At 31.7% G+C, this 104,816-nt stretch overlaps 2 protein-coding genes across 7 annotated transcripts; one reads left to right on the top strand and one right to left on the bottom strand.

The window, feature by feature from the left end:
• Positions 1–11,443: 11,443 nt before the first annotated feature.
• LOC143054435 (potassium channel subfamily T member 2-like) lies at positions 11,444–61,311 on the top strand. Of its 6 annotated transcripts, XM_076227446.1 has the most exons (30): positions 11,444–11,526; positions 16,354–16,457; positions 24,713–24,804; positions 25,208–25,287; positions 27,047–27,143; positions 27,728–27,820; positions 30,170–30,275; positions 31,329–31,403; positions 32,316–32,402; positions 33,678–33,781; positions 34,405–34,591; positions 35,447–35,611; positions 37,230–37,366; positions 37,877–37,940; positions 39,975–40,083; positions 40,629–40,737; positions 45,951–46,100; positions 46,850–47,055; positions 47,649–47,883; positions 48,489–48,594; positions 50,299–50,474; positions 51,317–51,388; positions 53,685–53,813; positions 54,856–54,967; positions 56,055–56,156; positions 56,584–56,667; positions 57,256–57,396; positions 58,349–58,508; positions 59,723–59,804; positions 60,143–61,311. In XM_076227446.1, exons 3-30 carry the CDS (start codon positions 24,722–24,724, stop codon positions 60,426–60,428), a joined length of 3,537 nt encoding a protein of 1,178 aa, XP_076083561.1. In that variant the 5' UTR covers positions 11,444–11,526; positions 16,354–16,457; positions 24,713–24,721; the 3' UTR covers positions 60,429–61,311. The 6 variants fall into 6 exon arrangements, with proteins under 6 accessions (XP_076083561.1, XP_076083560.1, XP_076083558.1 ...); XM_076227445.1 differs by lacking the exon at positions 16,354–16,457 and having other exon boundaries at positions 11,445–11,526; XM_076227443.1 differs by lacking the exons at positions 11,444–11,526; positions 16,354–16,457 and adding an exon at positions 18,974–19,325.
• Positions 61,312–88,843: 27,532 nt separating this feature from the next.
• Positions 88,844–90,818, bottom strand: LOC143053720 (uncharacterized). The gene is made up of 2 exons (XM_076226507.1): positions 90,761–90,818; positions 88,844–89,943 (listed from the first exon to the last, which is right to left on the bottom strand). The coding sequence occupies exons 1-2, from the start codon at positions 90,816–90,818 to the stop codon at positions 88,931–88,933; spliced, it is 1,071 nt and encodes a 356-aa protein (XP_076082622.1). The 3' UTR covers positions 88,844–88,930.
• Positions 90,819–104,816: the final 13,998 nt, after the last annotated feature.

Raw genomic sequence — 104,816 nt, forward strand, 5'->3', positions numbered from 1 at the left:
GGTTGGGGCGTTTTTTTTTTAAAGTGGGGCGAGTTGGTGAAAAAGTGGGGCGATTAGGTGTGGGGCGACTTGCCAGTGGGGCGACTTGTCCTGCTTCCGTTTCTATCATCTTGTAAACTTTATTAGTTCGGTAGCAACTGTTAGAGTTTTAGATATAATAATACAAACAGTATAAATAGCCAAACAAATAGTCATTTATGGATATTCAGACATACGGTCATTTCTGTAAATCTTGTATAGAGGATCAGTATTGTCATAAAACGTTTTTGATCTGAGTTCTTCAGATTTCTAACTTGTTATCAATATCTTACAAAAATCTTTGTCATATAGCCCATTTATCGTTTACTGAATGCATGAACTACCATTTCCTTTCTGCTCATAACACTATATTAAACTGGTACATTTTGTCAATTTTTCCAGGCTTGTCTCCAGTCTTTCATGTCTGTTTCTGGAAAGTCAGTCTTTTTCGAAATCTACAAGGGTGTCATTAACGTGAAAGAGATATGACTCCCTCTTAACACAAGTCAGCCATTTATCGTCCCCTCCGACGGACTATCATCGTTTCCTCAAGACCATACTCGCAAGTAAATTAAATAAAAACTTGATAAATATCGTGTTTTCATGATCCTAGCTCAAAAATGTTAATTAAATAATAGGTAGTGAATGCTTCTTTTTGAAACTTCATAGGGTTGTTATATCGCGTTTGTCGTGCGCACATTTTTAGAATGAAGCGCTTCATGCAAAATGTACTTCGGTCAACGCTTTTACACCCCAATGAAGTTACAAGAAATATCATTCAATTATTATATACAATGTTAAATCAGATAATTTTATACGTGTCCTTACTAACAGTAACTACTAGTACATGTATATCAATCTTTCTTGTAACATCATAATATCGACACCGTTAAAGCTTTAAAATTGTGCTAGTTCACATCGCACATTATTATTTTTATTTAAAACATATATTTGAACTCTCTGATGTAATTAGTCATATAACCTATGTCATATTCAACAAATTTTTAGAATGGTGCAAGCGTCTTAACTGATGTTCGGTTTGCCTTTTTTATTGTATAAATTTCAAGATTTAGTAAAAGTTTAATCTAAGAAGACTTAAAGATGATTCATTTAACATCAGAATCTGACTGACGAAGGATATCTGTTATCCGAAATATTTATAAATAATTACATTTATAGTTCCTTTTTATATCATTGGTGTTGTTTTGTACACTTTTTAGGCGTTTATATAATTAATCTTATTGTGTACATGTATCGTTACTTGTAACGATCCAGCTCCCACGTGGGAAAAATCGTTGACTATTATTCAGACGTTTGATATACATGTATATATATATATATATATATATATATATGTTTTTGTAAAGTTCAGCAAATTTAATAAAGAGTAGTTTTTAATACAACGAGATTATGAAGTACAATACAACAAAATTCAAATTTCTGAGCAAGGTATTTAGTTTCCAATATCGTTTCACATATAGAAAGAAAGAAAGCAATAACAGTTACATACTGGCCATTTTTCTCCAATATCGGTTACTGTACTTTTTTGACGATTTTATACACCAACGTTACAACAATATATCATCTCGCAAATTAATGAGGGTTTGGGTAGTGTATACAGATCGGAGAATAAAAAATAGAAAAAAATTGGCAAAATTTATGTAGTCTAGAGAACATTGTTGCAGAAAAAAAAGAGCTTTTCATACCATTTAATTTGATGTATATATAAATAAATAAACTATCAAAAAGGCAGAAAAAAAAGGGTTCCGTGTGTGTTTTCGAGAATATATAAGCCATTGAAAATTGTGCGGTGTATGATTCTCTCTAGATTGTCCATACTTTTAACACTGTCTACTTTTCTCTTTTAAATACTATTAAAAAATAAGGATTCTATAAGATTTTCAAATATGGCTTTTAAAGCAATTTGTAATAAAATGATTGAAAGAAAAGTAGGGGTTAGTGGACAAAATATCTTAACGGCAAACAATTTGTAAAACCAGAGGCTTCCTAAAATCTGGCAAAAGTTAAAAAAAAAATGAGCAACATTTAAAAAATACAGATTTCAGAAGGTCGCCATCGAACCATCCTTTATAGTTGCCGTTTCATATTAAAGTGAAATCTATAATGTTTTACGAAATATTATATCACACGAATCAAACTTTGAGGCTCACACGTCACTAAAATTTAAAACGGCGACATTTGTGTGGATTTCTTTCGAGATATCGATTTTTTTTAAGCAAGATCACACTACATTAGTTCGAGCTAGAAGGCAATGTAAACCAACTATATCTGGTAAAGACATCTAACAAATACAGTAATACATTTCAGAAACAATATCATCTTTTAAAATAGCCACAGGACACATCAAGATACTGTTAATGTCAGATTACTTCCATTGGTGGAAAAAATGTAATATATTAGGGTCTGGATGGATAGAAAAGATCATAATAGGAAAAAAGTGATGAATAAAGGCGAAAATGAAAGATAAGGGGAGGATAAGGTGCCGAATAAAGGGGAAAAAAGAAGAAAAGAGCAAAATAGGGGAAAATAAAGAATGTATTTAATGAATTGTTTAATTATAAAAAAACATTGAGCAAAACAAAACAAAAAAGGCCGATGGAGAAAAATGGTCTACAGATACGGAGTAAAGAAATAATAAACTCCAACCCAGAGCCTCTGCCTAGTAAAAAATAACACAAAGCAATTCAGGTGATCGGCAACTAAAGATCTAACTGAGGGCCCTCATGGGGTTTTTGATTATGTGATTACTTGGCCGTTTTTTTAATGATTATTTGATTATTAAGCCAAATATTTCATGATTATTTGATTACCTAGGACTGTATTTTTAGTTTATGATTATTTGATTACTAAAGATAAGCAAATATTTAATGATTATGTGATTATATTGGCAAACAAATGGTGATTATGTGATTACTAGGACCCCCCCCCCCATGAGGGGCCTCCTAACTGTTAGAACGAATGTGAAGTATAACACATTAGAAACTGAGGAGTTATATAAAAAAAACGAGTTGCCTATCTATTTAAGCTTCTGATGAAAACTATGCAGACTTTTATTTCATTTGCGTCTTTGTCCATATTTCATATAAAAAACGAAGATGTGGTGTGATTGCTATTAAGACAACCCGTCACAACAGATAAAATGACACAGAAATTAATAAAACACACAATTCAATATGCTTTATTTAAAAAAAATTCGTCACATTCACACGTGAAGCAAGAGGCAAATGCATATATATACAAAATACAATCACATACGATCATGGAAAGACATAAAATAACCATAGCTAGGTCATCGTTGCCAGTCTTGATACCGCTTTCTAGCACAGTTTTAACGGTTTCCGGAAAACTCATATACTATGTATATATATCACAGGCATTTTCTAAATTGGACATTTTCTAAAATGACTGAATTTTCTGACCATTTGTCGATTTCCCTAACCTTGACAGGCATTATACAAAATGACTAAAGATATCTAGTCATTTTGGTAATTGACTGAAATTTTAAAACAAACTACAACAAATTGCCTGTGCAGTTTCAGGCAATGCTGTAGAAGAATGATATCTTTGAGATGCATATGACAAAAGTAGACAAAAACATAATATCTTGCAAAGAAAATACCGGGTAAATAATGGTTCTGTAGAATAAATTCATTCACCAAAATCTATAGCTGGGAAGTTTTTATATCATATGATGAATTCCAGATAGTATTGATTATTTTGTCAAAATAACAGGAGGACAAATTGTTCTTTCAATAGAAAAAAAATAAAAACGATTTTTTAGAAAGTCTAGATTGAAAACTGTGGAAATAACATATAAAACAGAGAAAAGGCGGTTTGTTTCTAATTGAAAAGTTTGATTTCAGTATCATTTATGCATTTTAAAGACGATAATAATTTGGATAAACTGAGATAGCCTCCCATGGACATGGAAAGCTTAACCTTTAATAATTTTAAATAATTAGAAGATTAGATGATTTTTTTTTAAAGCAGAACTATTTTGTCAGATATTTAAGGGAAAAGCATTAAATAATGAGAAGGTACTTAAGATTTCCAGAATAAGGCAACATAGAAGTGGACTATCTTTAAAGCTTTGTGTGTCATTCATATTACATATGAGGCAACCTTTTATCAAAGTCTCATACCAAGTTAAATTTTAAAAAGTTATTTAAGAACCCTTACTATTTTAAGGCTGACACCTTATAATGTAGAATATCTTTATTTTAAATAAAGAACGGAATTTTCTATGACAAAAGATTGCAAAATTTCTGAGAATGAATATACAGCAGAGCCTATTCGAATGCAGCATCCGTTAACTTAGTAGACATGTCTTTGACAAGCAGTATTTTGAACCACTGACAGGGTCTTTAACGAGCTCATGTGCAAAAATGACAAAAGCATAAACAGAGTTTTGCCACTGCTAACCTGGATAGTGTAGGTTTCAGCTCGAGAGTTCCCAGTGAAGACATTTTTTGTTCAGTTATAAAACATTTTAGGTACAGAAAATCAGATCATTTCGCCTTTTCTATTTAGTTGTTTGAGTCGCTTTTTTGCTTTTCTTTACTTTATTATGCATGACATAAAACTTTAGATTCATGTTCTAAAACAATATTTACGTGTGCATTGTGTTTCAATATGAAAATATGGGATAAACGTCAATTATTCAGCCACCTATCTAGTGACAGAGACAACCAAAAGACATGTGCTCGATTTGACGGTAAACCAGATATTTGAGAAACTTTCACGGGAGAAAGAAAGACCATTCACAACTTGCCTTACATTTGTTTTCCCCTCTTTTGATTAAATTGAAATAAAAATACCTTTCGAATTTAGAGTTCATAACAATAAATATTCCCTGTGGATGAACCCGCCCCCTTTTTTTATCGTGCTCTCCGATTTCAACCCTCAAATTAAACTTTCCAATCTAATTAAAATTAATGCCTTGCTTTCCTACCGATCTATCCATGTACCAGACCGGCAACTTTTTCTATTTAATAAGAAAATATACAATTGCGTTATAAAACATGATTGTTGTCTGCTTGGGGTCCTCGCCCGAATAGAAAGAAATAGCACAACTCCAAGATACAATATTACTGCATCACCTGATTTTTGCCACGTGGACCTTACATTAGAATGAATACCGAATATGGAAAGTGCAACTACAATTCAAAACATACAGTCCGAAGGCACATGGCTGAAAAAGATTTTGTTTTAGCAAAGGTGCGGGGTAATCTTCTCTATGTTCATAACATACATGAAATATTTGCCACTGCCCCTCTTCTGTTCTATAAATTCTTACCCTGAGTTTTCTACCAGTGCTGCATGCCAAGAAATCCATGCTTAAAATTCCGGTTGACCTCCTACGACACATATTAGTAGTTAAAGATTTGATTTTTTTTCAACAAAATTATTTATGACCTGTATTTAGGTGTTGCATAGAACGCAGACATATACCAAATGGTCGATATTAATTATCATTGTAATTTGCTCTACGGGATGTTTACAAAATTTCAACGGAGGAAATTTCTAGGCAAGTTTTATATAGGCTATTTATGTAGTGGATTAATCTTGATAAAGGACAGGAATTACGACTGCCGCGCCAGCCCATCTATAGCATGGGATTTCGCAATACATGTAACAGTTTATGGTTGAGATGCCAACATATGAGTATCTTCATATATATTAACTGCCTTAAGTAAACTCCTGTTATTGATACATCACCCGTTATGGGTAAATCTGATTCAGTCTGTTAAAAGCTATAAGCCAAAAGATACATGTCAAACTAATCATGATGATGCAGAGGCGGATTTAGGGGGACGACCCGCAGAGGGCCCGGGCCCTACCATTTGTGTGAAAATCATTTGGTTGGTTATAATATAGGGAATTACTGAAGCGTGACGGAAGCGGACCCCTCTTAGGCAGTCAGTAGGCCCCACTTAAGAAAATTTTTGGATCCGCCACTGTGATGTATTTTGAATCTTTTGGGAACATATGAAAAAGAAGATATGCAAATTGTGACGTGTGTGCTCATTGCGAAACCCAACGTTAGTGTAAACAATATTTTATTCAGAAACAGATAAATAAATGCGTACATAAATACAATACAATGGATTGGAAAACCCAACGTTGTTGAATGTTACTAATTTTTGTGTAAAATGAGGTCGAAATTTCAGATATTTGCTCAAAATTCGGATTTGTGGATTGTGGACATATTTTTTCCCGGTTTGACAGAAATACATAACTTTTTTTTGTGAAATTATTTGCAATTTCTGTTTTATATAAATGTCCTAAAAATTTATAAATTTTATTTCAACAAATGACTCATATTTATTTTAACTTGTTCATATTAAAATGTAGAAGTAAAACCGTCTTTTTTGCTGTACTTTTATCAAATCTAAAAAAAAATATTATTGGCTTTTTCATAAAAATTTCATAAAAATCTTCATACAAAAGTAAAGTAACTTCCGAGTAAAGCTCTAGAATAAAGTAATCTTTATTTAAAGTCGGGTTGGATATATCAGAGACATATAATACTTATATGTCTCTGCATATAGGATTTGTTACTCACACTATACAAATCCGCCTTGCATATATACACAACTTAACAATGAACATGATCATGAGCTCTTAATCAAACCCACTGTCTTAAAAAAAAGAGGGGTACATGAACTCGTTTTTAAGTTAAAGCAGTTTGAATGATAAAAATCTGTCTAAAATGCATCTTTTCCCAATATGTCATTGTTTGACGTCGCGAAAATAACATTTTACGTTCGCAACGTGATTTATACCTCCCCTGTAACTTAATTATTATGCCCTTTATCAGAGACATATATACACATGTCTCTCACTCTCTGCCTTTATCTCATCTATAAGCCCCCTTCCCCATCCAATCAAAAGCAAAGATAGGGCCGCAAAGCTATGTCCTGGACCCGAAAATGGCTTTTAGTGACCACCAGACTCCTGGTCAACACTACGAATCGATTATCTAGCCTGAGAACCCAATAAACCAGTGGCGTAGCTAGGCTATTTTCAAGTGTACGCCCTAACCCTCAATCGTGTTCAGGTTAAAGCATCAACTGTTCCACATCCTGAGTCTTAAGAGTTATGGAGAATGAGATACCATTTCTGTCATTAAAAAATCATCAATAGCAACATACTCATGATACTTGAGAGTCTAATTTGGTTATCTGATTCTCTGATGTTTGATTTATTAATTGTGTTGATTTTGAATATAATGGTCATTGGTTTGAGGGAAAATGTCCAAAATCAGCTATTTTAATATATGTATAAAAGGAGCCACATTCGATGAAAACCATAGGTACTTGTCTAAAACAAATATGCCTATATATACAATATATGTGTTATATTAAGGTATATAAGAAATTGTTTTAGACAAGTACATGTGATCAAATCCCCTTGTTTCTGCAAATTTCGTTATTGGACATGAACTCATTAATTCATGTAATTTTCATAGATGTTCAGGTGCATTGTGAACATTCGTAAAGGGTCCCGTGGAACCTTGGTTCTCGCCTGGATAACTTCCCACGAAAAGAGAATTCATTTATCAGTACATTACAGATATTTTTTTCTTCATCTTGAATATTCACTTCTTCTAAAGTTTCATGACAATGTCTGAATGTTTTCTGATTAATCATGTAAAAATAATAATCCCAGACCGTCTGTTAATTAAGAAAAGATAAGTCAACTGAAAAATGAAAAAAAAGTACTTTCAAAATTTTTCTTCAGATATTAATCATGGCAGGAAAAAGCTTCTGCCAAAGATTCATAAAATTCGATGAAGGTTTGAAAAAGTAATTGATGTGGAAAAAACTTTAACCCCAGACTCTATATCTACTTGTTATTTAAATAGAAATTCCTTCTATCAATAAAATACGGGAAAATAAAAAAAATTTACATTTTATAATTATGCTCTGGATACTTTTTCTTATCACAAAAAGCTTCTGTAGAATTTCATGAAAGTTTGCCAACGAAATCTATGATCGGTGTGTCTCGCATAAATATCGCAGCCTCAATAAAAATGCAAACCACATATCGAATCTCAGCAGGCAATGAAATGCTTTGAACAAAAGGAAAGTAATATGTAGCATTTACAGAAGATTCAGACTTTGACAGAAATTAACAAATATATAACGCGGTACCATTCGATTGAAAAGTAAATGTCACTTTTATTCGCAATTAAAAGCTACTGTCTGAGGATTTACAAGGCTGATGTCAGTCATTTCAAAATAAAGTACAAATTTGGAATCTGAACTTTTCCAAAAAAAAATTTAAAATTAATGCAAATTAATTTAAAAAACCAATAGCATATTGATTTGTTAATATTTTTTCAAAATATGCAATCTTACCAACACCTGAGAAAATTTTATTTTAAAATTGTGTGCCAGCTTGTGTCAGATTTTGTCCATCCTGTTACTTTTTTTAGCTGATAGAAAAAGTGATAATAGAAAAGAAAATATCCAATGAAAAGTGTGGCTCACATTTGCATAGCAGTGTTCATTTGAAATCACATTTACATTTATCATTTATGTAGATCAACCAAAAAAAATCTGCAGATAGTCGGTACGTTCAGGAAAATCATCACATTTCTTATTTTTCAAACACTCTTAAAAAAATATTGTGGAGACAGTGGCATTGAAAATTTACTATTATGTCCCTTTTCAATTATACTAACTGGAAACTTAGTCAATAGATCAGTTATGTTGATGGTAAAAAATATTTTACACATTTTTTGGGGTAACAGGAACGAACAAAGGCAGTAACAGGGAGGACAAGTGGTAACAGTAGAGACAAAACATAATTTGGGTCACGAAAATCAATAACAAAAAATTGGATTTTGAATTTCATAGGGATACGAACGGGAGATATAAGTATCTAAACATTATACACGAATCATTTATACGTGTATCAAACCTGTCCGGGTCAAACAAACAAAACAAAACAAAAACAAATGAAAAATTGTATTGGTGTTTTTTGGTTTTTTCTCTCGCTAAGTATGAAATAAGATTTGGTTGCCGCAAGTCGTAAAAATCAGTACATAAGATGACATGCCTTTCTGTGATCTACCGCTTTTAAGACCAAGTTCAGCATGTTGGTTCTTATTTCTTTATCATATTCTCTTCCTGAATATGCCTTTAAGTGTCCACTGGAGGCTTACCAATCACCAGAATAACCACCCATCGTTCCGTCTTAGAGAAGGTTGAAGATATAGGCGTAAAATGCAAAACTAATTTCATATGTTTAAAAACATGAGGACGACTTAAAGAACACAACAATACAACTGTACGAAAATTCAAATTATTTTTTTCTTATTGTCAATGATTCTGATATACATGTATCTAGTTTTTGACACATTTTAACACTTGTTTAAGGCTTGTCATTCTTGGATTTTTGGATCATCTCCATAAGTTCACGAAGAGGTTCTGATTTTATTTGGATTCGGAATGATAGCCAATATTCTGGAAGTTGTAGCAGCGTCTAAATGATTTTGGCAAAGAAAAGCACGGAGGCGTCCAAAAAAAAAGGGGGGGGGGTATGTCATTATAAATTTTTTTTAAATTAATAATACACACAGATTTGCCGCTGGTGTGCGTATTTATATTTGGAATGGCAAATATATCAATGACCTGCAACTTTAATAAGGCAATAAATCAATGGGTAGAAATTCTTATATCAATTAATGGGTCGACCCATACGTACATGACGTGCACCTACTGTAGACTAAAATTGATGTTCTAATATTTGTATCTCCTAATATCATCTCATTTAAGTATGATAGTGGTAGCTGTGAAATATATATATGTGACGGAGAAGGAATTTTCACATTGTTATTTTATGAATAGGGCAGGGGAACAAACCACAACCGGAGGTATAATATACCCACATTTATATGTTGTGCACCCCCCTTTTTTTTGGAATAAAAGACATTCTTTTGTGTCATGAGTTTTGATGTCGTCTGGCAAAGTCTGTATCTCTATTTCCCTGTAACGAGAAAGTATCATGTCTCTAAGAAACCAGTACAAAAGTTGGCAAAATATGATAATGATAGTTTTACAACCCAAGCAGAACAAAATAACACATCAAGGAACAAAATGAACCAAATTAGGTTCAGGTACTAAAGAAAACATTTAAGTACAAATCGCAAAGGGTAAAGCATTCAAAGAGTATTGAAAAGAAATAATGCGTATTCTATATGACACGCTTGAATAATAGCTGTACAGTAACTGAATTCTAAATAATAGTTGCACAATTAATAATTTTGTCCATCCTGTTACCAGTCAAGGTAGCACTTGACTTGTTCTAGAAATACCTCAATACAAATGTACATTTTATGAATTAATATACCGTACGGTAATAAATATGTGTAACAATTTATTTGCGATAATGCAAGAGGCATTTTAAGTTTTCTTACAAAGTATGTCTATCCTGTTACCATTTTTGTCCCTCCTGTTATCACTGTTTTTGTAACAGGAAGGACAGTAACAGGATGGAAAAATTAGTACAAAACTTAAATTGGTTTTATAATAGTCCCTCCCTAATAATTGATGTAGTGTTTTTATACTTCCGGCCCATGCCTAAGTTACGGTAACAAGCGTTTCATTAGTCTTATGCAATTAAAAATTATCTATCAACTGGTAACATTAAAGACATTATGAAAAGGTACGCATACATCAATACCTACCGATCTTTTGATTCTGATGACCAAAATCTTTCCACATAAAAAATTTCACCATGTCGTTACGTGCTGTATCCACGCCTACGACGTCACCATAAAAAACCGCCGTTATTTGAGGGAGAAACTAGTTTTTTTTCGTAAACAAATAAATAGTAACAGGAAGGACATATATTGATGAACAGACATTCCAGTGACTGTGGAATAAAAGTTGTCATGATTTGAAACATGGAAAGTTATTTATTTTTAATTATGATGTTACTAAATGAAGAAAAATCATTCTGTTTACCTTTAAATGCAGTTTTATGTACAGATAATTTGAATGCAAATGTTATTTATCAAAAATGAACGCTTGGAAATTGGCGAATTTTCATACTTCAACGAATATAAAAAAAATATGAAACTTTTTTCACACTAATATTTGCATGTACTATCTTACACAATATATAAACTCTTATGTTAAATTGAAAAAATATGTCAAACTTACAAATAAAACAGACAATAGACAATAACCGAAAAATGTACATTTTTTTGAAATGACTGATGTGCTTTTGCATGACCAGTTCTTTTTAATTTATTTCGATTATATATTTTTTATAACCTAAATTCATGTGTACGCCCGGGCGTTTTGACGTAAACGTAGCTTCGCGCCTGAAAACAGCTCCGAATACACAGGAGCAATAAAAGAGGACAAAATTGTCGTTTCTTTCCCCATTCTAAAAATGGTTCCTGAAACTCCTGTTTGTTGTTTTGCCTTGACGTCTGTTGCCATCCGTTAGCGTCTTTATTTATTATCTGAGGTATAATCATGAAACAGTTTTGTTGCAATCGAATAATACCAAACTAATTGTAGCGGAAAATACTTCAAACGCATTTCAATAAACCGTATAATTAGAAAATGAGTCAGTTCATCATTCATGGACTTTCGAGACTGACAAAGCGATATTTTGGTTCATGCAAATTCTTCAATTGAATAACAATTCAGTCTAAAACTTACGAAATATAGTTTAACATTTGCATGATTTGTTAACATACAAAATTTTTAAATGAATTTCAGATGCGGACTCACAGGCACTTGACTGACTTGTTTCTATCCATTGGAAGCCCTACTATCAACGTATATTTATTTAATATACGTTGATAGTAGGGCTTCCAATGGATAGAAACAAGTGCCTGTGTGCGAACTCATGAATAAGGAAAAAAGGGGGAGGGGGAGAGTAAAAAAGATGCATTATTGATAAACCATATATGTAAAAAAGTTCTCATTTTTTTGGTAATTTCCCATGTCCCTCTAGACTACATTTTCCGTTTTCTCAGCACAATAATTTGACTTTTACGTATCACGCTTAAAAAAAACGGCAATCCTGCGTCACGCTTAGACCCCAATGAGACCCACTTCTTGTTTATGTTGTTTAACAAGTTGAAAACTAATTACATGTCACTATATATTTAACAAATCGTCCATTTTCATATTTATCTGGAAAGGGGGATGAGGGTATCAACCGTATGACATGTCCCCATTCAAATGTATTGATCTCACACAAAATGGGTGATTTCTACCCCCCCCCCCCCAAACGTCCAATGGCAAATAATTTGATTTTAAGTTATTTTAATTATGTACCTGAGTACAGCTTTTAATATATACAAATGTATAATGTTCATGGTGTAAATATGTTAATAATTATGACGTCTTGCAAGGCTATTTTGATTTTTTTTTCTGTGACACTTACCTACGACTTCATAGGAAGGCGTCACAGAAAAAAATAAAATAGACTTGTAAGACGTCATAATTAATAGGACTAGGTGTATATAAATATGTAAATATAATTACAAAAGATTAATATATAATACCACCTGAGACAGGACCAGGTAAAATAAATTTACTGATACTGACCCCATGTACCCATACACTTATGGATTATAAATTCATATCTGAAATCTATCATTTAGTACATTTATCAGGATTTTTGCAATGTTAGATTTGTTTACCAATGTCAGGAAAGGATGTATATATATTAGCGAAGATTTAGGATTATTTTTATAAACTTAGTCCATTTTCATATTACTGACTTTTGACTCTGTACTTATTATTTTTTCTACAGGTTACCTTCTTTAGTTTATGGTACAAGTCATCCTGATACTGGGTCAAACAAGAGGAACGTAAATAAGTTAATTCAAGATTTTGTATCTGTACAATTTTGAGGGGAAGTTAACGGTTTAAAAGCTTTCTACACATGTACATGACTTAATCAGAAAATAGTAAATTTTCACCCAAATGGCACCAATCATATATTTGATTTTACTATTTTTGGTTGCTCATAATTGACCATGGCTAGTACCAGGATGTTCTACCACAGAGTAGGTAACCTGTCAAATGCAATTGGCAAACTTTGGTTGACTCCGCTACTCTCCTATCCGTTAGATGATGATACGGAATCAGCCAAGTTGTGACGATTGCTGTCAAATGATTGTAGAACTGGAGTCAAGTCTGTAATATGAAAATGGTCTATTAATATTATTATTAAATAGTATATTACAGATCTAACATTGTTGGGTTGATGTTTAGACGAGTTGTATTATATATATATATGTTACAGTAAATAGATGAAATTAGGAATTACATGTAATTACTAAACAATTCAGTAAATACCTGTAATTACTAGTCAATTTAGTAATTACATGTATTTACTGATTGATTCAGTGATTACAGGTAATCACTGATTTTTCTTGTCATTTTTACAACTATTTACTAACTTGATATTTTTGTTTTAATATTTTTGACATAATTCAAGAACCCTTATATTTTTTCACTTTATAAATTTCAAACGTCCGAAGCGCTTTTCTTGATTAACTTCATTAGGAATTCTTGATCACTTCAATATTTCTTAAAGAGAGACAAAATACAAAATAGGATTTTCATTGCATGTGAATGATTTTGAAATGGAATTTTTAAGCAATGGCAAATCCCCCTTTGCAGAACAGGAATTGTCTTTATTCATGTATGCCGATGATATCAATGTTCTCGAATTCTGTAAAAGTTACTAGTAAAAATACGCCGACCCATTAGTGACCAGCACCTGTTTTTTACTCTTTGGTAGGGTTGTTGTCTCTTTGTCAGATTTCACATTTCCATTTCCATTTTCATTCGACACAATCACAACAGAGAAAGACACGCTATAAAATATCAATATCAAAGATACATATAGCTAAAGACTTATGAAAATGAACCACACAGCAGTATGTGGTTGACCCTAGGTACTGCTGGTGGGTTAGCAGATCCTGCGCTGCTTGTAGCATCTACAACCTAGGAATTATAAACGCCACCATTGTCTACACAGGGAAATTTATTACATGTTCCAAGTCAGGAATATTACTGTTTGTTTTCTATTCATTTGATGTGTTTCAGCTTTTGAATTTACCAGTTGACGGTAAAAGTTAGAGGACTTTACGACACTAAATATCCATTAAGTTCGGTATTTTTATTCTTTTAATTACTCTTAAGATAGGCTCCAAACTGAAACTGCCAAAAGAAATAACATCTCTCAAACAAAATAACACTGCTAAAACACAGGCACTTGTCTCAGAAATTGTTTTCCCTATATACCTTAATGTTATGTAAAGGTATTATACATAGGATTTTTTTTTTCTGAGACAAGTGCCTGTGACTAAAAACTACATGAAAGTTTATTGTACTGAAATGATAATGGGTGGGTTTTTTTTTTTATTCAAGAGTGTTTATAGATACAAGAAGATGTGGTATGAGTGCCAATGACAGAACTCTCCCTCAAAGCCACAATTTGTAAAAATAACCCATTCAGTGGAGGATCCAGGGGAAGGGTTTCAGGGGTTGGAAACCCCCTTTTTTGGACGATCAATGCATTTGAATTGGGATATATAGATGGAATCCATCCCCTCTTTGTCCTGGGGTGTGAAACCCCCTTTTAAAATGGCTGGATACGCCCATGCCATTAAAGGTCAAAGTACGACCTTCAACACGGAGTATTGGCTCACAATGTTTTAACCAATTGCAGATATTTTATAATATAAGTATAGGTTACTTCTTAGATAGCTGCAATCCCTAAACAGATTCTGGCAATTTTTAAGTTATTCTCCTTTTTGTTTTAAGAATTATCATCGTTCGTGTTAGTTTTTGCGTTTTAAAATAAAATTTGCTACCTAAACAACTAAAGATCGCTTCAATGGAATTCAGTTAATTGACACAGTTTAATATATGTTTTTGAAAAAGATCTTTGCATAGCAAGTGCTCAGCATATGTTAATTAACGTATCACAGAAATTAAATATTTTCATAAAAATCTTTTTTTTTTTCAAATATAGTAATATATTTAGCAAGGGTATTGTATGTTTGTGTGTTTTTTTTTAAACTCATATCCTTAAATCACATAATAATGTGCTGATAAGCATTATTTGCTTAAAGTATTACAAGAATAGAAGAATAAATGTCGTTGGCAAGGTTGGTAAATAGCTGTAAAAATTCGTTTTAAAATTAGTAATTACTGGTAATAACTGGGCAGTTTCAGGAATTACTTGTATTTACTAAGTGCATCAGGAATTACATGTAATCCCTACATTTTAGTGATTACATGTAATTCCTAATTTCACCTATTCACTGTAACATATATATAGCATCATAAGCATGTATAGTACTTACATGTAGTATGTATGAATTAAATCAACTGAACATTCTTTTAAGGTCAAAAAAAGGTGTGCTTATTACCTGAAGCAAAACTGCAGCACTAATAACTTATTACTAGGCCATATTAAATGAATTTTTCACTTCTTGAAGCCACACTAAATATCTTTAGTTTCTCAGACCTGTTCTCATATATTAGATGAGGCAGGATTGGGATAAATGTGTAACTTTTTAAATTTCATTATAACAAAAATTAAATCAACTTAATATTTGTACGAGAAATGAATATAATAATAACTTTTCAAAGCTTTGGTGGTTATGATCAAAATAAAAAATGTACTTTAAGGTGGTACCTAACACTACAGGGAGATAACTCTGTAAAGTCAGCTAAACGTTTTAATTACGTTGTGTTGTAAAAGGAATATTAAGCTTCTCAATGTTGGTCTTTGTCAAACTGCTATATAACCAGTGTAATTTTTCAGACAAAACAGTTGGTTCCAAATTTTTTAAATTTTTATATTTTTGTTAAAGGGTTTTAAAGTAAATACTTTAACAAAATTTTATGAAAATTAAACGAGCCAAATTAATTTTAGTGAAAGTGTTGGGTACCACCTTAAGCATGATTTGAGTAAACGATAGAGGACCTCACTAAACATTCAATTACATCGTTTGATCATTTATAGAAGGAAACAGTATTAAAAAGCAATTTATACCGTATCTTAGTAAAAATATTAAAGGTGGTTAATTATATGTCCTGGTACTGAAAGTAGTATACATTAAAGGAAATATAGATAGCTAGCTAAAAACGCTTGAAGAAAAACTATTTATTTGTTATCATTTAGAAAAAGAAAAAAAAAATATCAAGAAAACAAGTTTGTCCCTGAAGGCAATAAAACCGTGCGAACAGAAAGGTAAAACATGTGACCTTTTCATAACAAAACTGAGATATAATAAAATGTATTATATAAATTTAGATGATTTTAGACGCAATAGCAGAAAAGATATTGATACAAATACTCTGGTCAGAAAATCATAATCTTCATTTGATAAAAAAGGACTAGGAGGCAATAACATAAAGGTACGTAGGACTTAGTTAATAGAAAACTTTTAAGTGTAACCCTAGAGTGTAACAAACATAGTAGAGTTAGTGAGTGTAACTTGTAAGATATATACGTTACAAACAATTATGGTGTTGTTATTTAGAAAATATTGATGTGAATTTGTAAACATTTGAGATAGAAAATGATTCCGAGATAATTAAATTGAATGATAAATACAGTGTCGAGCATTTTTATTTTAAATACATTTTTTCAATAAATAAGTAAAGTTATTCAAACTTTACCCAGCAGTGTTCTCTTAAAAAATGTGTAATCTAATAAAATATGTATATATCATGTATGTCCTTCCTGAGTAGAAGACTATTGGTCGATTTTTCATATACATGATATAATTGCAATATTATTCAATGCATTTTTTTGTATTTTTAATCCCATTTGAACTGATTCACAATCTTAACTAGCGTTCTTCTGCCAATTAACACTGACCACCACTAGAAAGCACAAAAGTGTTCAATGTAGTTTTAAATACCAATCAATCAATTTACAAGACTGAGTCTTGATTATTTAGAGCTTATAAGTGCTACATATAATGTGACAATCCCTGTAATAGTAAACTTAACATTTTCTTTATCCTTTATATAAGTTTAGCCTATTCTGAGTTGTCTTGATTAAGTAAAAGGAGGATTTGGTTGGGGTTTACAGAATAGAAATAATGGGCAAATTTATGCAAAAGAATAATGAATAAAAAAAATAAGGATAAAGAAAATTGAGCAAAAAACTATAGGAATAGAGAAAATTGAGCCAAATGATAAAAAGAATAGCTAATAAAAGGACAAATCAAATAAAAAAGAGAGAAAAAAAGGGCAAAAAACTAAAAAAATAGAGAAAAATGAGCCAAATAATAAAAAGAATAGCTAATAAAAGGACAAATTTCAAATGAATTTACTAAATAATAGTGGAAAAAAAGGGACAAATTAAATAAAGAAAAAAGAATAATAGGGGGCTGATTAATAAAAAAATATAAAAAATTGTTAATCAAGAATAATGGACAAAGTGTTGAGAATAGACAAAAATTTCCTAAATAATTAAAGAAACAAAAATAAAGGACCCACCATCTAGACCCTTGTAAATGTAAGTTACTGATAACTCATCTGAATTATAAACAAAGCTTTCTTTGACATCATTTACATATTACATGTAAGTTTACATGCACAAGTTTGACCTTTAAGATAAAAAAAAAATGTTGACAGTCTCTCAAAAAGGACTTATTTGGCCTTCACATATTTTTGTAGTCTAAGTACCATGTGTACAGAATAAGTGTATTACTACATATGTATTTATTAGTGTACTCAAGGACAGTAATATTTATTTAGCACTTAATTTCCTGTATTTAAATTTAGAAAGGAAGGGGAATATACGCTAATGTAAGTTTTAAGCTTTTCGTATGAATATTAAGACTTCCGAGAATACTAGACATATACATGTTATAATCAATAAACCACATGGTGGCTTAGGGAACGACCATTTTAACTTCCGGGGGTTGTGGTTTTTTCCAAAACACTTTCTGATCCCCAATTTGCAAATGATTTAATGGAAAAAAAATTCTTATGGACAATTTTAAGCAGATTACAAAAAAATAAAATAATTCTGAATGCAAATTCACTTAACACCTTATAATGTAAAATTTCGAAGAAAAAAAATCTGATTGATCGTGTTGAAAAACTAAATAAATTTGTTCGCCCTTTGTGCAAAAAAACTATCTCTGATTCAGAAAAAAAACATGCAATGTAACACCCTTGAACATGAATGGTTGCTCCCGTATGTTTATAATTTTTTTTTTATTTTAACTAATTCTTACGGATATAATTATCCTATCATCCATTAAAATAAAATAAAACATTTGATATGGGGTGTACATTTGTAGGATCATCAAGCATTAAATTTCACTGTGTTTTTCTCAAATGACTTTGGAAAGTTCTACGTGAATTTAAGTTATATATACTTGATATACCATGCATAAGTATGTGGTACAATTTCATTGTGTATTCTTCAAGGACAAAGGAAATTGATTATATTGTTGTTAAACAGATTAACTGTGATAAAATGTTTTTCACGATAACAGGAGATATTATTTAATAACACAAATATTGATACAATTACTGATTACGTAAATACAAATTTGTACGTTTGAATAATGAGATGTTGAAAAACCAAACATTTAAATTAAATTTTCTTTAATCGTATATATACATGTAAATTGATGTCAACCATCAGGGAAATACAATTGTTTACCATGCTTATAACGTGTAAAAGTTTTAACAGTTTCCTGTGTTTCTTGAATGTGGATTAGATTGTAATTTAGTGCTTGGTTTTCAAAGCGGGAAAGTAAAAGAAATATAAATGAAATTGATATTATTTTAACAATTTCCTGTGTTTCTTGTACATGTATGTCAGGATTAGATTCTAATTGTGCTTTGTTTTCATACCGGGAATTTGTAAAAGTAATATATATATATAAAATGGATATTATTCATCGAGGCTAATGAAACTTCATAAAATAATATCAAGCTTTCAAAAAATAAGCGTATTGACGGATATATTTATACAAGTGATATTTACAAGTGCGCATCATAGTAGATTTGATTATTAGCAACAGTTGATGTGTTTATATAATTTTTTGTACATGTATGTGATTTATCGTAAGTGTTCTGTGTGGTTTGATTGAAACAGACATTCAACAAAAAGCACTGATTTTACCATGTTTACCAGCATTATAAAGGATCGATTTATGTAATATATATTTAAATTTAGTTTAAAATTGATCGTCAAATATGAAAGACATTAAAGAATCTCGTCGAGTAAAATTTCAATTGGAAAGTATAAGAAAGGTAATCTATAGCTATTTATGATTATTTTATTGCAAATATAATTTACACTTAGTGCATAATTGGATCACATTGACCTATTTTACATATAACATGTTAACAGGGTTAAGGTCTTTTATAGACATAACAAGCTTAACTTTAGAGTACATGAGGGACCATACTTTGACCTTTTAGTATCCATACTTTGCTGAATTTGTATTGTTGGTTTACTGTCCCAAAAATGGTTGTTATTGATGCATTATAACTGGCCATCACAGACACATTCTTGTCAAAATTATGATGCAACAGTGCAACTTTAAGTAATTATTGTAAGACCTCAAAAGTTCAAATGATGCAAAATCTTGGTCAAGTGTTGCAGGTTTAGATATAGCGATAAGGTCTGGTCATTTTATTATGTTTATATCAATAGACATGCTTTACAGTGACCTATTGTTGTTAACTTCTGTGCCATTTGGTCTCTTGCAAACATTTGTCTCAACGACAATCATACAACATCTTTTTTTTTATATATATAAAACGAGATTATACCACTTTCTAGCATGTTAACAGCATTAGAATTATAAAAATCAATTAGTAGGACATAATGTTATAAACAACAAGGGAAGTCTGAATAGGATGTTGTTAAACTTCTTACATCATGAGGGTCTGTATTGGGGTTGCAAAATAGAGAATAATGACAGAAAAGTGCAAATTAATGAACGAAAGAAGAAAAAGAGAGAAAAATTGGCAAAAATAATACTGAATAAAGAGTAATAGGATGCTTGAATATAAAGATGAAAGGAAAATTTGAACAAAGATAAAGAAATGGTAACTTTAGAATTAAAAAATAAAGAAATAAATGACTCCAAAACTAGATCCTCCATCATTTTACATGGTCATCCTATCCTGGTAAAATGATATTTAATTAGTTCAGAGAGCTGTATACATCTTTTTAAAAATCCTTTTTGAAGTGTGTAAAATTAAATGATGACTAATAACAACATTTCCATTTGATCATGTTTGATTTATAAAGAGTTATTTTTTGCAATTTGTGTTTTAGTTAAAGATAAGAGTTATTCCCCTTTGTATAAAAATTACACTAATAATTTGTGTAGCAAATTTTGTCATTTTATTTTAGTTCTTTAAAATGGTTTCTTATTTTTACCTTTATCATTAATTTTGTACTTTTTTTTTAAATTCTGAAAAAGTGTCATTTTTCCTGTAGTGTTTAATTGAATAAAATTTAAACGAATGTTAAGACATAATTTGATACAACAGAAATTTTGAGATCTTGTTGAGGTGTAAAAATAATGCAAATTTATTTAGTGGGACAGACATTTTACTTTGATATAAAAGAAATTTTTAGATAAAAGAGTTTAAGATTACAATTAAGTCAACTATAAATTCACTTATATCTATGTCATCTTGCACAATGCATTAATTATATGACATAGAAACATCAAAAGAAGTAGTATAAATGGTTAAAATTGGGCCATAGATCTAGATTAGAGCCAACATGTTGAATTACAAAAATTGTAGCGAAGGCTAAAAAAATGTTTTGTTCATTCAGTGATTGCAATTGTTATCTTTCAACTTAAAATACATTGATTGAGTATCATTGTACTTGTACATGATGACATACTAAAGACGCTCATAGAGTTTATTTTATACAAATAAGCTGGGGTTATTTTACAAATTTATGTTTAAAAGTGATAAGGATGTCATGTTATATATTCTAGACCCAAAGTAAGGGGCAGATGGGTACCAGTGTTTTAGATGAACAAGACATTTCAATGCAGTGTTGAGTCAAAAGAGACAACTTAGTAATGTTTATGGATACAAAATTTAAATCAATTGTATATAATACTTAAATTAGTATTTTAGGATTGAAAACAACTCTTTTGGAATTGTTACAATGTTTCTTGTTGTTAAGAGAAGTATCTATTTTCCTTCAGAAAACAAAAATACATAGGACAGGGCTATAAGGCTAGAGAGAGAGCAATAAAAGGGCAGAGGGGCATAAAGAAAGATTTTATCTTACATCCTCAGTTATTGAAAGACTACACGTTCATCCATACCATACTTCATGTACTTGAGGAGCTACCATTTAATTTTTAAGGGAAGGCAGGATGACAATTTATATATAAAAGTCTAATAAAATAATAGAAAAGACAGAACAGAGATAACCCTTAGACCACACTCTCCAACCCATGTTGTATTTTGGTAAATTTACTGTGAGGGCCAAATAAGTGCCACAATTAATGTACCCTGTCCTTTATTGATTTATCTATTTTTAAACCTTCACCTCAGGTGTCAACAATAAATGGAGGGTCATTACTATATGTTAAAGACCGTGAAGGTATGCTTGTGTACAGTTTTAAGCCATGCATACTAATTAAAAGGTCAAATAGTTTGTGTGGTTCCAGTTACATCTAAAAAAAGTTAGGGTAGGGTACATGTAGATAGGTAGGGATTTTTTTTTATTTAAGGTGTTTTTTTGGCATTAAGTTTATTGGAGAGAAATTCTTACTTTTATCAGTGCTTATTGAAAAATGACCCAAAAAACGTTAAGGTAGGCTATTTCTAAGCTTAAAATATAGGGTAGGTCATCGTAGGTAGACAAATAAGAAACATACACATTTTTTTATTTGGCCTTGGACTTAAAAAAAATTAAATGCCCACACATTTAAATCAGCACAAGTACAATACATAATTATTTTTATTGACATTTTTTTTCACTGGTCAGACAAGAATATTTTATTGTGTATAAACTATTTAGAATTTATAATCACCAATGGCTAAGGGGAGATAAGTGACAAATTAATTGACTAACTATCTTTACCTGAATGACTTATGAATTCAATTTGACACTTCAAAGGGTAACCGAGTACAATTATTTAATATTTTGGATAATGAATATATCTAGCCTGAAGGCCATATAATTTATTACAGGCTTGTAAAATTTGCATTTAGATCTTAACATTAACATATATATTTGTTATACTGATTGATACAATAGTACTTTATATACATGTACCGGTACATACAAGTTTGCATTTTAAAGACTTTTGTTTTAAACTGGAACAACGTGCGATTCATCATTGATTTTAAGGGAGTTTATTCAAAATATATTTAAACACATTTTCTTGTCCAGTAAGCAAGAAGAAAACAATTGGACATTTTAGTTTACTTTATGGTCATTTAACGTTCATACGAATACCTTGATTTTTCCTTAATGTAGCAAGTGTATTCAGGCTACATATGACATGTATGATTGAGACAGTACATATGTTTGGTTAACTATAGGATCTTAGAAAGGTGTAACATTTGATTGAGACAGTACATATGTTTGGTTAACTATAGGATCTTAGAAAGGCGTAACATATGATTGAGACGGGACATACGTTTGGTTTATAATAATAGGATGTGTCCGCACCTAAAAAAGAATATTATTTGAATGTATCAATATGAGTATTATTATGGCAATAGGAAGTGTGGTTACCCAACAGGATTTTTTATATACCAAGCTAGAGATCAACAACTGACTGTGTTTATATGTGTGAAATCGTTAGTGTATAAGTGTTATTTAATTTTAACATTTTTGATAGATACCCTACAGCAATTAAAATTCATTGATCAGTGAATGTTATCGGGATTATTTATAACACAATTCTAACATGGCTAAGTATGAAGCAATCAAAATGAAGGATGTAACATTTCAAATGGATGCTTATAATAAGGTAACAAATGTGGAAAATTTAAATCTACATGCATATGTAGTGTTAGGTTATAAAGAATAGAATTTAATCTGAGATAAGACCTTGTAAATACATGTATTATATGGATAACAACTGAAACTATATCTTTTCATGCCTTTTAAGGGCAGGTTAAGCATATATGTCATTTTTTTTAATCCCACTGATGTAACTGGGTAAATGAAAAAATTGTCACTTTGACTTTTCCCCTATTAAACCAGTGCATGACCCACTTTGTAGAACCTTTATATGTTTTATTGTTTAAATTTCTTCTCATATTCATTGAATTATGCATGAACAATTTGCCACATGATGTTATTTAAAGCAAACCTTATACATTGTACATATAAATATCATATAGGTCTAGGTAAACAGTGGTGAAACCAGAGGGGGTCGTAGAGCGCAGTATATCTTGTTTACCACAAGAATTCTGTGAGATTATGCGAACTAACTATACAACAAACAGTTAAGACTTATTATAAGTCCATTTTTTACTGACATTTCCAACATTAAATATATTGGTACATCTTTGGATCCATCCAATAATTTTATAATAGACAATTAATGGGGAGAATACAGCATCAACACCCTTATACACTTTATTGATGCCCTATGTCAGGAACCGTTAAATAAGTGCATTTTACACTTGCATAACTTATAATTTCATGTTTTTTAGCCAAAAAAATATTCCAAGTTACTCCCTTCCTCCACCTGTCTCCCCCCCCTCTTTTCCAAAATCCTGGATCCACCCCTTGTAATCACAGTTGTAAACACTACAAGAGATAAATAGCTTCTAAGATAGATATATACAATTGGTTATTACTTTATACTTTCATTGTAATGATATGTTTGAGTAGAAATTTTTATAATTGTTCTAAAACTTTGTTCCATATGAATATAAGTAAAATTAAATAATCTCAGATAGTTCTTGTAGTTGAATCCTCTTAACAATCTATATATAATACTTGAAGATTATAAATAAATTGTTACTTTTTTATGTCTTATGATGATGGGAGTTTTTAACAACCTTGACTGGCTATAAAGCTCTTGTACCGTAGGTTTATGTCTTATGGCCGACCATGCAAGGGCTCAGTATAGCCAGTCAGGTCGTTACAAACTTCCATCATCATATGTCTTACTATCTGAGAAGATGTTTTTATACAAAATTATTGGTTTTATTAATTATATGTATTTTATGCATGCATGGAACATATATGATAGCTTTGTTTTAAAAAAAAAGTAGGCAAATTTTTGCTGCATTAACTATATTTAGGTGACAGCTGACCACTTAAAAATTCTAAAATAGTCACATGGAACACAGACTAACATGCTTTGTATTGAATATTTCCTCTGAGTTCAGTATTTTTGTGTGGGCTTTGGTGGCTTAGTGGTCTAAGTAGTTACTACTGTAATCTATAGTCAGTCAACACTGAGGTTGGGACTTGGAACTCTGCTTGTGCAGGTGCATTCGACTCCAATCTTAATTGACTGGGAATGTCAGTTTTATCGAAGGTCATGGTTTTCTATGGGCACTTTGGCTTCCTCCACCAATAAAAACTAGCCGCCACGAAATAGCCTAAAGGTGGTGCTTAAAAGTGGCATTAAAACACCAAAAATCAAATCAAATCAGTATTTTTGTGATTTTACTTTTTTCAGGCAGACACCATGACAGAACAATTAGTGTGTGATGGCATTGATCTGAAGTGGATGGCTGGAGGGGACTCTGATGATGAGGAAGAATTAGAAATGTAAGTATCAGTCAAACCTGTTTAAAGAGACAACTTATATATCGGAGAGCATAAAAGTGGTCTCTTAAAGCAGGTCACGTCTTTAATACAGGTTCAATTTATAAGAAATGTATTAATTTACTGAGGATTCTAGAATTTATGGTCTTTTTATAATATAGATTAGACCATTGGTTTTCCAGTTTGAATTTTGGGGGCCTTTAAAGCCTGCTGTTCAGTGTGTGCCTGAAGGCTCCATGTTGAAGACTGCACTTTGACCTATAATGGTTTACTTTTATATAAATTGTGACTTGGATGGAGAGTTGTCTCATTTGCACTCATACCACATCTTCCTATATCTATTTATTAATAATTCTTAAATTATTATGTCTAAAACTTTATGAATTTCATTATATTTTTTTTTCAGTTCACCCACTACAAAGTTTCATGAAAAGATGTCCTGTAGAGGGAAAGTGAGAAGACTTTTATTAAGGAAAGCCAGATCAAGTAAGCATTCCAATACATAAGTGTTTCTAGTGTAGTACACATTTTTGTTTTAATCCAGCTGAAGCCTGCCTCCAGGTGGGGGATATTTTTGTTGTGTTGAAGACCACTGAACAACAGTCTCCTGACTTAAGACAGGTGCCAACTTTCACCCTTACAAGAAACATTACAACATAAAAAGACATACTGTAATGTATCAATTGAAACAGCTTAAGGAAGTACTTAGGTGATCTTAGGTGAAATTAAGTGAAATTAAATTAATCAAGAATTTAAAATTGATACTATAAGCTGGAAGAGTGTTAGTTAAGGATCAAAATAAGCTAAAGATATTGAAAGGTCATGGAGCTCCTTTTCGAGATATTTGATTTAAAATATGGCGGGAAAAGGCTGACTTGGACTTTTACCTTATATTTGCATTGGTATTATTTGCGTCACAAATCAAAAGAAAGAAAATCAAGAATCTGCTTAAATTTTGTCAAATGACCTTTCATGAGCTATTTAGTCTTATATTAAAAGATAAATAGGTGTTATGGGGCAAAATATTTTACCTTGTATTGTATGGAAAAACACTAAGTAGTCCGAATATCTGACACAAATTCCAAAACCTCACCTAAGTACATCCTTAACTCAATCAAAAAAAACATATAAACATGACACACTGTGAATACAACTCATCTGAGTCCATTTTACTGATACTTGGTAGGAATTTTTGCCATCATGTGTATTGACCATATTTTGCCATCATGTGTATTGACCATATTGTGGCACCATTCCTGCCAATGTTCCTCTCCTTATAATTAGGTCTTTCCACCTTTCCGTGGAAAGACCTATTGCTTTTGTTCTGATTATTATTATTATTATTAATTTTTTTTTATTCTTCCGCCTAATTTTTTTCTTGCGTAGTTTTGTTGTTTCAAAAGATGTCGCTTAGATATTTGGAATATGATATTGTATAGTTTATACGCTTTAAAAGTGACAACCGTGTACTTAAATACTTTGCGTTGTAAGAGTTATCTCCCCAAACACTTTTTTACCTGTGGCCACTACTCCTTCGCAACCGTAAAAGATTACGACAAATTTATTTTACCAAATTGCTCGTTACATCTTCAGGATTAGGAGTTTAGTTTTGACCGAAGCTATCGGGATACTCCATATAAGAGTTATTCCCCCTTATGTATTTGATGTAAGTAATTTGCATTTCTAACTGGTAAACCATAAGTGATAGAGACCTAGGGTCTTTTGATATGAGATCCTCGGTCCAAAAAAAAAAAAATAGGTCAAGGTCAAAGGTCAAGGTCATATTCTAAATTTTTATTTTGGCTTATTTTTACTAATTTCCAAAACCTTATAACATATCAACATCTTATTTTCACTAAATTGTTAGTTGCGACATGCCGTTACTTATAAATTTTGGTTGAAAGGGTGCGTAAACAATAAATAGGAGTTTTCGCCCATCTTATATGTAGAATTATGCGTAAAGTGATATAACTCATTAACCATACATAATTAAGACCTAGGGTCTTTTGATTTGAGATCCTTGGTTTATGACCTTGAAATTAAGGTCAAGGTTGTAGGTAATTTGCACGTTCTAGATTTTGACCTTTGCTTTGAATTCATATTTATACATTATAAAGCCATAGGAACTGACATTTTAGATTGATTTTTAATATTTTGATAATAAAATAGATCTCTACTTGTGGAAAGATCTTCAATTGTTCTTTGAACAATTGGTTTTTAATTATGTTTATAACTTATTTTTCAGGAATTATATTTACGTTTTTTGACGTAGTTGTGAAAGTACTGTGTTGCGTGTTATACTTTGTACGAGTACAGACTGATGATATAAATAGATACAAGTGGTAAGATTTCGTCAATTTCTAAGTCATTGCAGGTTTTTTTTTATTGCAAATTATGCAACTGGGTAAAAAAGGGGTGAAAAATCCCAGAAGGACATTCAAACTTATAAAGCTAAATAAACTTCTCAAAACTTTTGCCACTCCTACATGTCCTATTTCTTTGCAACTTACTTAAAAAAAACATGTCAAAAGTTTTGGCAATTTCACAGCGATGAATTTTCTCGACCTATATTTTCATGATATATTTTTAAACATAATTGAAGGGACGATCCAACTTTAACATTTGCTACAATTTAAAGTTGCACTCTTTCGGAAGTTCCCTGTTAATTTACACACCATGCACATGCATGTTACTGTATATTGTAGCATACTGTTTAAGATATTTTTCTGTGTGGATGATGTGTGTCTGAAAAAGTAAAAACACAAAAATACTGAACTCTCCTAGGTAAATTCAAAATGGAGAGTCCCTAATCAAATTGCAAAAGCTCAAACACATCAAACAAAAGAAAAACAACTGTCATATTTCTAACTTGGTATGATCCAATATTTACCTGTATATAAATAGATATGTTTATGATATTTTTCAGTGGTGGTAGTATGTGCTTTAATGGTACAGAACCAGAGGTAGCTATATCTAATGAAGAGGACGGCATGAAATTTACCTCAGCAGAAATTAATTGGTAAAAAATAGGTTTTAATTTACTAGATTTATGAATACACAATATTGGTCATTGGACTGCAAACACAAAGGTTCCTAGTTGGAATCCTGTTCCGGGAGAAAATTTCAGAGACTGAATTTTTTTCGGCTCTCCCTTAACACCATTTGCGAGTGTGATCTTGAGAAACGATAATAGTCTTTCAGAAGAAATTGCGGTCATCCAATGTTCAGTACTTCAGTACTTTGTTTTTGTTTTTGATGTGATCCCTGATTTATTCTAAAATGTTTTTTTCACTTATCTTATTCAAACATTATATATATTACTGGTCTTTATAATCTCATTTTGTTTGGAGATGGTCCCAGACTTATTTACTCTATCACGCCTGTTTTAATCTTGAATTGCTGTACTTATTACAACAGTTTTAATTTGTGTTGTGCATTACCTGTTTTTTTTTTTTGTACACAATGCATAGAAAAAAATCATTTGCTGAAATATTGTGGATTGTTTTATTCGAGTGGGAACCAATTTTTTGTTGATTGAAGAAAACTTGCATTTTAATAAATATTTGATTTCATGGTTTTTGCAAAAAGTGCATACCTAAGCCTATAGAAAATTTGTATTTTATTAAACAATTAAATTCAGGTTTCACCTGTTCCCACAAAATACAAAAAAAATGGATGTTCCACAAATAATAAAGAATCCACAGTATATAGCTTCACAAATTTTAGAGGAATGGAAAAATTGTGTTTGTTAATGTGTGTTAAGTTGATTTTTATTACCAATTCCCCTATTCAGAATCTAATGCATCTGGTTAATATCAGGCCCATAGTCAGGAATTGCCAAGGGGGGGTTATTTGGACTCATGAACTCGACTTTAACATTCACAATTTGAACAGAACGCTGACTTTAACAGTGCTTATTTGGTTTCAAGGGGGGGGGGGGGGGGGGGGGGGCGTCCGAACCCCCCTGGCTATGGGTATGAATATTGTTCAAAGCATACGCAAGTACGTTGTGATTTGTTTAAACGTTCTAATATAAACAATGGAAGCTCAACCACTGATGTAAAATTATTTTCATTTTCGTGTACGAACAATGAGATTTAACCCATAGTCAGATAGTCCTTTAGATTCTGAAAAGACGAATTGTTAACTGTTATTTTGCTGTTCATATTTTATTTTGACTCTAGACTTAAGCTTGTATTGCTATTTACAAACAGTCTTCTTCTTTGTCTGGAATAACCTTACACTCTGTTTAGATAAGAATAATTTTGTGTACTATGGCTAGGCTTGGAACAGGTAAAAATACCAGGTTTGCTTAGATTCAGTTGCAGAAAACTGAATTTTGGACACAATGCAAAATATGTAAAATTTCTGTGAAATATTTCTTTTTTGTGTCAGAAATTAAAATAATCCAAAATATGGTGAAAATGTAAAAATTCTGTAACTGAATTCACTAAATTAACTATGTCAGCAATGAAATTCTAAAGAAACATTTTGTTTACTAAAAAAAAGGCTTTATAAAATCAATGACTTTTTATCACAAATATGGATTCCCTAAAAGCAATGTGGCAGCCCAAAAAGCAAAGTGGCAGCCCAAAAAGCAATGTGGCAGCCCAAAAAGCATGGTTGTGGCTATAGTTTAAACAGTGTTTGACTTGTTAAACTACTAATAAAGAGTGAAAAATTGTTTTTTAAAGATGATATTTTTTATTAGGGCTGTTCTAGAATTGAGCTTGTGATGAGGGAATCAGAAGGCAGTTCTATTAAAATTTGATTGGTGGTGATTATTTTGGAAAAATATTGTAAATTCCAAAATCAGTGCAATCGATGCTTTTATTAATGCAAAAACTGTGACAGTGATTTTCCTTTCAAAAAATTTTGCAATCACTTTAACTAAGTTTTCCATTTTTGTCAGACAGGTCAAGGATTAGCAATTACATATATATATATATATATATTTGCAATTATTTTATGAATTAACAGTAGCATGAATTATATTAGGAATTTATCAACAAAAAAAACTTATCCATTAATGGATAAAATATTGTAATCACCTTCTGACACCCCAAAGATTTATTAGAGCTAATTTCATAATGCATGTAGAGTAAGACTTTGGTTTGCTTGCTTTGTTTGTTTGTACATTATACAATAGTAATTGGGATAACATTCAATAAATTTTAAATATATTACAGTTTAACTATGTCTATCTATATTGTTTGCAGATATCAATCTTAATTGCAAAGCTTGGGCTAATGTTTATACTAACAAAGAAAGCAAGCCAACCAAAGTCTTACTCCACAAGCATTAGGAAATTAGCTCTAATGGAACAGCCCTTTGTATATGTAGTTTATATTTTATATTTTGACTGTAGGCATGTTTTATTGTGGGTGCATCGTCCCTTACCCTTGTGGATTGTACAAGTTGTTTTAGCCGTAGCTTCTTTTAGTAAAACATTACTTTTATTATTTATCACAAAGGTAAGATTTTAGTTTATGCAGGCATTTCCTTGATGTAGAGGCTGTTCCAGGAGATTTTTGGAGGTGTCACTTTTACCATTCTAGAGTAATGCCCCTTTACAAATGGAAAATTGTTTGAATATTTCGTTTCCATTCTCTAACTTAAGTTTATATGCCTCAACGAAATTTTTTAAATATACAATGCTTATTACCACAAAACTAAGATCAAGTACAAATTTAAGTAGTACCACTGTTAGACATCTTGAGATATATCACTTTATAACAATGTATGAAAGGGGGGGCACCATCTGTGCCCCATGGACACATTCCCCATTTATTTTATTTTATTTTACCAATATGAAAAAAATAATTTACTGTTAATCAAGGGAAATTTGTTTACATTACTTGCAGCCCTTTTTCACTCTTAATATGGACATAATACGAGACTCACCATTTATTTTTTTTACCTCAAGAACCACACTTTGCATAACTTAAACTATGTCTTCTGGTTATTATTTCGAATATTTTTTTTTTAAACATGCATGTATCAAAAATGCTTAAGATAATGACAAATAGAATAGTTGTGAAATGTTTCATGTATTGAAATACATGTCTATTTGTACTAGCCTGGAGCAGCCTCTTCATGTTTGAAACACAATTTGCTTTGTTTTGTTTTGTTTTGTTTTTATTTTGTTTTGTATTTGATTTTAGTTTGCATTATAAGTTCACATTGTTATGTTAATTTTGTTTCTCATTGTTCGTTAAACTCACTTTTTATTTGATAGCCCTGGTGAAATTTTATTCATAAATCCTGATATCATAATTTACCACCCCAGAAATATTTATAACAATTTTCCAGTATAAAGTTTATATTTTTCAATTTGTAAGATGCATGATTTGAAAAAAAAAAGGATTTTAACAAGTTTTTTTTTAATAATTTTAATATGATTCTAGAAAAGGGAAGGTTGATATGATTGCTAAAAAGACATTTTTTTACTCCTGAATAGTTGCTGAATAATTGGAAACAATCATACTACATATAATTATAATCCATTTTGCTTACTTTATTTGCAGGAGAATAAACTTGAACAAATAACAAGTTTTCTGTTTGTGATGGAAGTCATTTGTTCTTTGCCTTTTATTGTTACGGTAAGTTAAATTCAAACTCATAGATAAAAGATAAAACAAACAAATAATAATACACATGACACAACATAGATAGAAAACTTAAGACTTAGCAATACATACCCAATTAAAAAACTGGGGGTGATCTCAGGTGCTTCTGAAGTGTAAGCAAATCCTGTTCCACATGTGGCTGAAACGACCATGCCAAATAAAACTGTCATAGAGTATAGTTTATATGAAAAAAATGGTGTTGATTAAAAAAAAAACAGAAAGGAAAGAATAGCAACTTATTTCACCATGATATTTAAACAAAAATTCTGTACAATAATCATGAATACAAACAAACAAATCTGCTGTGTGGTTGAACCATGATTAAGGGTGGAAATTTAAATTGTGGCTAGACAAATGCTAGATAAGGAGTATTTTTGAAGGACAGAAATTTTTACAATTGGTCACTTACGGACGGCAAGAGGTAACTTTCAACATGAGACATTGGATTCATATCCCCATTTCAAACATAAACAGCTTGAGGCACAAAAAGCTATCATCATGGATCTTACTCAATAAGAAATCAGAATAAAAAGAGCATAGAATATACAAGGGCTCTTAAATTACCATAACATTATATTATTTTGGTCATATTTTGCCATCAAGTGTGGCGTCTTTAGGATTGTAAATGTGAATTAAATGATAGCATATCTAACTTAGACAAACTTCATATTTGTTAAGAAAACTCTGGGAAGAATTATAATTACAAAAAAAAGAACAAAAAATGGAGCTAACCTAAACAAAAACACAACAATATGATGTAATAAAAAAAATAGATGAAAAACTCCAATAAAGTTTCTAGGTTGATTGATATATTTTAGAATAAATTAAAAAAAAAATTTCATTGACTGTTCTGAGAAATCCATTTTATTTTTTGTTATTTTTCAGATATTTTATCCAGTTATTTTAATGAATTTATATGTTCCTGCATTTTTAAATTGTTGGTTGTTAAAGAATGCCATTGAACGATTGTTTGTAAGTAGAATGTATTAGGAAACAAATCAATAATTATATATTTTCTCTTTTCATCTGTTTTTATACGCCAATGCTAGAAATAGGACTATATGTTGCAATCCACTTATATGGTCATCTGTTTGTTCAACAAGTAATCTCACTTTTGTAAGCATTTATTGAACGGAGTGGCTTCATATTTAGTCAGCAACATATGTTGTAATATGCAAATACTTTTCAGAGCTGTTACTTTATTAATCACAAATTACTCCCATGAGAGGATCAAAGGCATGAAAATTACATGTAATAACAACAATATAATGATGACATTTACATTAACATAAAAGTAAAATAAAACATTTAACAGCAAACGCCCTCAAGTGCCCCCTGTCCTCAGTTCCATAGACTATTAAGGGAGCCTAAAGATTTCCCTTGCTGACTAGTAGTTGTGTATATTTCATTTTATGAAGGTGGGTACCTAACACTTTCACTAAAATTAATTTGGCTCGTTTAATTTTAATTAAATTTTGACAAAGTATTTACTTTGACCCTTTAACAAAAATACAAAAATTTCAAAACTTTTCAACCAACCGTTTTGTCAGAAAAAATACAAGTGGTTATATAGCAGTTTTTGACAAACACCAATTTTTATCATTAAGAAGCTTAATATTCCCTATACAACACAACGTAATTAAAACGTTTTATAGCTGACTTTGCAGAGTTATCTCCCTGTAGTGTTAGGTACCACCTTAACAGAAAAATCTTTGTATTCAGTTTTTAAACCATTAAAAATGACATGTATTAAATCATCATTGATTTTTCATAATAAAAAAAAATGTGATTCATCATCAAGAACTTTACACTCATTGCAAAATCTTTGAGGGCATGGAGTATTTTTTATCTTTCACTTTCAATAGCAAGGGAATTATCACTAATTCTAAATTTGCATATAAGTTTTCTGATTACTGAGAGGTTGTCTCCAGTAATACTGAATAGAAATAAGAAGATGTGTTATGTGTGCCAATGAGACAATTCTCCATCCAATGTATGCATTCTTGTTAAAGGTTAACGTTGTACAATATTTTTTTAAAATAAATATGTAAATATAAAAGTCATGATAAGGACCACAAAAAAACCCACCTTTTATGAGAGTTGACCTTTTTAATAAAGGTTCGAAAAACAAAGGTTAACTAAAACAGGAATTGAACAGAAAAATTTGACAAGACAGGATTTTGCTTTAAAAAGGTTGACCTATATAATTTAAAGGAGGTTTTACAGTGTTTACATTATTTTTTGCAGAATGATCTACATTTTGCTAAACAAAGATTCCAGACGATCTCCACGACGATGTCACAACAGATTTTAATTCTAATCATTGCAATGATCTGTATATTTTTCACCACGTAAGTTTACAATTAGCTCTCGCCGCAATATAGCCTTTTTGTGCTAATGCGGCGTAAAGCAACCAACAATCAATCAATCGTAAGTTTACAGAAATCAATATGTGGTGACTGTAGTAATTAATGACTTAATTTCTCAAAAGTTTTCTTAGACTGGTACCTGAAATTGCAAGATACATGTCCAAGAATAAGTAATCCAGTAAAACATTTTTATTATGCCCCCGCTGTAACAGAGTGGGTATTAAGTGTTACACATGTACGTCTGTACATACCAAAACGTCTTCAAAATTTGTTCACTTACTGTTTACCTATTTAGCTAGGCAAATGTTATAAAACTTATACACAATGCTTATATCCTCAAAACACAGATCACATTAGAAATTTAGTGGCGTTTATTTTAACTTTCATGAGTTATGCCCCTTTAAAAGCATAAACAGAATTAAGACAGAACACTATTTGCAAACCCCACCCCTCCTTTTCCCCAAAAAATGAAATGAAGGTAACATGACAGCCGATTTTGTGTCATAATAATGTCCCTGCAGTACATTTTTGTGTTGTTTTGCTGTGCTCACTTTGATATTAAAATTATATAATAAAGACGAGTGTATTTAGTTTTTCATTTTCAGAATATGTGGAATTCAGCATTTACAAAGGGCCAGCTTAGAGAAACCATTAACAATGTTTGAATCATTATATTTTACTATTGTAACATTTTCTACCGTTGGTTACGGAGACATATCTCCTGATATTTGGCCAGGACAGTTATTCATGGTTGTTATGATTTGTGTGGCAATAGCCTTTATACCTAGACAGGTAAGTGCATTAAGTTCTAATTCGTAAACTCAAACTATTAACATAAAATATTTATCAAATAACCACAAACTCTTACATAGGAGATGCCACTTGCAGAGACAAGCGCACATTTTATTATAGATATGAGTATAATATTGTGGAAAGTTCGTAAAAATATGCAGGTATTAAGCAGCTTGTACTAGTTTCCCCATACTAGTGGTCTAAAAATTTGAAAGTAAATAATATAATTAATAATATTATTTATTTGGCAAAATACTACTGTACACTTTGTCTGCAATCGCTCAAATGGCTTTAAACCACCCGAGTTCACTTGTGCATGAACTCAATATACCTATCAAACTGACCTTACTATAATTAACCAAACACGTGTTAACTATAAACAAACAAAATTTTTACATGTTCGATTTTTGTACAACTTTGATAAATACATATATTTGTAATAGTAGAAGTACTAGTGCTTGTGTGACAATAGCCCTGACCAATAAAAACATGAGTTTTGGTAAAATTATGATTCTTTAGCAAGTAAATATTAGAAATGAGTACAGGGACTACAAATTTTACAAAACTTTTTTTTCAAAGCTAAAGAAATAACATAGGGGTAAAATGCAAGTTATGTCTATTAATTACCATGTACACCATTGTAGAGATATCTGACAGGGATGGACATGTTCAAAATAATGTGATCTACCTACTGTTAATTTAGACCAAACTGACAGAGTACATACTAGAGCTCATCCTTTATTTTGACGGGATCAATTTAGTTTAGATTTTTACTTAATTCCTTTTAGATCTTCACAGAACTTTCTTTTAATATTCAGAGAAGATTATTTCACAATATGTTGATTTTATTTTTAGATAGAAAGAATAATAACGACATTTATGGAGAGACAGAAGACTGGTGGTAATTATAGTAAGCGACAGGCATTACGATCTAAACATGTTATTGTCTGCTGTCAAAGTCTGACGGCAGCTAGTGTTATGAATTTTCTGACAGAATTTTATGCTCACAGAAAATTACAGGTTTGTGCTACACACTGAATTTTTATTTATATTTAAAAAAAAAATATCACATATTATTATGTACTTGGTCCTTCATTTATATCTGGGAACCCAATTCAAGCAATATGCCGGTCAAGTACATATATATTACTTCACAAACTTTTATTCTGACACCATCATCAATGTTTTCCCTATACTAGCGCTAACTAGCCCTAAAACCCAACCTAAACCAAACCCTTACTTTAATAGCTTGATCTTTAACTTAACCCTCAACCTAATGTATGAGGTCCCCTAAAGTAAAAAAAAATACAATCCAACAACAAAAATACAAATGTTGAGTTCAATTGAAACAAAATTATGATTAAGAGCATCACAAACTTTTATTCTATTTATACCTTCAGCAATTTTCTCTTCTGTCAAATTTATGTACATGCCATTGAGACAACTCTCTATCCAAGTAACAATTTTCTAAAAGTAAACCATTATAGGTCAAGGTCACATGGAACAGCAAGCTTTAAAGGGCCCCCAAAAAATACTAGTGTAAAACCATTCAAACCGGTGCATTACGTTTGCGCGCATTACCATTACATTTGCGCGCAAAAAACCTTACGTTTGCGCGCAGCTTTTGCTTACATTTGTGCACATTTTTTTGACAGGTAAACTCAGGTAAATACAGGTCATAATACTTTATTATTTATTAATTTGTTCAATTATTTACAAGTATCAGTACCCCTTCCGTTAGTCTAAATCTCCTAAGGCACCTATTTTGAAAGAATTCAATCAATAATATTTTAGGGAAAATACAGGTCATAATACTTATTTATTTATCAATTTGTTCAATTATTTACAATTATCAGTACCCCTTCAGTTAGTCTAAGTCTCTTCTTAGGCAGGGAAAAAGGAGATAAAGCCGCATATTTTTTTCGATTTTCATATACAATTCAACAAGTCAAAGGTATAGACAAAAGTTTAAGAAATCTGTGACATAGCCCATTTATCATAACTTGAACTTAAGATACATATAACAGGGTTTTAAATTGATTTTAGAATTCAATATGACCAATATATAATTTGAATTAACAAACTATTTTCAAAATTAATAATTGATAGTCATATTTATTATTAAAATACCAATAAAGTATAGTTATTTATAATTTAATCATTGTGTTAATATATATGAATTATTATTTTTACCTGAGATTACCGATATAATGAATGCGCGCAAATGTTATCAAAAGCTGCGCACAAACGTAAAATATTTTAATCCCCAAATGCAAGCAAACGTAGTGCGCCCATTCAAACAGGGAAACCAACAGTCTTTTCTATATCAAAATGAGATACAAGAAACACGTATGAACTACATAAACAGATGTACATCAGATTCCTGACTTAGGACAGGTGCAAACATTTGCATCGGGATTAAACGTTTTAATGGTACCAAACCTTCTCCCTTTTCTGAAACAATAGTATGACATCACATCATCGAAAGACATGTAGATTTTGTTTTTTGTCCATGGATTTATGAGTTTGAACATCGGTATACTACTGTTGCCTTTATGTAATTTTTAATTCTTAAACTCCCTTCCTTTTACAATTTTTTTTTTTCAGACATTTTGTAATTGGCTTTGGTTTTTTTCAGAATCATATAGTTATACTATTATGTCCAGTTGATCCTGAAAGTGACATGCATATGATTCTACGTGATCCCAAATGGTCAAACCGTGTGAGGTACATGAAGGGATCAGCTCTCAAAGACATAGATCTCATGAGATGCAGGTAACTCTTTTGTTTTAAATGGCTGCCTTTGTGAATGGTCAGATGATGCCTGCTATAAATTCAGCACACTAACATCAGGGTCAATATACCTTAAGAAAATAAAATCTATTTCATTGACAACAAGTGGACAAAGAGTGGGCATACCTTCTTCATTGGACCACATTGCCACATATGTTGGCTGTCATGCCATTTTCTTACTTTCATCATAATAATTAATACATAATATATAGAGATAAGAAGATATACTGGTAGTATGAGTGCCAATGAGACAACTCTCCATCCAAGTCACAATTTGTAACAAAAACCCACATGAAAATTGAAAAAAAAGTAAAACATTTACATTAAGTAGTTTATCTAAATCTAATATGCAGCCATTTTACTTTATCTAAGATTCAGTTGTGAGTGGTATATATTAATTAATTGACTACAAATGATGGGAAGGGTGAAATTTCAACATCCATCGATCATTGCTTTAGGGTAATATAATTATAGTGTATCTCTTAATTTCAGGATAAATGAAGCTGAGTGTTTGTTTTTATTATCTCCTGCAGAAAACAGCAACAAAGAACAAGCTGTAAGGTTACAGAGTTTACAAAAAACTTTTTTGACTCGACTGACATGGGACTGTCATAGCAAGATTATATGTCAGTCCTACAAATTTTTTTCTGGTCCAACAAAATCTGTCAATTTTATCCTGAAATAAAATTAATAACATATATTTTCCAAAAATAGCTTTATTTGGCAAAGGAGTAGGGGCATTAAGGCCTGGTTTTGGCCCAAGAAAATAAAATGTTTGATAACTTTTTCAAATTAGCACATAATCTTTAGAAATGCATAGGGTCAAGAAATATAAATGAAAAACATTAAGATTCTTATGTGATGACGTCACAATTACGTCATAATATGTACTGTTTTCACAAAAACAAAGAAAATTCAGAATTTATGCAGTTTTCTATCTTTCTTTCTGTTGTGGAAACATCGTGCGCAGCCAAGAAACAACAAAATAATTTAACTGAAGCTTTATTATTACTATTGACAAAATCTCACCAAATATAAAGTTGTTTCTTGGGTGCGCACATACTTTTCCAATCGAAAATATACTTAAAGATTTGATGAAAAACAAGGAAAATCACAAAATTTTACAAAATATGCAAATTAAGGCATGATTTATTGCCATGGTAACTTGTTCAATGTCCAAAAAAAAAAAAAAATTCTGAATACCTTCTACCTGAGATACTTTCCAGTAATTTAAAAATATGTATGATAACTTTTAAATTTGCAGTAATTTTTGGGCCAAATAAGGGCCTTATTGCCCCTACTCCTTTACAATGAAGGACCAGTTCTGGTCTTCTGATTCAAAGTCATCTTCGCTGTCCATTTCATCATCTTAATCATTTCTTAGTTGTGACAGTAATTGTTGGCTTCATCAGAGGGCTCCACTGCCGATTGTTTGCCAGACATGGCTTAATAAACAAATTTAATAGGCCACATGTAGCTTGCCCCTTTGCCTTTGGTTCGTTTATAAAAAAAAATGGAAACCAGTACTGGAAATCAGCCACAAGTACATCTGATGACCAATGTAAAAAAGCACTGGAAATAGTTGTAGGTACATCTAATTACCGATGTAAAAATGTGCCAACATAGGCACTGCAACTTTGGTTTTTACCATGGTCATCAGGACTGCCACTAGCCTTCAAAATACTTGTCTTGGCCTCATTTTGGCAGTCAGGAACGATAGGACCAACGTTTTTTCATGAACTCTTGAGTTTACTATAATATCTTTTATACTATGTTTCTGTTTGTCTGCCATTACTAGATGTTACATACTCTGAGGTTCTTTGAAGGTCATTTGCTGAACAATTGCAATTTTATGAAAGATAAATTTAAAAAAAATTTATAATGTATCATATGTTAAAAATTTTAGAAAAATGAAGTCCATGTAATAAAAGAAAAAGTCCACGGCATGTTATAAAAAGGACCTCATAATTTTTTATGTCACTACATCTTATTAAAACATGTATCATTCAAATGCAATTTGTATGTAACAATTTTTTTCATTGGCTAAAAGTTGCCGTCAAATCCACAGTTGACCAGGCGTAACTAAGGAGGGACAACCATTCTGAAATGATTGAATCAACAAATGTTCGATTAATACTATATAATCCAAAAGAAAACAACACCTACCTCGAATTCGACGTTTCAAAGTTATTTTATCCGAATTTGAAGCGTACAGGTAACTTCCAGTTTGTAAGTTTTCATTTGTATGACGTCACGTTTACCATGACGTCTTTGCGCCAAAATCATTCATGAAGTTTCGCGGATTTTTTTTTATTTGTCAAATTTAGACATTTTTTTAAGTTTTAATGTAATATTTCTTTCTGAAATGCATTAGAATTGGAATAACAGTACTGTAGTTGAAGAGTTGCCACCGTCAATTTTGATTTGACGGTCGCAAATCTCCCTTTTACTGTCTCCGCTATGTGTTGCCAGTAAAACTGCATTTGCGACCGTCAAATCTACAATTGACGGTGGCAACTTTTCAACTACAGTACTGTTATTCCTTAAATATATATATACATCTTTTATGTAATTTGTTTTATTTTTTTAGGATCAACAAAATATTCTAAAATCCTGGGCTGTGAAGGATTTTGCCCCAAATTGTAATCAATACATTCAATTGTTTAGAGCTGAAAATAAAATGCATGTGAAGTTTGCAGGTGAGATATACTGTACTGTGAAAAACGATCTTCATCTGGAAAAAAGTAAAATCACAAAAATACTGAATTCTAAAAGAAAATTCAAAACAGAAAGTCCCAATCAAATGGCAAAAACAAAAGATCAAACACATCAAACGAATTGATAGCAGCTGTCATATTCCTAACTTGGTACAGACATTTTCTTAAAATCTTATTTAATTCTTGCTATTTTTTTTATACTTTTTAACAGAAAAAGGACGTCAATGTTGAAAAATATAGAGATACTCATTTCCCCCCAAATTTTCAATAGCTTATATCTCAAAAAACATGAACACAGCTAGACCCTTAATTTTTTTCTGCTGTTATAGTTCCTTTATTTATACACTATCAATTTATAACAGTATTTTATAAAAATTTGCTATCGTAGAACAGAGTAGCATACATCCTTAAACGCAAATTAACATTGGAAAATCCATTGCTTTTAATGTAATTTTATGGCTTATTTGAAAGTATTTGTTCTATGTTATTGTATGTGTAAAAGATAGAAAATATTGATATATTTACAGAACATGTAGTATGTGAGGATGAATTTAAGTATGCTTTATTAGCCAATAACTGTCTGTATCCTGGAATATCCACGTTAGTGTCTCTGCTATTACATACATCAACAGGATAGTAAGTTTACAATAGATATTTACAGAGCATGTAGTATGTGAGGATGAGTTTAAGTATGCTTTATTAGCCAATAACTGTCTATATCCTGGGATATCTACATTAGTGTCTCTACTACTACATACATCAACAGGATAGTAAGTTTGACCTGTAATGGTTTACTTTTATAAATTGTTATTTTGATGGAGAGTTGTCTCATTGGCACTCACACCAAATCTTCCTATATCTATTTACAATAGAAATTTATATTTATTATATAAAACATATAGTGGATTTATTAATTTTTCGGGGGTACCAATTTTCGAGGATTGATGAAAACTTTTGTAGATATTTGATTTCATGGTTTTGCCAAAGTCTCCATATATTCTTCATGTTCTTATCAAAATTGTTTGTAATTCGTGGTACCAGGGTAAGTTACCATGATATCTATGAAAATTTGTATCCAACAAATAATAATGAATCGTCAGTAGATGGTTATTGAGGATCAGTATTGGGAGTTTATCTAATTAAGGAATGACTTTAAAAAAAATTTGTCTATGAAGAAATAACATAAAAAATGTGGTGCACACTGAATAACACACGTAGCGGGTTATTTGACAGTGTGCATCACACTTTTTATGTTATTTCGAAACGACAGAAAAAAATATTACAATCATTCCTTATGATTTAATTCTAGATTCCATGTTCAAGGCGTAAATCATAAAAAAACGTTAATGACGTCACAGTCAAATAATTTAATTTAGAATGTAATGCATCTTCTGATTGGCTGACGTTATTTTGTTATCATCCCATAGACATAATTTAGTCATGTGATCGTGACGTCATCAACGTTTTTTCATGGTTTTCTACGGTTTAAAATGGAATTTAGATTTAAATTATAAGAAATGACTGTAATATTTTTCTGTCTATTTGGAAATAACATAAAAAATGTGGTGCACACTGTTAAATACACCGCTACGCGCGTTATTCAGTATGCACCAAATTTTTTATGTTATTTCTTCATAGACAGAAAAAATATTACAGTAATTCCTTAAATAACAAAATTATGTCTATGAGCTGATAAAAAAAATATCACAGCTAATCAGAAGACGTATTACATTCAATATTAAATTATTACTACATATTATGGGATCAACACATGAATAACTTAATTTTGGATGTAATATATCTTCTGATTGACTTAAACTTTTATGTCTATCAGGTCATATACATAATTTTGTCAAATGACCATGCATGACATCATTAAGGTTTGTATCATGATTTACTCCTTAAAAATGGAGTTTAGAATTAAGTTATATATAATGACTGTAATGTTTTTTCTGTCTATTTTGAAATAACTATGATTTTGATGCTATTTCTTCATTAAAGGGAAACTTCGCAAAAAAATCAAAAATTGATATTATGTTCATTCTGTATAAAAATGCTCAAATTCATAGATATTAAAGTTTTATTCCGCTAGATAACCGATCACCATCGATTTTAAATTTAGAGTATCAATTCTCTGTGTTCCGCCATTTTGTCTTCTTTCCCGATTAATAAAAACGATATGTCTATAAACCACAAAGAAACAAAACTACAGTAACCGATGTAGTCGTAATTGCGTGTCGATATCTTGTCAATCGTACGGTTGTTTTATCCGACTAACTAACTTGATACGAAAAATATTCTTACTTTTTTTAAATTACCATGGTCTGTTGTTTTTAAACTGTTGATATTGGAATTAGGTGAAAAGTCAAAGTTGAAATCATAAATAAGTGTTCCGTGAAAATTGTTTTCGAAAATCTAATTTGTTCATAATTCTTTAAAGTAATAAACAAATATATTTTGATCTTCCCTCATCTGATCACCAGCATGGCTAAAGGTATTACTTCCAAAGGTATTGTGAGGCGTGTGAGGTGACACTTCCAGGTATTCAAGCGATTTCCTGTCGGGCTTGCAAGTTCATGCATTGTTTCACTTCTGCAGGTATTGATCAGTGTACACGGCTGATCACTTATAACTTATAACTTTCAGATGAATAATATACAACTCTGTCTTACTTGTCATTACTAAACTCATACGCTTGTTTATAAATAACATTTCTGGTGTAAAGAATATAATTCATAAACATATAAATAATACCCAAAAAATAAGATTTGATGAAATTAAAATCTATTTAAATATTTTTTCAAAGGGTGAATTTGGGAAAATGTATTATATAGTCATTGTCAATAGTGAAGGACAGATTGGAACAGACCAGAAATATTGATTTAAAAAAATGTACGCACTTGCCGACGATTCGTTTATACGACTGGATAGAAAGTTACGGAACTATAGCGCAATTTAAAATATATACATGTATACATTGAACATAAGAAAAAAACATATATTTTGAATAAATAGGGGTAAAAGTGTTGTAAATAGACTAGTCCACGTATGCCAACAGTATGTAATCATCGAATGTCGATAGACTATTGTATACCAGAAGAAGAAGAGAACCAATTTGATTTAAATACAGGTCGATGTATAACTTTTGCTTTGGTTCATTGAAGCTGTGGACCTAGTACAATCACAGATTTATATTTCAATAAGATTGTTCTCGAACAAAGGAAGTAATTCGTCATCACAATTGTTATATATGCCACTGGACGAACACTAATTATCCCCAGGGAATGTGAATATTTTGCTGGGAAAATTTTGAGTATCAAAGAGAAAAAAGAATAAATTACTTGTTCGCTAAATAGGGGTATTCTTGTCAGATAAAAGACTTTTAGTTATATTTAAAAAATAGGGAAATATGACATTAAATTGGTTCTGTCTTTTTTTTTAAACATCGTTAAAAAGATGTGTGTCCAAGGTGAACGCCACAAGAACCCTGTAATACTAGTACGAGAGTATAGCATGTAAACATTCCTTCTCATTAATATGGTTGTATTGGAAATCTTTTCATACAGATTGACAACTCATTGTCCGATATGCATGTAATATTTGCCACATGACGCCCATAGTTCTTTCTACCATCATCATCTTATTCTGTGATATTGCTGTAAACATCGATGGTTCACATCCAAACAAAATGGGAGTAATGGACCTTCAGAGCTTCTCCGTGTTATACACTTGTGAAATATATAGACGAAATTTCTGTATTGAAATGAATCTACATCTCACAAACAGGATTTTCAAATAACGATTGTGAGTAATCACCTTACAAACCAATATAAACGTATGGCAAGATATAATTAATAACCATGAAGGAATTTAGTTTTTGTCAGACGCAAGAACTCATCACTATATATATCATAAACGTATACGTATATATATGCATACAGTTTCAAATATTAAGAACAAGCGGTCGATGTCGATAGTCTGTTTTCTAACTGTTCAGAGTTAGACATGTCACTTGTTCATTCTTGGAAGCCTTCATATTCCCCGTCTAACGATGGGAACTCTTTCTGATTGTGTTGACTATAAATGCTTGTATGGTAATTCTGTCGTTTATCTGTACAAGCGGTTGCATTTCCTCTCCTTTCCCAACAAACAAACGAACGAAACGCCACTAGTCTGATTTCTCTGGAGCTCATCCTCAATGGCTCTTATACGTCAGGAAACTTACATGTATACTAATAATGATTGTTTCAAGAACAACGATGTATGGACGAACTATTATAAATTCGTCAATATCAGTTATGCATGACTAAAATATAACTTTTATTACAACTGCTGTATTACTTATTTGGATTAATGACGGCTAGCATGTTCAACATTGCATAAATATTATCATAGAATTTTAAAAAAAATCCTCAAAAATCCTCAAAAGAAATAATGCCTTAATTAGCTTAGATAATTGATATTCTTTTCACAAAAAGTTGTCAATTAAAAACTTTAAAATTGCAATAGTTTTATTAGCATTTAAACACAGCCAGATTTGAATACAAGTTAAGAAATTCCGGTAAAGTCAATGATATCAAACAGATGTACAATGGTATATCAAATTGGGTAATATTGCATTTAGTTTTTATAAAAGATTAAAACTACTATTTTTTGCTTCATATTTGAATCTTTACGCCAATTGCCGCTAAGAAAGTAATCAAAAATTGTTTCCTTTTATTTTTATACACTTTCGGAATTACGAATCTGAATTTTATTTTCAATTAATTTACACAATTTAATTATTGTATCTTTATTCTCATCGTGTATTAAATCTTAGTGTATTAACATCGTGACAGCATACTCTTTCTAATCCTTTCCGTTTATCCTTTCCAAATAACAACATTTATACCTGTGTACGCTTGAACTCACACCTGCGGCTAAATAGCTACAAGGTAAACGAATTGACCTCAAGCCGAGAAATATACAGTGACCTTTACAAAATAATATACACACTCTGCTCACACATTAGTTGCATTGAAATGATTATCAAAACAATAACGGTAAATAGAACTGAAATATTTTCAGTTCAATATCAGTAAAAATGTTCAATAAATATTTTATGAAAAAAATCTCAACAATAATTAATCAAATTTATTCAAAAACATTTACTAGAGATAATTTTATAGGAGTTTAATTCAATCAATACAAAACGGTATATGCATATTCATTTTCGTTCATTCTTATATTGTGGTTCATAACTTCGACCATTCGTCAGCTGTGCGCTTTTAATTACGTATATTGTCGATAAGCTATAAGAGTTAAACAGATTTTATTTTTTCCCAGAATTCAATAAATCGGGCTAATACATCACGACCCACTCGAGAATTCAACCAAAAAAGTTACAAATACTTGATTTTCTCCGTTATTAGAAGGAATATAAATTTAAAACTTTGCAAATGTGTTTTTTATGTTAAGATGAACATAATTAGATGATAAGTAAAAAATCGCGGAATTTCCCTTTAACAGAAAAAATATTGCAGTTATTTGATTTTGCTGTTTTATCCTTTTTTTATTAGAAATTTGTCTAAGCATTTCATTCAGTTTTCTTCACTGTTTTTGTCAAAATTTGAAATGAGTTTAAATACTGGAAATTTTAATATTACCTGAATATGGAACTCTTTGATAAAAAAAAAAAATGTTTTACTCGAAAAGTTGTTGCAAGTGAGACACATGGCTAATCAATGTATAAAAAAAAATCACAATTACATCGCTTGGATACATTACGTTATTATAACTTCTATCATACATTCATTATATTATGTAGGAAATATAGCAGTAAAATAACAAATGAATATTTTGTGTTTCAGTGAGGGAGATTTAGCCAGTGAACCATGGCAACAAGTTTATGGGAAACACTCTGGTAATGAGATATACCATATACAGCTTTGTTATAGTAAAATATTTAATCAGTTTGAGAACAGAAAGTTTACAGAAGCATCAGTGGAGGTACATGAAAAGTAAGTAAAAACTGTGTTAAGAATACAAAGTAAAATCACAAAAATACTGAACTCCGAGGAATATTCAATAGAGTCCAACCATTTGGCATACCCGTAGCCAAGGGGGGTTCGGGGGGTTCGATCGAACCCCCCCCTTGAAAACAAATAAGCACTGTTAAAGTCGATGTTCTGTTCGAATTGTGACTGTTAAAGTCGAGTTTGTTAGTCCAACGAACCCCCCTTTGGAAATTCCTGGCTACGGGCCTGTTGGGGATTACTCAATTCAGAAATTTATGCATGCCTTTAGGAGGTAACTGTATTTTAAGTGATATAACTGATGATTTGGTGGTCACAAATAAAGTGTAGTGGCTACGCATTAGTAGAGCTAGTAAACAGGTATTTGTGACCATCAAATCACCAATTGAAGCCATCAAAGCTGAAAATACAATATTATTATCTCCATTCTAATGAAATGAACAGTAAACAACATCAAATCATACATTCAAAATATGTCTTATGTTGTCTGTGCATACACATACATTTTCATAAACATGATAGAATCAATTATGAAGTAATGTCATGAAAATTGTTGACATTATCCAATCAAAATGAATGTTGCAAACTATGTTACATGAGAATTATATAAAAACATTATATAGTATTTTCCTTATTTTCCCTGAAATGTTCATGACTTGCTAATAGTTTTTGTCATTTTTTTGGGGTAAAATGAGTCGGTGCCAAATCTTGAATTATTCATCTGTTAATTTCAGGTTTGGTGTAACATTATTAGCAGTTATGGATGTCGATGATAGTATTACTAATGAGGAACCTAAGATACAGTTAAATCCAGGACCATCGTATATCCTAAAGAAGCATGATTTCTGCTTCTATATGTCTGTATCTAAAGAAGAAAATACAAACATTGCTAATATCAAAATAGAGAAAAATGATGTATCACAGAGAGAAAAAAATTATGGTTAGTAGATTTACATTGCTAATATTATGTTTAGTAGAAGAGTCTTTAATTTGCACATATTTTGATGTCCATGTGCTGAACACTTACATGCAATTTGCGCATGCATGTACTTACTTTGAACACCAAAGTTTTATAAATGCATGAATAAGGACTTCTGTGTCTAAAGAAGAAAATACAAACATTGCTAATATCAAAATAGAGAAAAATGATGTCTCACAAAGAGAGAAAAATTACGGTATGTAAAAGCCTTTAATTTGCACATACAGTCAACTCTTGTTGTCTCAAACTCGATTTACACAAACAATTGGATGAATCAAAGTTTTCCGTTAGTCCATATAGTTATATATATTTTGATGAATTATGTATTTCAGTAATAAAAGACTGATACATATACATCAATTTATGACTGAAATATCAATCCCCTACTCATATTCATCTTTTAGACTCTTTTGATTGATTTGTCACTAATGAGTCTTTCAAAAATGAAATATTGTGTTTGGCCTACAAAAATTTAATCCCTGTACAAGTATCTATGATAGTTAATTTCCAATTTTAATTATTAAGGCAGTTATATTTACCTCATTTGTTTTTAGAAAAAATTGCCCAAGAATTACAAAGAATGATCAGTGACCAGTATAACGACACAAATGAAATTGACCAAGAGGAAGAGGAGAGTGTGTTTAATACCTTGACCAGTATCTCAGGCGGTCAAGTAGGGGCCAAACTAAGGGACCTCAATAGAAGTAACATTGGTGATAATGAGTTGAGAGTTGGTGATGAAGACCAGACAGACTCAACAGGAAATGCTACAGATGCTAGTGAAAGAGAGTAAGTTCTGTTGCATTCTGGGAAATTACACCTGTGACATTCTATTGGCATGCTTGCAAATTATATGGTGGGATTGATATTTTTTTTCATTTCCAGGACCAAGAAACTATTTATCACTGTGTGACATCGCCACCAAATATAGGTACTATCAGCCTGATTCTTGATATCTGTCAATACTATACATATACCAACATATATTGGTACCCAGGTATCTATGCCCTGGTATTTGTACAGTAATGTTGCTTTTCTTGAATAGAGAACCAGGCCAAGGGTGCCTACATCCAGTGGTGATGATACACAGTGTATATAAGGGAATAAAAACATACAAAAAAGTCATGTACTTTTATGAAATACCTTTATCTCAAAATATCTTAAATTTGGTTTAAAGAGTCATTAGCTAGATATTACACAAAAAATTTAAATATAGGTGTTCACTATTCACATTCTTTTAATATTTGATTTTTGACCCATCTGTCGTTTTCATAGACAATGCATACCAAAAATTTACTATCAACCTTTTTATATTATGATGAAAAGATGACTCAAATGTGATCAAATTTTATTTGACAAATTATCTTCTAACTTTTATGTATATTTTTTTGTAGGTTAACTGTAGGAAGACCGCCAGCAACATTTTTTGTGGGACCAAAGAATGCTGATTGTCACCTTATGAAAGTTATGAGAAGTAAATGCTGTCTAAAATGGGGAGAGGTACAAAGCTATGCTTCTTATGCATTTGTTTTCTTCTTATTCTTCTGAAAAGATATTCCAGATTGAAAATTTAAGATTTTTGAGAATTTCTAACACCAAAACAAACACGAAATTTGAATCTAAATTCTAGGTGACTTAGAGCTTGCGGCATTGTGGTGCATCTTACTCATGGTTGAAGACTAAATTGGCCTTTTGATGCCTCTATTTCTGTTTTCACTAATCCTGTTGGCTTTCTGTCAGTGATATTGTTTGCCACAAGTTACAGCCGAAATTCGGCTTTTTCCCCTAGAGAAAATTCCCAATTACTAAAAAAAATGGCTTAAAATTCCTCCCAAAAAGTTTTACATTTTCCCCAAACAGTGTTGGCATTGGTAGTAATGTTTGTAAATATCGTATTCATGTTATTATTTTGATATTAGAAAGCACTTTTGAGATCCAGTTTTCTGATCAGAATCATCATGGTGTTTGTAACACATGTGGGTTTCAATGCATTAAGTACCATCTTTGCTTCTGTTTCTTTCCCTTCTCCGAAAACTACCAAAATATACATGACAAAACAGTACAAAAAAGACAGCAAAGGTCAGCAAAAAATCGGAGATGTGTTTAGAATAAAATATACAAATTTCCCAATTTCATTAAAAAATATGCACTTTCCAAATAAAAAACGGTAGAGGTAGTTTTGAAAAAAGACAACAATATCACTGGCTGTCATCCTGAATCATTTCTTTATCTATGAGTAATTCTCTGTGCATTAATTGTTGCTTGAAGAAACTTTGTTTCCTCATATTCAATTTTATTTTATGAGATGTTGGTGTTCACATTTTTCCATTAAATATTTAAATGATCCATATTTTAAAAAAATTAGCTGAATTCTTAACAAATGTTTTCAAATTATTATAACAGTAACAATGTCTGGCTTCTTTTACTTTAAGGGACCATAAGTTTCATAAAGTGCAATTGTTCATATTTGCATTCACATATTGTCAATGAGTGCCAATGAGAAGACTCTCCATCCAAATCACAATGTTTGAAAGTAAACCATTATTGTTCAAAATACGGTCTTCAACAAGGAGCCTTTGCTCACACCGAACAGCAAACTATAAAGGGCCCCAAAAATGACATGTGTTTAACCATATAAAACAGGAAAACCACTTATGAACCACATCAACAACTGAACATCAGATTCCTCAATTAGGACAGGTGCAAACAAATGCAGCAGGTTTAAACTTTTTAATAGGTACCAACCTTCACCTGTAACTGAAACAATAGTGTACCAAGACTATACATTTTTTGTACTACTGTACATGTATATCAAGAAATTTTCCTGTGTGACTAACTTTTTTTCCAGTAGACATTTTAACGAGAAATTGAACTCATTAACAAATAACAGTTTCTTTATTCAAGTGTTACAGCAGATTTCATTGAGTATGTAGCCAAAGGTAGTATCTTTGGTTAGCTTGCTTGTTAGCTGAACCGTGAATTCATTATCAGGTCAGGTATACTATCCTTCTTTCGAAGTAGCCTAGTCCAACAGACAGATAGATTGGTTATCTGTCGGACTAGTCTACTCTTAAAGGAGGGTAATTTACCTGACCTAACAATGACTTCACGGTTCAGCTAACAAGCAAGCTAACCAACGATATTACCTTTGGATACACACTCAATGAAATCTGCTGTATTGATTCTTTTGACGATTATTTGCAGGATTGCCTACATGTAAACGACAAAAATGCCAATGCTCCGAGATGGGGACAGAACTTGATTATTTTAACAGCTCAGCGTATTAACCAAGGATTGTATAACTTTATCCTACCATTGAGATCATGTTTTATCAGCATTAAATCACTCAGACCAATCATACTCATGTTTGAAGAGGACGAGTGAGTCTGGTTTATTTTAAAAAGTAAAATCACAAAAATACTGAACTCAGAGGAAAAAACAAAAAGGAAGTCTCCAATCAGATAGCAAAATCAAAAGCTCAAAAACATCAAACGAATGGATAACAACTGTCATATTCCTGACTTGGTACAGCCATTTTCTTGTTTAGAAAATGGTGGATTAAACCGGGTTTTAAAGCTAGCTAAACCTCTCACTTGTATGACAGTCATATCAAATTCCTTTATATTGACAACGATGTGTAAACAATCAAACAGTTGCTTATTACAACAAATTGAAGATCATATATTAGAAGTTGGGGTATAAGTACCAATGAAACAACTCTCCATCCAAGCAATTTGTAAAAAGTAAACCATTATAGGTCAAAGTACAGCCTTCAACATGTAGCCTTGGCTCACACGGATAAGGAAGCTACAAAGGGCCCCAAAAATGACTAATGTAAAACTATTCAAACAGGAAAACCTCTTAGTATATAGACTCTCTTTTGATTTTGAAAACTTAGTGGTTAGCGTTCCAGAGCTATGGTACTTTAAGTATTCATATTTGACACAATATTTATATGATAAAGGGTAGCTGAATATCATGTACATGTTTTTCTAAAGAGTTAATTCATTTTCTCCTGATTAAATGTTTTCTAATTATCCCATTTACTTTTGCAACATTTTTAATATGCACAATAAAGGCATATGACACATGAGCTCTTGGCCTAACTGCTTATTTCTGTAACTCATCAAAGCACATGCCTTAGCAAACACATTAGCATATATAACTTAAAGACACAAATTTTATAGCTTTTTTCTTTAATATTTGAATATTTATATTTTAGACCAAGCAAGCTATTTTTAGAAACAATAGCCCATTTTCCACATGTTTACTGGATGAAGGGAAAATTAGTCTGGTAAGTTTTACCATTTATATCCCCGTATAGTTTCAAATGAATATTGGAATTTTGAAAAATGTTATTAATTTCCTTACAACATTTACTTCGTCTAAAAATATTGAGAATTTATATATTTGAGAATGATTAAAAATTTTGTATCAAAATTATCTCACTTTTGACAATTTTAGTAATTAATATAGTAAATATGCTTGAATTCAAATGAAGAGAACATAGTAATTTCTGCTAGATAACAAAGTTATGGTTTATTGCTTAAATATATAATTTTTAGTGATATTTAATTATAAAAGGTCAATTTATGATAGAAAATTTCACATCCAAGTCTCACTATACAAGAAAATGCCTTCTAAATGGGGTACAATTGGGCAAGTGTTGAAACAGAGTTTTTGTCGAGCCTGCAACTTTTATTGCGTAAAGCTCGACATAGGGATAGTGATCCGGCGGCGGCTTTAGCTAACTTCTTAAAAGCTTTATATTTTAGAAGGTGTAAGACCTGGATGCTTCATACTTTGTATATGGATGCCCCATGTTACGAAGTTTCCATCAGTCACATGTCCAGTGTCCTTGACCTCATTTTCATGGTTCAGTGACTACTTGAAAAAAAATCTCTCTTATTATAAGTAATAGGATAACTATATTTGGTATGCAAGGTCCTCATGTCTGTCAGACAGTTTTCACTTGACCTCGACCTCATTTCATGGATCAGTGAACAAGGTTTAGTTTTGGTGGTCAAGTCCATATCTGAGATACTATAAGCAATAGGTCTAGTATATTCTGTGTATGGAAGCACTGTAAGGTGTACATGTCCAACTGGTAGGTGTCCTTGACCTCATTTTCATAGTTCAGTGGTTATGGTTAAGTTTTTGTGTTTTGGTCTGTTTTTCTTAAACTATAAGCAATAGGTCAACTATATTTGTTGCATGGAAATATTTTATAATCTATATGTCAGTCGCATAGGTTTTATTTGACCTTGACCTAATTGTCACGGTTTTTTGCTTAGTGTTAAGTATTTGTGTTTTGGTCTGTTTTTCTTAAAATATAAGCAATAGGTCAACTATATTTGTTGTATGGAAAAATTGTTAGCTGTACATGACTGCCTGGCATAGTTCATCTGACCTTGACCTCATTTTCATGGTTCAAAGGTTAATGTTTAGTTTTTGAGTTTTCATCTTTTTTTTCTTTTCTAATACTATATGCAATAGGTCTACTATATTTGGTGTAAGGAATGATTGTAAGGTGTACATGTCTAGCTGGCAGGTGTCATCTGACCTTGACCTCATTTTCATGGTTCAGTTGTCAAAGTTAATTTTTTGAGTGTTGGTCTTTTTTTCTAATACTATATTTAAATGTTTTATGATTTATATGTCAGTCGCATAGGTTTTATTTGACCTTGACCTGATTGTCACGGTTTTTTGCTTAGTGTTAATTATTTGTGTTTTGGTCTGTTTTTCTTAAACTATAAGCAATATGTCAACTATATTTGTTTGTTTTTCTTAAACTATAAGCAATATGTCAACTATATTTGTTGCATGGAAAAATTGTTAGCTGTACATGCCTGCTGGCATGGTTTATCTGACCTTGACCTCATTTTCATGGTTCAAAGGTCAATGTTTAGTTTTTGAGTTTTCATCTTTTTTTTTCTTTTCTAATACTATATGCAATAGGTCAGCTATATTTGATGTATATAAATGTTTTATGATCTATATGTCAGTCACATAGGTTTTATTTAACTTTGATCTGATTTTCATGGTTCATTGCTTAGTGTTAAGTCTTTGTGTTTTGGTCTATTTTTTTTTTAAAACTATACGCAATAGGTCAACTATATTTGGTGTATAGAAGAATTGTTAGCTGTACATGGCTGCCTGGCATGGTTCATCTGACCTTGACCTCATTTTCATGGTTCAAAGGTCAATGTTTAGTTTTCTTGGTTAATGTAAAGTTTATGTGACAGTTGTAATAAAGCTTTATATTTAGGACTATCAACATAATATCAATGATAAGTAAAGGAGGCGAGACATTTCAGTGTGTGCACTCTTGTTGAATTTTGCAGCAGTACATCAACTAAGTATGCATGTAAGTGTATAAGACATGGATTGATACTGGACTCCAAATGCGATTATTTTCTCTGTTTTCTGTGGGAAAAAAATTGTTACAAGACAAATTTAGGAAGTACAAAACACACCATTTATACGTCGTATCACAAATATAACCGACTTAATATGGTTTCAGTGGAGATGCGGCTCAATGAAATTGGTCTCTTCCTTTAGTAGTATAGATTTTGTTATTTCTTTTTCAGTATAGATGATTTATTAACTGCCGGCATCAACAAAGCTAGTCATTTGATTGTTGTAAACAGAGAAATAACAGCAGATCCTACACAGATGGTAGACGCTGAAACTATTGTTAATGTACAAACCATACATAAGTATGCATAAATTAACTTAAAATTAAATTAAAATAAGATATCAGGTATATGTTGTCATTCACCTCAAAAGCTCACCAAACCCTTAAACAGTTTTATAATCAGAAGGGATATATAATTTACAATACTGTTGTCAAGTAGTAAAATCACTATACATTTATATTTTTAACAGCCCTAAGATATTAGATTAAAATTAGTCTTAATTCTAATAGATATGCACATTCAGATTTAGAATACATTTAAGTTTTTCATTAAACATAACATTATAGGGAGACAACTCTGTGAAATTCAGCTAAACATTTAAATCCCGCTCTATTGTTAAGCAAAAGGCAATATTGAGCTTTTTAATGATCAAATTTAGTGTTTTTAAACTGCTTAATGAATCCCAGAAATTTTTCTGATAAAGTGTGTTTTTTGAAATTTTTATGTTTTTGTCAAAAGGTCAAAGTAAATATTTTGACAAAATTTAATGAAAATTAGAGCCAAATTGATTTTAGTCATTAAGATGTTTTGTAACACCTTAAATGTCTTTCTCAATTTTATTATTCACTAATTACAATTTACTAAACAATGCATGATATTATTTGTACATCGATCTGTAAAATGGCTGATTCTGAAATAGTAAAATACAATATTTGACCAGTATGTTACAGTTTCAGTCACCGTGACAAAGAGTTTACATTTGAATGTTGAGTTAATTTTCCCTTTTGATCATTTTTCAGAATTTTGCCCAAAAACAAAATTTGTTTCACCACAATTTTACAATTTAATTCAACAATGTTAAGCATATGATTGAAAAGGATTTGGGGTATACATAAATGAGATAGCAAATTAATGATCAATAATAAAAAAAAAAAAAAGATGATTAGATACTGCCTACATATGGTCTTCAACAACAAAAGACATGACTGTGTCTTTTAATGTGAAATAACAAGTACCTTAGTGCACTGGAAACAAAAGAATTTTACAAAATTTATTTTAAATACATCCTCTTGTCTTTTACCATATATCATATCATAATTTTACTTTATATGTATTTTTACAGATTGTTTCCAAATATCAACATTTTAACAGAGTTATCAGAGAAAGATAACATGAGATTTATGCATTTTCAAGCCAACGATGAATACACCTTAAATATTTCCAGGCTCGAAAAGGTCAGTATTCTACCTTTATAGTGTTCAGGAGCTGGTTTCACAAAAATAGTTGTGACCAAGATCGATCTTTAGTCTCGATTAATTCATAATACTTACAATCAATCTGAATGGTTACAAGCTTTTTTGTAAAACGTACTCCACAATTCTTTTGATGGATGGATACTGACGCTTGATTAAGGTGCTACCTAACACTACAGGGATATAACTCTGTAAAGTCAGCTAAATGTTTTAATTATGTTGTGTTGTAAAAGGAATATTAAGCTTCTCAATGATCAAAACTGGTGAAACTGCTATATAACCAGTGTATTTTTTCTAACAAAACGGTTGGTTCAAAATTTTTGAAATTTTTATATTTTTGTTAAAGGGTCAAAGTAAACACTTTGACAACATTTTATGAAAATTAAACGAGCTAAATTAATTTTAGTGAATGTGTTGGGTACCACCTTAATGTCTAGTGCAAGTCAAAGCCATATTCAGGACAAAAACAGGCTAATGTGATATGAGTATAAAACCAGCTTTATACTAGACAAACATGCTGAGCCAGATTTTTGAGTTCCATGTTATCAGTCAGTAGGAAAACATGTTGCCCTACCTGGAAATATTATTCTTTACTCTGAGTCAACCAGTCTGTACTCATGCTCCTTCATGCTGGCCGCTTGAGGTAGAAACTGCATGAGTCTACCTTTTTGGTCCTGTTTCTAAAGCTCATACAAACAAATTTTATATTTTCTGACAATGAACATTTATTGAATTTGAACTATATCAAAAACTATAAAGAATCACACTTTGTATAGACTATTTTAGAAACTATATATAGGAACAATTAAATTTTGTAATAAAATTGAGAATGTAAATTGGGAATGTGTCAAAGAGACAACAGCATATGGCCACTAACAGGTCTTCAATGCAGTGAGAAACTCCAGCACCCTGAGGAGTCTTTTAGCTGGCCCCTAAACAATTATGTTACTAGTTCAGTGATAATTACTATTTCAAAAACTAAATGAATATTCTATAGTAGTAGTCATTGACTATTTAAGAAACGAGAGGAACACAATAAAGTAATGTTGTTTTTCATTGTCTTTTTCAGAAACTAAAAGAACACAACTGTATACTGACCCATTTGTTTAGATTACCATTTGCTGCTGGTCATGTGTTAAGTGGAGCTATGTTAGACACACTTTTGTACCAAGTAAGTTAGAAGTCCACATTTTATATGATCTGTCTTTTTCCATTTCTTTTTTTTTATCTTTTGTACTCTGGACTGCTGAATTTGGAAATCTTTTAATAGCATATTTTTACAATTATGATAAAATTCCATCCCAGCAATTAAATTTTAACACAATGACAAAAATAGAGAAAAGAAAATAACTGTTATCTTGTCAAATTTCAACTAGTTAAAAGCTAAGGAAAATTATTGAAATGATGTTAATTATAAAAATTAAAAATTGTGCTTTAGAATTCTCAAAGTCAAATATATGTTATTGATAACAGCTGAATGTTGGGAATGAAAACATCTAAGTACAATGTACACTTGTGGTAATTCTAAAAAAAAATGTGATTGAAAATAAGTGAATCTTGATTAACATGATTAAAAACAGACCATGTTTATTTTTCAGACATTTGTAAAAGGATATTTAATTAAGTTTGTCAGATTATTACTGGGAATAGATGCAGAACAGAATTCTGGCCATTTATCAAGTGTGAGTTATATTTAAAGTTCTGAATTTTATAGAAAAAAAACCATGCGATTTGTGGATTTATCACAAAACTTTGAATCTTCTGAATAAAATAAAGCAGATGTAGTTTGATTGCCAATGAGACAACTATCCACCATAGTTCAAATGAAGTTGATTTAAGCTATTATAGGCAACAGTACTGCCTTCAACAATGAGATAAACCCATACCATATGGTCGGCTATTAAAGACTCTGACCAAAACAAATATGAAACAATTCAATTGAGAAAGCAAAAGGCTTCCTATAAGAATAAAACAATTTACAAAAAAAAAAGAATATGACAGACATGAACAAAAGACAACCACTGAACTACAGGTTCCTGACTTGGGACAGGCATTTTTTAAAATATGTGCATTTTTCTGTACATTTCCTAAGTCCTAATGCTTATGTTATCACTTCCCAGCTGAAAGATCTGATTGCTCAAAGACTGTATTTAAATGGGTTGACCATAATAAGTTTTGCATTTATACTCTAAGTAATTTTGAGTTAATTTTGAATTCAATAATGTTTATTTATATGCCTTAACCAATGAGTACATTATCTTGTGTTACAGATAAAAGTGAAAAGACAAATTCTTGCCAAATATAGAACGTATGGAGACTTGTATAAAGGATTATGTACAATTACTGGGGAAATTCCCATTGCTATATATCGAACAGAGAGAAGAAAACGTGCATACAATGATTTAGATGAGGTAAGGTGTTATCTTTATATGTTTATCAGATTCAGAGGCAAACTTAGGGCCCCCCTTTTGTGAGAAAAATTTAGTTGATTATTTAGAGAATCACTGAAGCCTGACATGAGCATGCCCCCTCCAAGGCAGTCAGTTGGCCTCCCCCCTATGAAAATTTCTGGATCCGCGGTTTTTTATGATACAATAAGATTATATCAGTGAATCAGATCAGATACGTACCATATTTATCAAGAAGACAAAAATCAATTTTCAAATTTAAAACACAAGGCTTGCAGACAAGTTCAAGCATTTCAAATATAATTGCCAGAAATGGAGAAATATCAAATTGATTGATTTTTCATGGGTAACGGCCAGAAATTCACAAGATTCGATGGTGGAATCCATATATTGCTATATTGATTTTTAGATGAAATATAAGCAAACATTATTGTTATTTTTTGATGATCTGCAAAAAATTGTGTCCTTTAATGTCATATGATCAGGAATTGTCTCCTCCTTTTGTGACTTCACAAATTCGTAGAAAAGCAAGAAAACTTGTTGTCATACTTGAAGACAAACTGTGTGAGTCATCAAAAAATAATTTATATTCAATCGGTAAGTATACATCATCTTAGAAAATACAATATTGCTCAAATTATCACCAAAAAAGACCAAATGAAAGCAAAATTTATGAAAAGCAGTATACTGTGAATTCAGAAATTATTGCAATGTTTTTATCCTTATGTGACAAGGTTATAATTAAAACAATTAAAAATTGGAATTTTTTGTATGAATAAAACCGGACTTTTCCTAGTATTGCAGAAATTAAGATCGCATTTAACTCTGAAATGACAAAATCACAATAATAAATTCATGCTATAATTTCTGAATTTACAGTAGACATTATTGACCATTTTATAATAACTTTTACTTTTATATAATATAAAAGATACTTTAACTTTTTTAATTATAGACTTCAGCAGGGGAGAACAATAATTCGAAACAAGGAAGGAGTGTAGAACGTAAAGTAACAATAAACGTCAGGCATTTCTACGAGCGATCAGAACAGAACGATGTGACAGAAATAATCAGAAATCGTATGAAGTCATTACACATGGATGAAGATAGCTACGGTAAATTATATGCTAGGGTCTTTATTTCTTCTTATGCCCCATTTATGTTTTTCTGTCTGTGGGTTCGTTGGAATGTCCCTCTGTCCTTCTGTCTTTCCCACTTCAGGTTAAATGTTTTTTGGTCAATGTATTTTTTGATGAATTCGAAGTTGAAGTCCAATCCACTTAAAACTTAGTATACATGTTCTCTTTGGTATGATCTTTCTAATTTTAATGCCAAATTAGAGTTTTTATCCCAATATCATTGTCCCCTGAATATAGAAAATGATAGTGTGAGTGGGGAATTCTTGTTTCTTTCATTTTTTAGGTTGGTTTTCTCTACTCTTTGTTTGCCCATTATGCTCTTTTATCTACATTAAGGGTGTACTTAAGTGAGGTTAGGTGAAAATTAATAAATTAAGAAGTTAAAATTAATACTATAAACTGGTAGAGCATCAATCAAGGATAAAAATAAGCTAAAAATATTGACAGGTCATGAACCTCCTTTTCGAGATATTTGAGATTTAAAATATGGCGGGAAAAGGCTGACTCGGACTTTTACCTTATATTTGCATTGGTATTATTAGGTCTCAAAACAAAAGAAAGAAAATTAAGAATCTTTTAAAATTTTGGTAAATGACATTTCATGAGCTATTAAGTTTTATATGAAAAAATTAATGGGTGTTATGCGGCAAAATATTTTACATTGTATTGTATGGAAAAACACCAAGGAGTCCGAACATTTGACACAAATTCCAAAACCTCACCTAAGTACATCCTTAAGCACCTCTTATTTTCTATTCTTTATTCTCATGATCTAATTTTCTTTATTTGTAATATTTTTGCCCTTTATTCTCCATATTCTCAGTTCTTTAAACTCTATCCAGACCCTCATATACTGACTAAAAAATTAATACTTGCAATTCATGGAATCTACAGTTTTCATTTAATATTTAATTCAATAAGTATTGCAAAATATTAATTTAATATACCATTTTATATCTTCTCAAGAAAACCATGATACTTAAGCAAGTACACTGACAATCATACTCAATTAAAGTTGCTAACACCATCCATTTGCAGCTTTCAAACTTACAACCTCAGTATTATCAGGCTAGTGATACAGAAGATGAACTACTTAGACCACTCAGTCATCTAGCACCCTCCCCCATTTTTACAGGTAAACAGATAAGCAAGTCTGTTTTGTTTAATAAATATATCTACGTATTTTACAGGTGGAGGTGAACCAATAAAGACAGTCTCTTACATTATACTGAATCCTACTCCAAGCAGGAAGTTGAAAATGGGAGATCTCATGTAAGTATAGTATAAGACAATTCAAGTTGTCTAGGCCTTATTAAAGTTTTTATAGGACAAGAGCTTCAAACATGAAAAGAATGGTTATCTTTTTATGTGGAAATCTTTTTAAATGATTACATTTGCCTAATTCTCCTTTGTAAAAAACAATGCATAGAAAAATGTCATGTGATTAGACTTATATATTCAACCTTCACATTGAATACACAACTATTTGGGAACTCTGTTAGAAGGTAATGTCTATAAATAAAATAAGAGGTTAATTTTAATAAAGAATGTTCCCATGAAAGGCATGTTTTATTTATTTGTATAGATAAAAAGTTTTCTTTTTTCCACAGATACGTAATACAGCCAAGTTCAATGTTTGCAGTACCAAGTCGACTGACTAAGAAACCAATTCGTAGAATGTCCTGGGCCTCAGCTAGAGATGCTGCCAGTTTATTCCACACCAATCGTGATCGTAGTAAATCCATTGATCCAGATCTAGCTTCTCAGACCATTCATGAAATATCTCATCGTAACTCCGGGGATGAACATCATGAAATAACAACAACCGATGTTGCCAAAAAAATCAAAAGTAAAGTTTTCGTAACGGAGAAAGTGAAAGAACTTGATATGGTGTGAATGCTGCAGACTTTGTGATGTTGGCATCATGTGACTTTGGCATCATTTGTTACTTTGGCATCATGTGACTTTGGCATCATGTGACACTGTAATGTCATGTGACTTTGGCATTGTGTGTCACTTTGGCATGATGTGACACTGGCATCATGTGATACTTCAACATCATGTGACACTTTGGTATCATGCGACACTTTGACATCATGTGATACATTCGCATCATGTGACACTGTAATGTCGTGTGACTTTGGCATAACATGATAGAGGAGAAAGTGATTTTAGTGTTTTGTAGTGAACAATGATAGTTATTCTTTGGTTGATGGGTATTCTATGAGCTGCTCATATTTACATAGAATTATATGTATCATAAGTATATAGGATCTGACCACAATAAATTCTGGAGATACTTTGATGCTACGCTGATAGAAGCTTATTAGATAGTTTGTTCAATGTTAACACCAATAGCAACAAAGGTGGCAGATCTGGACATTACTTTTGTACATTATTTTGTACTAAAATCCTTGTACATTTATTTTGTCCATTATGGTAAAGATGTTATATCGCCTTGACCAACACAGAATAGGACGACAACACATGTTGAATGATTTCTGAAAAGATAGTATTAAACCTGAACAACCTTCATACAGCTTTAGTTTGCAATAAATGACTGAACTCTCATTCACCATAATGTTTAAACTATCCTGATCACAACATTTGCTATGTAGCTGTATAATGGCAGAAAAGAAGGCATACTTTATGTTTGACAGCTAGAACCTTTTCATTATTATATGAACATTACATTGTTAGACAACATGTATCTTATTAATACTGTTTCTAATTAGAATATTTTAAATTTTCTAGAGGCAAGAATAAAAAGCGAAAGTAGTAGATTTTATTACTGTGAAACATAATACATATAAAAATGAAGATGTGATATTATTGCCAATGAGACAACTCTCATAATGAGAACAAATTGCACAAAAATTAACAGCTATAGGTCACCGTGCAGCCTTCAACTATGAGCAACCATACCGCATAAAACTTTGTTGAAAATAAACTAAGAAAAATAACAGCCTTATTATTGACAAAAAAAAAACTGAAAAACAAATATGCTACACAGTACACATGACCACCACTGAATTACATACATTTTTTATCTTATGAAATTGTAAAGAAATATTTGTTACTGCACATTATGCTGACAACAGTCAATTCAGAAAATTGATGTTGTTGAGTTATCCTTATGAATTGAAATTGATATGTGTATTCCTTCAGTTAGAATATGCTCGATTCTGAATTTTTCTTCTTCTGTCAAATAGATATAAGAAGATATGGTATGAGTGCCAATGAGACAAATCTCAATCCAAGTCCCATTTTTTTAAATAAAAGATTAAAGGTCAAAGTACAGTCTTCAACAAGGAGCCAGTATTTTATTTTTTAAAACCATGTTTTATGACAACATATATCCATTTGTTGGAAATAAAAGCTAAATCAGTACATTGAGCAAAGAATGAGCATTCTATTAATGGGGATAATTTCCATATCACAGGGTTAATATATGGGATAAATGATACATTTGATTCATTTATGTAGGCAGGATTGAATAATGCACACTAGAATCAGAAAAAAATGTCAAGCTGGCACATTGACCTTGTCAGTTCAAGGATGAAGGGATCCAGTTGCTCATAAAACATTTAAATAAAATCAGAAATCAGTGTGGAGTTATTTTTTCTGGTAATGGAGATATAATGAATCATGTTACAGTTCTTGTTCTATAATTTACCTGTAAGAATCAAAAGAGGGACGAAAGATACCAAAGGGACAGTCAAACTCATAAATCTAAAACAAACTGACAACGCCATGGCTAAAAATGAAAAAGACAAACAGAAAAACAATAGTACACATGACACAACATAGAAAACTTAGATAAACAACACGAACCCCACCAAAAACTAGGGGTGATCTCAGGTGCTCCGGAAGGGTAAGCAGATCCTGCTCCACATGCGGCATCCGTCTTGTGCTTATGTGATAACAAATCCGGTAAATAGTCTAATTCGGTAGGTCACATTCAGGAAAGGGAAGGGGATTGAAGTTACGACGTAAGGAACATATCAGATATCATTTGTGATACTGTTATGCCATAACGGTCAACCAACTCGTGATGGCGTCCGTAAAATTTACGAAGGGATGATTTCAACTTCACCATTTGGAACTCTTGGTTTAATAGCTTCCTTGTGAGCAGCAACCCTCTATCAAGAAAATCATGATAGGAAATGCAAGCACGGGAATATCGTATCAATTGGGAGATATATACCCCGTATGCAGGTGCTGCTGGAATGTTGCTACTTAGAAATGGAAAGTTCACAATTGGAAAGCTGAAATCATCTCTTTTGTCGTAAAGTTTTGTTTTCAACCGACCCTCATTGTCAATTTCTAGATGTAAGTCAATATATGAGGCCGACTTAACTGTATCTGTAGTATCCTTTATCTCTAGCTCGATTGGATAGATGCGTTCCACATAGTCACCAAATTTTGAATTATTTAGTGAAAGAACATCATCTATATAGCGAAACGTAGAGTTAAAGGATAGTGCTAACTTCTTATCTTTCTTCCTAAGAAGTTCCTGCATGAAGTCAGCCTCATATTAATAAAGAAACAAGTCGGCAAGTAGAGGGGCACAGTTTGTTCCCATTGGAATGCCGACAGTCTGTTGAAAAACACGTCCTCCGAACGTAACAAATATGTTGTCAATCAAGAAATCAAGCATCTTGATAATATCAGTTTCAGAGAATTTTTTGTTGGAATCAGAGTGATCCTTTACAGAGTAGGATTTATCCCTCCCTAAGACAAGATACTTGTATCTGTTGGCCATTCTTTTTTACGAAGCAAAGCAATACCAACTCTTTCAATTTGTCTTTTAGTTTGGAATGTGGAATACAATTGTGCTAGCTTCAGTTTTCCAATATTTTAAAGAAAGATGACCCAGCAATGCTCAGGAGGGTTATGTATAGCCAGTCAAGGTTGTTAAAAACTTCTATTTGTTGGGTTATTTCTATAAATATTGGACAGTTAAAAGTAACAATCATTTATGGTTTCTTACAGATAAATGAAATAAAGGGTACAATAATAGAATAACATAACAACAATATTTCAATTACAAAAAAGGTTTCTAAATTATGTATCACCATTTACATGATTTATATGATGCACAACTGTGTTGTGTATCAGAATACTAACGTACAAACAGACAACAAAACTGGGCCCCCAAAAACTGACATTACCTCTTCAAAAGCCAAGCACAAGTCAGAGTAATAAAAAAATTAATGAACACGAAAAAGAAACCAACCAGTCAACAAAACATCAATGACCATTTGCAAGGTAAAGATAAAACAATATCTTCACTAACCAAAATAATTGTTAAATAAAATTTACACAAATGAAAAACACAATTGAACAAATACACTAAATGTAATGTCTTTAGTTTGCCTGAATATCTGGTTTTACATTGTAGATACAAATGAGGAGAAATACATTAAGAGAATTACCTTATAAAGGCTTCAAATTAAAAAAAAAATGTCAATAGTCGTTAAGTATTATTTCTTTTTCTGAAACATAAAGCAAGAACAGTGTTGAAGGTCCATCAAAACTATCAAGGTGCAAATAACCACTAAAACAACAATACCAAAGGTGCCGATGCACTTGGAGGATGGCCTGTCGTCTGATGCTGATATAAGTGATCGTTTGTACTTGTTAGTTTGTTTCCTATCTACAGACAATTCTGATTTTAACAGTGCAATCTTTCTGATGAGTTCATCCTCGGTCAAGATGAAGTTGTTACATGAACATGTACACGGAGATTTAGTTGATGAGCGATATGTTGTTCTGCTGGATGCTGTTGTTGCAGTGCTGCTGATGGTGCTTATTGTTGTCGGATCAAATTCTGGTGTTGTATCGGTTGAGCTTATTGTTGTTGAAGCAAATTCTGGTGATGTACCGGTTGAGCTTTTTGTTGTTGTAGCAAATTCTGGTGTTGTTGTATCAGTTGAGCTTTTTGTTGTTGATTCAAGTTCTGGTGTTGTTGTATCGGATGAATTTATTGTTGTTGAACCAAATTCTGGTGTTGTATCGGTTGAGCTTATTGTTGTTGAAGCAAATTCTGGTGTTGTTGTATTGGTTGAACTTTTTGTTGTTGTAGCAAATTCTGGTGTTGTTGTATCGGTTGAGCTTATTGTTGAAGCAAATTCTGGTGTTATTGTATTGGTTGAGCTTTTTGTTGTTGATGCAAATTCTGGTGTTGTTGTATCGGTTGAGCTTATTGTTGTTGAAGCAAATTCTACAGTAGTTGTATTGGTTGAGCTTGTTGTTGAAGCTAATTCTGGTGTTGTTCTAATGATTGAGCTTATTGTTGTTGAACCAAATTCTGGTGTTGTCGTTTCAGTTGTTCTTATTTTTGTCGGACCGGATCCGGAACCAACAGTTGATTCATCAGGTGTACAATCTACAAAAGGATAAAAGTTTAAGCTTAAAACTGAACTACTGTGTTAGAAATAAGAAGATGTGGTATGAGTTCCAATGACACAACTCTCCATCCAAGTCGGAATGTATAAATAAAAATACCAGGCGTGGATCAGTATTTATCGTCACATCCAAACACCAATTGAAATTAACTATTGGTCTTTTTTTCTTTTTTAGCCATGACGTTGTCAGTTTATTTTCGATCTATCAGTTTGACTATTCCTTTGGTATCTTTTGTCCCTCTATTATATAATTAGTAAATAAATACAAATATATAATAAACACGTGAAAGCTCTCACACAGACAAACAAGCCATTTTTGAAAAGTATATTAGCAGGACTGATACATATTACAAATCAAGTCCCATTTATGGCCCAAAAAAAGAAAGAATCAAACACCATACTCCTTTACATGTATATTATAGTTAAATTAATCAAAAAGTAAATATAAATAAGTAAAAACAATATTATTACAGAATCTTTTTTTTTCATTATTCATTATAAAAATTAGATTTCTTAAAAATAAAAATTAAAAGTGAACGCACCGTCAGCGCAGAACTTTACCTGATGTTGTATTTTTCGGAATATCAAATAGCCAGTCCGCAGTTGTATTGGACATTATTGAAATTTCAGATACATCAGTAAAAGTATTAAGGATCCGTGGCATGCTGTCGAACTTGTAATGTCCAATGCAGGTACCTTCTCCCGCTTCGATGGTTCCATCAATCCAAGAAACCCAAAAGGGAATGTAATGGTCGCAATAATATGTTGGCGATAATGAATTGTCTATATCAGGAACAGATTCCAATGGATTGTCTATGAGATATATATACCTTCTTCCAAAATGCACTTGAGATAACGGATAACCCTTTACTGTACCAAAACTAAAGCTACCGTCCACTAAGTCCATAAACGTCTCTTCACATGATTTGACCTTGAAATATATAGAGTCTGAATCTCGAATATCAATTCCTTTATCATGTAGGAATATCCTAGGGCTCTCTCTGTTTTTCGTAGTAATATTGACAGCTAGAAGAAGAAAAAAGTAATATTACAAATGTTACTACAATTTGTAATTTTTCGATTTTTCAGTAATCTTACAGACTACCAGTTTCCTTAACCCACAAAGGTACATGTACCTAATTGAGTCCAGATATGATGTACATTTTGTCTGTATATCTACATATATATAAATAAAATCTAACTATATTGTATTTCAAGCTTCGGCGGCATCAATTGGAGATTTGGTGGTCGCAAATAAAGTTTACTTACGACACTTTAGCGGAGCCAGTAAACGCGTATTTGCGACTATCAAATCACCAATTGATGCCGTCAGAGCTTAAAATACAATATTGTTATCTCAGTTCTAATACAACTAACAGAAAACGACGTCTAACCATACATTTAAAATCTGGCATTCGTCGTTTGCGCTTGACGTTATAAAATCAACATAAACTACGATGTTGCAAAAGATGTTGCATTACAATTCATAGTCTATAATTTTGATGGTTATATTGAAGTATAATGCGGGGTTCACACATTGCCGATTATTGCTCCCGTTTGGGATCAGACAGCGATACGACACGAAAAGTGAAAAAGTCGGATTAGTATCCTCATTTATCTGGAATGTCCTATTATTGTCTGAACGCAGTCGTTTTAGTTCGTAACAGATTCCTACTGGTCGGGAAGGGTCCGAATAGTTCGACAAAGCACCCCGACAGTTAGGTGCGTCCCGTTAGAAACCGATTTTGTCTAGTCGGATTACAATCGTGCCTATGTCGTGACAGATTCTGCTGTATCGGATCGAATTCCTAACAATGTTCTGTGTATTCGGGACGGTGTCCTGTGGAACGGGAATGATCTGGAGAAATTTTTCATTGCTGTTTTTCTGCCGATTTCAAGAGTCCAGATTGCATCCAGATCTTGTCGATTGCGAACCGTTTTTGCCGAAACCCTTCTGAAACAGTCCCGTTATTAATTCTAAATTCGTCAATGATATCCACGTCAGAGTACCGACAATTACAGAATACAATACGACTGAGACCAGACAAAGCCGGTTGCAATGCGATAGAGCGGACCGTGATAGGATTACGTTCCGACAGTACCTGATCATCCCGAGTATGCCGACAGTTTTCAAACGGATAACTTCCGTCAGCGTCGGTTCACTGTCTTGTCATTATCTGATCTCTGTCGGATTACATTCGGTAAAATCGGGACGCAGTCGTGACAGACTCGGTCGAATTTTACCTGGCGAAAGATACAAATCGGATTAGAAGCGGATTTAGAACGGAATTATCGGGATAAATTCGCTTGGAAACGGTTGAATATCGACGCTTCCTGAACAATATCTGATTGTTGTCGTGATTAAATTATTTTTTTTTACAAATTTTAATTAAAATTTCAATTTTAATTGTGTAACATTATTTTGTGTTCAGCCAATACCAAGAACATCCCCTTTTTTATCCCAACTAAAAGTAGGAATAAATGTATAAATTGACTAAACACAGCAACATCGGTGTTGCACGAAGGTGTAGAGGGAATACCTATTTTTTTCAATTCTACAACCTAGTATAAAACACTGAATTAAAGGGACACTTCATTTTGTTAGCATAATGTTTGAGATGGATGGAATTTTACACCAGTGAAAAGTTTCTGCAATTATATACAAACCAAGACTAAAACGACTCACAGTGTGAAAGTAATGCTAAAAAAAGAGATTATTTGACGCTAAAGGTTGCGTTGTTGTTATGGGGTGTTGACGCTTGATGATCATAAAGAGCATTCGTATCACTGCAAGTATTATATATGATTATACTTAAATTGCTTGCAGCACAAGCAAAAAGGATATATAAAGAACATCATACACATTCTTAATTAAATTCTTACTAGTAAATAACTATAATAACAAACGTGTATACGTACCAGAATTTACGGAATAAACACAGAAACCAAAAAATATGTACACTTTCAATATCATTATGATATTAACTAAATCCCAATAGATTGATCACAAACAAGCTTGCATAATCAAAAAATATCTAAATTTTAACGACGTTTACAGATATATATTTCAAATGTTGAGTCATACGCTGTCCAATCAGATTCAACGAATCAGTGAGTGCGAATGATATCTCAAAACCCTTTTATTTGTCTTCCGTTTATTGTTTTGTAGATAATTCAGATCGTAAGTTTACTCGATTGAAATGTTTTACATTATGTTTTGTTTTTAATAGCATGCTTAGTGTACTAGGTCTCACTCATTTTTAAGGGAAGTGTTGTCACCTAACGTCGACGTAATTTAGTCTCTGGTATAGAGTTTTCCCTTTGGCAATCATACAACAGCTTCGTATAAATCATAAAGAATCCATATTACTCAATATGCCTAAAAAGAAACGACTGCATAGTTTGTACTTATATAAAATGTCATTAAACGCGTTGAATCCGGAAGCAGGTGTATTTACAGACATAGACCTTTAGTCGGTATTGCATATTTACACAAACAGTCGTTCAAATAAAATCTTTTCCGTGTAGCTTTCCTAGATTTCTTTCAATTCACAGCTGATCTATAAAATGTTGATGCTAAAAATTAAACGAACAAGCAAATAGTTATCAAAGGTACCAGGATTATAATTTAGTACGCCAGACGCGAGCAAAATTATCCTTAGGAATACAGAATAATCATGCGGAGATGTTATGCACAGTTTGATAATGAATGCATTACACCGCTACTGTAAAGTACCAGGAACAGTAAACTTCCTAAATATGGCCAAATATGTTGCGAGCTTTGTTTCGCGTGCTGCTAGATAGTTTTGTTATGGTTTTAGGCCAATTTCGCCGTTTTAGGATATAAAGGACTATGGACAATCTCATTGTTCGTACACCAAAAGGAAAATAATGTCACGTCATTGGTTGAATTTCCATTCTTTCGGAAATTGCAGTTTTAAAAAGTGAAATTGAAAAATTAGAATACAACTGAAAAACAAAGATTTAGGCATTCACTGTTTAATACTGATCATATTAATTTATCTACGTTGAAAAGTGTAAATGATTCTAGAGATACACATGTGCTGATTTCAGTTAGGATGAAAATGAAGTAACCAGAAATTCTGTTTAGTTTAGGGACATAGGAGCACTTTTCTGAAAACATGTTTGTTCAAAGTTAATATTTTATTGACAATGAGACTCTGCCCTTTAGACAAACAACTAGGCAAATTGAAAATTGTAGAGTAGATCATGATAAGATATATCATATTTGTATATAAACAGTTTTGTAGTGTATATAGTGTACATAGAGTTAATTACGAGTCCGTCGGATGGGGACGTTAATCCGAGGCCCCATGTACAGGCACATGTCACGCCCTGTGCATGTAAAAGACCCCCTCCTGCAGATTTCGTTAAGAGTAGGCTCCTTGGGGCCGCTGCAGATGAAAAATTTGTTAGGGACCTTTTAAATTTATTCTTTGGCAATGACGCTCAAAATTACAGACGTTAAAAGTAAAGAGGTTTATTGTTGGAAACAGGGATATTTTGAAGTAGGAAGTTTTAAACAGTTTTATTCGGAAATAAAGAGAAATACTGTGAATATTGTTTGTCCATAAGAAGAAAGATCAATATGTTTGATATGGCTGACTGGAATTTGGACATATAGGTAGACTTTGTATCTACGGGTTGTGCCTTGTCATGTCATCAGTTAAGATCTGATGGACAAAAGGGTAGCCTGGCATTATTGTCGGATGAAGTGGCAAAGCGGGAAAAGGCTTTGCCTTGATGTATATATGTCCAATGGAAATAGTGCCTGCACTATGGTAGAGTTTGGGTATGATAAATGACCATTTTGATAGATGTTTTTGAGGCGTGGGTAGTGTAACGAAAATCGGTCACAGTTCATTTATCTTGATGTAAAATGCCAGTTGTCTTTTCCTATTAATTGTGTTTCTATGTGTTTATAAGTTTCTCCACAGTCGGAGCACCATCTGATACTCAAAACACCCCTACAGTTCAAGTATAATGGAGCGTTCCAAGAGAACACATTCAACTATGTCAAAATTGAGTTTTAATAATAGCTTGATTGTTTTAAACAGTCAGATATATGGATTTCAGTTAAAAGAATGTGTCTTCATTTTGGCTTAATCAATAAATTATTGAGATATGTAAAGAATTATGGGTACATTTTTATATTTTCCACAGCTTAAAATTTAATTGGTAACTTTTAATCTTAACTTTAACAATCATCTTTGAAAGCATTTAACTAAATATCAATAAAATGTCTTGTCTGCAGACATTATCAAAATGTTTTTATTTCCACTTTCCTCGACGTTAAGCACCATTTCATAGATAAACCTGATAAAATGTATGTTTTTTTTTCTAGAGAACACTTTCAGCTATACGTTTGTTATTTATAGATAAGTTTAGATACAGTTTTATCAGACACGATTAATGATTAAAGAAAGCTTCTGTTGTTTGAAATAACTGTGAGTTAAACATGTTCTTGTCATTTTTTTTTCAACTAAAATGTTTGATACTCAATAATTCTAAACATATTTTGTTGTCTTTGTCATTAACCAAAAATCTTACACTGGTGACCATGTCTTTAAAGCAACCATTAAAGAAAATTATACAGTTTTTAAGCACCATTTATTTAATAGAAATACTTGAATATTTCTTCCAAAAACTGCATGTAATTGTAATTGTATAAATGCTTCCAGTGTTAGCCTAACGATGGCAATTTTTCATAATTTAAACCACTTTTGAACCAAAATATCAAAAGAGTTTTTCCCTGAGGTGATACTCATTTTTGACTTCATGTGAAACACAATATGCACATCTGATTGTGGCTAGGCCGAACTGGTAAGTAGAGTGAATTAAGTGATTCCAAAGGATATATAAATAGTGTTCGGATTTATATGTAGATATTGCAATAGTAATTGTGATACAATCACCCCGTATAACCTTGATACAAATGAAACCGGACGTTGACGCTTTCGAAGCGATAATCAGGACAATATTTAGGATGAAAACAATTTCGAATGCCTCTCTAGAACTTATTTGAGTATATATAAATATGTAAATGTGCATGCTAGTTTATTTATTCAATTATACAATTGTTGTTAGTTTTAGATATTGCATAGAACGTTTGATAAAACTGCTAGATGAAAAACGCACAGACATGGTGCAATTTTAAAAAATCACTGTACAGTTCGTTGACAAAAACAGTCACAAATCACTTTCTTGTCAAGGTATTCGAGATGATGTTTATCTGTTAAATTAGTCAAAATAGTTAATAAATATATTCCAGAGGAAATAAAGTTTCAAAAAGTATAGAACAGACATTAATGACTTCCTTTTCACAATTTGAGGCTCTTCCAAATGCTGAGGTTTGTCCAAATTCGCATAGACGAAAGCAGACATATGAGCTCGTTGAACTTAGTTTGCGGAATGCCTTAGATCATGCATTTCAACTGCTTTATCTATGGGTGTTATAGTCCAATGTATAAGATAAGATAAGACAAGAATTTTATAAATCTAATCAAGAACCCATAAAGGGCATCATTTTACAATACAATATGATTGGAAAAAGCAAAACAGAAAACTAATACCATACTATAACGTTATGGACAGGATCAGAGCCTAACACAACATGTGTTTTACATAACTATTATATTAAATATTATAACAATAAAATATTAAAATACTTCATATATTTTGTTTACATCCAGTCGGAAACCCGGTTGAAATAGAACAAAAGAATCGAAGCTCTTTGTTAGAGAAGGTGATAAATGCTTACTGTAATGTTTACTATAGCGACAAAAATTTTAAAAGTTCTAGTCTGCCCTTCCACGAAATATTTAATTAGAATTTTTTTTAAATGTTTATGAATTTTCGAAAATTCCACCTGACAACCGATCAGACAATAGTTTTAAGTTGAATAAATGCAGACAATATCATCCACTGATGCTCATTAGCTAGTTGATACATTTGTTTTTTAAAATACAACTGACATATAAGGATCGTAATGGTGCAATGTGGATAAATTTATCGGTTTCCGAGAGCAAAATTGGCAGCGCGTCATCCCTACAATGGCTTCCATTTCTACGATTGTGAAAATGAACTGGCGTAATGGGGAGCTAGTTTTGACGAAGTAGAATCCTGACTGCATCTGGATCTTATTTCTAAACCTTTAATAATGTAATTTACTAGGCTCATTTGTGAACAGCCAGAAATATTTCTTATCATTGGGTAGTTCTTTAAAATTAGTAGAAAAAGGGATAACTTTATCAAATAATAATTTCCTCTGTTCATCATATAATGGACAAGTTACTGTAAAATGGGTCTCATCTTCAATAGAATGTGATCCATGTGATAAGCAATGTATAACATTTAACAGTGAGGAAAACCTATACCATATAGTCGGCTATAAAAGACACCAATATAAAAAAAAATGTGAAAAAATAAAAACGAGAAAACTAACGGTTATTTATTTATAACTTATGGATTATTTATCAAAGAAAAAAAATTATGACAGATCTACATAACCTATGATATACAGGCCCATGACGTAGGGCCGACACGGAAAAAATGCGACGGGATTAAACATGTGAGCCCCAACCCTCTCCTTAACCTGGGACACTGGTGTAACAGCACAACTTATAAAAAATACATAAAAAACCTGTACAGTTGCAATTGGCTCAACTCAAAATGTCGGTACAAGGCACAAAACCATATACATAAAATATCGACAAAGGAGTAATTGTAGTAACTGATAGTTTTTTCAAAGCGAATTAAAACTAAGAGGTAAATCATGTATCTAAAGTATTAGTCAGTGAATATGTTCCAGACCGTATGAGTATTTGGACCGTACGCGTACGGTCTGGGCCGTATGCGTACTTTTTCAAAATACTCATACGGTCTGACTAATATTAAGAAGTATACATAAAATATCGACAAAGGATGAATGGGAATATACGATCCAATGTCTCGTGTACTTAACGAACCCTTGAAAAACTTTTTGAGAGGTCCATAAATGGCCTGTTGAAAGGCAACATTTGTGTCCTTATTCAATATACCTCATTTTATCCAGTGGCAGTCCAAACTTCCCTGACGTAATTCCGGAGGGCCTCCTTCCAGGACCTACATGTGATATGTGTTGCTACTTTGTGCTTATCCTGAACGTTAAGCAGCCAACAATCAGCTATTACGTACGCGTGTCATTAACAAATAAAGGTGTCCAGAAATTGTAAAGTATCAACTGTGAAACGTTTCAATTTTTTATTGATAACTATTAAGACATGATAGAAGAAACAAAGCAAATGTCTAAGGTTAGGTTGATGGTTGATGATTGATGCTTTGCTCAATTGCATAATTTACCGATGACGACAAAGGTAACTGGGGAATATAAATATGGTCCTTTTGGTCTTCTCCGAAATAAGTCAAAAGGAGTAGGTCCAGTAAGACCCCTTTTCGGCCAAAATATAGCAGTTTTACAAAATTGTTCAAATGTAAACGTTTAGTAATTTATTGGACAGAAGAATGCTTCTGCTACATAAATATGGGCTGTTTTTGACAATACAATGAAAATATATCGGGTACTAGCACCACAATATCATGCTAAATTACTGTAATCTTCACAATTCAAGCATTTTAGTTGAATTTTAGACGGTTTTCGTGTAAAACGAAAGTGGCCGCATTCGTGTTCATCCTTAATATTAAAATCTAAGTTGTGTTTTATGATAATACATAACATATATAAAGGTTGAGGGTGAACACGGATGCGGCCACTTTCATGTTTGACAAAAATCATCTGAAAAGTGACATTTTCCGGCAAATTCGGTAGATTTTTCATATTTCAGCTTGAATCGGTTCGTTTTTTATGATTAAATCAGTTAAAATCTTTCACAAAAACTAATTGATTCAAATAAAATAGACACTTAAGTGTTTAAAAAGTGGCCAAAATACTTCGTCAGATGAACCTGAAATTTGAGGCCAAAATCGGTCCTTACCGGACCTTCTCCTTTGAATGAAATGCATATGGGTGGGTATAGACTTTAAGGTGCTTAAAGTACCAGAATTACCAATCATGTAGATTTTTGCATCACAGTAGAAAGACTGTAATGTTCGAGGAAACTAAGCATTATCTTTATACCTTAAAAATTAAACAAACAAAAAAAACATAATCGAAGAAAGCAATTCAGTTAATATTAAGAAGTATATCTTCATCTTTATATCTTCACATTAAAGAAACTGTGTTTCTATTGACGGCTATAAGTTACATGTTCATTGTATACACATATTATCTACCCTCAATGTAACTCTATTGTAATCTATGACCCCCTTGGACCCGCCTCTGAGATGCAGGCCAAATGCCTATAATCCATTAATTGTTTTTGATTGCCGTCTACATAAAAAAGAAGATGTGGTATTGAAACAACTCTTCGCAAGAGACCAGACAACACAAAAATGAACAACTATATGTCCCCGTACGGCCTTCAACAATGAACAAAGCCCATACCGCATAGTCAGCTCAAAAATCACACAGAAATGACAAATGTAAAACAATTTATAAGAGAAACTTACAGCCTAAGTTTTGCACAAAATAGTGAACACAAAAATATATATAACCACTGATTACAAGCTCCTGGCTTTAGACAGGTACATACAGAATATGACGGGATTAAACATGTTAGCGGGCACTGAACCCACCCCTAACCGTACATTGTCGTTTGGTAAACATTTTCTAAAATGCTATCAAATTAGATATGCAGACATTTTGTTTATATAGATTAGACCGTTGGTTTTCCCGTTTGAATGGTTTTACACTAGTAATTTTGGGGCCCTTTATAGCTTGTTGTTCGGTGTGAGCTAAGGCTCCGTGTTGAAGGCCGTACTTTAACCTATAATGGTTTACTTTTTAAATTGTTATTTGTATGGAGAGTTGTCTCATTGGCACTCACACCACATCTTCCTATATCTATGTGTATCTGTATGCTTAATCATATTTGCATCTGTCGAGTTAATGTATTTCTACCAATTCAACGTTCGTATACATAAGGATTTTTTTTACATGAACAAAATACCTCCAAGAGTGTTACGACAATACAACGGATATTATGGGTTGCTGTCTGCATGTTATGGTGGTAAATTATTTATTTTTTAAACATGCATATTGGTTATAATCATATCAAAGTATTATTTCATACACGCAAAATCCATTGACAAACGCAATATTATGTCAACGAAGCGTACAGTATAAAAAGGTGTTATGACAACGAAGCGTACACAACATAAAAATAAAGACACTTTAAAACGTGTATTTTTTTGTTTCTATACACAACACAAACATACGACCTTTATAAGTTTGTTAATTTTAACTATGAAATTTTCAAAAATGTATGTTATAAAAACTTTGAGGTCCAAGAAACATTAAGTTTTGAATATTTAAAAATACCAATCACGTTTTATCATTGCTACCGCCGTGCGTTATTTGATGTTTGTATATAAAAATTTCACATATTTGAAAAACCTTTTAGTAACTAATGAGTATTATGGCAAAGAATATATTGGAGCAAAATATCCGAAGAATAGATATAGGATTTTCTTTAAACGTATTAATTTCTTACTGTCTGAACTCAGTGTTACACGATGTGTTCGATTCGAACGCGTCAACGTCCGGTTTCATTTGTATCGGGGTTATACGGGGTGACAATGTATGAAATTAATCTGATAAATATAAGTAGTTATTGTATTAATGAGAATAAAAGGTGTATACTTGCTGGTGTTGCAAGTTGTACTATGTAGAAGTGTGAATACTTCATAGATTTATATTAGTGAAAATACAAGATGTATACTTGATGGTGTTGCAAGTTGCAATATTGCGGAAGTGTATTAGTGAAAGTGCACTGTGTTAAACCTTACCAGTTTGGGGAATATTCATTGTGACGGAACTCAAAGGGATAGTTAGTGCGTGAGTTCAGCTGTGTTTATATATATATATATATATTCCTTGTGAATTGAAACATTGTGCAAGTGTAATTGTGTCATTGTGTTATTGTGGTTAGTTGCAGACTAACAAGGTGATACTACATATTGGTGGACGTTGTAAATAGAAGTTGTATATATGTGATTTTCTGTTCATACGTTTTGTGTGATACTTACTTGATGCATGTTGCAAAGTAATCTGTTGGTGACATGGTGTAATAAAGGGGCCGTATGCATGTTGCATAATAATCTGTTAGTGACATTGTGAATAAATCGGTCTGATACATGTTGCATAGAGATTGCATAGTGACATTGTATATATATATTTTGTTATGAAACATTGTGTCTGTGCATTGTGAATGAGGTACTTCACCCGGCATTTTGATTAATGTGCATTGTGTGGCGTATATATTTGACATTGTGAATTCATTTAAGGGTGTGTTAACTGTTTTAGATAGGACAACTTGTTGTGGTGAAAAAAAAGTTTTCACCACAACAAGTTGTCCTATCTAAAACAATTAACACACCCTTATAAATAAATGAATTCACAATGTCAAATATATACGCCACACAATGCACATTAATCAAAATGCCGAGTGAAGTACCTCATTCACAATGCTCAGTTATATGTATATATGGTTTCCATCCGTTTGTATATCATTCTATTCTACTATTATAATAAAAGTGCATTACACCACTACTGCAAAGTACCAGGAACAGTTAACTTTACATGGCAGAAAGGCCAAACATGTGGTAAGTTATGTTTCGCATGCTTCTAGTTTGTTATGGTTTTAGGCCAATTATAGATATGATTGTGTATGTTGTGTATGTTGTGTATGTTGTGTATGTTGTGTATGTCAAAATATCAAAACAATGCTATAGAATCTTACAGTGGTGAAGACGAAAAAAAAGAGAAGGTTAGCGTTGATAAAAAGAAAAACGCAAAACTTGAAAACGTACACTACCTACAATTTGACTAGCGTTTACATGTACATTAAATGCCGCTATATAAACAGTACTTTTAGGAAACATCACTAATCAGTACATTAAATGCAGTTATATAAACAGTACTTTTAGGAAACACCACTAATCAGTACATTACATGCCACTATATAAACAGTACGTTAAAGAAACATCACTAATCAGTACATTTATTTATATATCATTTTTAGTAATGTTGAGAAAAATGTTTTCAGTACTGAAAATTTTGGTCATTTATCAGTACTTATAATATCAGTCACATTTCAGTACTGAAAGTTTCAGTAATTTTTCAGCACTGAAAATTTCAATCATTTTACAGTACTGAAAATTTCAGTCATGTTTCAGTACTGAAAATTTTAGTCATTTTCAGTACTTAAACTTTTTGTAATCTTTAAGTACTTCTACACATACAATATAAGGTCAATGTCAGAAAATATAAAATGTGTTTTACACTGCAACTAGGTGATGTGCTTATTTATTATAAGATATAGTAACAGCTATATTGTGTACGATGTCAATTTCATCATGGAACACTTTCTCCACAATCAGGGGTCCATTGAAGGATGGAAATAAGTTTGACATCTGTGTTACGATTTGATTAGCTATCAATTTATTAATTTGAGTTGCAGTAGAAAAACAATATTAGGTCAATGTCAGAAAATATAAACTTTTTTGTACTCGGCCCAAAACTGGGGAAGGGCTCGGTAGAACGTCGTCCTTCCCCAGTTTATCAGCCTCATACAAAAGTATGTATGAGACAGAGAAACTGGGGAAGGGCGAGATTTTACTGCGCCCTTCCCCAGTTTTATTCAGAATACCAAAAAGTTTATATCTTTATGACATTGACCTAATATTGTTTTTATACTGCAACTTAAATTAAAAAATTGATTTTTAAATCGTAACTATTATATATTAATAGCATAAATATCAAACTATTTGTATCCCTTAAAGAACCCCTGATTGAAGAAAAAGTGTTCCATGATGAAATTGACATTGCACAAAATATAGACATCAACGACAACGGAAGCCCGCAATGAACGGTGTTTTAATCTTTTGCTGACGACAACTTCCAGATCTACTCAGGACCAGGATTCTTTAAGGTATTCGTGTTCATTCCTAATATTGAGATGTAAGTTGTATTTGATGATAATACATAACATAAATAAAGGTTGAGGATGAACACGGATGCGGCCACTTTCATTTTTGAAAAAAAAAAAAAAAAAAAAAAAACAACTGAAAAGGGACGTTTTTGGGCATATTTGATAGATTTTTCATATTTAAGCTTGAATCGGAGCGTTTGCAATGACCAAATCAGTTAAAATCTTTCACATAAACTAATTAAATCAATTGAAATAGACACTTAAGTGATTCAAAAGTGTCCAAAATCTTTCGTTAGGTGAACCTGAAATTTGAGGCCAAAATAGGTCCTTACCGGACCTACTCCTTTAAGGAAAAAGTGCATTCAGATATATGTATCAAATTTCAGAGTGCAATTTCTTGTATTGTGATACTCAACTAGTCTCATTTATCCCAGAAATAATATTTTCTTAATTTTGAGTAATTGATTATGATGTCAGCTGAATGATGGGAAGAAAAAAATCATTTCTTACGATTGTGATTAAAAATATGAGAATCTTGATTTAGAAAGCCATGTTTGTTTTCCAGACATTTGTAAAAGGATATTTGATAAAGTTTGTCAGATTATTAACGGAATCTTCTCTTGTAATAATTCAAGAAATATTTGATATCAAAAATATGAGAAATCTTGATTTAGAATGTACCACCTTTATTTTTCAGACATTTGTAAAAGGAGTTTGTCAGGTTATTACTGGGATCTTCTCTTGTGATAATTCAAGAAATATTTGTTATTAAAAATATGTGAATCTTGATTAAGAACCATACCATGTTTATTTTTCAGACATTTGTAAAAGGATAGTTGATCAAGTTTGTCCGGTTATTATTAGGAATTGATGCAGAACAAAACTCTGGCCATTTATCAAGTGTAAGTTCTATTTATAGTTTTCAATTTTATAGAGAAAAAAAACCATGTGATTTGTCGATAAAAACTCTTGTAATGTATCACAAAACTTTGTATCTTCTGAATAAAATTATGGTGATGTTATTCCATTGCCAATGAGGCAACTATCCACCCCAGTTCAAATGAAGTGGATGTAAGCAATTATAGGAAACTGTACTACCTTCAACAATGAGAAAACCCCATACAGTATGGTCGGCTATTGAAAGTTCTGACCAGAAAAATATGAAAAAATCAATTGAGAAAACAAAAGGCCTCATTTAAAACAAAACAATTTACGAAAAAAAAAACAAATATAAATATGACAGACATGAACAACAGACAATCAAGAACTACAGGTTTCTTATTTGGGACAGGCACTTTTTAAAAAAATGTGCATTTTTCTGTACATTTCCTAAGTCCTAATGCTTATGTTATCACTTTTAAACAGCTGGAAGATCTGATTGTTCAAAGACCTATATAAGTTTTGTAATAGTTTTCTCAGAAATTCTGAGTCACTTCTCTCCTGTTATAAAATTGTAAATGTTTATTAGTACTGTTGATTTAGAAATTATTGTGTGCATTTATTATTGCGATTTTGTCATTTTATCTAAAATGAGATTTAAATTTTTGCAATATTGAGAAAAATCCTGTTCAATTTATATAAAAAAATTTCAAATGCTAGTCATGGTTGATATCGTTACAATTATAACCCTGTCTCATTTTTGAGAAAAAATTTTAAAAAAATCTCGATCGTTTCTGAATTTACAGTATGCCTCAATCAATGAGTACATTATCTTGTGTTTACAGATAAAAGTGAAAAGACAAATTCTTGCCAAAAATAGAACCTATGGTGACTTGTATAAAGGATTATGTACACTTACTGGGGAAATCCCCATTGCTATATATAGAAGGAGAAGGAAACGTGCATACAATGATTTAGATGAGGTAAGGTGTTATCGTTACATGTTTATCAGAGGTTGATTTAGGGCACCCCCTTTTTGTGAGAAAAAATTAGTTGATATTTGGAGAATCACTGAAGCATGACATGAGCATGCCCCCTCTAAGGCAGTACCCTCCCCCTTATGAAAATTTATTGATCCACAATTTTTTATGGTACAATAAGATTCCATCAGTGAATCAGATGAGATACGTACCATATTTATCAAGAAGACACTCAATTTTCAAATTTAAAACGCAAGACTTGCAGATATATATAAGTTCAAATATTTCAAATATAATTGCCAGAAATTGAGAAATATCAAATTGATTGATATTCCATGGGTAACTGCCAGAAATGCACAAGATTCGATGGTGGAATCTATATATTGCTATATTGATTTTTAGATGAAATTTAAGCAAACACTATTGTTATTTTTCGATAATCTTCAAAAAATTGTGTCCTTTAATGTCATATGATCAGGAATTGTCTCCTTCTTTTGTGACTTCACAAATTCGTAGAAAAGCAAGAAAACTTGTTGTCATACTTGAAGACAAACTGTGTGAGTCATCAAAAAATCATTAATATTCAATCGGTAAATATACATCATCTTAGAAAATACAATATCGCTAACATTATCACCAAAAAAGACCAAATGAAAGCAAAATTTATGAAAGAAGCATAATACTGTGAATTCAGAAATTATTGCAATGTTTTTTATCTTTGCGAAAAATGTGACAAGGTTATAATCAAAATAATTAAAAATTGGAATTTTTTGTATGAATAAAACCGGACTTTTCCTAATATTGCAGAAATTAAGGTAGCACTACAGTCTAACAGTGATTTTTTTAAGATATTTTTTTTATCACATAATTTTAAAGTAAGTATTATTCTGCACATATTGTAAAAATCCAAAAATCAATTTTCAAATCACAACAGGGAGTAAATTGACAATGAAATTATGTAAATAAAGGCACATGGTAATTATCTAAATATATAGGCATTTAGGAGGGGCTAATATGTCAATCATCTGTTAATGCCAGTGTCCAGCTGTTAATCACTGACCACAAGAAGAATAGTATGGTCTTATCTCATTGTATCATGTGTATTGCAACAAAAGTAATTTATATAGTTTTGAAGTAAACAGTGAAAAGGGAAAGTTATTAAAAAGGAGAAAATCTAAAGGGAAAAAAATCTTACTAAAATGAACAAAACTATATATATAAGGATAAGAGTGTGAAAGTATCTTTGAAAGCCTCTGACAAAATTTAAACATTTAAGGTTTTTACTACAAACAAGAAGTATATGTCTCTGAATCTGTCTTTTGTTAGGAGTTTCAGGCACTTTAACCAATTTTAAGTTTATGTGAAATTTTTAAATTCCATAAAACTGAAGAATCATGTGAGGCAGTCTATTTCCAGCAAGGGGGATCAGGTCTTGATCTTTTTTGGGACATGTCTTTCATTGCATAATTTTAATGTTCTAGCTAATTTCATAGTATATTTCTTTTTAAAATACAAATGAAATCATTCTTTATAGTGAATATAATGATGTTAAAAATTGTTTTTATGCAGCTGGTCATTCCTGTTATTCTCTTATCTTAGACTGTCTGGAGAGAGGCGGAGCTTTGTCAATATTTAATTGCTACATCACAGATGTTGGTCAAATATGTGACGTCAAACTCCCGTCAAATGCTAAGTTAGTGTTGGTCAGTGCACATATAATTCAAAATTTACAGAGCATCAAAGACACAAAGTGTGTGGTTATATTGATAAAATAATGGTGTCAGGACACTCCTGGGGTGTTCTCAGTGGAACTTTTGTATTAATGATGCATTTATAGGGGTTCTAAGGGGGAAATTAAGTTTTTAGGTAATTTCTCTGAACAATTTTTTATGAGAATTGTTAGCAAAAAATGAAAATAGAAACTTCATTGGTACCCCTTTTGGTTTGACTTTGTTATATGTGATTAAAGGGAGTATTTTCTACAATACCATGTCCCAGTTTTTGGATAATTTGTTTGTAAATGAATTTATAGTTGTCCAAAGATGAAAGGTGAAATGAGGTTTGGTACCCAGCAGTTAAATCAATATATCTTCTTACTGGAGGCATATATCAAAAATCTGAGACACGGTTTTGTTTATAGTGTATGGTTAATTAAAGTGATGAAAACAAATTTTCACTACCATTTGACCTGAATGTGTCATTTTCATCCGAGTTGGAAGACCACTTTTTTGGCAATTAAGGAGCTATAGTTTGAGATTAATCATACCAAAAATTAATTTATTTACAGATTAAGAAGCATTAATATTTCACCTCTATAATGAGCTAAAGATTTTAAAAATCCATTGAGTAGTTTTTGAGAAATTATTCTTTAAAGACTGTTGGTTGAAGTCAGAAAATTCTGACTGTAGTGCTACCTTAAGATCGCATTTAACTCTGAAATGACAAAATCGCAATAATAGATTCATGCTATAATTTCTGAATTTACAGTAGACATTTAATTGACGATTTTATAATAACTTTTACTTATATATAATATAAAAGATACTTTAACGTTTTGAATTATAGACTTCAGCGGGGGAGAACAATAATTCGAAGCAACGAAGGAGTGTAGAACGTAAAGTAACAATAAATGTCAGACATTTCTACGAGCGATCGGAACAAAACGATGTGACAGAAATAATCAGAAATCGTATGAAGTCATTACACATGGATGAAGATAGTTATGGTAGATTATATATTTGGGTCTTGATAAAGAGTTTTCCTTTCTTTATTCTTTAATTTTTATGCCTTTTTTCTCCATTATTTATAGAGTAACTAATCGAATTCAAACAGAGAAAAATATTTAACGAGTAACTGTCTTTCATCACTTCTTTTCAAAACAAGCACTATTGGTTAGTTCATGGTGGTCAGTTTTATTAGTGGAAATAGACAAAGTGCCTGAAGAAAACCTTGATACTTAATGGGGCTCGCGGGTCTAAATCAACTTTTTTATTTAATATAAGATTTCGCTTTATTTTTCTATAAATGAACTTTATCTTATACTTAATAGAAAAATGAAATAAAAAAATGGGGTAACCCTTTATTTACGCTCACAATATGCCTTCGAAATAAGCATACATTTTTGTTAATGTCGTTTTTTTCTGTTGAACTAATAGGAGAAATAGCGGTAATATCGAAATAAAAAAAGAACTAAATAACAGAAATCGCTTAAATTTACAATTATTTTGTTAATGTACAGCTTATTCGAAAACCACAATAAAAAATATAGGTCACCGATGAGTTAAAAAAAATATATTTCAATTTTAATGCCAAAAAATGGCATTTTTGCAACAAAGAGAGATAATTTGGAGTTTTTTCAATGATATCTACATTTTAAAAGTCACCTTGGGCCAACACCAATTGATTTTTGGAATGATTTTTGTATCATATGATATGGTAACAAATACTAAAGGTCAATAATAAATTTTGTTATGAAAAATAAATGTTTAATTTTTTTCTAAAAATCTTACGCCCGCGAGCCTGCCTCCTTAATGATCAGGCTAAAAACAATCATCAATTTTTTTTCAAAACAAATTTTATTTATTACACTATTAGTTTTTATTCAGTTCTGCCAACTTTTGAAAATCTCCATTGATTGTGTGCGCGACCAGATTTTTAAGGGTTACAATTTTTGCTACATTTCTTTGTGCATTGTTTTTACTCCTAAAATATTCTCATTTCTCTCCTTTTTCTTTAGATATACTAATGATGGTAATAAAGTGGAGACCCCCCGTTTCCCCCTCCAAAGACCTCCCTATCTATGAACCATGACTCAAAAGACCTAAACCTACATGTTCTTAATATAGAAGGATGAATACAGATTTGGTTAGTCTTATCAGTATAAATGAGAAAATCGATAAAATTTGAGTTATCTCTCTTTGTATTTAGAGGTGCTCTTACTGGCGGAGGCTTATACAGTAACACAGTAGAAGTGAATACAAAACGGCGTTGATTTTAAATCAACAGACACACGTCTTGTTTTTCAAAAATTAAATGGATTTCAAGATAAACAATCTTTTTCTTGAGATTTCAGTACAGTTATCATCTTTCAGTTAATTATGATTTTGTTGTGGAACTATGGTAAACGTTGCAAATTGTGCTCGTATGATAAATTGATAAAAATTGAAAGGCTGTCTGACCGAATTTGTGTTTTCAAATTAATTTAGAGGATTGTTATGACCCATTAGGTACTCCCGATTACATACAACAACTAATAATGTCACCTGTTGTGACTGTTAAGTAGTGTAGGGTCAATGTCCCCAGGTAAAAATTATAGATTTTGTAAATTGATCAGAAAAACTTCAAAATCCGTAACCAATAATTTTTTGGGGTATATTTTGTGAAAATCAGGATTTTGGCTAGTTTTATGATCCCAATATTTGGATTCGGGATGAGGGATGAAAATCGGGATAGTTGACAGGTCTGGTTATTTTATCATATGGTACAAAAATCAATCAAAATAATCTATTGGTTTTGGTCCCAGATCACTTTTTAAACGTTTACATCATTGAAAAAGGTCCAAATTATCTCCCTTAGGTGCAAAAATGCCATTTTTTTGCAGTAAAACTGAAATATTTTTTTAATTTATCTGTGACCTATATTTTTTATTATTAAATTTTTCAAATAAGTTGTACTTAAAAACTAAAGACATGAAAAAAATGTAAATTTTTTTTTTTTTTTTATATTACCTCTATTTCGAATTCTCCTATTAGTTCAACAGAAAAAGTACCTTAACAAAAATGCATGCTTCTTTCAAAGGAAGATTGTGAGCTTAAATGAATGGTGACCCCATTTTTTTTTATTATATTCTATAACGTATATGATAATGCTCATTTATAGAAAAAAAAACCAGCAATATCTTATATTAAACAAAAAATGTGTTAAGCAAGAAAACTAACAATCATACTCATTTAAAATTTGACAACCTTCCAAGTGAGGCTTTCAAACTAACAACCCCAGGCTAGTAATACAATAGATGAACTACTTAGACCACTCACCACCAAGATCCTCCCTTAATTTTTTACAGTTTGAAATAACCAATAAAATTGATAATGGAAATGGGGAATGTGCCAAAAAGACAACAACCCGACCATAGAAAAAAAACAACAGCAGAAGGTCACCAACAGGTCTTCAATGTAGCGAGAAATTCCCGCACCCGGAGGCGTCCTGTTTTGTTTGATAAATATATCTATGTGATTTTCAGGTGGAGGTGAACCAATAAAAACAGTCTCCTACATTATACTGAATCCTACTCCAAGCAGTAAGTTGAAGATGGGAGATCTCATGTAAGTTTATTGTATGAGACAAATGGTTTAGGTATATGCAAATACTACTGTCTATTATTTATAGCCCATATTGTATGTAATATCAGCCCATAGACATTATTTAGTCATGTGACCGTGACGTCATCAACGTTTTTGTCATGGTTTTCTCTGGTTCAAATGGGAATTTAGAATTAAATTATAAAAATAAATGTACTATTTTATCTGTCTATTCGATATTACATTAAAAATGTGGTGTACACTTTAAAATAACCTGCCACGCGCGTTATTCAGTGTGCACCACATATTTGATGTTGTTTCTTAAACGGCAGAGCTATTAAGCATTAATTTATTTCATTTTCCTAATTCCCCTAAATATGCATACACAAATGTCATGTGATAACACTTATTCAAACTTCACCTATGAATAAAATAAGAGGTTAAATTTAATAAAGAATGTTCCCATGAAAGGCATATTGATAGGTTTTTTATGTTTGTATAGATAAAAGTTTCCTTTTTTCACAGATACGTAATACAGCAAAGTTCAATGTTTGCAGTACCAAGTCGACTGACTAAGAAACCGATTCGTAGAATGTCCTGGGCCTCAGCTAGAGATGCTGCCAGTCTGTTCCCCACCAATCGTGATCGTAGTAAATAAATCGATCCAGATCTAGCTTCTCAGACCATTCATGAGATATCTCATCGTATCTGTGTGGACGATCTTCACGAAATAACAACAACTGATGTCGCCAAAAAAATCAAAAGTTAAGTTTTCGTAACTGAAAAAGTGAAAGAACTTGATATGGTGTGAATGCTGCAGACTTTGTAATGTTGGCATCATGTGACTTTGGCATCATGTGACACTGTTATGTCATGTATTTTGGCGTCATGTGATACTTTGGCATCATGTGACACTTTGGCGTCATGTGACTTTGGCAGCATGTGATATGTTGGCATTATGTGATAATTTAATGCCATGTGACGTTGGCATCATGTGACACTGTAACGTCATATGACTTTGGCATAATATGATCAAGAGATCATTATTATATGAACATAAAGTTGTTAGACAACATGTATCTTATAGCTTTTTTTCTTATTAGAATATTTTCAATTTTCTAGAGGCAAGAATAAAAAGTGAAGGTAGAAGATTTTATTACTCACTTTGAAACATAATACATATAAAAATGAAGATGTGGTATGATTGCCAATGAGACAACTCCCCACAAGAGACCAAATTACACAGAAATTAACATCTAAAGGTCACTGTATAGCCTTCAACAATGAGCAAAGTCCATGCAGCATAAAATTTTGTCGAAAAAAAGGAAAAGTAACGGCCTAATTTAAACATGATTAATATACAAAAAAATGAACAAAAAAAATTGTAGCACAGCAACAAACAACCTCTGAATTACATACAACTTTTTCTTATGAATACACAAATGAACACTGGACATTATGCAGACAACAGTCAATCATTTGAACATCTTTAGTTACCATGCAGAATTGAAAATGAAATACATGTATGTATTTTGTCAGTTTTTGATTGTTGTCTTTCTGTCAAAGTATTTAGTTTTTAAGACAATTTTATATGACATAATATGTGCAATGTCAGTAAATTAAGCAAAGAATGAGTATTCTAATAGCAGCCTGAACTATTAACCATAAGTCTGATGCTCTGTACTAGTTGAATTTTGTTCAAGTATTTGCAAAACATTGTTTAAACACATGAGGATAATGTGACATTTGTCTGATAAATGGTCTGTGTACTAGTACTGGTAGATGGAAAAAGATTTTTGTAGGCAGGATTTGTAAACCAATGTAAATAGAAATCAGAATTCAAGGATGCGGGGATCCTGTTTGCTCATAAACCATTTAAATGAAGTCAGAAATTAGACATTCAGATATTTTTACTTGTATGGGAAAAGTCATTAAAGACATGATTTTACATCTCAAAACTTGAGAATTTTTGTGGGATTGTAAGAAAAATTGTATAAGTAAAAATTCATCCTATCTTCTTTTCTTGAATTCTTAGGATTTCTTTGCTCTAATAGAATTTTAAATTGTCTGCCCTTTGCAGATGTCTTTACTAATCATTTAAATGTAATTTCATGGGCAATGAAAATCCCATTTGTCTGTTTATCTTCAGAACACTGCTCATTTACAAGCCCACAAGGAGCAATTTTTAAAGGCCTTGTGCAAATACTTTAAATCTTTGCACAATCAGTTTCTTTGTTGAAATAATGAGATAAAACATTGAACTCTAAAAAAAATGGGAAAAGTCATTAAAGACATGATTTTACATCTCAAAACTTGAGAATTTTTGTGGGATTGTAAGAAAAATTTACTTATGCAAGTGAATTTTTGAGATTATTTAAACATTATAATTCACTTTTATGTGTATATTTTTCTTTACTTTTTCAAGAAAATAAAAATTACTTCTACAAGTAGTACCCCTGACTGACTGAATAACAGGCTCCTGACTTAGGACAAATGCAAATAAATGCAGCGGGCGTAAACCAGTTTATTGCATGGTGCAAAACTCTCACCCTTACATGGCACAAGAAAAGAATGAACTATGCAAAACAATATGAGAAATAGTAAAACAACAACAACCACTCAATTATAGGCTCCCGACTTAATACAAGAACATCTGGAAGCCCATTATACAGCAATCTATCAACAAACAACTATCAAACAAATCATTTAGACTATAACAAATGTAGTGACCCTTTCGTTTTGCCTTTTTAAAACCATACAAACAATGGCTCTGTAGAATTTTGTAGTTATTTAGTTTTTATGATAAACTGGACAAATAAAGTTTAGGACCACTTTCGTGTGATATAATCAGGGTTATTTAACAAGTCAGTGTGCGCCCTATGGTAAACACTATATTTGTCCACAGTAAGGTCTGTCTAACCCATTTCTAAAAATTGTAATGCATAATGCTAATAAATATGAAAGAAAAGTTCCAGTTGAAATTTTTTGAATTTTAACAAGAAATGGGGTTAAAAACTTTTTTACACCAATTTTACACAACATTTTTTTGTGCTGGAATTATCGAAAGTTTTTTCTTGTAAATTGTTTTCCTACGAAGAAACAAATTGTGTGAATTAATTGATTTTTTAGCAGTTCTTGATCTTTTATTTTCCTGTAAGAATCAATTATGGTAGCTTCAGTTTTCCAATATTTTTAAGAAAGAGGACTCAGCATTCTCAGGAGGGTTATTTATAGCGAGTCATTGTCGTGAAAAACTTCCATTTGTTGGGTTATTCTTTAAAATAGTGGACAGTTAAAAGTAACAACATTTATGGTTTCTTACAGATAAAAATGAAATAAAGTAAGGGTACAACACAAAAATAACATCACAATAATATTTTAATTTCAAAAAAAGGTTACTATATCATGTATCACCATTTATATGATGCACAACTGTGTTGTGTATCACAATACTAACAAACTGCAAAAACTGACATTACTGCTTCAAAAGCAAAACACAAAAGTGATATGAAAAAATAAATGAACACGAAAAAGAAACCAACCAGTCAACAAAACATCAATGATCCTTCGCAAGGTAAAACAATATCTTCACTAACCAAAATAATTGTTAAATAAAATTTACACAAATGAAAAAAAAACATTTGTACAAATACACTAAATGTAATGTTGTCTTTAGTTTGTCTGAATATCTGGTATTAAATACAAATGAGGGAAGAGAAAAATGTTTTCAATAGTCGTGAATTATTATTTCTTTTTGTGAAACATAAAGCAAGCACAGTGTTAAAGGTCCATCAAAACTATCAAGGTGCAAATAACCACTAAAACAACAATACCAAAGGTGCCTATGTACTTCGAGGATGGCCTATTATCTCCTGCTGATACGAGGGATCGTCTGTACCTGTTCGTTTGTTTCCTGTCTACAGACAGTTCTGATTTTAACAGTGCAATCTTTCTGATGAGTTCATTCTCGGTCATGGTAAAGTTGTTATATGAACATGTACATGGAGTTTTGGTTGATGAACGACCTGTTGTTCTGCTGGATGTTGTTGCAGTGCTGATGATGGTGCTTATTGTTGTTGGATCAAATACTGTTGTAGTTGTTCCTGCTGTGCTTATTCCTCTCAGATCTAATTCTGGTGTTGTTGTATCGGTTGAGCTTATTGTTGTTGAAGCAAATTCAGGTGTAGTTGTTTCTGTTGTGCTTATTCCTGTCAGGTCTAATGCTGGTGTTGTTGTATCGGTTGAGCTTATTGTTGTTGAAGCAAATTTAGGTGTAGTTGTTTCTGCTGTGCTTATTCCTGTCAGGTGTAATGCTGGTGTTGTTTTATCGGTTGAGCTTATTGTTGTTGAAACAAATTCTGGTTTTGTTGTGTCAGTTGAGCTAATTGTTGTTGAAGCAAACTCTGGTGTGGTATCGGTTGAGCTTATTGGTGTTGAAGCAAAATCTGGAGTTGTTGTATCGGTTGAGCTTATTGTTGTTGATTCAAATTCTGGAGTTGTTGTATCGCTTGAGTTTATTGTTGTTGAAGCAACTTCTGGTGTAGTTGTATCTATTGAGCTTACTGTTGTTGAAGCAAATTCTAGTGTAGTTGTATCTGTTGAGCTTATTGTTGTTGAAACAAATTCTGGTGTAGTTGTATCGGTTGAGCTTATTGTTGTTGAAGCAAATTTTAGTGTAGTTGTATCTGTTGAGCTTATTGTTGTTGAAGCAAACTCTGGTGTAGTTGTTTTAGTTGTTCTTATTATTGTCGGACCAGATCCGGAATCAACATTTGTTTCATTAGGAGGACAAGCTACAAAGGATAGAAGTATTAGCTTAAAACTGAACTGATTGCAAGAACTACTGTGTTAGAAATAAGAAGATGTGGTATGAGGCAACTCTCCATCCAAGTCACAATTTATAAACAAAAATACCAGGCGTGGATCAGTATTTATCGTGACATCCAAACACCAATTGAAAATAACTATTGGTCTTTTTTTTTCTTTTTTAGTAACGGCGTTGTCAGTTTATTTTCGATCTATCAGTTTGACTATTCCTTTGGTATCTTTTGCCCCTCTATTATATAATTAGTAAATACGAACAAAGATATAATAAACACGTGAAAGCTCTCTCACAGACAAACAAGCCTTTTTTGAAAAGTATATTAGCAGGACTGATACATATTACAAATCAAGTCCCATTTATGGCCCGAAAAATAAAAATCCAACACCATACTCCTTTACATGTATAATATAGTTAAATTCATTAAAAAGTAAACATGGTAAATATAAATAAGTTAAAAAAAAATATTATTACAGAAGCTTTTTTTCATTATTCATTATAAAAATTAGATTTTTAAAAAATAAAAATTAAGGAAATGAACGAACCGTCAGCACAGAACTATTCCTGATGTTGTATTTTCCGGAATATCGAATAGCCAGTCCGCAGTTGTATAGGACATTATTAAAATATCAGTTACATCAATCTCGAATATCAATTATTTTATTATGTAGGGATATCCTCTCCAGTCTATTTTCCGTGATAATATTGACAGCTAGAAGAAAAAAGTAATATTACAAATATTACTACAATTTGTAATTAGTCGATTTTTCAGTAATCTGACAGACTACCAGTCTCCTTAACCCGCAAAGGTACAGGTACTTTATTGAGTCCTGATATGATGTACATTTGGTCTGTAAATATCTACATATATATAATTAAGATCTAATTGTATTTGTATTTCAAGCTTCGGCGGCTTCAATTGGACATTTGATGGTTGCTAATTTGGTTTACTTATGACGCGTTAGCGAGCCAGTAAACGCGTATTTGCGACTATCAAATCACCAATTGATGCCGTCGGAGCTTAAAATACGATATTGTTATCTCAGTTCTAATAAAACTAACAGAAAACTACGTCAAACCATACATTTAAAATCTGGCATTCGTCGTTTGCACTTGTGAGTACTTTTTCGTGCGTGTGAATATGGTGCCATAAGAATTGGTGACGGTATAAAATCAACATAAACTATAGCTATGATGTTGCAAAAAATGTTGCATTACAATTCACAGTCTATAACTTTGATGGTTATATTGAAGTATAATATAAGATTTCAAATCGTCAAACATTGCTGACATTTCAGTGACATTTATGGCTGACCTTTCAGTGACATGTATGACTGTCCTTACGGGTCACTTTTGAATATCTTTTTACACATTACTGATTTCGGAACATACTGTTTTATTCTGACTTGGGAAAAAGTTACTTTTCCGTCAGTTCTTATCAGGCCAGGATATTCATCTCCTGAACACCCTCGAAACAATTGGTTATCAGCTAAACACGCGCAATAATTTGAAACCTGTACTAGATAACTAACCGCAGAAAAAATTATGAAATAGAAGTTTGAAATTTGATAATTTTATAGAGACATATTTTAGGACATTTTCCGTTAATGTTGTGTGCTTCCTATACTAATGGGTCTCTATTTAAAGGAACCAGTCAGTAAGAAAAAGAGATAAGGCCCATTGTTTTTCGATTTTTAGATACAGTGCAATGTAAAGGTGTGTATCGTACCTCGGGTAAATTATCACGTCGCTCTCGTTTGAATTGTTTTTTATTGTCATGTCGGGGCCTTTTTAAATAGCTGAGTGACTTTGCGGTATGGGTTTAATTTGTAATTTTTAATTTTAACGGAAGATTAAAACATTGAGTTTTTGGAAGCAAGAATCTTGCCATCTGATTTGTTAATTAGCCGGGTGTAAACAGTACCCTAACCCAGTTCACACAGCAATCGTATTTTCATATTATCCCTAAAAAAAAGACACTGGCCAAAATTAAAAAGAAACTGCTAAAATTAACATCTTTTAATTCTTTAATTTTTTGCAATTGATAAAAAAAGTTTATCAATTTTTTAAAACAATATTTTTTGCCCAGATAATTCATAAAATTCTTCTGTGTTCAGCCAATACTAAGAACATCCCCCTCTTTTTTTTTTTTTATCCCCAACTAAAAATAGGAATAAATGTATAAATTGACTAATTTAAAACACAGCAACATCGGTGTTGCACGAAGGTGTAGAGGGAATACCTCTTTTTTTCAATTTTACAACCTAGTATAAAACAATTAAAGAGACACTTTATTTTGTTAGCATAATAAATGTCTGAAGGGGATGGAATTTTACATCAGTGAAAAGTTTCTGCAATTCTATACAAACCAAGACTAAAACGACTCACAGTGTGAAAGTAATGCTAAAAAAAAGAGATTATTTGACGCTAACGGTTGCGTTGTTTTATGGGGTGTTGACGCTTGATAATCATAAACAGCATTCGTATCACTGCAAGTATTATATGATAAGACTTAAATTGCGTGCAGCACAATCAAAAAGGATATATAAAGAACATCATACACATTCTTAATTAAATTCTTACTAGAAAATAACTATAATAAGAAACGTGTATACGTACCAGAATTTACGGAAAAAACACAGAAACCAAAAAATATGTACACTTTCAATATCATTCTGATATTAACTAAATCCCAATAGATTGATCACAAACGAGCTTGCATAATCAAAACATATCTAAATTTTAACGACGTTTACATATATAGATTTAAAATGTTAAGTCATACGCTGTCCAATCAGATTCAACGAATCAGTGAGTGTGAATAATATCTCAAAACCCTTTTATATATCCATTGTTATTTAAAGCGCTAGATTAAATATCTACTTTGAAAGTACTTTGCATCTGCTGCACTATAGAGTTTGATTTTAATTTTTTATCTAGTAACATATTTTTTTTATCTTATGCGCGCAAACATCTACCGCACGCACAGGCACTCGTCCCCTATAAACTTGTGTTATATTAAGGGTATATAGGGGTAATATTCTGAGACAAGTGCCTGTGACCGCACTGAACTTTTTGTTTTATCTCCAGCTCTTTACTTTACTAACTCAAGCATTAGTAAGATACCTTTGCATTTTAGAACATCATCTTTTTTTCCCGACTGTTAATGGCGCCTTTACACTTATCATTCGGATTTTTTAGTCTGTACTGATCGGGTTTTTAGTCTTTTCATATTTGATGTTTTTGGCTTTGCACTATAGATGTCAGAGACTGCGAGTACTCTACTATCTGTACTTTGTCTTTAGTGTTTGTGTTAGTTGTTTTGGACATTGCATCGATTGAAAGAGTTGATCCCTTTTCAAATAATCTGTTTAATGTCTTCTTATGTTGTGCAGTTACACCAATGTCCAAGCTAAAAGGGAGGAGTGGACACCAGCGGCGGATCCAGAAATGTTCATAAGAGGGGGCCCGATCTCGTCACGCTTAAGTGATATCCTATATAAGCAACCAAATTTTTTTCTAAAAAGGGGGAGGGGGCGGGCCCCCTGGCCTCCCCTAAATCCGCCACTGGACACCCGCAAACATGTTAAACCCACCACATTCTGTCCTCATTCAGGAGCATGTAATTCAATAGTAGTCGTTTGTTGGTGTAAATCATATTTGTCTTTTGTTTATTGTTTTGTAGATAATTCAGATCGTAAGTTTACTCGATTGAAATGTTTTATATTATGTTAGGTTTTTGATAGCTTGCTATGTGTACTAGGTTTCACTCATTGTTGAAGCACGTTTTGTACCCTATAGTTTCTTACGTCAACGTCATTTAGTCTCTGGCATAGAGTTTTCCTTTTGGCAATCATACAACATTCTTATAAATCATAAATAATCCGTCTTACTCAATATGCCTAAAAAGAAACGACTGCATAGTTTGTACTTATATAAAATGTCATTAAACGCGTTGAATCCGGAAGCAGGTGAATTAACAGACACAGACCTTTAGTCGGTATTGCAGATTTACAAACAGTCGTTCAAATAAAATCTTTTCCGTTTAGCTTTCCCAGATTTCTTTCAATTCATAGCTGATCTATAAAATGTTGATGTTAAAATTTGAATGAATAAGCAAAATTATTCGTCAAGTATAAATAATAATCATGCGGAGATGTTATGCACAGTTTGATAATGAATGCATTACACCACTACTGTAAAGTACCAGGAACAGTTAACTTCCTATAGCAACAAGGCCAAATATGTTGCGAGCTTTGTTTCGCGTGCTGCTAGATAGTTTTGTTATGGTTTTAGGCCAATTTCGCCGTTTTAGAATATAAAGGACTATGGACAATCTCATTATTCGTACACCAAAAGGAAAATAATGTCACATCATTGGTTGAATTTCCATTCTCTAAAAAGTTTCAAACCAATCCCAGCGTTTTGGTGTTCGCTTTTGAACATATTACCCAGAATGCATTAGATTCTGAAACGGCAAAATTGATTGTGTGAGAAAAATTTAATTGAGCATGGCCTCCCCTTTGTGAAAATTTCTGGATCTGCCATTTTTTATTCTATCAGTGAATCAGATGAGATACGTACCATATTTATCAAGAAGACAAAAATAAATTTTCAAATTTAAAACGCAAGGCTTGCAGATAAGTTCAAATATTTCAAATATGATTGCCAGAAATGGAGAAATATCAAATTGATTGATTTTTCATGGGTAACTGCCAGAAATGCACAAGATTCGATTATGGAATCTATATATTGCTATATTGATTATTAGATGAAATATAAGCAAACATTATTGTTATTTTTCAATGATTTGCAAAAAATTGTGTCCTTTAATGTCATATGATCAGAAATTGTCACCTTCTTTTGTGACTTCACAAATTTATAGAAAAGCAAGAAAACTTGTCGTCATACTTGAAGATGAACCATAGTGATTATCAAAAAATATTCAACCGGTTGGTAAGTAGACATCATCTTAGAAAATACCATATCACTCAAATTATCCCAAAAAAGACCAAAGCAAAATTTATGAAAGAAGCAGAATAGACATTGTTAATGTATTTTATAATTACCTTTACTTATATATAATTTAAAAGATACTTTAACTTTTTTAATTATAGACTACAGCAGGAGAGAACAATAATTCGAAGCAAGGAAGGAGTGTAGAACGTAAAGTAACGATAAACGTCAGGCATTTCTACGAGCGATCGGAACAGAATGATGTGACAGAAATAATAAGAAATCGTATGAAGTCATTACACATGGATGAAGATAGCTATGGTAAATTATATATTAGGGTCTTGATGGGGCTTTACATTCCTTTATTCTTTAATCTTTTAGGTCAATTTTCTCTATTCTTAATTTGTTTTGGTCTTATTCTCTATTCACTATATTCTAGTACCCTGTTATTTTCATTTCTTCATGGTTTTCTTCTTTATTCATTATTCATTTGCCGTTTTAGTTTCTATTGTATGTTGATTGTTCTTTGGTTTTAAAATGCCACCTTAACCATACCTGCCAACTGTCACTATTTGCGGGGGATTTCCCCCATGAAGGCTACCAAATGGAGATTTTGAAAGAGCAATTTTGTCCACAATTTAAACAAAACAATAAATTTTATAATATATATAGGCTTGTAGTAGTATGAATAAGCCAAAAAACAACATTAAAATATATTTGAATTCCCCCTTGATGGTTTTGTAGAACTATAGGACCCATCTTGCACATAAAACCCCTATGGGCATTTTGAAAAGTTGGCAGGTATGCTTAACCCTCATGTCCTGGCACAGACACACATAATATTTAGTTTTTATCTAGCATGTGATGATATGACAAAAGTTGCAAAAGGAGAGACATATGTGTTTCTTTTAAGATAAAGTTTCTGCTTAAGTTAGCTTGATAGAAACTACTTGTTTATATAAAGTTGAATAACTATTGGCAGTTTGATGATCATTTTGATATGCTGCCCTCTATGTCACGCTTAAGTAACTTTTAATTATTTAGCAATGCTGTTGCCATCAGATTGTCTTTTTCTGAATTTTTAATATGCAGACATACAAGACATACCTCTGTGTCAACAGTTTATTTTTTAACATTTAGTACATTAGAAGCTGAATGTTTGCATGATAGGCAAGTAATAGAGTAAATGAAATACTTAGACCACTCAGCCATCTTCCATCTAGTACCCCCTTATTTTTTAAAGATTGAAAAATAAGCTTGTTTGTTGAGTTAATTTAATATATCTATGTGTTTTACAGGTGGAGGTGAACCAATAAAAACAGTCTCCTACATTATACTGAATCCTACTCCAAGCAGGAAATTAAAAATGGGAGATCTCATGTAAGTTTATTGTATGAGACAAATGGTTAAGGTTTGTGCAAATACTACTGTCTATAGTTTATGGCCCATATTGTATGTATTTTGATGTAACGCGTCTTCTGATATGCTGGTGTTGTTATTTAGTTTATCAGCCCATAGACATTATTTAGTCATGTGACCGTGACGTCATCAACGTTTTTTCATGGTTTTCTCTGGTTCAAATGGGAATTTAGAATTAAATTATAAGAAATAACTGTAATATTTTATCTGTCTATTCGAAATAACATAAAAAAAATGTGGTGCACACTTTAAAATAACCTGCAACGCGTGTTATTCAGTAAGCACCACATTTTTGATGTTATTTCTATATAGACAGAATTTTTTTTTACAGTCATTCCTTAAATATAAAAAAAAAAGAAGATGTGGTAGGATTGCCAATGAGACAACTCTCCACATGAGTCCAAAATGACAAAGAAATTAACAACTATAGGTCACTGTACGGCCTTCAACAATGAGCAAAGCCCATACAGTTTATTTGTACATTCAGCTTTGGATAAATTTTATTATAGGTAGGTGATAGCTTTATTGAACTTTTGAACTTGACTTTTTGCAGTCATCAATGGTTATTTAGAGATTGAAATTCAGTTAAGTGGCATTGAATCAACGGCAGAGCTATTAAACATTAATTTATTTCATTTTCCTAATTCCCCTAAATAAGCATACACAAATGTCATGTGATAACACTTATTCAAACTTCACATTGAAAGCACAACTATTCTGGAACACCTATAAATAAAATAAGAGGTTAAATTTAATTAAGAATGTTCCAATAGAAGGCATCTTATAGATTTTTATGTTTGTGTAGATAAAAGTTTCTTTTTTTCACAGATACGTAATACAACCAAGTTCAATGTTTGCAGTACCAAGTCGACTGACGAAGAAACCTATTCGTAGAATGTCCTGGGCCTAGCATCACAAACCATTTATGAAATATCTCATCGTAACTCTGGGAACGAACATCATGAAATAACAACAACTGATGTAGCCAAAAAAATCAAAAGTAAAGTTTTCGTAACAGAGAAAGTTAAAGAACTTGATATGGTGTGAATGCTGCAGACTTTGTGATGTTGGCATCATGTGACAATATGGCATCCTGTGACATTTTAATGTCATGTGACTTTGGCATCATGTGATACTCTGGCATCATGTGACAATTTGGCATCATGTGACACTTTGTCAAGTGAATTTGGCATTGTGTGTCACTTTGGCATCATGTGAAAGTTTTGCATCATGTGACACTTTGGCATCATGTGACACTTTAATATCATGTGACTATGGCATAATATGATAGAGGAGAGATTGATTTAAGTGTTTAGTAGTGAACAATGATAGTTATGCTTTGGTTTAAGGGTATACTATGAGCAGCTAATGTTTACATGGGTTTATATGTATCGTAAGTGTATATGATCTGATCACAATAAATACTGGGGTTTTGTGGATGCTAGACTGTTAGATGCTTATTGAATAGCTTGTCTAAAGTTAGTTCAATAGAAACAAAACTGACAGAATTCGATTACTGGACATTGGATTACTTCGTTTTTAATAACTTCCTTGTGCATTCATTTTGTCCAGTATTGTAAAGACATCGAATAGGATGATAACATATGTTGATTGTTTCCTGACACTGTTAAAACTGAACATTATTCATACAGCTTCAAAACTTCTGTTTTGCTACAAATTGCGGAACAATAAATTTTTGAATCTTTGAACAAAACTTTATCGCAAGATTTGCTACAGGCAGCTGTTAAATGTTGGATAAAAAGGCATGATTTATATCATGCTTGAAAACTAGAACCCTTTCATTAGTATATGAACAGTACGTTGTTAGACAACATTTATCTTATTACTGTTTCTAATTAGAATATTTTCAATTTTCTAGAGGCAAGAATAAAAAGCGAATTCAAAGTAGTAGCTTTTATTACTGTGAAACACAATAAATGAAGATGTGGTATGATTGCCAATAAGACAAACTTTCCACAAGAGACCAAATTACATATTAATTAACATCTAAAGGTCACCGTACAGCCTTCAACAATGAGCAAAGCCAATACCGCATATAACTTTGTTGAAAAAAAACAAGAAATGTAACGGCCTAATTCAAACATGCTTAATATACAAAAAAAATGAACAAAATGTAGAACAGCAGCAAACAGCATTTAAATTACATACATCTTTTTCTTATGAATATACAAATGTACAAAAAAATATTTCCCACTAGACATTTTGTAGACAACAGTCAATCATTTGAGCATCTTTAGTTCATCTGTCAGTACATTAAGCAAAGAATGAGTATTCTAATAGCAGCCTGAACTATTAACCATAAGTCTGATGCTCTGGACTAGTTAAAGTTTGTTCAAGTGTTTGCAAAACATTGTTTAAACACAGGAGGAAAATGTCTGATAAATGGTCTTTGGACTAGTACTGGTAGTTGGAAATTATTTTTGTAGGCAGGATTTGTAGACCAATGTGCATAAAAATCAGAATTCAAGGATGCAGGGATCCAGTTTGCTCATAATACATTTAAATGAAGTCAGAAATAAAACGACTAAGTGTAAAACATTTTTTTTTACAATTTAAACATCAAAACCGTTTGTCTAATCTATTATATAAAAAACGAGTAACACTTCTAAACCACGCCAACAAATGACAATCACTGACAGTCAGGGGTCCTACTTATACAAGTAATTTTTATTTACTTGAGGAACTAAAAATAGATATACACGTATAAGTTAATTTGTAGGATACTTGTACAAGTGAATTTTATTTACTTGTATAGGTAAAAAAAAATTGGCTTAGTTATGTCCCTTATACATTCCGACTTTTTTACTCGTATAAGTAGAAAAGTCTATCTTTTTTTCTTGAATTCTTAGGATTTCTTTGCTCTAATAGAATTTAAAATTGTCTACCCTTTGCAGATGTCTTTACTAATCATTTAAGTGTAATTTCATTGACAATGAAAATCCCATTTGTCTGTCATCTTCAGAACACTTCATTTACAAGCCCACAAGGAACAAATTTTGAAGGCCTCGCGCAAATACAAGTGAAATACTTAAGATCTTAGCACAATCAGTTTTTGTTGTTGAAATAATGAGATGAAACATTGAACTCTAATAAAAACGTATGAGCTAACCTGGGAAAAGTCATCTCAAAACTTGAGAATTTTTGTGAGTTTGTAAGAAAAATTTACTTATACAAGTGAATTTTTGAGAAAATTAAGGGAAGATTATTCAAACATTATAATTCACGTATATGTGTATATTTTTCTTTACTTTTTCAAGAAAATAAAAATTAAATGTACAAGTAGTACCCCTGACTGACTAAATAACAGGCTCCTGACTTAGGACAAATAAATGCAGCGGGTGTAAACTAGTTTATTGCATGGTGCCAAACCCTCACCCTTGCATGGCACAAAAAAAGAATGAACTATGCAAAGCAATATAAGAAAAACATATATAAGAAAAAGCAAAACAACGAAAACCCCTCAAATACAGGCTCCGGACTTAAAACAGACACACACATATATATAGAAGCCAATTATACAGCAATCTATCAACACACAACTACCAAACAAATCATTTAGACAATAAACAAAATTTAGTGAACCTTTGGTTTTGCCTTTTTAAAACCATACAAAAATGGGTTTGTAGAAGCTGAAAAAAAATTTCCTGTTGATAAATTTCTGTATTTAACAAAAAATGGGTTTAAACACTTTTTTACACCATTTTTATTCAAACATCTTTTTGTTCTGGAATTTATCGAAGGTTTTTTCTTGTAAATTGTTTTCCTATGAAGAAACAAATTGTGTGAATTAATTGATTTTTTTACAGTTCTTGATCTATTATTTTCCTGTAAGAATCAATTATGGTAGCTTCAGTTTTCCAATATTTTTAAGAAAGAGGACTCAGCATTCTCAGGAGGGTTATTTATAACGAGTCAATGTCGTAAAAAACTTCCATTTGTTGGGTTATTTCTATAAATATTGGACAGTTAAAAGTAACAATCATTTATGGTTTCTAACAGATAAAAATGAAATAAGGGTACAAAAATAAAATAACGTAACAACAATATTTTAATTACAAAAAAGGTTACTAAATCATGCACATGTATCACCATTTACATGATTTGTACAATGCACAACTGTGTTGTGTATCAGAATACTATTTTACAGACAGACCAAAAAACTGGGCCCCCAAAAACTGACATTACCTCTTCAAAAGCCAAACTCAAAAGAGATATAAAAATAAATGAACACGAAAAAGAAACCAACCAGTCAACAAAACATCAATGACCCTTTGCAAGTTAAAACAATATCTTCACTAACCAAAATAATTATTAAATAAAATTTACACAAATGGAAAACACAATTGAACAAATACACTAAATGTAATGTTGTCTTTAGTTTGCCTGAATATCTGGTTTTAAATACAAATGAGGAGAAATACATGAAGAGAAAAATGTTTTCAATAGTCGTGAATCATTATTTCTTTTTGTGAAACATGAAGCAAGCACAGTGTTGAAGGTCCATCAAAACTATCAAGGTGCAAATCACCACTAAAACAACAATACCAAAGGTGCCAATGTACTTCGAAGATGGCCTGTGGTCTGATGCTGATGTAACGGATCGTTTGTACTTGTTAGTTTGTTTTCTATCTACAGACAACTCTGATTTTAACAGTGCAATCTTTCTAATGAGTTCATCTTCTGTCATGGTGGAGTTGTTACATGAACATGTACATGGAGTTTTGGTTGATGAACGATATGTTGTTCTGCTTGATGCTGTTGTTGCAGTGCTGAAGATGTTGCTTATTGTTGTCGTAGCAAATTCTGGTGTTGGTGTATTCGTTGAGCTTATTGTTGTTGAAGCAAATTCTGGTGTTGTATCGGTTGAGCTTAATGTTGTGGAAGCAAATTCTGGTGTTGTTGTATCGGTTGAGCTTATTGTTGTTGAAGCAAATTCTGGTGTTGTTGTATCTGTTGAGCTTGTTGTTGAAGCTAATTCTGGTATTGTTGTATCGTTTGAGCTTATTGTTGTTGAAGCAAATTCTGGTGTTGTTGTATCGGTTGAGCTTTTTGTTGTTGAAGCAAATTCTGGTGTTGTTGTATCGGTTGAGCTTTTTGTTGTTGAAGCAAATTCTGGTGTTGTTGTATCGGTTGAGCTTTTTGTTGTTGAAGCAAATTCTGGTGTTGTTGTATTGGTTGCGTTTTTTGTTGTTGTAGCAAATTCTGGTGTTGTATCGGTTGAGTTTATTGTTGTTGAAGCAATTTCTGGTGTTGTATCGGTTGAGCTTATTGTTGTTGAAGCAAATTCTGGTGTTGTAGCAAATTCTGGTGTTGTAACGGTTGAGCCTTTTGTTGTTGAAGCAAATTCTGGTGTTGTTGTATCGGTTGAGCTTTTTGTTGTTGATGCAACATCTGGTGTTGTTGTATCGGTTGAGCTTATTGTTGTTGAAGCAAATTCTGGTGTTGTTGTAGAAAATTCTGTTGTTGAAGCAAATTCTGGTGTTGTTGTAACGGTTGAGCCTTTTGTTGCTGAAGCAAATTCTGGTGTTGTTGTATCGGTTGAGCTTATTGTTGTTGAAGCAAATGCTGGTGTTGTTGTATCGGTTGAATTGGTTGTTGAAGCTAATTCTGGTGTTGTTGTTTCAGTTGATCTTATTATTGTCGGACCGGATCCAGAACCAACAGCTGATTCATCAGGTGTACAATCTACAAAAGGATATAAGTTTAAGCTTAAAACTGAACTGATTGCAAGAACTCCTATATTAAAAATAAGAAGATGTGGTATGAGTTCAAATTAGACAGCTCTCCATCCATTTCACAATTTTGAAATAAAAATAGCAGGCATGGATGATTATTTTCACATCCAAACACCATAATATAACTGTTTGTCTTTTTCTTTTTTAGCCATGATGTTGTCAGTTTATTTTCTATCTATGATCAGTTCGACTGTCCCTCTGGTATCTTGCGCCCCTTTATTATATACTTAACAATTTAGGATGTGATGTATTCTCCTGACATTTCAGTCTCGTTGAAATCCCGTTCTAGAATTATTTCCAAAACATGTGATATAAGTGGCAAATATCAATGAATTTTAAAAATATCATAATAAAACATTACTCTGTGAATTAATTGTGTACTAACAATGAGCAGTTTTTGAGTAATCCAGTTTTCAACTTTTATGACTAATTGAGTCAGTCTTTTTAGCCAAAATCTTCAGAAAATGGATGAGAGGTACAAAAATTGATTTTACAAGAATCATATAGTACAATCATCCCATATCATTTTTGTCTTTTCAAATTTCTTAGATATGTATGTTTTCAATCAATTATAACAAAACAGTTGAAATAATATGCATTTTGTTCTTAAAATTGAAAAAAAAATCACAAATTTACCAAATTGACAGAATGGTTAAATTTCACAGAAAAAAAGCATCAAAATATGATAAAAATTTCTTATATTAACACCTACCTATATTTTTTTTTAAACGGCTAGTAGCAAAAAAAAAGAAGTGCACCACCATATATTTTTTCTTCGCCAATATTTTTTTTACAGTCTTATAAACCCAAAAATTAGGTTAAGAAAACAATTTTTTTATGGAAATATTCTTTATAAAGCACAAAGGTGTCAGTATTCACCTCAGAAACTTACAAAACCTTTGAATAGACTTATTAAGAAGGGATATAATTACGATACTGTTGTCAAGTCATTAAAGATTGCATATTTTGGCGTTAATATTGACTCATTGATAAGGTCTTTGCATCGGAACTAAACACATTTATTCTAAAAACAGTTGTTGGCATGACACGGGTTATGTTCTTCTCATATACGTTATGATGGTATGATACTAAACCCCTAACGGGAAGGATTGTGCCTGATGTTCATATGATGAAATCATAATCTTTCAGTCAGTTTAATTGAAGTCTGGAGCTGGCATGTCAGTTAACTGCTAGTTGTCTGTTGTTATTTATGTATTATTGTCATTTTGTTTATTTTCTTTGGTTACATCTTCTGACAAGACTCGGACTTCTCTTGAACTGAATTTTAATGTGCGTATTGTTATGCGTTTACTTTTCTACATTGGTTAGAGGTATAGGGGGAGGGTTGAGATCTCACAAACATGTTTAACCCCGCCGCATTTTTGCGCCTGTCCCAAGTCAGGAGCCTCTGGCCTTTGTTAGTCTTGTATTATTTTAATTTTAGTTTCTTGTGTACAATTTGGAAATTAGTATGGCGTTCATTTTCACTGGACTAATATATATTTGTTTAGGGGCCAGCTGAAGGACGCCTCCGGGTGCGGGAATTTCTCGCTACATTGAAGACCTTATGGTGACCCTCTGCTGTTGTTTTTTTATTTGGTCGGGTTGTTGTCTCTTTGACACATTCCCCATTTCCATTCTCAATTTTAAGTTTAATTCTAGAAATGTTTGGCTCCTCAGAGGTGACGGTACATCCTTATTAAAGAACAAATATATAATAAACACGTGAAAGCTCTTATGAGAGTGGCTCTCGAATGTTTTTAAGATTGTTTTGTACTTTTAATTAAAACATGCTGTAAATATTGTATTCATGTTTGTATTGTAAATGTAGAGAAGTGAGACTATAATAAAATATTTGATTTGATTGATTTGATTGTAAATGTAACAATAATAATATTATTATTGTTGCATGGGAGACTAATTGCCAGAATGCAGGGCTAGTTATTAATCCGATTAATTACGAATGTAACAATAATATTCGTGTCTACGGTTACATTGTGTTATTGTAACACTAATGCACTAAAATGTACGCTAGATTTATCATACTTAAACATGTTGCTTATTCTTCATTTTTTTATTTTTTTTTATTATTTTTTTTTGGAGGGGGGATATAAACGATATTACGTTCACAAAATAATTGTACTCTGAAAATGAAAACACTTTCCACATGTGGGCAAGTGTTAACCGCGTGATCAATTGCCAAAGTACTATAGACTTGTATTTTAAGAGTATTATTTTTCTCCAGCTATGCTGTTAAATATTGAAATCGGAGGTGAACATAATATGGAGGCAATGAACTCATATACTTTCAACAAACAATATTGGACGAAAATATAACTGAAATCGCAAGAGTAAAAAACACATTTTTCACCTCGGAGTTATTGCAGACAATCATGACAATGTAAGTTCCTTTAACTTTAAAAGGGATATTGCAAATTGGCTGAGCTGACTGGTTTCACCACTGAAATGCGTCGGACTTAAACATGTCGCTCCAAAAACAACAGTATAGTCCCAGCCTGCATTGAATTTCACTTATGTAACAATAACGCAGTGTAATCGTAGACACAAATATTAGTGTTACATCCATAAGTTGATCCTTGTCCAGCCCTGCATTATGGCAATAAGTCTCCAATGTAACAATAATTATTTTATTATTGTTACATTTCCATGTAGCCGTAGCCATAAACTGGTCCGCCGGTTCCATATTGATTTG

The sequence above is a fragment of the Mytilus galloprovincialis genome, chromosome 12, assembly GCF_965363235.1.
Source record: "Mytilus galloprovincialis chromosome 12, xbMytGall1.hap1.1, whole genome shotgun sequence".
Taxonomy (NCBI): Eukaryota; Metazoa; Mollusca; class Bivalvia; order Mytilida; family Mytilidae; genus Mytilus; species Mytilus galloprovincialis.

Coding starts and splice junctions, on each gene's coding strand:
- LOC143053720 (XM_076226507.1), bottom strand. CDS start 90,818: ATGTACATCATATCAGGACTCAATAAAGTACCTGTACCTTTGCGGGTT. Junction 89,944..90,760: donor TTTGCGGGTTAAGGAGACTG/GTAGTCTGTCAG, acceptor TATCCTTTGTAG/CTTGTCCTCCTAATGAAACA.
- LOC143054435 (XM_076227442.1), top strand. CDS start 22,979: ATGGCTAAGTATGAAGCAATCAAAATGAAGGATGTAACATTTCAAATG. Junction 47,056..47,648: donor ACAGAGAGAAAAAAATTATG/GTTAGTAGATTT, acceptor ATTTGTTTTTAG/AAAAAATTGCCCAAGAATTA. Junction 51,389..53,684: donor ATGAAGGGAAAATTAGTCTG/GTAAGTTTTACC, acceptor TTTCTTTTTCAG/TATAGATGATTTATTAACTG.